This window comes from Phycodurus eques, chromosome 12 (assembly GCF_024500275.1).
Source record: "Phycodurus eques isolate BA_2022a chromosome 12, UOR_Pequ_1.1, whole genome shotgun sequence".
Classification (NCBI taxonomy): domain Eukaryota; kingdom Metazoa; phylum Chordata; class Actinopteri; order Syngnathiformes; family Syngnathidae; genus Phycodurus; species Phycodurus eques.
Genome location: NC_084536.1, coordinates 3,857,204 through 3,979,980, shown reverse-complemented (window position 1 = coordinate 3,979,980; position 122,777 = coordinate 3,857,204). Strand labels below are relative to the sequence as shown.

The window sequence follows — 122,777 nt, the reverse complement described above, 5'->3', positions numbered from 1 at the left end:
TCATGTTTGAATGTCATTGATGTCAAAAAATGGCAGGTTTTTGCCAATATGAAAAAGGGCTAATATCGGCCGATTAATCGGTCATGCCCGAGTAAATACATTTCCCGATTGAATTAGAATTGTTATTTAAACAGTCCTCTTCATGCCGTTCCCATTTTGACACAAGACGACACCCAACAATTTATCAAGGTTTTCATCGGGAGGTGGAAATGTATTGTCGATGTATTGAAATGTCGATTAATATTAGAGTTGCGTGAAAAATACTGAAACGATTGGACGTGTGCATTCACAAGCTTAGAGAAGATCAAATGAAGTTTACCTATTAGAGTTACAGTGCATTTTAGGTTGATTGTGAAATTGCACCCAAAAGCCCAATATCACACTTTTCGAGTCGTGCTATTTGTGAAGCTGTTGTCAATCTGTCGGGAAGTGACAATACAAGAATATATGCACTTAATTCACTCCAAATGCCTTTGGTGGGGTCCCACGCCAAACTCATCTAAGCATTCATAAATGCAGCGTGCTTTGTTGCACACAGGAAAAAAAAAAAAAAAAAAAAAAAGGCAAATTTAACCATGCAATTGGCCAAATGTAATTTAAAAAAAAACAAAGAAAAAACCCGTCTTAACAGTTTTGGCATGCAGACGTGTGTGTGCATGGAGCCCCTATTTTCTACTTGGTCCCCTTTTTGGTTTTATGGCCTGCTGCAATTTTGTAAGTTTATTTTTTTTTTCTTTTAAACTCAGCGATGAAAGCTTTATAATATGTGCTGCCTGCTGTGGTGACGTACAGTATTTTGAGATTTCCAGCCAAACACAAGACGAATGCACAAATGTGGTTTTTTTTGCACGTTTACACAAGCGCTCGGGTTTTTTTTTTTTTTTCGGAAAGTGTTGCTTAATTCAGTCAGCGTTACGTCTGTCCAGTGTGTGCGAACAAAATTGACAACCAAGAGCACACACACTCACAAATGAATGATGTATTGTATTTTTAACCTTTATGTCTGGCAATGTCAAGTGTTATTATATATTTTTTTCATATCTGGATGAAACTCATGTAATGGATGAAATACTACTCAAAGATGTAATAAATCTATATTTATACCTGAATATTAAAGTTTAATTCCTTAATCATTCCTTTTAGCTGAGCAAATAGTTACGTTGCTCCACTGACCTCTAGTGGACAAAAGTAGAAGTACTCCCATGGGCCGAGTAGTTGAACGCTTATTAACGAAAAATCATTTTCACTCAAAACCAAACATACGAAAACTTTTCTCTAGTGCTCGTCCTCATTGCAGGTTTCCTGCACGTTTGAGATCTCAAATCACGTATTTTTTTTACGACGACGACGACGACAACATACAATTTGTGATATTGGAGTCATATAACATTCGGATTCTTTATGTTACATTATGTGGCCAAATAGTTTCCAGAAGATTGTAGCTAGGTAATGTAGCTCATGGAACTAAAGAGCGAAACCCAGAGGTCAAGATGACTTTTGTCCATTGTGATGTACAGGTTCGAAGTCACTGAAACGATTCATGAAGGTCTCATTTTTTTGTATCACCAAGTCCTGAACTAAAAATGGCACCTGTTAAAAAACAAAAGTAGTCAATATTTTGTAGATGGCCATTTAATTCTGGAACAAAACGTTGCAATTCAGGATGTCTTCTTGAACACATTTGGACCAAACAAGTTATGCAAGTTAATAAATAAACAACTCATTTCTTTCCGCAGTTAAGGGCAGGCAAGCCGACGTCGGAACGTAACGACGGAGACGTCGCAAACGCATGAAAAAGAGCTGAAGTGTTCAATTCGCATTGCGTCAGCTCCTCCAGGCGTCGTCCTGGAAAACGAGATTCCCTTCCGGCGGCAGGATGTTCGACCGACGGGAGAAATACCGGAAGCTTCCGGGGCGGACGGACGGTCACGGGGTTTCGCTGCCGTTATATCGCGACGGCAAAGACGCTGACCACGCAGTACATGGTGCGGTTCTCCCATCGCACTGTGCAGCTTCCTGAAAAACATATTTCATATGGCGCTTAACTTCTTTGAAGCTTTCTGTAAGCCTTTAAAATGTTCAAGTGTTAAGTCAGAACATTCCATGTATAGCTAATACAGATTTGACCATGGTGGCAGTTTGACAGTTTGTAATTGATTACAGTGGAACCTCCAAACCGCTTCCCCTAAAATTCAACAATTTGGCGATCAACCAAAATGCTCCAATCAAATATGCAGTGGTGCAAAGATGAATCAATGTTTTTTATGATGATAATGACTACAAGTTTATAGACAGTGTTTAACTTAAAATTGTCCAAATTTTCAACAGTATATATTAATGATTATTCCATTCCATTTTCTGTACCGCTTCTCCTCATTAGTGTCGCGGCCGTGCTGGAGCCTATCCCAGCTATCCTCGGGCGAGAGGCGATTTATTATTATAATAATAATAAAGCGGTCAATATTAATAGATTGATCAACAGAAAAGCAGGCAAATTATATTTGTTTCATCAAAATAAGACATTTGCAAACATCTTTTTCTTTGCCAAAACAATGATCAACATTTTTGCCTATTTTCTTATGTTACAGACAAAACCAGACTGCAATAATGCCCTGTTTTTGAATAAAGGTCTGGAAATTATTATTATTATTTTTTTTTAAATCCAATTCATCGCCTAATTAAAAAAAAAAAAAAAAACAGATGAATCGATTATTAAAATAATCGTGAGCTGGAGCCCTAAAACAAAAATGTCTCAAATGTCAAACAAAAGCAAATCTCGTCAGACTTGAGCAATGTGAGCATCAAAAGCAAAGCTGGGCAAACTTTTACAAAGGAGAGCCATATTCTCACGTTTCCTTTTCCTCAAGACACACCAAAAAAAAAAAAATAATAATAATTGATTAAGTATGGTTCATAAGTTAAAAATAAAAGAAAACTGTAAATTGGGGCACACACATTCCTTTTGTGTTTCTGACATACTTGGCAAATAAAGCGGATTGTGATTCTGATTCATCATCCCGATGCCACTACTTTAGCAATCCAAGGTGACGCTTGCTCTCTCACCATCCGCGGTGTTGTCCCAGTAGCACGAATTTGCCGTGTGCAGACCGGCGCCGCTCTTCTGCATGACGGTGCAGTTAACTGCCAAAAACACAAGCGCGCACACACACACACACACACACACACACGTCACCCGCTGTATACACTTCCCGTACGTTAAACGTCGCTGCTGGCAAGCTGGCCAAGTCACCTATGTACTTGAAGGGGCGACCTTGTTTGACCAGCTGAGTCAGAGAGTGCTCCACGATGGCGGCGCTCCACTGGTTCACTTTGCTTTGACTGTAGTCCATGCCGCCGATGACGCCCTCGATGCACTGGGACGTTAACACGCGCACAACACAACACAACACACAACTGCTGTGTCAGCGTCATGAAGACGAACGTTGCCTGGAATCATTAAGAACTGGGCGGTTCCGTTTACCTCTTTAATGTTGTTCGTGGCTTCGTCGGCATTGAAGACCGCCTACGTGAAAAGTCAGTGGAATCGATTAGTTTGAAATTCAGTTTTATTGAACAGGATATAACATTATGACATAAATGTCACATTGGTTTAATCAGAGTTGGGGAGCTCATATCCAGTTAGCATTTTATTATCTTTCAAGGGGACACATGATACAAACTTTCCACGACCCTAGTGGGGATAAGCACTATTGAAAATCGACGGATGGACTTTTCGTGCATTCGCGGTTCCCTATGCATAAATTTACATACAGCAATTAGGGAACAAGCCCTGTTGCGAAAAAAAAATGCATGTAATTGACACCCCCCTTCAAAAAAATAGATAACATTTAAAATTGTCGCTTAGTCAATAGGTGTCACTTCAACACAGCTCCTTGGTGCCATCTTGTAACATCTTTGGGTGTTTCCGGGAGCACATAAACCTCAAATATATACATTTTTCAGGAAATAATGGAGGATATGTCCCCCCCCCAAAAATAGTAAATAAAATAAAAAACACAAATAGGTGAATTCACAAGTAGCGAATAGATGAGGGGACACTGCATTCTATTCGCAGCACTGAGCATATTTTTGTGTGCCAGAAGAAGCCCTGACTAAAATAATTGGTGTCAAGGAAGCACATTGACATGACACATCACAAGTGATAGACTCAAATCTTTGTATGTCAGGGAGGAGCTAAGTTTAGCCTGGGTCGTAGTGGAATGCATGCATGTTTTTGCCCTGCTTGGGTGGTTATTTAAAAAAAATTCTTCCAAATAGAATCATCTGCAAAGCCATTTTTTAAAGGTAATGTTGTAAGAAGAGTTTGAAATGATATTAAACTGAGATGACGAGACCTCTTAAGACCCTGGTCGTCATGGTAACAAAAGCCAGGCTCGCCATTGGCCGAGCAGTATATGTAATATATAATTGTCCATATTTAGAGGGAACGCAGCAGGGATATGGAAGCAGTGTGCACTACATTCGTTGGATTAGCAATAATAATGCTAGCGATGAGCTGTATTAATTGAATAATTGTAGCCCCCCCACCCCAAAAAAACACCAAAACAAAACACTGTAGTAGCATTGTTGTTGTTTGTAGCACGGGAAGGGGAGGGGCGCCTGCTGCTGCTAAGAGTACTTTGAAGCAATTTAACATATTCAGTGTATCCATCTTTTTCTACCTAGATGAAGCAAAAGTACAAGATTAAAAGTACTGCATTTCGTTTGTGTTGCGATTGTCGGGCGAGCCTCGCCCCACCCTGGCGACGCAACCGCCGTTTAGCTCCTCTAGCTGACCGATTAGCGAGCTAATTGTTATTATTATTATTTTTTTTTTTTTCATCACAACACGCAGCGTTTTCACGTGACGGTTCATATCAACATAAATACCTCGTCGCCATTGTTATACTCGTCCATTTGTGGCCGGACTCGTCACCGCCGTCTCGAAATCGGTGAGTCGAGAATCGTCGTGTTGGTGCTTTTTGCGCATGCGTCAACCAACGAGCGCAGGAAAGAAGAGTCGAGCTGAACATTTAGGCAGCCGGGCACTGCTACGGCGCCCCGTAGTGGCCATTTTCCGGCACTACGTCAATGACCTTAAAAACGGTGATTCTCAAAGTGTGGTACGCGGACTCCCTCTGGCTGTAGGTGGATGAATTACTGCACAAGTTCACCAGTTGTATCGAACTTTTAAGATCAATCATTTGCATTTATTCTTTAAGAACTACTTGTATTTAGATACAATTTCTTATTTACCTTTTATATGCCATACATTTTTAGTTGAAGCATTTCTTAGGTAATTCTTTTACCTAAAATTCTTGAGTTTTGGCTTGTAACAATTTGACTTTAGTCCTGTAAATTTGGACTTTACTGTCTTACATTACATTTGTTTCATGTAATATAATCACTTTATTGTTGTTTAATTTAGATGTTTTTTGTCATAAACTTTTAATATATAGTATTGTAGTATTCCCTTTGGTCTCAGATAAGTTTAGATTTTTTAAAAATATTTTGGCTTTATTCCTGCAAATCCTAGCGTGTTGTTTTTACCACAATATCACAACTTTGTTATATGTATTTTTGTCATATTATTCTGATTATGTATTGTTTTTCACGTAAAAGTTTTACTTTATTCTTGGGAAAGAACATCTTTTTTTTCTTGTCATATTATCAACCATAGGAATGCAACTTCTGTCTTATTTTTGACAAATATTTAGGCCTACTCGGTTTCCGTATTTTGGAATTTGGAGAGCCAATTATGTTTTTTGTTTAGTACTTGGTGTAAAACGTTTGAGATTCACTGCATTAGAACTGTTGACTACCTGAGGCACCAACAGTACTCACTCCGTACTTGTACTGTAGAAGTACAGATACTTTCTTTTAAATTTTTTCCCCTTTCTTTTGTTTAAAAAAAAACTCTGGTAAATGTAGAAGTAGTAATTCAACTCCTGTGCTTACAAAGCCGAATTCCAATCAAGTTGGGACATTGTGTAAAAAGTAAAAAAAAAAAAACAAGCAGAATATGATGATTTGTAAATCCTTTTCAACCTATATATATATTGAATACACTACAAAGATAAGATATTATAATGTTCTTAATTCTTGTTCATTCTTAAAGCTTTGTAGATGGAATTAGTTCCCATTCTTGCTAGGTGTACAAACTCAGTTGCTCAACAGTCTGATGTCTCCATTGTCGTATTTTGCCCTTCATCATGCCCCTGCACACATTTGCAATGGGAGACAGGTCCGGACTGCTGGCAGGCCAGTCTAGTACTTGCACTCTTGTACTGCCAAGCCACGCTGTTGGAACACGTGCGGAATGTGGCTCGGCATTGTCTCGCTGAAATAAGATGCTGCTTGGATGGCAGCATATGTTGCTTCAAAACACCTTTCAGCATTAATAGTGATACATCACAAGTGACTCACACACCCCCATACCATCAAACATGCTGGCTTTGGAACTTTAAAAGGTTTAAAAAAACAAACAAACAAACAAAAAACATACAGAAATATAAATGTACTTATCTATATACAAAAGTAAAAAGTCACTCATATTCACTGAAGAGTGGGTTGCATTGTGGTGGTCAAGACGACCACTGAAGATAAATATAACAAGTAAACCTAATACTAAGAGGCGTTTGTAATATCTGGGTGACCTTCTTTATCTTACACGAGATAAACAGACAAACAAAAAGAACATGATTGTTATTATCATCATTTTTATTCAAACTATGGCTTCCCAAGCACACGCACACGCACACGCGCACGCCACGCCCCCTCCTGTCGAAACACCCTTCCAGTGGATGCGTGTCCTCCCACAGTGCACACCGAGGCGCGCCGAGAAGAACAACCCCCCGCACGGTCACCGACACCCGGACGAGCACGATCGCGTCCCCCCGGCCCTCGGAGCTCTCCTGCCGGCGTCGCTCTCCGCCCCCTCGCCGTCCCTTCGGGTAAGACGTGTCGCTCCCGGCGGGTCGAAACGCGCGAGAGATCATCATCATAATAATAATAATAAAAACAACACGCTGGTGTTGTGTCAGTGACATATGGCAGCTGCTTTCGACTTGTTACACTCGCCCTCCCGCCCCCCCGCCCCCCCACTCCCGTGACGGGTGGATGCGAGGAGGGGCGCGATCACGTCCGCGCTCGGTCACCGGTGGGACCGGGGAAAGTTCGGCGGTTTTGCACAGGTGCAATGCAGCAAAAGAGCCCATTTTCTCGCCACGGCCGCTTCTGCTGCTGCTTCTGCTGCTGCCGCTGCTGATGATGATGATGGTGGTGGTGATGGTGATGATGGTGGTGCGTGTGGATCGTGAGGCGATACTAGTGTCAACTTTCCAGCGTCGAATGGATTCGGTTCGGGATTATTGTCGGAACGCTGCAGCACGTTCCATGATGGCATAACAGGTGCACGTTCACTGCTGAGTGCGAGTGATGCAGAGTTGCAGTGATGTTATGAGTTCCCCCCCCCCCCCCTCCCAAAAAAAAAAAAAAAAAAAAATGTTCAATTAATAGTGCAATTGTTTATTTCAAAATGTATATAATTGATTTTGTATTTATTTACAAATAATTACAAACTGCGCATTGTTATCCTTGTGAAGAAATAATTACTGCTCGGCGATAAATAAGGCTACTGTTAAATTCACCAGAAAATAATAATGACAATGATTTAAAAAAAAAAAAAAAAAAAAAAACAGTCAAAACAGATCCTCGTAAAGGATTCAAATTGCACGTTTTCTTTTCTTTTTTTTTTTTTTCGTGAAGCATTTGTGCACATCCCAAGAAAACACAGTTGTGTAGACGAGGTGACTGTGCGGCATCTCTGCTCCGTGCTGCTGCTCTCTAATAAGGGCTGAGGAGGAATAAAAAAAATAAAAAAATCAAATCAAACGTAAGCTCGCTGTGAAAAAAAAAAGAAGAAGAAGAGAAACAACAACGAGTGCATTTCACGTTTGCACAAAATTGTGCCACAGCGGCTGCTGGCTGGCTCGGAGGCTGTCGGATGCTGAGCTCGGGGGGGTGGGGGGGTGGGGGGACGACGACGACGACGACGAAGGATGGAGCGAGCCGGATGTGGAGCACGCGCGGGGGAATAAAAGGGCTGCATAACCGAGGAGAAAAGCCTGGGGACTCCCCTCGTTCCTTGACCGGATGTGTGTGGATGTGGGGGTGGACTAGAGGTCAGCGCATCTTCACTGCGGTTGGCATGTCCTGCAACGCCCCCCCCCCCCTCCTCCCCTCCCCAGCGACACACGGGATGCCGCCGCACCGAACACGTCTGGTTGTGTCGTACAGCGCGAGGTTTCCCTCCCTCCCACACACGCCGGTGCCTCCCCGCTCGCTTGGTATGCAGCCGCAAGCTTCCGCGGCCTCAGCCAGACACCCTATCCCCCTCCCCCCCCTTTTCGGATTCATGCATACTTTGATCGTTAGTTTTCTTCTTCTTAATGTCCAGCGTGTTGAACTTGATCAATGGTGTGTAGTCTTGAAACCCATGAATGGATTTCACTGTTAAGCAGCAGAGATAGAGTGAATTGTGAGGCCCGAGCAGTTTGATCGATTCACACTCGGGACTCTATATTCGTGAACGGCATAAATCCCGCGCGGCATGGCGGCGTGACTTTGCGCTAGACCGCTGTCGGCAATTTCGTAGAGTAGCGCAGGCCGGCGGGTCTCGGAGTGGGCGGGCCGCCGGGAGCGTTTACGGCCGACGTCAGTCCCCGCCAATCAAAGCGGCTCCTCTCGTTTCCCTTTCGATGCGGCGCAACTGACTTGTCTCGACGGAGACGCGGCGCCGTTGTCGTCGCGGAAGAGCACGATGCGTCATCGCAGCGTTGAGTGGAGCATTGTCACTGCTGACCGACCCTTATTGAACCCTTGGATACAGAATGAAGTTGTGAAACTCTTCTTCGATTGTGTCTGCCTGACTGTGTTATCCTGCCCCCGGTGGCCAAGTCGCACACACCAGAAGGTGCCGCAATGGCTAAATCGTGATGCACAAACTGTTTAATTCTTTCCATTCTATTTAAATATGTTCTTACTACATGTTTAAATAAAGTATGATATTATAGAGTGTTTTTTTTCTCCAATTGAAAACATTACACTTTTCTATCCGATGGGTTTTCTGGGGACGTGGAAATGGCTGAATGGCTTTTTTCTCGTAACCTCACTCCTTTATGATGATGATGATGATTTTCTGAATTTTCTCGATGAAGTAGGATTGTTTTGTGGGAACATTATGGCTTTAAATCTGACTCCCCCCCAACATTATGATGTTTCCTGATAATATTGCAACGTTAGTCTGAGAACTTTTCGCTAATTCGTAGTTGATTCTTGTAACATTATGATCACCATTTCACTTTGTCCTCGTAACGATGACTTTATTCTAGCGACTTGATGTACACCTGATTCACCAAAATCTTTTTTTTCTAGAATACGACAACTTCATACTCCATTTCCAACTTTTCTCGATGAAATTTTACTTGATTATCATATTATTATGGCTTTTTGTGTATTTGCATTTTCACATGGTTATGACTTTTCTTTCTAGAAAAGAAGTTATTTTTCTGAAAACATCACAACTTTTTCCTTGTAATACCGAACTTTTTCGAGAAAACAAATGTAACTTTTTGTATCATTGTGACTTTATTCTCATATGACTGAATCTTTTCTGGAAAAAAATAAAAATAAAAAAATAAAAAGTATCTCCTCCGACAGGAGCTTTCCTGTCTACGGAGACTGGCGCCCGACGATATTCTCATTATGAAAAGTGCATGAAATGACTGGCGCCATGTAATAAAACCGAATTAAAAAGAGCGACCGCCTTACCGTCGAAATCAGATGTATGACCAAGAGGGCCCGCCGAGGTCACCGTAATACCGCCTGAGTGAAAATTCGCTACGTAGTGGTTGCCATGGCGATATGAACTGTTTAGCGGCGCGAGATGAGGATGGAGTGGAGCACCTCTCGACCTCTTTTTAGATGACGAAGACGGCGGCATGAATGCGACGCTGTGACGTACGTCGTGGGAAATGCATTTGTAGTCGCGACGGCTTTGGCTGTTTTTCCTTTTTTGTGTTTTGTTTTTGCCTGTGTGAATATGAGCAGTCGCAATGTGTTTGGGCGACGCTGAAAGGGCTTCCTGCTCGTCATCACAAGCGCCGCAGCCGTTGCGGCTTCGTTTATGTGGCGTGATCCTCTTGGCTTCTCCTCAGTAAAGATCGAGCTGAAGTTTGCAGAGCGAAATCCTCGTGCTGCGGGTCCGCCTGGAATACAGTGAATTGTTTACCTTGGAAAATCCACCAAAGTATGAGTATTGCAGCAGCAAAAAACAAACAAATGATTTTCTGCTCGGGTAAACATTCAAAAAGTTTTCATGTAGCCGGTTTGACATGCATTCATGCTAAACTGCTTCAAGAAAAAACATCTAAAAAAATGACTTTTTCCTTTTTTCCCATATTTTCGAGTTGGGTTTTTTTCTCAGAAAAAAACCCAACATATTTTCAGACTTTTTTCAATATGAATGCTTCTGGAGAAATTAAGACAGTACGTTATTTATGTAGAAAAAAAAATAGAACTTTTGTTGCATTAAAGAAAAATCCTCAATTACATTTTCCTTGTAACATCTTTATTCTCATATTATTGAGATTATTTTCTAAAAACAAAATCTTTTCCGACCTTTTTTCAAATAGTAAAAATAAGGCGTTACGTTCATGACATTACAAATGATCGAGAAAAACTTTTATTTCTTAAAAACATGACTTTTTATTTGAACCTACCTTTTCGTAACATGGGGGAAAAAAACCATGTTATTGTATTCTTGTAATAGAAAAAATGCTATCTTGTGTTGCTTGAAAATCATCATTTTGTAAAGAAGGCCTTCAACTGCTTTTGTGACCGAAATCGCTTCGAAGGTCAGAGCACCGACTCGCGTTTTCAAGTCGATGTTGAGCACGGTGGTGTGCCCGTTACTTTTTCCCATCTGCTGATCGCAGCCACATCATCACAGCCCACAAAAGCAATCATGCATTCCCCTTCCTGCGGCCCCCGCCTCTCCGTCTGCTGCTCCTTTTTTTTGGGGGGGGGGGGGGGGGGGGGGGGGGGGGGGGGGGGAAGTGGCACTCATTTCCTGAGCCGGCGCCGCCCTCTCTTTGCTTTTAATTAGTAGCCGTAAGGACACAAACAAGCCCTTAAGGGGACGAGTTCCGGCGGGTTCACACGAGGACGACGTTGACGCAGCTACGACGACGAAACAAAAAAGTGCATTTCTTTGAGATTGGGGGGGGGGGGGGGGGTCATCAATCTTTGCCAAATGTGGGCATTTGAAGACCTTTGAGACTCTTCTGTGATTAAGGGCTATACAAATAAACTTGACTTGAATGAATGCCTGTTCACAAACGGGTGTAATAAGCATTTCAGAGGACTCATTGGCGATGTCGCTTTTGAAAAAGGAGCAGAACGTAAAAAGGGCGCTATCCAAAACTGCCCTTTTGAACAGCCTGCATTCCTATATCTGAGATGCATTCATAATTATAATTTGATGTATGCAAATAGCGCTGTACCATGAAAACAAAAATGTTACAAAACGTACACAGTACGTATACTGAAATCACGATGACCCCGTCTCGATTGACTACTTATTTTCGTAGTCGGTGTTAAATCTGGGCTTGTTTAGTTGAAAATAAAGTTATTATTATTTGCGACGGACAGGGACTGAGATATTGAATTGCCTAATGATTGCGCAAGATGGCAGGAAATAACCACTTTTGTCGAAGTGAAGCTTCTCAACTCATGTCAATATAGTTCCTTGGCATCTCGAGATCATAAAATGGCGGCAAAGCACTAGTTTTGTCAAAATGAAGCTCCTCAACTCACTTTAACGGACACTATTTCCTCGGCACCAAAGCAATACCGAGGTCAGGCGAGTGAATCACTTCATCGTCAGTGACGATATCCGATTGCATCTGCCAACATAGTTAGACGGGAGTGACGCATATCCGAGCTTGATCACATGAGAGCGAAACAAATTGGAATTGTTTCATTTTCACCCTCCAACACAACAGCGTTTGAATCTTGTGCCGATGTCAACAATGTCAAACAAACGGCCCCCCCTTGGAGGCAGGAGGTTTTGTATTTTCCCCCCTTCTTATTTTCTGCTCCATCGAGCTCCAGCGGGGACGTGCAGGAGCAGCCTGAGGGCCTTGAAAGATCCTTTAAAAAAAAGGACGACAGGTGCGATGTGACAAAGGAGAGCAACCCTTTTTTTTTTTTTTTTTTTTTTTGCACACTTAGTCATGGTTGGACACATCAGCCAGCTGATGGCTCATGATCAGAGACACGAAAAAAAAATCAAGTTTACCGAGGCCGGCCTTTTGTGCGCGTGACGAGAAGAAGAAGACAGATGGCAAACTAATAGGGAGCACGGGAAGCGGCTGAAGCGCACAGAGATGTACCGTTGCGATAACGGTTCCAGTCTTGCTTCACTCCCTTAAAACCAGCTCAGACGGCAACGTCATCATTTATAGCTTCTATTTCCGTATCGTATCGTTATCTCCCATACAGCAACATCATCTAGCTATACGAGGGCTCGTCCAAATGAGCAATTCTGTGATGTATCGCATCTTTGGCTCTCATTTTACAGCATAAATAGGAGGTCAATTGTCCCAGGTAAAAAAAAAAAAAAAAAAAAATCAATAAAAATACACTCTATACGTTCTCAATTGAAAAAAAGGTGAATATTAGAAGCGGTGACAGCTGATTTAAAAAAGTAAAGCTTCAAGTAGCTCAGGATAAAACATCACTTTTCTACTCACTAGTCTGTTATGTTTTGTAGTAAATCCTCCTAAACGGTCGACAAGAAACAGCAAAAGAGATTGATCAAAGTTTTGAGGTTACCGTACAACTGTAATTGCTGCGCAACTGTCATTGCAATTAGGAGTCTTGAGGGTACGCGTGCCCGCAGGCCCATCGTGCACCGCGGCCCCGGAGACGCAAAGGCGACTGCCGGGTGTCGCGCAGACTCGATTTAGCGGGTTAGGGTTCTACGAGCAGCTGGGAAGCGCGGGCCACTATTGACCCGATGGCGATGCATTTTGAATGTTTTCAACACTTCAGTGTCCCTGTGTGTGTGTATATACTGTACACAGTTATGTGTATGCGTTCGGGTCTCTGGCTGAGTTGCGATGACCCGCTGGTTATCGGTCACAAATTCCTGCGTTGATTATTCAGGAGGAAGTCGTCGGCGTCACCTTATTAATACTGAAAACTGTCGTCAATCAAATGAGATCACCGTACGTAAAAATAAAGCCTTCACAAAGATGACACTGTCAGATTAGCGGTGCCGCCCGACCGTTTGCACGTGAACATGGCTGACCCACACGCGTGTCCCCGCCCCTGCTCGGCCTTCAAGTCGGTGACAAAAGGGTCATTTTAGGCAGCGAGGCAAAGAAGACCCCGCTCGAGGGCTAGTTCTATCGAGTGGGTCCAGGAACCTTGGGGTGGGGCCCGCGGCACTGCACACGTGTTAGAACCTTGAAGTTCCGGGAACTACAAGTGCCAACTGCCGAGAATTCAAGTTCAGATAGAAATGAGGAAAGACATTCGTGTACGTGTAACTAAATGCGAGCGGCCTAGAAAAGGTTCAAAGCCGTAAGGTGCAATTGAAGACTACCGATTGTTTATTTCCTACTTTAAATTCCCTCCGTGGCGACTTCGAGGTGAAAGAAAATCTCCTCATTGATCAGAGTGCAGCTGCAGCTCAGCGCAAGAGGAGGCAGATAACGAAGCCACGCGGCTTCCTAATTGGCGAGGAAGGGGCGAGACGGGCGGAGGAACGAGGCTGTCGCCGAGCAGGACGGAAAGGATCGCAGGGGATGAAAGGAAAGATGGCAAAGCTGCTCGCAATCAAGTCAAGACGCGGAAGTCCATTAGTGGGGTGTTGTTCTTTGAGATGCACCGTGTGTGTACTTTCTGCCATTGTCCTCAATACGTTTTGTGCGTATAACGTCGAGGTTAAATGCTGTTTGGCTCAAGGGCTGCGGGTTCCCCAGCCCCACAATAGTGAGTGTAGTATTGTCGGAAATTCCAGATGCTCCGGCAGCCGTCATATTCCTATATCATCATCTCACACGTGAAAAGGCCGAGCACATCAAATCGGGATTTTCATTCTTGCAAATTACAGCTAAATGCGACTGATTTTTCCCGCGTGTCCGGGGGCTCTACAGGTTTCCTCTGCGGAAGATCGGACAGCGATGTGAAGCTTAAAGGAATGGAAACAAAGGCGTCTACCTTCATGCGGCGTCCCCGCGGGGCCGATTCCGCCGCCTGCGCGTAGACCCGAGGCGGCGATGGAGTCGGCCGATGACCTGAACCTCTCCTTCCTGCTGGAGCACGAGCGAGACAGCATCCTGAAGGTGCTGCAGAAGGACGAGAAGCTGAGGAAGCGAGAGGAGAAGAGGATACGGTGAGAATGTTCGTCTCGCTGTCAATCCAATGCAGGGGTGTCAAACATACGGCCCGCGCGCAAAAAAAAAAAAAAAACACCAGAAAAACGGGTTTGATCGGACCCGTAGGATGACAATGTAATAATTTTGTCAATATTTATGCTCCTGTAGAAAATGGAGTGAAAATAATTCCTACTGCAATACCGTATTTTTGTTTTGGTTCTACATCCCTATGTTGAATTCCCAAGTTTGATCCTTTTATATAGTACAATCACTGTGATCAGTTATGAATATACGCTATAAGAACTAAATGTTCCTGAAACTTTAGGTGGAAATTCAGATTATAAATTTGCACCAAAAGGAGTATTGTGTAAATTTTGTTCTGGAGTAACTCATCTGGGCCAAAAGAAGTTCCTGCTTGTATTTTCGAGAGGTTCGGGAACCTTTGGGATGAGGTCTCGTTCCAGAGACGGGCCCCGGTGGACCGCGTCCGGGCAAGGGACCGCAAGTACCAAGAACAAAAATTTACTGGAAATTGAGGTAAAAGTTTATCACGGCTCAAACATGACCTCGCTTTGGCAGTAGTACTTTGGAGCGATTCAGGAACCTTTGACCCGGAGTCTCCTGTGTCGCTCATATCTGCTCGAAACCTTTTAGTACCAGAAAATTCTTATGGCCTAACCAAAAGTTCATAGAACTTCAAACTTTAGGGATGCACGGTAACTGTCAGGACTGATAATTATCGGACCAAGATTGGGAAAAATGACGTCACACCGATAGATCCGATATTAAAAAAACGGTAACAAGAGCCTTCTGATTCAGCGGCGCGCTGTTCGCCAACGGCTAGCCAAGCGACTGCTGCTGCATCGGCTCGTGACAGTCAAACCGAAAATTCTTCGCCTACGACACCAAAAAAGAGTCAATAGCCGCATATGATCGCCAGCGCTTGCTGAAATTACGATCATTGACATTGAGTTCGGAACTACGACGCTCATGACTGTTTACGTCGTCCGGAGCGCGACCTACGAAGCAGTGGTCTCGCTTAGCGGCTCAAGCCGAAAGAGGCGGAAGCGGGGCGGTTTGGCCTGCGTGCAGAGGTTCGGCTGTCGTGGTGGGCTAACTGCTAACGTAGAAGCTAACCCCTACAGAACGCCGCTCCTATCCATCTTCCTTTCCATCCTTCGCTCACTGGACAATAAATTCATACATGCAAATCAGTCGCCTTTTGGCAAAATCCGCAGTTTTGACCTCAAAATAGGCCATTTACATAAATCGGTGACGGTTACGGCGCACACGACGACGCGAGCACGGGCTGAGAATGTTCGTTGGTGGTCTTCATCTCGCTTGGCGTCAAGCTGTCACGTTGCTGCGTTCTCTCCAACAGGAAGTTGAAGAACGAGCTGCTGGAGATCAAACGCAAAGGCTCCCGGCCGCCGCGGGAGTCGGCGGAGCGTCGGTGCGCTCGCTGCGTCAAGACGCTGGGGCTAATCTTCGACCGCGGCGAGCTATGCGACGAGTGCCAGCTGCGCGTGTGCAGCGAGTGCCGCGTCTCCACTCCCAAGCGCCGCCGGTGGAGGTGTAACGTGTGCGCGAAGGTCTCGTAAGTGTCGACGACTACTTTGTGTGGATTGAGCTGGCGAAATTCCTTTCCTTCACGATGTATTCTGTCATTGTTCCATATCTCCGGTGTACCTTCTCTGAGATCTCATTGTTTGTGTTATCCAAGGACATTCCCAAGCGGGCTACCACAGCTGTCTGCGTAGCTGCTGGGAAATAAAAAACCCATAAAGACAAGATTGTTTCCTTAATTACACTACAAAAGGGGAATTTCTCACACAGAATGTGTGCGCATGCGGACACGTTGAGCTTGTTGTTTCCATCGCACGTGCAGGGAGTTGAAGGTGGTGACGGGCGAGTGGTTCCTGGAGGAGCGATCGAAGCGTTTTGAGCACAAACTGTTGAGCAGTGACGTGGTTAAGCAAACAATCCTGAGGAGCCCGACGGGTGAGTTTGACTCACGCGCTCGGCGCCGTGTCGGGCCTTTTCGAAACCGCCGCATCCGTCCTCCGTGTGTTCGATCCCAAGCCGCGGAGGATGGAAAGTCCCCGGAGAGGTTGACGCTCCGTCCTGCGGCGGGGACGTCCGAGACGCCAAAATCCAGCAGGGCTTCCAAACGTGTTGTGGATGGACTGAGAAAGAGAGGGTAAGACTGAAGACATTTGTTTGGAATAAGCTCAAATATACAGTACAGTACATTACAGTTTTCTGCAAACAATGTATCAAAAAATGACCTTCTTACAAAAATAAATTTACATCTGCCCTGTGCAGAAGGATCAGGATGGATAAAGTGGGCAGCAGACACTTGAGGTCAGAAAACGGCGTCGGCGGCCTCAACGTCAAATCCGCTTCGGACGGAGACGCTCGCAGCGTGCGAAGCGTTCGCTCCGCTCCGGATTATCATACAAACAGGTGCGTGTCGAAAATGACGTCAACATTAGGTGCACACAAAGCAGATTTTGTTGCAAACCCATTTTCTTTAAAAATTGATGTTGAAAAAAAACCGAGGCAAAGACTCTTGGTAACTTCCACTAACAACCCAGGCTAAACTTAGCTCCTCCCTGACATACAACGATGTCAGTCTCTCAGCCGAGATGGGTCACGTCGACATACTTCCTTGACACTAATTGCTGCTTTCCTATTAGCCAGGGCTTGGGCACATCTTAGCTGAGGACAGGTGTCACGCAAAGAAAAAAAATACAGGGAAACCCTCTATCTGCGGGGTTAGGGACCGAGCAAACATTAGTGAGTAATCGACCCCGAGTTTTCCGGTGAATAACAGAGAATAGGCCACCCCCAAATAAATAAATACATCTGCCAATCGGTGAATTTGCAAATGCCGAACCACAAATAGGCCGAGGTTCAACGTCTGACTCTTCCATTCACGCCAAACACAAAGTTTTGATCATAGAAGTGGCATTTTACGACTTCCTCCGTTCTTGTGTCTTTCAGCAAAGTCACTTCGGCGTTGGACCCCTCCGGCACGCCGACCGCGCTCAACAACCGACGTTCCAAAACTCCCGACAGATATTCCGCCGCCAGCAGCAACCGGAGGGTCAGGGTTAGCTAACGCATCCGCATGCACACACACGACCGTGGAGCCGTCCCGGTTCATCGATTTGAACGGCCGCCTTGTTTGTGTAGCCGGACGGAGCCGAGAGCGTTTGCAGCTTCCACTCCAGCGGCAGCGCGCCTGAGAAGAAAGCCTCAGGGAATCACGGGAGAGGCGACGGTGCTCCGACCATTTCCGTGTCCCGGGCTTCGGTGTCATCAGGTTGGGACTGTAAACGCAGTCTAATGAGATCCCATACACGTTTTCATTATTATTATTATTATTATTATTATTAGAAACAGCTCTCAAATGATGCAGCGCAGGCTACAACCACCGTAATAAACACATAGTTAAACTGACACTTGTATCCCCTCCAGTAACAGCTGCTGCTATGAAGTGTGCATAGTTCCTAAGTAACCCCAGCTGTCCATAAAAGAGGTTGTAAAAGGTCGCATCTGCGCATTTCACTTATATTTATACGCCACCAATTCTGTCCAAGCAGCTGTCATAGCGCATCTTTTTAAAGTCCTCTTTTAGCAGGATGTGTCAAGCGCACAAATTGAACTCTTATCTCAAGGCACCATTGTACATAGATATTTTTGCAGTCTTTGATTTCAATATTGATAATAAAGGCTCAGTCTATTCTTGTCTTCTCAATCAGATCACAGTCGCTCCGAGATGGACCTATCGGCCGCGAGTTCAGAACACAGTGACGACACCTTCAGCATCAGAAGCCGCTCTGTGCCCGGCCTCAATGAGGCAGTAAGTTGGCATGGCTACATTGGCAGGCTGACCACCGTAATGTGGAAAACGAGGCTTCGCTTTGCCACCACTATTAACATGTAAACAATCACAGCACAGGGAGGAAAAAAGTAAGTGAACCCTTGGATTTAGTAACTGGTTGACCTACTTTGGTAGTGATAACCGCAACCAATCTATTTTGAGCTTCAACTGTCGGACAGATGGCCTCAAGTTCTTATTTTGACAAACTTGATCAAATTCATTTTTCCATTGATGATAGCAATCTGTCCAGGCCCTGAGCTAGAAAAGCACCCCCATATCATGAGGCTCCCTCCACCATGCTTCACATTTGGGATAAGGTGTTGATGTTGGTGTGCTGTGCCATTTTCCCTGCACACATGACGTGTGTTCCTCCCAAACAATTCAACTTTGGTTTCCTGTCCACAGAATGTTTTGATCACATTATGCAGAAATTCAAGAAATTGCAAAGGGTTCACAACATTTTTCCTCCCACTGTAATTATATGGGGATGGCATTACTTAAATGTGTTTGATAAACCATTGACACTTTTTGGATCACAGAAGAGAACATTTACAGTATTTATGAAAATTATATTTAATGACTCCAGACGGCGTGTTATGTTTGTTTTATTCAACTATTTCTGATGCTTGACACTTTTTGACCATTTTAAATATTACAATGTATATATGTTCCTATAATTTTAAGGCTAAAGGATTATTCCTGTTTTATACTATTTTATTTAATAACTTTTAACCTTTGACAATTATTGGAGTACATTAGACATTTCCATTGAAATGTGTTATTATCCATATGATTCCCCCCCACCCTCCCCATTCATCCATCGATCCATCCATTTTCAATGGGAACATGCAGACAAGCAACCATTCACACCCACACTGACACCTATTGTGAATTTAGTCGTCAATTCACCTAAAATGCATGTTTTGGAAATTGCACTTCTTTTATTTTCAAACCGAGACACCTATTGGACTGACTCCTTTCATGATTTATGTATGATCGCTGTAGTTCCATTCCCAACAAATGCAATTGCATTTGTGTTTTGTTTCGAGGGAATGGTGAGTGTGCTCAGTCTACAGCCTGAGGGCGTTGCGCACAGTCATTGCCAAACAGGCCAAGAAATAATCACACAGTGTCCTGACCTGTCTCATTGACTTCATGGAAGTTGACTACACACACCGTTGCAGTGGCCAACTGCCTAGGGGCCATCTCCCTCTGTCTTCTCATTCGATGTGACGGTCCGCAGGAGTTCTCCGACCAGGAGGCCGAGGAAGACATCGACGCCCTGATGTCGGCCCACGGCCAGACGGCCGGACGCCGCCTCGGCAACGCCGTGTCCACGGTAAGGACGCCACCTCTTTTGAACTGGCACTAACAGCACGTGTATGTATGCAACCTCGTGGTGCTGTGCAAACATGTGCATGGTCGCTGGGTGTGTGCAACACCTGTTGTGTGTGTTGACTGTCTAAATAGGCAGGGAGCTTTAAGGCATCACGCACGCACGCACGCACTCTTCCACCTAACTCCGCAGTGTTGTTTTATGATATGATAACATTTATTGTGGCGTGTCTGACAGTTATACACACCTTACAGATATGTTTATTGAGGGTGTGCGTGTGTGTAGTATGTGGTTCATCGTAACCAACACGCAGGACCTAATATTATGAAGTCAGTAGACAAATAGCAAAATAGTCACATACAATTCTAAAAAAAAAAAGCTGCAAAGTTACAATATCACAAGAAATAAGTTTTCTTTTTTGAAAATTGTCATTTCATTTATTATACTCATGATTGTCTCTCAAGGGGAAATCCAACTCACACTCTCCTGTATATTTGCGTTGCACACAACACAAAGAACCGGATCAGGCGCACGCACGAGATGTCAGAGTGGAAGGGAAACGCAAACAGTCCTGCACCGCCTAAGCTTCAATACTGTATTCCATTCCTAAAGTATATTTCATATTATTGTGAGCCACTGTAACAGTTGGCATTAACACTGCGCTTAAATATAGGACAATAAAAGCAGTACTTGAATAATGTTTCAATTTGTGACAATAACGTCAATGTAAATGCAGTGGTGTGAAAAAAGAGTTTGCCCCCTTTCGGATTTCATTTCTTTCTTAAGACTTTTTTCACAACAACGTATATGGACGAAATGTCTTACGATGGACAAAGCCGAGCTCATACGAAGGAAGAAGGAAGTGGCCTTCGATGTGATAATGTGCGCTCACGCCGATTCCACGGCCAATTCCGGATGAGCTGTAATCTCGGTGGCTTGCTTCTGATAATCGCCACGGTAACCGAGCGTCACGTTGTTTCTGGACGCGCTGCCGGCGATCTCTGCAGCCCCGACGGGCTGATGGCGGTGCCGGGGGTTGCTTGTGCTTAGTTTCTGTCTCTTCTACTAACACGTCCAAAAGGCTCAGTTCTATTCTTTCTCTCTTTTTTCTTCCTAACCCTGCGCTAGTCTTCCCCTCCTGCCTCAGAGAGGAGGTGGGCCTTCCTCAATGTCCCCGACTCAGACGCTGAGACAGTAAGGCTCCCGCTCCACTTCCCCCCCCCCCCCCCCCCCCCAACTCATAGTGCATGTGAAGCTACTAAAAATGGTTAAAAAAAAGAAAATATATATTTAAAAAAAAAAAAAAAACACTGCGGACCCTGACGCTGAACTTTGACATTGTTATAGTGTATCTAAATACACATTTGTGCTGACTAGTAAGTTTAACCTTGACATACGTTACATTTGACCCGAACAGTATGAAATGTTTCGAAAATGAATGTCTTCCTGTTCAAAAACGTACCGAGCAACTTGAAGGCGTCAATGAACTCACCTCACCGTCGCTCCTCTTTCCCGCCCTTCGGCGACCTCTCGGCCCAACACGGACCTGTGCCTCTCTTGTCTGCGCCCGCCAGAGTAGCATCAGCAGCATGATGAGCATGTACAGCGAGACGGGCGACTACGGCAACGCCCGCATCAGCGGCGAGATCCTGTTGAACATCAGCTACAGCTACAAGACGGGCGCCCTCAACGTGCTGGTCAAAGAGTGTCGCAATCTGGCCACGGGGGACGAGAGGAGGCAACGCACTGACGCGTGAGACACACGCACAAACAATTGTACTATTAATATTATGTTAGCATAAGAAGGCTCAATTTGTTTCCGTCAATGGCGTGTTGGCAACAAAATACTCGACCTTATTATTAAGCTGGCGTTGGGGTTCATGTTTAGGGTTAGTGCTGAGGTTTAAGGTTGGGGTGAGGGTTAAATAAACCAACTGGTTTCTCCAGATGAGATAGATTTCTTTCCAGTAACCCAGTCATTGTTCGTTTGCCTCCTCCACGATCGCTGCCAATTCCGCCACTTCGAACTTCATGTTGCGCTTGAGGTGCTCTCCCTAATGGCTCATGGTGAAAACCATGAGAGCCACCTAAAGCACAGCATCCTCTTTTTAAAAAAAAAAAAAAAAAAAAAAAAAAAAAACAGCAGTCGCCGCCACTTTGACGCCTGCTGCCAACTGCAGTCGCACAATCGCTTAGCGTGAGTAAACACGCAGTTGAAAAGATGGCAATCTTAGTGGATCACGTGCAAAATGTCCGCCAACAGCGCGCGCAGGCTGTAAGAGCAAACGCCCAATTTGCACTCTCGGACGTTTTAGTTCATCAAGCCCACAGTGGGTTGAGTGGTTATGGATAGCTTTAACGGTTAGTCGTTCAGGTTAGGGGTTACTGTTGGGCTTAGTGACTAGGTTTAATAGTTCTGGTCGGGGATCGGGTTGGTGGGTAGGGTTAGGTTCAGTGGTTAGTGTTAGAGTCGGGTTTAATGGTAAGGTATACTGTTTTTAGTGGTTATAGTTAAGTTTGATGGTTCATGGTTAGGGTGATGGGTTCTGGTTAGTGTTAGTGGTCAGGATCAGGTTAGATGTTACGATTCTGTTATGGGTTAGGTTTAGTGGCTAGGATTAGTGTTTAGGGTTAGCATTAGGTTTAGAGTTATTGGTTAGGGTTAGTAGTTGCAGTTTAAGTAGGGTTAGGATTGGGGTTAGTACATTACTAACTGAAGTTCTGCATGACGCCACGCAAAGTTTCACACTTTTGCGTGATCAAGTTCCGAATTGTCCAACCTCGACTTTTGAGGTTCGACTGACGCAGCAAAACTTTTGCCGTGATAAAAAACCTGACGATTCAACATAAAGCATTTTGGAAGTCGTCACTTTTAGAAAGCCACCATCAGATCGTACACACAAAAAGAAACAGCGAGCGTGTGTGTTTCCTGACAGGTACGTGAAGTCGTACCTGCTGCCGGACATGTCGCGCCAGAGCAAGAGGAAGACGAGCATCAAGGCCAAGAGCATCAATCCTGTTTTTAACGAGAACCTGAGGGTGTGTGCATTTCATCAACATATCGCTTTAGTTCGATTCAACGCTGACTTGCGTCTTCTTCGTTGGTGTAGTATGTGATCAGCCACTCGCAGCTGGAAACGCGCACCCTCCAAGTGTCGGTGTGGCACCACGACCGCTTCGGGCACAACAGCTTCCTCGGAGAAGTGGAGCTGACGTTTGACTCCTGGGAGTTCGATTCCCAATTAGATGAGTGGTTCGCTCTGCAGCCCAAGGTAGCAAACTCCACTTCTCAAGTCTTCTCCCTTCGCAAAGTGCAAAACATACGAGCGACGACGTGTTTGTGCAGCTGGAGAACAGCACGGAGGCCACCATGCAGTACAAAGGAGAACTGACCGTGGTATTGAAGTACATTCCTGCGGAGAAGAACCTCATGCTGCCTCTGGACCAAGTACAAGGTATATTCACAACTACAGTACTAGAAGTAAGAACATTTGGGGATGGGCCCAACCCGAGCCCGGACCTAAATCCTGGTGAAAATGTGTGCAGTGAGCTGAAGGGGAACTTCAAACAACGGATGCGTTGGCAATGTGACCCATTTTGGGCGCTTTCGCAAGGAAGCATGTGCCAAATATTGTTTGTTTTATCGTATTTGTTGGGTGCTAAAAAGAAAGTCTGTCGGCTTCCTGCAGTCAAGAAAGGCTTCCTGAAAGGCAAGAAGAAGAGCACCTTCACACCACCCAAAGGGGGCATGGTTGAGCTGCTCGTCAAGGGGGCCAAAAATTTAACTGCTGTCAAGTCCGGAGGAACGTCGGATCCTTTCGTCAAAGGGTGAGAGCACAACCGCGCCTATTACCGTTATGGTTGTCGCAATCAGTCAGCGTGATGCATGTTACCGTGTGTAGTTACCTCCTGCCGGACAGCAAGAAGTCCACTAAGCACAAGACGGCGGTGGAGCGTCGCACGGTGAACCCGCAGTGGAACCACACTTTCACCTACTGCGGTCTGCAGCCAGGAGACCTCGACAACGTGTGTCTGGAGCTCACCGTGTGGGACAAGGAGGCCCTGGCCAGCAATGTCTTCCTGGGCGGAGTCAGGCTGGGGGCTGGAACAGGTGGGCGCAAGACGGCGACAGTACACCGGCACAGTTCAACGCAGAGGGGGGCAAAGGTTGAGGGTTAGGGGGATACAGAAGGCAGGCTCCGTTCCGGCCCACCGAGTATTTACGTCATCCAGAGTCCTGTAATATTTCGTACATTCATTTAGCTTTTTTCCCCCTATAATTGCTTAATTATTTTAAAGAATAAAATTAGAAACTATTGGCACTGATGTACATAAACAGTACAGTGCCTGGATGTCAAATAAACAATGTCACTAGTACTTTTAGATTTGTTTCAACTTTGTTAAATAATTGTAAATAATAAGCTAAAATAAATTATAACCTCATCTACAAATGACCCGTGTGAGGGTTTTAAAAAACTTAAACTTGAGGAGACAAGTTTGCAAGTTTGTTTGAGAGCACAGACCTTCGAGGTCCAACAATGGCGGGGGGGGGAAGCAAAATAACACATTTGCGTTCAATTATCTATCCGCACAGTAGATGATAGGGAATGATTTAAGACACCGTGGATTGTACGGGAGGGTTGAAATAAAAAATATTCGATTCCTTATACAAAATTAGAAATATTGGGTCGCACTGTATTTGTATGTTAGTGAGCAGGCTGCTTCTTGGTTCATGGAAGATGAATAACAAAACAGTTCTAATTTTGTGGTAGGGGGGAAGAGTTTTATTGTGACGTAAACTTATTGAAAATGAACGGAAAAAACTGTCACTTTGCTACTGCATATAAATCTAAGCTATTATGTATTCATATTAATTCCATGCACAACTCTCGCAGGCAGCATTTTTTTCTCGCCAATGGGACTCCGGAATGGAAACAGGAGTTCAGAACATGCGTCCAGCTTCAATCTTTGTGTGAAGTTTCAAAGCAACATACTGTATCAAAGTCTAAAAATGTAATCATAGAGTTTGACTCGGTTCCTACAGTACATTTGATCAATGGCCTGCTGTGTTATAAGTCACTTTAATCAGTTCACATCACCCCCGTAACACAATAAAAATGTTGTGTGTGTTTCTCTCTCTCTCTCTCTCTCCTCCTCGCCTCCAGGCACAAGTTACGGGAACGAGGTGGACTGGATGGACTCGTACGGGGAGGAGCGGCGACTGTGGCAGCGCATGATCGAAAATCCAGAAGCGCCCCAGGAGTGTACGCTCATGCTGAGGTCCAGCATGCGCAAGTGCACCACATGCACCGCATGAGCCCGGATGGATTACAAACACGAGACGTGTTTCCAGACAGGCAGTACAGTACAGCTCGGGAGAGTAAAACGCCATCCGGCTTGTATTTGGACCCTGTTGTACCACTCGGTTTCGTCTGGGAACCAAACACGAGTCTTTCGCACTGAGATCTCGCAAACATTATTTTTTTTTTTTCCCAAGCAGAACCCGTGGAAGGCAGGTTATTGCCGCATCTGTGTGCCCTTCCCACACTGCAAAAACTGGGCTTCATTTAAGCAACGTTATCTGCCAATCGAAGAGGAAAACTTCACTACGTAGCTAGCCTCAAAAACCTCCCGTGATGTCTTAAAACTAGCGCATTTGTACTACAGTATCCTGATGGGACAAGCTGAAAGTCGCAGCAACAATTTAGAATGATATAAATGTGTTTCATATTGTCCCATCGGGGGTCTTTATTTTTTATATTTTGCCTTCATTTCAGAGATTCATTGTTGTTTCGAGTTTAGTTTTTGCTGTGTGGATGTGTGACAACATCAGAGCCCTAACAGAAGAACCTGGGATCGATCCGCCTTTGCCTTTTCTGCATTAACCACTAAAGGTGGAATATTGCCGCAACTATGCGCGACAGATTTAGATGTGTGACGAGATCAGCACAAAGTGGCGCATCGGCACCATAACAGAAGAAAGTATTTTTCTGTCTACGCCATTTACCCAAAACCCAGCAAGGCGGGATGCTAATTTTTTTATTTTTTTTCCCTTGGAGTCTCTTTCACGCACAGATCTCGCTAAATTGCTCTGCTGGCTGTTACAGCGCTGAGACTACCTCAGAACACAGAACTACACTGAACAGCAAGACGAGGGAAAAAAAAAATCATTTGTAACATGTAGCTAACTATGGCTGACAGACTTTTTTTTTTTTTTTTTTTTTTTTTTTAATAAATGCAAGACATGAGTCAAAGCACTGACAAATGGTAGCGAAGACACCCCCCGTGAGCACGCCACCTCTGCTTTGAAGCACATACTTGCAAGTACAATGAGTGAACGTGTCTGTTTTATCATCGCTTCGGAGTGATTTTTCACCGTTGGGCTAGAGAACGGCATTCTCTATCGCTAGCAAGCTAGCTTTCCATTTCCAAGAAGCTCTTTAACACAATAGCAAAGCACCTACGGCAAATGCAAATACAGTGGTACCTTGACTTACCAGTGCCCCAACTGTTTTTTTGTTTTTTTTTAGTAATGAGTAATTGCTTGGTGGATTATTATTATTATTCTTGGGTTCAAGCTTCAAATACGTTGCTGCTCAAGTGAAGTGAAAAATAATAATGGTCGTAATGCCCTCACATGTGGACAATGAGAGCAGCATTAGCCGAGGAACTTGCAGCTGTTGATTGGATGGGACAAACTGTCAAACACACAAAAACGAGGGGCAGTCAAAAAGTAATGAGGCCAATTGAATTTCACCTACTAACAATTGTTCCCCCCCCCCCCCCCCCTGAAATATCCACAGTTTGTAGTTTAAATACTTGTTTGGAAGTTTATTTAAAAAAAAAAAAGTTTCTTCCTGTCAGCCATTTTTGGAACTGATGTCATTGGTGGATGCCCGTCACAAGCAGAGAGCGGTGATTGGACATCTCGCTTTGGATGTGGAAGCCCTACTAAACCTTTTCAAAAGGTTACTAAATGTGAATGAGGGAAGCTGCAGGAGGCTACAGCACAGTCAAAAAGTGGGTGTCCAGGATCAAAGGCCTCCGTGACCATCTTCGGCAGTTAATCGTGGGACTCGCGTGATGGTCGAGAGTCACCGTTTGTCCATCCCTCATCCCCCCTGAATTAAACTCGTGTGTCAAGGTACAGCCGCTACACGTTTGGTAGTCGTAGATGCATCGGACGTTCGGTTGACGTGTCGTCGTCGTGAGCATCTCAGCATGCTAATGTTAGCATTTAGCTCAAAGCACCACCGTGCCTATAAAGCACAAGCTCACACTGCGGAGTCTCGCCGGCATGATTTTGTCTCTCCTCGACCTTTAGATTCAATAGATCATTGATCAATATTTCTTTGAGGACATTCCATGCCTGCTTTGGAAAAACAAACAATATCTGGTAAAAGTAAGTACCTGACTTAATCCAGCGTCGACGTAAATGTAGATAACACTGTATCAGTGTGACCAATTAGCTGCATGCTCGTAGAGGGAAACACGAACAAAAGAGCACACGGGAAGTTGAGCACTGATAAACCACATCGTCGGAGGACTGTGATGGCGACGCTTCCATCTGAGAGGGCTCGCTGGCCACTTACAAAAAAAAACATGGCGCCGAATGAACCCCGTACAAGCGTTTTACAATGATTATAACGGATGCCAGTATGTGCGCGGGCGCGTGATAGCATACCATTCCTGCACTACTATTAATAATAAATGTACGACATGATTTTAGATGACAAGCTCATGCAATACCAGACTGCCGACTTTTGATGTACAGCATGTGTTAGCTTGTGTGTCTGGTTTCTAATGTGTCTAAACCTATTTCATCCCATTGCAAAAATATTTTGAAAATAAACAATAAAAACCATTACAGCGATTGCTTGGCTCACTACGTTGGTATTAAGACTATAAGACGAAATGAAATCTTGGATATTTAAACGCCGCATGCCCGATTTTGTTTTCGTTATCAAAGTCAAGAAAAGAACAAAATGTGTGTTTTGTTCGGGACGTTTGAGTTATTTAGTTTCCACGACACAAGCATGTTCAGAAATGCTGAACTCCCAGCCTGCGGTGTCGTTTAGAGTGAAACTGTAACGTTCTTATCTTTTTGAGACACAAGCTCAATCAGTCCTGGTATGGAAAAAGGAGTTTAAAAAAAAAAAAAAAAAAGCACTTGACATTTGTTTGATTAATTGACTGAGAATATTCCCCATAGTTGATCAAGAAAAATGTGTTCCCACATTCAAGGCGTGTTGAGAAAAGCGTCACTATCTGTGATGTAACTTTTTTTTTTTTGCTAATATGAACAGTGGTTAACATCTATTCAACAGTATGACAGTTTAGGATGTTAAAATGTGACTTAAAACATAATTTCCTCAGTTTTAACAGATTATTCATAGTTCCATGACTTTCTGTGGGAAAAATGTATTGTAAATGTGAATAGTTCTTTTTTTTTTTTGGGAGAAAGAGTGTGAGAATACATTATTATTATTAAGGAAGTGGAACATAAATAGCATAGTTTTCCACTCCGTACAGTAAAAATATTTTTTTGTACAAAACATTTTTGTTTTGAAAAAAATAATTATTAAAAGAAAGAACACATACCGGTAGACAAGACACAGGAATCAATATGATTGTCGTGACGTTGTGACTTGAATGGCTTTAAAAAAAATAAAAATAAAAAATAAAAAATCTCCTCTCTTCAGATGAATGACGTGGCAGCGAAGACACGACATGCGCTGCGACTCGAGGGAAGCCGCTGGATCGAAAATGGCTGCAAGTTCCGGGGCGGGCGGACGCGAACGCGAACGCGGCCCATTACGATTGACAGGTCTGTCCGGCCGCCTGCTGCATCGCCATCTCGTCCTTGCGCAGGGGTAACGCGTCCACGGTGGCGAACAGCTCGGCCGCCGTGATCGGGAACGGGTACCGTTGCTTGTCCGTGCCCTGCTTGTCCACCAGAACCATCTGGAAGGACCTTTGCGGGATCTGGAGCAGTAACCTAGGCAACGCGGAGGAGACGCCGTGCGCCGTCAAGTGTGCGGACATCACACGGAAATGAAATGATGTGTGTGTACTCGTGTACCTGAGTTGCAAGGCGAGCATGGGGGGGAGAAGCCTGTGTCGAATGCGGCCAATTTGGGCCGGGTAATTCCCCACCAGCTCAATGACGGTCACATGACGAAGGTCCAGTCCACACTGGGCATGCTGTTGTCGCCACAGATATACAAGTTGAATACTCTGACACCTCGTACATACAAAGGATATCTGCACCGAGTTTTTATACACAGTAAACCCGTGTTCATTACGAGGGACACGTTCCAGACCCACCCGCAATTGATGCAAACGTACAATATAAAGAGAACGCAGGGAGGAAAACAAATCTCATATACTAGACATTAGAGTTGCAGCAATTCATCGTCCACTAATTTGGTAATCATTGATTTGTTTAGAGACGTCGAACCTAAAATGGTCCAAAGCCTCGGAATTTCAGCTCCTCAACAGTAAATAGTCTCTGATTTCTGTGGTCATCAATGAAAGCAGACTTTTTCGTCTTACAATACATTTACAAACATCTGCTTCTACTTTGGAAAATGACGATCAACATTTGCGCGTATTTTTCTGACATGTTACGGACCGAATCGGTAACCGAATCATAGAATTATGATGACGAGTGTAACGTTGCGTCCAAATCAGCTTCCATTAGTCGGGTTGAATTGCACCCTGGAGCGTTTGGCACTGGACAATAAAAGGTGGGATATGATTACTATCCATGTATATATAGATGTATAAAATGTCGTTTTTTTTTTTTTTTTTTTACTCGATGGATTGGTAGATTTAAGTAACTCAAAAAAAAAAGATTGCGTGTTGTCTCATTAGTCCGCTTCAATCGCACGCTGGAGCGTCTAGCCCCCTCGTTTGCGCACGTATATGTTTCCAGGATGCATGGATCAGGTCCTCCTGGATGCGACCGCTGGGATTTCAGCTGACGAGCCATCGGTCTCGGAAAGGTCACACAATTAAAGACAATGTGACTTCGTAGCTTGTGACAAGGCGGGCCCTCAGACTAGCCTAATTAGAGAAGATGGCCGCCTCACGGATCATTTCCTGCGCACGCACGCCTGATGATTTGTCATTGAACAGTGGTTGGGAATCTGTGCAGTATTGCAACAACAACAAAAAGCTGGGGGCGTTCATCCACTCCGTGCAGTGTTTATCGACACCATTTTACACTTCCTCACAGCTCACCTGCAGATTGGTCATCTGGAAGCGGTAATTATGATTGGCAGCCGTCGGGGCGGAGATAATGAGGAGCCTTCGCTTCTCGTAGAACTGGTCGAGGAGCACCGAGGCCCTGCGCACGCCCACGTTAATGTTCATGGCTGCGACGGGCGAAAGAATGCATGGATGAACGAAGGCAATGCGCAGCGACTGGAACGAGATTTGACGCGAACGCATTTCGTGGGCTCCATTGCCGTTCCTGTCGGCCTCACAGGAAGCGAAATTAGCACGCCGAAGGCAAAGGCACACGAAATGAGCGGCATGAATAATAGAAGAGCAATAGTTGAATACATCACGTCGGTTATGTTTTCGCCCTCATTTGTCATTTTGTGTGCGCGTGGGCCAAGAAGTCAGTACATTTTGGGCCCGATTCCACTTAATCACAACGCAAAAGCTCTCAACGCTCTTCCTGGAATAATTACACCAATTCCATTCTTATTTGTAATATTACATAATAACTGACCACAGTGAATACACAGTAAGAGTGAACACAATTTGTATCAATTGTTATATGCACTTAGTCTCTGTAGCGAGATGTACATATAACGAGATAATGGACGGACAGATAAAGTCATTGAGTTCAATTGATATACATTTATGTTTATTAATGTCTATAGAATTGTGTGACGTTTGACAAAAAGAGGTCTTTTAGAAGCCGGCCTATTGTCACCAATCAAGTTGTTGGTTAAAAATAAAAAGGTCATCAAATGCAAGGGGCCATTATGTAATAAAATCATGAGGCGATAATAGGCTTTCAACCGGGCGAGTCTCTGAGGGCAGCCATAAATACGATGTGGCCCGCGATGAAAACAAATTTGAAACCCTCGCTGTAGATTGTACTGGTTTCCCGAATGTTGTGGTATTTACTTCCAGTTCCTGTCGGACACAAACGCACATGGATAAGGGTATTGATTTCCCAATCAATGGATGGCGAAGAGGTCATTTCAGGCCGCCGCTGCATAAGATGCAGAGGTCACATGATTGACATTGGCGTGTTACGTACGTGCACAGTTGGTGTCGCTACCGGACCAGGTGAGTCCGTACTGGCACACTCTGGCGGCGCTGCCCTGTAGATCGGCACCGCCGGTGCAGGTAAATTCGCAGGTGGCGCCGTAGTTATCGGCGTCGCTGTCGCATTTCATGTAGCCGTTGTCGGGGGGGGACAGCGGACTGCAGCGCCGCACTGGAGGGGAAGACATTGGACGTAGAGCAACGTGTTAATGTCATTTACACCGGTGGTTCCCTCACTGTGGGGTCCCCGGACCAGAGGCGGCCCGCAGGCCACAGCTTAGGGGCACAAAAACAATTTGCACTCCATTACTATGTCGGATCATTTCAAAAAGTGCCTACCTACAGTTGGGGACCTGTGCCAATAAAACAAACTTAAGAAAGCAATTATTAGCAATTTCTTTTTTTCTACTGCCTCATTGTTTGACTCTCTCTCCGCTAATTTGCGTTCTCTCATTTGCACGTTATCAACTTGTTAGACCTGATGACTGATCACATTGTACGTGCATATCGAAGAGTTGTCCATCTTTTACAAAATCCCACCTCGCACTCTGGCGGTGAAGCGACAGGATCCTTTGTTCCCCGCACGATCCGACACGGTGTAGGACATCTTGTGAAGACCTTCGGGGAAATCCGATTTGGGAGGTTTCCCCTTCAGGATCACACTGCAAAAGGCCGAGGACGAGGTTTGATGAGAGATGCCCTCGTCTGTCCACCGTGTGAATACCAAACAACAGGGCGAGAGAAGAAGGCCAGACGGGCGGGGGGACGTAGACGTACTCGGTAAGGATGCCGTCGGCCGTGTCCACACCTTCGGGCGTGTCCCAGGTCACCCTGGCCGTCAGCTTGCCTGGTTCTGCCCACTTGTCCTTCACATGAGGACACTTGATCTTTGGCAGGTCCTCGTCTGCAGTAAATGCAAAACAACAAAGAGAAAATGGTCTGTATGAGCTTACTTGAAGCATGCATATCATTAGTTTCCAAAAACAAATCTCCACTTTTTGTTTTAATCAACCTAACGCTTGAACATTTGGTGGAAGGAGACGCGTTTACTTTCTCCAAAGTTGACATTTTGTTTGTTTGCCACTACTATGAAAATAAAGTCATAAATACATGAATAAAGTTGTATTTTTTTCAAGAATAAATTCAACATTTCAAAGGAGTAAAGTAAGAATACAGAGGGAAAACATATTTACATTTGATGACCAGAGGTGTTTATTTGTTATTTATGGGAATTCTGACATTTGCTTGTTTAAGTTAAAACAGTTTTCTTGGGGGGAACAAAAATCAGTTTTATTTAGTATCATTTCCTAAATCACGATTTTTTTCCCACAATCTTTTTTCTTTCAGTTTTTAATCATCACACTGCAACAAATAGCACTCAGATATGGCATATTTTAAAAAGAAAATTAAATACACATCAGCGCATGAACAAAATCTTTTTTTTTATATTATAATATTTTATTTATAAAGTCCGTGTAAAGAATACTGTCTTCTAAAGTTGGCACACCAGAGACAAGCGAGTTGCTAACGACACTGCCAAATTTGAACGATGAAACAAATCATAATATACAAAATGAGACTTCAAATCGTGAAAAATCAAGACGTTGTCTCCACTCTCAAACGCCGTTGGGCGTATGCCCGCTGAATGTGTGAAACCACGCCTCGCCTTTGTCTAGCAACCTTCTTATGCCTCCACACCCTAACATGTTTGAGCCTCAAAAATATGTTCGCTTATACCTTTATATCCATTTAAAGCCTCAGATGGCTGGAATATATCCCACCGGCCCGTCACGGGGCTTTCCACAGCGTGACGGGAGCCGCTAGCCGCCGGCTAGCTTGCGAGCTAACAGGCTTCTGGGGCTACTCTCGGCCGGCGGTCGTCGGTTGGTTTGGGAATTTAAATAATGACACCAAGCTGCTCTGTAAATTGTGGCAACTGGGGTAGCTGCATTTTCGAGAAACAACATAGCTAGCTAGCTAACTACACGTTGTAGTGGTCGCAATGGAACAACTAACAATAACGAGCACTGATGCATACGAAGGTGATCAAGTTCTCATACATATATCGGGGGAGGAGGAACACATGCTGGCTGACCAACTACGTCGCTGGGAAATTGTTTTAGCTATGCCCCCCCCAAAAAAAATCAGGAACAGAAATGCTGAAAACCACTTTAAACGCTATATTTAGACATTTCGGCTCTGCGTCGTTCCAAGTCTTTTCACATGTTTTCAGTAATCATCTTCAAACATGCATAATGTATTTAGAAACAAATCTCTGAATTTACTTAGCAGGGCCGTTAAGTGTAAGTGTTGCGTTAAGTAGATTGAATTGGTTTTAGTGTGTTTAATAAGCAAAAGCTGAAGAATGTCAAAAGTGACTCGAACTGCTTCAGGGTGCAGTCGTGACAAATCAAATCTGCTTCGTTTTAAGAATTGAAAGCTTTGAGAGACTTTGCTTCTTAGGCCAAGAGTAAAAAAAAAAAAAAAAAAAAAAAAAAAAAAAATTTAAAACGTCTTGAAACAAAGTGACATCTTCACAGGGCGACTCAATCGTCTGTCAGCAACAACACTGGAAGGTTAAAAGTGTGGGGGTGACTCCAGAAACATCAACCATGTCCCAAGTCTATTCAGGCATGTAAAGCAAGCACATTAGTGAAGGCCATGTCACTCAAATATGTACAATACATTCCTGCCTGTCTTGATACCAGAAGCATATATAACCTTGAATTACATCTCTGAGCTTTAAGTCAAAGGTGAGGAACCCATTGCCGCCACCATCATGATATGTAATAATAAATATTTGTTCAATCGTTGCATCACATTGTGGGTATTGTCAGGTATCGGCATGCGCTTACCGACACAGGTGGGGACTGCGGCGCTCCAGGCTTTGTTGTACTGGCAAGTGGCCGTCTTGGGGCCCTTCAGGGTGAACCCTGGCGAGCAGAAGAACTCGCAGCGAGAGTTGTAGTAGGAGCCGTCCGAACACTTGTAGCCGCCATTCGTGGGCATGCTCATCTTGGGACAGCGGATCTCTGACAAAGACAGCGAATGAGGATTGGTTCGGGAAAGTACGTCAAGCTAGCACAAATAGAACATTATTCGTGAGAAGAGCAGTGTGGGCAGTAGTAATCAATTGTTTTTATTTGAATTGATTTGCAATGAAGGATTTTAGAGGCGCTTCAAGTACTCATTCTTTTTGAAAAGAAAAAAAAAAATTACACAAAGATGGTCTTTCGATGATCGTTCATATTTTGGGCAAACGTGAACTGAACGGGTATTTCTGCCCGATGAATTTTATTGTGAACGCGCTCATTCTGCCGTTTGTGAATGACTTTGTGAATGATCAGTTGCTTTTCATCCCATAGAGGTGCCAGGTTTCATTAGATTTTCAGGAGAAAATCTGTCTAAACACACTGTAAACGAGCTTTCATATGTAGGGCGGGGATAAACGCCTTATTTGGCAACCACAGCCAGCAACAGTCGTACGGCGTGCGTCATCAAAATGCGATGTGTGCCTAGTGGGGGAAAAAATAAAGCAGCACCACTCCTCATGCTTCCACAAATCATACACACTGGTAAGACATTTCATGGGCGTTTTACAGTAACTTACTGGCAACAGTACACTTGAATTGCAATAACTGAGTGGCAACTCATTTACAGATTGTCCACAGACTGTGTTCATGTTTGCACATTAAGGACTACAGTCCTGTTTTTGCTTTAAGTCCTCAATTTAAAAAAAGAAAGAGGAAAAAAAAAAAGGGGGGGGGGCAGGGAAATCAAGCTTAAAAGTTGTTCCTCATGTTTTTGAAACTGAAGGGTGAAAGCTGCAGCTGGCTACTAGTGTGGACTGAATGGATGGCAACAATGGGGAAATGCCAGTATTTTGAGAATAACAGCTCGCAGCAACATATTGGAAGAAACACACAAACTATGAACTGGTTCATTTTTGGAATGCTGAACTGAGTTCAAGTTTCAAATTTGTAATTTGAACTACTTTGCGTAGAAATTTAACTTTCCCAACACTGGCTGGTGGCCACGTTGCTAATGCATGCACGCTTATTATTTCCATCCATCCTTCCATTTTCTGAGCCGCTTCTCCTCACTAGGGTCGCGGGCGTGCTGGAGCCTATCCCCGCTGTGACTAGTAGCGCGATAATCTGGGACAATGTCGATTGTGCAAATGTTGCAGATACTATTTAGTCAATTGTGCAAATGGTGCAGATGCTACTCTGGCACATGAGTGGCCAGTATTGGCCAACAACAGATATGCAAATAGTGCAGCGTGGCGAGACTACAACAGTGAGTGTACGAGTAATGTATAATTGGCCCGATAGAAATGTGACAACAAACTCAAGACAAAAAAATTGGCAGCATGTTGCAGTGGAATTGTGCGTCAACCATGTAAGAAGTTCATGGCAAGAGGGAAGAAGCTGCTGGAATGTGTGCTAGTTTAAGTTTGCATTGTTCGGTTGCGCCTATACCTGAGCGAAGGAGCTGGAAGAGCTGTGTGTCCTCAAATTTTCAAATAGCAAACCTGCGCAACACCTGAGCAACCAGCTTTGGTTTAACGAAGCCATATCCAAAAGGACGACCAGGTACTCGAAAATGTGTGAGTGGCGTGGCGCAGAGGAAAAGAGTACATGTCGTCGTCGTGCCCCTGAGCAAGACACTTCGCCCGCATTGCCTACGAATGAAAGTGGTTTGTATGTTTGGTATCGGTCGGAGGGGCCGCAGGCGCAGAGTGGCAGCCACGCTTCTGTCAGACTCCCCCAGGGCAGCTGTGGCTACACAAGTACTTTACCACCACCAGATGTGACTCATGCACTCACTCAAGAACAAAGCGTGAAATTGTAAAATGTCTTTGAGTGCTTCGAAAAGCACTATGTAAGTGTAGTGCATTATTATTACTTATCCTCGTCCTCACCTCGACATGCGTAACTGGAGGACCAGTGTTTGCTGGCCATGCACACCACCTCGGTGCTCTGAGACTCATATCCTTGCTTGCAGCGGATTTTACAGCGCGCGCCCATGGCGTTCTTGGAGTGTTGTCCCCTTGGCGTGCGGCAGCTCACGTCGCCGTGCTTCACCTTGATGGGCGCGCACCACGCTGCCCCTAAAAAGTACATGAAGTCTGTTGCTTTGATGTTCTATGCCTCTTTATTTCAGACTTACACCGTGAACCCCCCCCCCCCCGTTTCTCACAGGGGTAACGTTGCAGACCAATGTGGAATACGAGGAGGAAATCGATGATATAATGTAGGGAGCGTAAAAACACCCTTTTTCTACCCATACAGGTAAATGTATTTGAAGACAAAAAAATTGCAAGTATAAAATATGTCGGACATACTGCACATATTGTCAGTGTGTTAGCTAGAGTATGTGCCTTTAAGAGGCAGGCCTGGTGAGGTGGCATGTGACGTCGCGAGACTGCGTGTGAATGTCCGCCCGTGAGCTGTGGCCGACGGCAGCTCCTGCGTGACGGTGCTCATTGTGTTTATGTGGTTAACTTTTCTCTCGGCGTTCAATCAACAGGTGAAAAATGCATCGGAGACTGTGACTCTCCTTTTCCGCACGTGTGGGAATAGTAAGTATGCTGTAAAAACACCAAAAATATATATATGTATTGAAAATAATTTAGCAATACAGCGGGGGTGCGAACGATGAATCGCGATACACTGTAATGCAAGTGGAAGAGACGATTAAAAAAGTTCAGTGAGTGACACTTACCTGATGACTTTTGAAGACAGACGTAGTTGTCTTGCTATCACCTTATTATGGGATACTTCCCATTAAAGGAGGATCATGTCCAACCAAATTCAGCAGAACCTCAACCAGAGCCTCTAAATTCAACCTGCCTGATTGACACATCATCCTGCTGACGGCAGCGACAGAACGACGAGCACGTTTCCTTACACTGATATCCCTGTTATTTTGTTGCAATATTAACTCATTTAACTTTAAACGTTGACGCGGAGTAATACAGAAGTGTGACCCGTCGACTGGTCAGTTCGTTTGATTGCACTTATCCACATTGCTGCGGTGTTTGGCGGGCCAGATGGTCTACAGCAGTGATTCTCAACTTTTGGGTGGGTCGCAGACAGCGAGCAAAAAAATTACACGTATCTATTCTGATTTTGTTTTTTCCCCGCAACAGTTCAGAGGCAGATGTAGCTGGCTCAAGCTATAGCCACGAAAGTCCACCGTAAACAAATACAGTGCAGCTCAGCCTCTTGCTAACGGAAGTCATGGCGAACAATATAACAATAAACTCATTTGAAACGGCTTTTGAAAATGTGTTGTCAGAGGCCATCTTTAAACTAAATATGCTCTTTATTGTTCTCATTTTTTTCAAAGTGGGTCGCGACTTTGCAAGAAAACAAAACAGTATACTCCTATTGCCTTTCCATATTTAGGGCATATTTACTGCTATTATGTATGCTATTGGCCTATTACGTATGCTATTGGCCATATTTCATCATTCTGGACGTTTGTACTGCATTAGCAGATGTTTGATGTTGGTCAAACTAGTCGACTAGTCAGCGCACTTTAAAAATGATGCTCACTGCCGACATGTTTATTGAAATCGTTGATTAAAAAGTGATCTAACAATGTCATTTTGCGTCTGCTTATGATTTTGTTGACCATTTTTATTTCCTAATCATAACATGTCCCATAAATACAAAAGTACAATCTTATCAAAACAACACAATTTAATGCTTTAAATAAATACCGTGCATTTAATTAATACGGAGCACAATTGAGGTTAGCATGTTTGCGTGGACCTCGACAAGGCCGGCTGCCCCTTTTAAAAAATAATTGCCCATTCCTGTACTTTACTAGATTATTCATTCTGATTTACAAGTTGGTTCAAGGAGGACTTTGCATACTTGCGCCAACCAAAGCCATGATAAAAAAAAGACATACGACAGAGTCTGAGCACATCAAAAAGAAGTCTTCAAGGCTTTAGGGGGCTCATCCAAAAGATTGGACTTGCTTTTGCCTTCAAGCAGCCCAAGTTCCCATGTCAACCATCGTCGTGATACGGAGAAGGTGACCCACAGCTAGTCCACGATGGTAAGCAACCAACATTTCTCCTTGTCACCTCCCAAGTGGGATACAAGTCTACTACGCTTGTGTAAATAAACTTTTGCCTAGCGGTTTCTCATCCGACATTTAAAATCTTCAGTGTATTTTCCGCCGGCTCAGGATAAACACAAACACGAACGGCTAATTCCCAGAATGAAAAGGAGTATTCATTGCAAGGGAATAGGAGAGAGAAGGCATTCCTTTTGAGCTTCTCTCACCCTCTGACTGCCCACTTTGATGGAAGGGTTCACACAGTTTAGAGCAAAAAAAGGAAACCGTGGCGTCACCTTTGAATGCATGAGAATACCAGTCCTCATCATCTCCGTAGGCGTGCTGTCCTGACCCTGGGGAAGGCAAGCAAAAGATAAAAAAAAAAAAAAGAAAGCAACTAATAAGCAGGAGAAGACAGTGTCCAAGATGTTAGGCAATGTTTTTAATACATTCTCCCGGGCTTTTGTGTGCGTGCGTGCTACAAAACAGCTCCGGGATCAAGTTTAAAAGATTGCTTTTACATCTGAAACACTCACAAGAGAGAGGCGCGTGGGGGGGGGGGGGGGGTGTGTGTGGATCTTTTGGGTTGAAGTCATGCAGAAAGAGTGAACCTCAAATGATCCATTTTGTTCCATTCACTTTGCACAAGGGAACCACTTATATTCATTCAGGGAGAATTAGTGGTGATTTTTGCAACAGGGGCAATAGTTCAACAGTGATTGGCTGTGCATAAATAAATCCTGCAGTGCTGTTTTTTAATTAACCTCCACAGTGTGTGGTTATCTGAATATGTCACTACCGGATCCTCCCTCTCCTTTTTCTGGCGTGTGTGGCAGCAGAGCCCTTGGCCCTTAGTTGCCAAGGAAACAGCATAATGAGTGTGACATGAATTCTGTCTCATAAATTCTGCCTCGAAACAAATATGAGGGAGTTTTTATTATTTATAATTATATTTGGTAATATATTTTATATTGTAATTTCTTTTATATATACTTTAGTATATATAAAATATATGAGCACAACTTACATACACAACTTTTTTATATATATATATATATATATATATATATATATATATATATATATATATATATACTTTATATACCATACCACGTAAATGAATATTCATTTTAAAATGTTCACTTTAGATATTGTCTTTAGAGCTAATTAAAGATTTATGCTAGCATCATTGACCGATTAATACAATTTGTAATATTTCCTTTGAGAAAACTTTGCGTTACGTTTGGCCTGAGAGGTTTCACTGCGTTTGAGTTATTGCACATCAGTTATTTTCTTTCCTAAAACACAGCACTCCGAGTACATAAAGTGCATTTGGAAACCTTTTTGTTTTCCGAAACAGCTCCCCATCAAGCATACTTACCACAGGCATCGATTCCTCCTTAGCCAGTTTAAACAGCAAGTCAGTTGATGTCAAACAGAAGCGTCTAAGGCAGAGGGGTTTTCAAAGTGCGTCACGGTGGGGCCTCCCAATGCATTGTTCTCTTTATTTTTCCTCAAGCTGCTGCCTCACACTTTGAAAACAATATGAGGAGAAAGCCAGGCTGGATTTGCAGTACATTTGATATTGATTTGATATTTACGGGTTTTGATCACTGCAGTATTTACAAGCACATTTCAAGTGACACGTCAGCTATGAGAGAACTCATGAAACAACATACACATGCTTAAAATAAACAATTATAAAAGCTCAAGGTCAACAATAAATGTTCAATGCCACTTTTTTTCAGACAAATATTAGTACGAGTATTCACTCTTGAGTAATACCAAGTAGCGATAACACTAGTACTTTTGATACAGAAAATTCAGTTAACACGATGACATATAATTGTGAAACAAAGACCTTTTTTTTTTGTTTTTTTCTGACGCATATGATGATTCGTCAGTGTGTCAAACATACATAAAGTAGCGAGCGCCAACTACTGGCGATAAGGACTTACTTACTCGATGTCTTATTTTTTTGTGCCTTAGGTACTGGTGGCTGTTATTGGCAGCCTTCAAGAGAACCTGATGGCTTGAATTGAGGCCGGTATCGGTACTCGACGACACCTAATCGTCATATCACATTAACCTTTATAATAAAAAGAGATCTGGGCTGCCGTCGCCAAGTCATACCAATACAATACAATATATAGTGTACATTTTTTGTTAATGTTTTTTTTTTTTTTTTTTTTAAATAATGCTGAAACGGATTCCTAATTTCATATGTGTATGTGGCTAAAAAGCGAATGATGAAGTGTCTGTCACTAAAATGCACAAAAGCAGATAATGAATGGAGCTATCACTGCCAATTGCCTGTCAAACATCCACACTCCCGTCTTTGTTTCACACTCATTTCCTCTCTTGGTATTATTATATAATAACTACAGCGACTAGGGCAATCCGCATCTTTCTTGAAAATCATTCCATGTTGTTTGTGCTTCAGTAAAAATAATAACTCTACAGTTTATTTGGCGCTTCGTAATGTTGTTTCATGATAAGAACACCAGGGGTCGCAGTTCTTTTACAACGACTTTATATTTCGTGTTGAACGACCAAAGATGTTTCGGAGTTGACCATAATGCAATGAAAGTCGAGTTGAAGTCGATTATTTCGTGACGTCATTGATATATCGGGAGCCGAGTACAGCGTTTTGCACCGTGGACCAGTTTCACATAAAGACATCTTTCGAGTGATTTGCTATGGAAAGAAATAAAAACAAATGATTAAAAATACAAGGTGACCATTACGTATGAATGTACAGGTACATCTCAATAAATTTGAATACATATGCTCTAATTTATGGAAATAGCAACCCTAAATAAATTGTGCAACAGAAGCCTGCAGATGAAAATAGATGCGATTTGTTGTTTTCAAATTTGTGGTGGAACTGTGTGAGGCTTCAGGGTCTGCCCCGATTGCATTTTCCAGCAAATAAATCACATCTATAGTCATCTGCAGGCTTCCGTTGGACAATTTATTTTGGTATGTTTATTGGTCTATGCTTTTGTTGTCATTTTAATTTACTATGGGATTTTTATTGGGTGTTGGGTGTGCTGTACATTGTTGGACATATTTCATCATGTCAGGCTCTCACATTGACTGGAAAGTACCAATCTGGTCATTTATGATGCAGTCAAATTGGCAGATGCAGTGGATTTTAGTGGCTTGATTTTGTTTTGTTTTTTGGGACAATATCCAATTCCTTGCTTTTGTTTATGCTGCCGCGACACATATCCGAATTGTGCCACTTAAGTGCAAAGAAAAAGAAAAAAAACATCGGAATTGTGTCATTTGAACCATGCACTGTAAATCCAGCCTAAGAAGTAAGGTAAATTGTGACGAGGGAGCAAAGAGGAAGCACAGAGAAGGTCAGGAATCCAATTAAAAACTATTGAGAACAAGTGAGCGGTTCAACTTGTGTTGGGCGGTTTAAACTGGTGGTGAATGTGCGCTCTGTTCACTAGTATCCACAGAGGAGGTGTGTCCCGTCCTCTTCCAGGCTTCGCATGTCAGTCTTCTGGTTAGTGACGTTGGCAATTGAGCCAGAATTCTCTATGTGGCTTTTTTTCCCCCCTGACACTTCTCTAACCAATATAGGATGGCGCACACACACACATGCACGCACGCACTCTCTTGTCTCTCATTCTCTCTCTCTCTCACACACACACAAAGCTGCGACCAAAACAGCGTTCTGGATTTCACTGTCATGACACATCGTCACTGGGGAAGAGTAAAACACTCACGCTGAGTTTTGCTGGCTCAGAGGAAAACTTGTGATTGCGCTTGTTGAAGAGGAGAAAAGAGGAGGTCATATACGGAAAATGGATTGCAGAAAATGAGACACCCAAGAGTTCTTGAGATGCCTCGGGGAGCTAACGAGGAAATTGTGTTTGCAGGGTCGCAAATCGTGCCAAGATTGAATGCGGTGGAACCTCCGAAGTGGTACAACTTAGAATCAGGCCAGATTTTGGGGAAGAATGCCTCAAAAGTCACACAAAACCTGGAGTCCAAACCATCATCAGGCATGACTTCAAACAAGACTTATATTGTCTCAAACAAGACGATAATATTGTCTCTGTGGTGCCTCAGTAAATGCGTGAAATATTAATGAAAATCGTCCCCGCATTCCTGAGGAATTTCTTGAGCTTATCGTCCTTCGGCACTAGCGAAGATCTCCGGCTCCCGTTTCCGCTTCGAGCCAGCGCTGTCAACATATCAAACACGTGTGCTCTCGCAGGTGGGTCTTCTACACGGAGGCGACCAATCAGAGGAAAGGGGGCTGGTCTCAGCCAAATATGGACAAAGCGGATACAAAAGTGGGTCAAACCGAAGTCGCCGTCATAGGGGCCCTGTTCTGGACACGCAAATGACAAAACCAAGGTGTTTTTTGGAATGAAATTAACACTTTTATACTCAGTCCATGTTAGAGATGAGAGACTCTAGGGAGGTCAAAATAGGCAAATTACGGGACCTTCAAAACATCCATCGACCCATCCATGTTTTTTTTTTTTTAATCAATAATCCTGTTCAGGGTTGCAGGGATCTGGAGCCTATCACAGCTGACTTCTGGGATTTTATTTTTTGGACGAGGTTCGCTTTAGGTTTTATTTTTCGTTCCAGCTTCCATGTTTGTCATACCAGTTTCTTCTTTGACCTACTATTGGTGATGCACACAAATAAATGTTGCGAGAAATCCGCTGATGATATTACATATGATTTTATGTTTTACAGTGGTTAACTTCTTTTTACACAGGTAATAAGAGTCAACATTTTTGTCATATTTTCTTAAACCAGCACACAGACCCTGCAGTTAGCACGTCTGCCTTACCGTACTGAGGTTGTGGGTTCCAATGTCGGCTCGGGCCTGCCCGTGTAGAGTTTACATGTCCTTCCCGCACTTACACTGGTTTCCTGTGAGCGTGAATGCAGGTTTTGTCTATCCGTGCCCTCTGATTATCTTACAACCAGTCCAAGGTGTACACCACCCCTTACCCAAAGTCACCTGGGATAGGCTCCAGCTCACCTGCAACCCTATTAAGCAAATGCGGTATCGGAAAATGATAGATGGATGGATGGATTTTCCAAAACTTTAGCTTGGATTCTGAGTTATTTGGAGTGTTGAAGGTCCATTGTTCAAATATGCATTCTGACATAAAAAAAAAACAAAAAAACTTGATGTTGTTTCCTCACATTTCTGGCTTTATCTCAGTACTTTGTCAACTTGCTGACTGCCTCCGCAGTCTGGCCTTCCCGCACCATTCATCATTCTTCCCTTTGGTACTAATTACATCTTTCCTCACTGCATCTTTTATAAAGGCAGTCCACGTACGACACGCATATTAACCGACGCGTCTTAATTATTCTCCCCCTCACCGCCAACAGTGTCTACAAAGTTTGTTTGAGGCCACAGGTGTAATTCATTTACGCCTTAACAAAAACACTTTATGCGTACGTTTATCTGCCAGAACCAGAACACTCACTGCCTTCCAAGCCCTAATTGTCTATTTCACTCATTTTATCCTACAAAAGAACAGTTTTTATTTCACTTGCCAGATCAGAGGACATACGAGGAGACTCATCACAGCAAGCATCTATTTATCTTCATCCACAACGTACTGTAGGACATGCGCCAAGTTCAACAAAACTGGCTTAAACGCAGCCTCATCTCATCACTGCACCAAATTTTACTATCCAAATGTGCAGTGCGTCAGGGCCACACAAAGCGGATGCTAATAAAGTAAGACAACAGTTTTTTGACCTGACTTGTGAGTGTTATTTGTTGTGTTTTTTTCTCTAGAGCTGTGAGCAAAGCACTATGCACTCCAATCACTATAAACGTCACATAAAGCAGCAGTTTGGCAGAGAGTGAACAATTCTTCAAAACAGAGGCCAAGACTTTTTTTACAAGCTGTTAATTGCCACTCCCCGTTTAAGTTTACTGCAAAAGTAAACATTAAACAATATTTAACCAAACCACATAACTTTGTCTCACGAGAGTCGACAAGCTTAATGTTCACACACAATGCAAAACGCCATATATGGGCTACCGAAAGTAGCATCAATGCCCTTTAAGCGATGGATATTTTAGCACAACTGGTGCAGCAGCACATGGAGACAGACAATATTACACCAATTACAGGCCTTCATTCTTTATCGCCTGCAAAAAATGACTATTATCACTACAGCACTCCAATGTGAAGGTAACGGTGCAACCACAATTGATTGTCGATCTAATCAACAACAATAATCCCTTCATTGTTTAGAGACCTTGTTAAATTTAAAATTATCTAAATGTCCTGTATTCCAGCCTCTCAACAGTAAATATTGTCAGATTTTTGTAGTCCTCCGTGAAAGCAGACTTCTTATCGTTGCGTTTAATCAAAATAAGACATTGACAAAAATCCGATTTTATTTTGGGAAACACTAATCAATATTTTTGCCCTTTCTATGAAATGTTATGAACCAAACTAGTAACTGAATCATAATCATTTTACATTTGTGCATTTTCTGCAATGTCAATTTGAAACAATGCCGTTTTTGAATAAAGGATGGAAATTATAATCTTTTTAAATCCAAAATAATTGACAGATTACTTAATTATTAAAATAATCATTCATTGTACTCCGAGATGAACGCATATATCCCATCCCTTTCCTGTACCGCTTGATGTTGGATGAGCTGGAGAAATTATTTGAAAGAAGTTGAAATTATTAAATAGTGGTTCATTTTCCCTGTCGACGATCAAGGAAATGTCGACAAATGCCTATCCGTGATTCCTCACGGTGGCAGTCTGAACAAGAGATGATGATTAAGTGTGGATGTTCGCAAAGCGAGCGGTGATGGAGAGGATGTTGGTATAGCATTCGCTCGCTAATGACTCATCTTGCCTCGCACAGGAAAATATGTCCGTAGATACGTATGACACATCTCACAGCTAATGAGCGTGTCAGCGTGCTCAAGTCAGGTTTCCTCGTCTGTGCCATCCTTTGATAGTTTTGTTTCGATTCGACTTTAGGCTGCTTTCTTTTCCCAGAAAGAAAGAAACGGGGACAAAAAAGTCAAAGTATTATCAGCGGAGGCGGCATAAAAGCTCGTCTTCCCGCCAAACCTCTGGGAATGACAAAAGCTTTCAATTACTGAGGCTGATTCCCAATTAGCTTTTCTCCGTGGGCTCGCAACACAAACTGCCATTAAGCGCATGCTCGTCGTCTAAACGTGCACTTCCGGCTCCTGAGAGAGCAGAAAATGATGTCATTTCCTTTAGCTATAAATTCCTCATGAGGTTGCAGTCCCCTTTTCGAAATGTACTTTTACTCTACTTACGCGAAGACTGTCATTTAATCTACTATAACGACACTTTAGCTTCACAACAGCCTTTTTACAGAAAAAATGATGAGGAACGTACAAAGCCTGCACAAAGCAGTGCAGCTCACTTCATTTCGCCATGAAGTGGCTTATAATGTTGAATCTTGTAACAATTCCATATAGGCCCATCAACAAAGTGGTATGGTACCCTTTTGGTACCATACCATTGTGTTCAATACTCTAATGGTGATGCAAAAAAAAAAAAAAAAAAAAAAAAACTGCGTCAAAAAGTGGTATTGTAATCTCTTTCGGTACCCATTTCTAACTTTTGACAATAGAAATGCAACTCTTCCCCAAAAAAAAATAATTTTTTAATGGTACAGTACAGATCGGATATTTCGGTACCCATTCAATCAAAACTTCTGACAATGGAAGATGCAGGTTTTTCCAAATGCGGTACAGTACGGATCACCCCCTTTATAACTTTGATCAATGAAAACACAAGGATACCAAAAAAGTGCTACCGTACTGATCGGTACTTTTGATTCCCATTCAAAACTTTTGGCAATGGAAACACAAGGGTGCCGACAAGTGACTTTGGACTTTGGACAATGCAAACGCAATGGTGCCAAAAGTGGTACGGTATGGATCACCGTCCAACTGGACCGCTTGTTGGAGCTTTAGTGGAGATTTCAAGAATCATCCTGGCATTCAACATACACACCAGAGCAAACACAAACAAACACACCCCTGTAAAATAAACTGCCCACAAACGCACAGAGAGAGGAGAGCAGAGCAGAGCAGAGCAGAGCAGAGCAAAGCAAAGTCAGACATTTTCAGTGTGCATACGCAATGCAGCCGCTTGTGTTCATGTTTCAGCGTGCGTATCTTTGAAGTCAGCCCAGCGCCACACCGCCTGGCACCAAAAGCCAGTCTGGCCTCATTATATACTGCATGCGCGTGCTGCGTGGAGATGTGCATTAAGCGGCCATTAATGCTGGCCTCACAGGCGGACTTCTTCTAAAAGGGAAAAACAGCGAGCTGTGCAATATCCCGCCGCATGCACACTGCACTCCCCCCGTTCCGCACCCCCTCCACGTACACGCAACTAAAAAAGTGGCTTGACCCACAAATCCGGTGCCCAACATCTAACGGCCTCTGACTTGAGAGAATCCAGCCTACAGACAAAAGAGATCTCGTCTCTTGAGACGGGTCAGCGGCAGCAGGGTTGTCTTTGGAAGGCAAACAAAAAAGTAGGACAAGGATTTGGCAATAGTTAGTTCTTACCTTCATACGCAGAGCAGAAGCAGACGTGGACGCAGAGCAACAGCAGCGACCACATGTCCATGCTGAGAAGGGGGACGAGGACAGGAAAGACGCTCCTCAACGTGTGAAGATCTCCTGCAGGAATACTTCCAGTGCATTCCTCCTTTTGCCTAAGAAAAAAAAGGCCCGCCTCTTTGCTCCACAAACAAGGGAACACAGTGTGGCTCACCCCGAGAGAGCCTTAAACTAACATGTGGACTCGTCATCACCTTATAAAGCGGGGCAGGCCAACCACTTTTCCTATCGGGTGCCATTTCACTTTTTATCAAGTCCTCCGAGGGACATATAGATTTGTGTAAAAAATACATAAATAAATAAATACATTATGCGACAAAATATTCAATATTATATGTGATGAGCATTTTTTTGGTGGCTCTCTATAACAGTTCCACTGAGGTACAAGATCAATACAAACAGCGTGACGATAAAATGATCTATAAAGTTTCAATGTGCAATCTTATCCTACATAGATGTGTAATATACAGTGTACATAATGAGTGGATTTTATTCATGCCTAGACTATATCATTATACTGTATCTATCCACAGTTTTGCTTTTGCTCTCATTTTTTTTCAGATGTAAAACTTTTTATATTACCAAAAAAAGGCCCATTTGTCACAAACATGTTCACAAACCCGTCTAGATCTGTCTTAGTGAGCACTTCTCCTTTGCAGAGATAATCCATTCACCTCACAGGTGTGGCATATCAAGATGCTGCTTATACAGCATGATCATTGCACACAGGCCATTCGGCCGGCCACAATAAAAGGCCGCTCTAAAATGTGCACTTATACTCTATTGGAGGGATCAGGGAGTGGTCGGAAAGCTACTCAGTATCTGGTGTGACCACCATTTGCCTCACGAAGTGCAACACAATTTATTTAAGATCTAAAAAAACAATACACAGAATGGAGGTGAATGGATGAGATCCCAACCCTTCTTTCATAATAATAATTATGATTATTATTCATGTCTTTTCTGTGATATGCTGTGCAGAAGAAAATTCGATTGCAACAGGCACCTTCTGTTTAGCAATTAAGCAGACCTTCGTGTATGAAAGACCATTAAGGCGGTTTTATGCACGGCGTGCGAACATTTGTATGCAACTCATTAACTGGCTCATACTTTTCTATATATATATATATATATATATATATATATATATATATATATATTGTTTCAAGAAAAACGTTTTTAAAATAAAAAGTCGTAATCTTACAAGCATAAACGCCGTCAAATGTTTTATGTTTTAAGAAAAAGTAGAGAGAAAATGGAGAAATTGAATTGTATATTTTCAAAAAGTGCGCAAATTCTTCCTACTGTAATCTTAAAAGAATAAATTGAGTCATTTTTTGGGGGAGATTTTTTTTTTTTTATCTTTTCGGGAAAAATGTGAACAAATATTTATATTGTTCATATAGTAAGGATGAAGTGTGTAAAACGTTTTATATTTTCAAGGTGAGATGAAAAAAACCAATTTATATTGCTTTGAAAAAAAAATCTTATTCCTTGAATATACCTCTTTTTTCTTGAAAATATGAATAGTTAAAAATATGTCCTTTCTTTCCAGCCACAACTGTATTCTTATAATATTCTGAGTTTATTTTTAAGCCTAAGTCTTTTTTTTTTTCTCTCAGTGTGGCCCTAATACAAAGAGCGAACAGACTTCACTGCATGTACACGGCAAGTCAACACACGAAAGCGCTCGAGTGATTCTCGTGTTGTCAGCGAAATTTGAGCAGGATCAAATGCTGTGTAATTACAAGGCTTCAACACCACTTTCATACATTTTCTTTTCTTCTTTGCCGTTTATTGGCTCGGTGCCCAGTAATACAGCAAAATACAGATCCGGATAAAAGGTGCGTACTGTTACAATCTACTTGCATTTCGGAAGAGTGGGACAGCGGACCACCACATGTAGAAGATGGCGCTGCTGGTTAAAAGGTCATTGGCACACACTTAGTAACCCGCATGACTGCCACCTAGAGGGCTGGAGTGGAACAGCGTTGCAGAATACATCGCTACGTTAATGGGTGGCATTCCAGTTGACTACGAAATACAATATACCTTCACATAGTAGTAGTAGTTCGGCATTTGCGAATTCGACTACTGGTGGATTATTTTTTTTTTCTGAATAGCTATTCCCCGGTACTCGCTGAAAAATTCACCGACTCGCTGTTTTTGTGTTCAGGCCAATGCAATAAAAGTATTACTTTGACGCCATCTTGTGGCATCTTGGTGCCAAGAACTCTGTTGAAGTGAATTGAGGTGTATCGTTTGGATTAAAGCAGTGCTTTGCAGCCATTTTATGGCAGCTAAGGGCAATTACTGGCAGATTTTCCCAATTCGAGGCGTCGGTAGTCGAATGGATCTTGAGCAGGACTAACTCGTGCGCATGATTTTAAACTTGCTCAAATGTTACTTCAAACAGTACCGGTTCAGTTAATGAAGGTTTTATGATAGCCAGTTTGACCCTGAATCTGTTTATTTCAACTTACATTCTTCCAAAATGTTTCAAAATCCAAAACGATGAACCCGCAACAGAATCTGTTTGATCTCCGAGGTTCTACTGTTGATATTCTGCGTTCTCCTTTTCCTTTGTTTTCTGTGCTTCCACTTTGCCTTCTATAGCAGTGACCTCTTTTTTCACAGCTAATGTGAAGATGTGTGGTGTGTTTGTTTTTTTCTCTCTTTGGTCAACCACGAGCGGATCCTTTGTTGGCGTCGGTTCGAGTCAGCGGTCGCCATCCTCTCCCGCGGAGGACTTGACAGACGTATCTCTCACTTTAGCGCCCTTCATAACAGTGGCTGTGCATTGTGAAGGTTTTTATTTAGTTTCCTCCGTCCTGGCTCGCTCCCACATCATTGTGTGAGTCTTTTATTCAAGGAGAGGGCTCGGTTTGTGTGGCTCTCTCGGGATTTGGATTTGTCCTGGAAGTGTCTTTACAGTCAGTCTCGCTCTCATCATTTCATTTATTTTTGTATCTCGGTGCATATTTCGATGTTCACTGAGTTGAACTCTCTGGAGATTTGCCGACCTCGGGAGGCATGAGCTCCGCTTACTGTGATTGGTAATCGACGGTTGCCAATTGTGATATTGCCAAACTTCCTGTTTAGTTTTAGTAAGCGTCTCTAGTAACAAAACCGATTCATGCAATATCCCCAAAATCTAGTTTGTACGCAGACAAACGGGCTTGTTTAACAGGCTTGCAACCTCTAAAGTTGAACACAGTCCATTTGGTAACACTGAAATTGAAATTCAGCCGTGAAATCCCGCTCATAGTGAAAATCTGCGAGTAATTGACACTCACCCACAAATGTTTGTAATTGCTTGTAGAGGCCGTAGACGATGGTGCCAAGCACTTTTTTTTTTGTAAAACAACAGGCCATGGCCAGACTAACTGAAGCTCCTCCCCTCACTTCAACATCGTTCCTTGGCAACAAGTCAACGCCACATGGCTTTGGCCTGAGCGCAAAAACAGCGACTAGTTGAGATATATATATATATACATATATATATATATATATATATATATATATATATACATATATATATTCGAACATATCGGCAATGTCGTGAATGACGAACTGCAAATACGCGATATTTAGTGTAATCTGTTCCAGTGTCAAACTGTTGCTGTTAGTTTACCATCAATACCTGAAACAATTCCAAGAAAGATTCTTGATTGCCATAAAACTATCAAAAAGAAGTTAGCCACAATTAATCATAAAAAAGACCACCCATAACCTTTTCTCAATTGTACAATTTCAGGGGTGTTCGACCTTAGAGGTTCCGCTATAACAAAACGCTCTGTGGGCTCCATGAACAAAAATAACTTGCCCCACCTCGTCTGGCCAAATGGCAGCGCTCCCTTGATGAGACATAATAATAATGATGATGATGATGATGATAATGCATCTCCTCAAATGGCTGAACAGAACATCCCAGAAAAACAGCAGGCGCCACATTAAAGACAACATTGAGCACCTTGAGGGTCGACTGCGGTTTTCCTTTTTGGTCCAACACTGCCCCATGCTGGATGTAAAATGGAGCGCCCCATCGCTCCTAGGAAGAAGAAAACAAATGTAATAAAAAAAAAAAAAAAAAAAAACGTTTGGAAAATAGAACAAATATTATTAGCCTAATGGTATAAGTACCTTAGTCATCTTTGAACTACTTTCATAATAGCAATAAAAAATAGCAATGTGCTTGCAAAAAAAACAAAAACATCTCGGTTTTCTTTGTCTGTGTAGATTCTCAGTCATACAAAGTTTTAATGGAAGCATCTGGCCTCTTCTTACCTTATTTTTTTTTTTCCTGAAAATGTTCAAAAATGACTTGGGCAACTATGTTTTAAAGGGCTTACGATATTTTAAAACGTTGAAATAATAATAATAATAACAAAACAAAAAAAGCAACATATGAGACCGGAAAGATGAAATGCATAATTACAAATAATAGACTTGTTATTGTGTACATGAGTAATATTGCAAAATGTACGACACTTCTCATGACCGGACATTGTTGAAAGGTGGGAGCATTTTTTGAAATTTTATTTTGTTTGTTTTTTAGGCGGATGAAGATACTTTGGATATAGAGTTTGAAAAAAAAATATATAAGAACATAATAAAACTGAGATGTAGCATTCAAATACTTTTAAATGAATCAAATTGTGGTTCACGAAAAAAAAAAAAAAAAAAAAAAAAAATGAAGACGAAGCCACACCCCATTTTAGGCGGAGCTTCGTGTGCGCGTTCGCGTGTGCGTGCGTCTATCAATGAAGGATTCGCTCTCTCTGCACGTGAATCAATCTATCACGCCGTCCCTCCCACATAGACGAGTTTTGCGATGTATTTTCAACATTTTGCCAGTAAAAGTCTCATTTTCGGAAGTTTGAGGACTTTTGAAAAGACACTTGGTCGTGGACTGAGGTAAGGCGATATAGATTTCGAATTAGAATCATCATCATCGTCATCCTATGCCGACCTTTGCCAGGAGCGGTGTTGCTGTGCCAGGCGGCGCGAGTTTGAAGGGTCGCAGCTGCTTGACCCTGAGAGACTTCACTTCGGAAGAAATCAAGACGCTTTTGTGGGTTTCTGCCGATTTAAAAGATCGCATCAAGCGTGGAAAACAGGTCGGTCAGAATGTTTGCACTTGCGCTTGGTTACAACACGGTGGTGCATTTAGGGAACACCAATTCTCTGCTTGATACTTCTAGTATCTGCCTCTTCTGCAAGGGAAGTCCATTGCGATGATATTTGAGAAGAGGAGCACCAGAACAAGAATGTCCACAGAAACAGGTGTCATTCCACAGTTGCATGTACTTTAGATTTTTTGTTTGTTTCCATTTTCTTCAAACTGTGCAACCATTCACACACCGGTGCCACTTAAACACAACAGACCACTTAAACGGTCTGCTCAGCACTGCTGGACACAACAGCACTGCTGAGCGGGCAACACACATGCACGTTCTGAACAAAGCTTGACCACTGCACCCCCCTCGCCCACCGCCTCAAAATGCGGTTATACTTCATTTACGCTTGCGACAAAAGAGGAGCAAAAAATATGAGAAAGTGCTCTCCCTGTGATGCAAACTACAACTGCAATGAAAAAGACACATTGTTGAATATGTATCATTCTAATTGTAGGCTTCGCTTTGCTGGGGGGGCATCCTTGTTTCCTCACAGCCCAAGACATCCATCTGGGAGTGAACGAGAGTTGCACTGACACCGCAAGGTCAGTCCCGTTAAGAGGCCCTCATCGGGCTTCAAAGAAATCGCAAAAACTACTCGGGCTTATTTGGGGGCAAACCCAAACATCACAACGGTCGTTTTGAAATATTCCAACAATTTTGGAGAACATTTTGAACTGAGGCATCACAGCGGACAAGTGGCTAGCCTCAGGGGTCCAATCCCGGGCTCCGGCCTTCCTGTGCGGAGGTTTCAGCTTCTCCCCGTGCTCGTGCGGGTTTTCTCTGGGTACTACTTCAATTTGTGACATTCTCAAATGAATTTATTCCATGTTTTGGGATAAATTCATCACCTATATTTCGAGAAATTTAAATCACATCTTTATGTATGCCTCACACATTCTTCCATAGAGTCGGCACACATTTCGGGAGACATTTTTCAGCAAATTCATCATTCTTTTCATTCCACGTTTTGTAGAGTTCTTGCTCATTTTTCTTTAAATTCCTCAAATAATTTGATACATTTCGAATATATTTTGATATACACCTCACGTTTCAACAAATTTGCCAGACATTTTAGATACATTTACATTCTACTGTAACAATGTTACACACATTTTTCAATAGATTTTTCACTTATTTTTTTTTTGGGGGGTGGCGGGCGGGATAGACTTCTCATGCATATGAAGAAAAAAAAAATGTCAATAGAATAATCTCTATATTATATTATATTGTGCATTTTTTGTGAACACGTTTGCCATTATTTCCCACCGCAGGGTTCTATCAGGACTGTGTGACATCGTCCTGGCTCGAGTGCCCAGTCACGCCACACTGGAGGAACTGGATAAGGAGGGCTCCATTCCCATCATCAACGGACTGTCAGACCTCTACCACCCAATCCAGATTCTGGCAGACTTCCTGACCTTACAGGTGCCTTCAAATACCGCCTCCAGCTAAAAACAACGTTCATCTCGTCAATGATTTGTAAAGCATTGTCGCAATGCAGGAGCATTATGGGTCCCTCGCTGGACTAACGCTGAGTTGGATTGGAGATGGCAACAATGTCCTGCACTCTTTTATGATGACTGCACCCAAATTGGGAGTCCACTTAAAAGTTGCTACCCCTAAGGTACGTCTATTTTCCCATATGTTGCGGTTGCATATTTGCAGGATTAATGATTCCGATGATTGCTGGGATAAGGCTCCGGCACGCCCGCGACCCGAGTGAGGATCCAGAAAATGGATGCATGGATGTTTGTCCTTGTTATCATAAAACCTTCATCGACTTTATCGGCAATTTTTAAAGCAATCGTTTCACAATCATGATATGTCATATAACGGTAAAACAATAAGTGAACTGTCTCCTTCAAAATATGTACAACTAAAATAATGGAAAATGACTCATGCTTTTTGACATTCCTGACTGTCATACAAGTGTAACAAAAATCAGCTCCCACTGTCTATTAAAAACAAAGGCAAACTAAACTAAGGTTCATCTACTCACTTAAATATCCCCAAATAATTATCCATATGAAATTAGGAATTAGAGATCTTTTCAAAGTGTATGAATAGCCTGTCTGACATGAATAAACGGATGATTAATCCTTCATCAATGTTGCAGTGAAAGGGGAAAGTGTATTTTTACAGGCGCCTGTGTCAAAGCACCCTTTTATGTCTCTCTGTATGACTTCCGTTCCTTATCTTTAGCGTGTATGATCATTCTTATGCTGTTTTACGCATCCACTTTTTGACCCTTCAAAGACCAACAGGTGCACGTTCCTGTGCAAACTTGGTGGAAAAACAGACAGTTCTTGGGACTGTTTCAGGCTCCCACCAAATATGCACAGTTATAATATTTGTTGCATTAATTCAGCCATTCCCGCCTCGTAAAATGGATTAGTTAAAATGACAACGGAATGAAGAAGTTCATGAAATGAATCCATTCAGTAGATTGGTTCATTTGACTCAGCACTGCTCGAGCCCTGTCAACCACTCACTTTATATAAAAAAAAAATATAAATAAATAAAAAAGAAAGAAATAAAAAAAGACCAAGAAAATGTTTGGTTCGCTGTTGTGCAGTGAAATACTTGAATATGGTGCGCTTCTAATATTTGGAGCGTGCATGAGCGCCCCTGTCTACAAAGGAGTGTACCTGGCCCATGTCTGTTTACATCTTTTTTTGCATTAATTTGCTACGTTTATTCTCGGTTTTATTTTCCTTCTCAGGGTTATGAGCCAGAACGGAGCGTAACTGAAGAGGCTGTGAGACTCTCGAAAAAGGTGAAGCTCCTTTTAAGCTTTGGATTGTTTTTTATTTTACACGTCAATATGGAACATTTGATTCTACTCCAGCACGGTACCCGGCTCGTACTGACCTCGGAGCCCACGGAGGCGGCTCGCGACAGCAACGTTTTGGTGACTGACACCTGGGTGAGCATGGGGCAGGAGGGGGAGAGAAGAAAAAGGCTCCAAGACTTCCATGGTTACCAGATTACCATGCAGGTAAACAATGACTGCTACCATTATGAAGATTGGAACTTTCAAGGACCTATTGTCTTCCTTTAAACAAGGCATTCAACCTTACCTTTTGTTTTGTTTTGTCAACTGTGCACACTGTGTGTCATCTGCAGACAGGAAGTGTAGCCCAGCCAGATTGGACCTTCCTGCACTGTCTTCCCCGCAAAAAGGAGGAGGTGGACGATGAAGTTTTCTACTCGTCCCGCTCCCTCGTCTTCCCTGAGGCAGAGAATCGGAAGTGGACAATCATGGTGAGGAGGAGGACGGATGTACTCTTGAGCGGTTGGCCGATAAGACTATTTTTATTCGAGAAATGAGTGATAACAGCCTTGTGGCAGTAGAATTATCCCAGCGCTTAACATCTCTCTCTTCGTAGGGCTTGATGGTGTCCCTCTTGACCGACTACAAACCACAAACGCCAAAGCTCAAGTTTTAATTATGGAGTTTAGGCGCATTCAAGACATCTCTTCATCAAAAAAAAAAAAAAAAACAACAAAAAAATAGTTACTGCTATCTATTTTGCTTTTTGAATCATACGTCAATTCCATTATATTGACTTCCTCGTGTGGCTGTATTAATATGGGTGTGAAGAAATTTCTCTATGATGGAGAATGACAAATAAAAAGTATGGTGTCAAAATGTTAATGCATTATATGATGATAAAATAAATTGATCAAATATTTTATCAACACATTTTCAGTAAATTTCTCACACATTTTTCAATAAACTTCCCACATTTGCCCAATAGATTCCTCATACATCTTTAAATGAATTTCTCATGCATTTTTTTTCCCCAGACAAATTACTCAACTGTATTTATTATCACAAATTGTTCCATGATGTATCACACATTTTTGTAAATTACTCACACATTTAACATTTAATCACACGTTTTCCCATGAATTTCTCACACATTTGTAATATATTTGCCACATTGTTTAATACATGTATTATATTTTTGGGGTCTAAATTTCTCCCACATATTAGTCACTTCTTCGCACCGGTATTTCGATATATTTCGATGACCTTTTGATACATAGCATTTCCCACCTTTAGTATTTTAGATGCTATTATGCTAGCTGGCAATTGCCGAGGTGCCCTTGAGCAAAGCATCGTCCCCACTGCCCCCAGCTCAAGTGGTGCAGCACTCTTTTTGCACCACTTTCACTGTGAATCTCTCCTTGCATCCCTGCATGTGTGTAATTGATGTGTAGTTTGCAACACAAACTATACATTATAGTGGGACTTCAATATCCCGATGAGGGACAGCAGTGACTATAAGGAATTGAAACGTTTCAACAACTTTCAAACTTTTTTTTTTTAAATAAATCTCAAAATTAAATTTCAATTCATTTGGAACATAATTTAAAAGGAATTTATCCCATTTTTGTTTTATTTATTTTTAGAAATTTTACACTACATTTCTTGCACATTTAAAATATATTGCTCACAGAGTTTCAATACATTTCTCACATATAGGGAATTTGATTGAATGGATTGCCTTCATCTTCTTTTGCTTTGAAGCCTCCTCTCTCATCCCAACTGTCCTCATGTTTACATCTGTCAACCTTCTCTTTGGTCTTCCTCTCGCATGGACATATCCTGGACACATGTATTCCGAAAGTAGAGGGCGCCTCCCTGTGGACAAAATGGGTAGCGCAGAGATTTCTGATTGGTTGAAGGAAAAAATTACGTTTCAGTGCGGGAAGCTTTGTTCCACTTGGGTGGTCCGGACGTGTAAACGCAATTACGCCACTTATTACTTCATAAATAAACAGTCTAAATAACCACATATCAACTTAAACTGCGACAAAGTTGTTGTTTGTGTACACTAAAAGGGGCATTCAAAAGTCCCTAAATGTAAGTTTGCCTTAGCATATGCTAGTGCAGTTTATTACACTGCAAATCTTAAAATGGAGGAATGTTTTAAAGACACCTAAAAGCGATAAGCAAAGGCGACCACCCACACGCCGTGTGTATGTGTGAGTAAAAAAAAAAAAAAAAAAAAAAGGGAAGGCGTCCGCCGGGGGAAAAGGGAGGTGAAGTCGGGGTGGGAGGAGGACGCCATTGCCGCCGCAGCTGTTGGGGGATTCGGCGGCTTGAGCGCGGACGCTAGCCCGACTCGAAGACGCCTGTGTCGGCGAAAAAAGTGCTCGAGCGGAGCCTCGGCCACCGACGGGGATGAGGACGAGTAGAAAGTGCGGTTCCCTTGAGCCGGGGGGGGGGATGCGGAGGGACGCCGTCGAAGAAGAAAATCAGGTAAAGTAGGGGATGAAGAAGAGGAGGAGGATGAGGAGGAGACAAAAGGGAAGAAAGTTGCTCAACTAAGTTAGCGCACTAACTGGCTAGCCTAGCTGCTAGTAAGCTCTTCGAACAAAGTGCTTTTTCGCAGTCCAAACCACTCGCGGGGCTAAATGTATTCACATGTCATAGCAATTCTAACACAAACATCCTTTCCACTAACACTTTCGCCTTCTTGAACTAAAAGCGCCACCGCTTGCAACTAACATTTACTCACGGAGTCTAGGCTTAAAAAGTCGACACCACTCTTTCAACGGTTCACCGAGTGAAACTCATAAAAGTTCTTTTGCAGCAGCTTTCAATAGTCTTCGTTCGTAGAACGTTGCCGCTAACTTTATTCATCCCCCACTTATTCGCTTCTTAATGACGTCACTCGAGTTGGAACTCGCATGAAACCCTGAAGCGAGCGTGTCAAATGTTCCCATTCTTAAAAGGAGTTTACGTTAACGCTTACAGATTTATTTTTGACATTTTATTTGTTGAACCGTGGGAAATATGGAAATGTGCTCCATCTTATCAAAAAGTGAAAATGTGATGTCTAAAAGAATATTTGAGAAATGTATTGAAAAAAAATAAATGTCAGGAAAACATGAGATTTGTTGAAATGTATGAAAAGCTACGTGAGCATTTTATGGAAAAGGTGTCAGTGTTTGTACCTTTAACTTGCCCTTCTCTGTCTGCTATTCCAGAGGGCCGTCCACTCGGCATGAACACCAGTCGCAACTGCACCCTGCTGGGGAGCGGCGGCGGGCTGGCCGCGCTGGAGTCCGTCTCCATCGTGACCATCACCCTGCTGGCCTGCCTGGGCAACCTCCTGATCGTGGCCACGCTCTACCGCCGCCCCTACCTACTGACACCAAGCAACAAGTTTGTGTTCAGCCTGACTCTGTCCAACCTGCTGCTGTCGGCCCTGGTCCTGCCCTTCGTGGCCGTCAGCTCGGCCAAGAGGGAGTGGGTCTTCGGCGTGGTGTGGTGCAACTTCACCGCCCTGCTCTACCTTCTCATCAGCTCGGCCAGCGTGCTCACCCTGGGAGCCATCGCTATCGACAGGTTAGTGCAGAATAACCATCTATTCGTGTGCGCCATTTATCCATTTTCTATAACACTTAACTCCCTAAGGGTGGGTCCATGAGTGGCATCGAGTGAACAAACATTAATGGACAGAACTTTTGACAACCAAAGTGAGGGAATAACCGTTCTGGGGCCACAGATATTTGAGGGGTTACGCTCTCCGTCATGGATTTTCACCTGTGGGTGAAAATCACGTCATGGGTTTTCACCGTATCCTAGGCGAGAAAAAGGGCTTTGCGGTATCACCGGACGGCTGATTGCCTTTCCATCCCGACAGGTACTACGCAGTGCTCTACCCGATGATCTACCCAATGAAGATCACAGGGAACCGGGCCGTGGTGGTCATCGCCTACGTGTGGTTGCACTCCCTGGTGGGCTGCCTGCCCCCCCTGTTTGGTTGGTCCTCTTTTGAGTTTGATTGCTTCAAGTGGACCTGTGTGGCGTCGTGGCACCGCGAGCCGGCCTACACGGCCTTCTGGGTGGCTTGGTGCATCCTGCCGCCCTTCCTGGTCATGCTGGCGTGCTACGGCGTCATTTTCCGCGTGGCCCGCGTCAAAGCCCGTAAGGTGCACTGCGGAACAGTGGTTGTGTCCCAGGAGGAGGGCGGTGGCTCACAGAGGAACGGACGCAAGAACTCGAGCACATCCACGTCATCCAGCGGCAGCAGGCGGAGCTTGGTGTACTCGGGGAGCCAGTGCAAGGCCTTCGTCACCATCCTGGTCGTGATCGGGACTTTCCTCATGACCTGGGGGCCCTATGTGGGCGTGGTTTGTACAGAGGCCCTGTTCGGACAGGGCAGCGTCTCCCACGGGCTGGAGACTCTGGTGGCGTGGCTGTCCTTCTGCAGTGCCGTGTGCCACCCGCTCATCTACGGTCTTTGGAACAAGACGGTGAGGAAGGAGCTTCTGGGGATGTGCTTCGGTGATCGTTACTACAGAGAGTCCTTTGCCACACGGCACAGGACTTCGCGCCTCTTCAGCATCTCGAACAGGATAACAGGTTTGTCTTCAACTTTTGTGCAACTTTTATTCATTTGCTAATCTTCTTACTGGAATTTTTGTTCAAATATAGGAGCATTTGACATACACAATGTACTGAAAATATGTTTTATGAAAGACAAGGGAGAAAGTTTGTTTTTACTCAGTATGCATTTGTAAACAACAACTCAGGCCTGGAAAACAAGGATTTTCAAATCTTAAAAAAAAAAAATATATATATATATTTTTGTTTAATCTGCGACAGTTCCCACACATAAAGATAAGATTATTGTCCTAGCATGAGTGGTCCTCAATTTTTCCCTGCGTACCGCTCCGTGTGGCCAGTTTTGTGGCGCTTTGATGGGGCTGCTCGGCCGAACTGTTCTCAGGTGGACTCCCGGGCCTGTCCTCCCTTCTCAGCTGGGTGGGGTCCACCACCCCCGTTGTGTTGGCACAGCAATTCCAGAAAACCCTCTGATGTTTATTGTGCATGCGAGACTGGGTCTATTCAATTGCATGTTTCTGCAGACACGCTCTCCAGGGACTCAATTGCTATAAACAAGTCTTCTGATCTAACGAACTTCTTGGGATGTCCCCTCATTTGCACTCAGTTTCTATAAATGTTTAGAATTGACATAGCCACTCCCACCACATTCCAGTTGCAGTTCCAGTCGACACATTCCACTCCCCTTGTCCTGGTCTTTTCCCCTTTCATGTCCTCTATTGTCCTCTGTCATTCCATCTAAAATTCAAATCCATGAGATAATAGTAAATGATGAGTCTCATTAAATCAATGAAAAATAATTAATGGTAAAAGTTTGGCGCGGACAATTTTCAATTATATGAAAACAGAGTGGCTGTACGAAAACTGGGACAAACGTTCTGCGGAAAAAAAAATTGTCACTAACCGAGGTTCCGCTAAGTTAAATGAAAAGTCAAATCAAATAAAACAAGGCAGATGGGAAGGGGGGAAACTAGTCACTTTCTAGGTCACTATCAAAGTACTGCTTGAAGGGCTGCCAGGTTTTGCCAGGAACACTAACAGATCTCCACAAGCCAGCTGGCATGTGATTGGGGGAGAAGTTTCCACTTCAATAATGTCTTGCCAGTCAAGTTGTGAAGAAACGCATTCAAGTTCAAATTTTGAAAATTCGAATTTGGTTTTCACCAGACTTGGGGATGTCACCCCACCTCACGGCCATGTTGGCCGGCGGAGGGCAGCTGCTGGCCCCGGGGAGCAGCACTGGAGACACGGGCTTCAGTTTCACTCAGGACTCGTGTAAGTGTCGCACACACGCTATCAGTTTGGAACTGTAACGAAGTACAAATACTTAATTTCTGTACAAAACCTGAATGTTCACATATCTGTACATATATATTTCTGGCAACTTTTACATTTACTCCACTACATTTTCTAAATAAATTGGATACTTTTACCAGAGTACATTCCCGCTAACCCTCTTTATACTCCTAAATAAAATATGGGGGGAAAAAATTACGTATGCCTGAATCGCGTGCCACAAAGCTTGTGTATTGTTTTTTTCTTCGGCTTGTTTGTGTGATGCCACCACAGAAGGGTACAGAACTGTACTTACTGTGACATAGGAAAGGCTCTGCCTGTTGAGTACCATATGAGAAACACAATTGAATATCATTTAACATAAACCAATTAATCCTACCTAGCAGATGCTAATACAAACAGCTTGTAGCTGAAAGCATGACAGTTAGCATGAAAATGACTCACCCGTTTTTGTTTTTAAAGCAAGGGTAGTTTTAGTGGAGTTTAGCAAAAAAATTATTTACAGTGAATGACCACATATTCACGGTTTGAAGTCACATTTTCACAGAATTATTATTTTTTGGGAACCCATCCTTTGTTAATTTTGACCAGATCATTATTTCAGTATACAGTATACGCTTTTTGTGACATTGTTATATGGAGCTGCACTGTACCATTTTTCTAATGTAAAATAGGTGAGACTGGCTCATGAAAGGTTGGGAAACACTGCTTTATATGGTCTTCATAAATATTTGATGATGGATACAGTTTGATCATTGAACAGTTTGTTTCCCTTGCGACTGTTTTTTTATATTTGAGACCCTGTTTGCACGGTCGCCCCCACAGGTACAGATGTGATGCTGCTGGACAACCTTTCCACTGATGGCTCATCCCATCCACATTATCCCTTCCATCCATCTGGGAAGAGGAGGAGCTCTGTTACCTTTGAAGACCAGGTGGAGCATTCTAAAGGTATTCATCAGCTCCCCCAAACCCCTTTCTTTATTAAAAGGGCCAAGAGGTAACTTCGTGCTCACCGACCTGCTTCTTCCTCATCGGCAGCTGAGCACATGGCGTCAGTGCAGGTCCATGCCGAAGTCCACGAGTCCCTGGACACCTTCGCCTCCTGCCTGGCCAAAGCCATCGAGAGCGACGCCAAACTCGCCCTCTTCGGGGACATTATGGCCCTTCCGGCGGGGCTCTTCACGGCCCGGCCGGCACCCAGGTCCAGATACCCGGACGGTCAAAGACTGAGGCTAGAAAGCATCGACGAAGGCATCGTCAAGGACAACAATGACGAGCAGGACTCAGATGATGCCGGCCTGAGGTCGGCCAGTCCGCTGGCATTTCTTCCAGGTCGATTATTCAGACTCTGAACACCTGTTACGCTTTGTCGTGACAGACTGAGAAGACAAAAGGGTGCACATTCTTCATTCCTACATTCACATAGGAAAACCTCAACCACTGCAACCTTATTGCTGCTTTTCCAGCTCTCTCTCTCTCGCTCTATTGTTTAGGCCAGTCTGTAAGGAGGTATTTTATCCAAGAGGAGAATGAGGGCAGCAAGAAAACCGGCTGCTGCAGTAAAGTGAAGACTGTGGCGTACGCAAAGGTGACCACAAATAGACTCGACCAATGAGTGACGAGCAGGGGTTTGCATCACCCATATTTTATATCAAGATGAGCCCAAGTCACTGAGCACTGGCTATAGTGCCTAATTTTGTCAATGGAAAAGTTTCAAGAACGAGTAGAGCTGAGCCAAGTAGGTACCATGCAGTAAACGGGGGAATACATTTATTTTAGTACTGTAGTCCGTTTACTAATATTAAACATTGTTCGATTTCCACAATGGCAGAACAAATAGTTATCACCCAAATAGCTTGCTTGATAATACTAGTCTGTTTGTAATTGACATTTCTGTCAAATCTCTGCCAAAGAGTAAAAACACACTTGTGGAGTTAATACTTTAAATGCTAACTGAGCTGAAGTCTATTGTTTGATTTTTGAGGCATAGACTTCCAAATTGTTCCAAAAGTCTTGGGCCATTCCATTTTAGATGTGCCACTCTGCCAGGTTGTAGTGTGTGCAAACTGTCAAATGACAATGTGCAAGATGCACATTGTGTGTGTGTCATGCGTGCGTGCACGTTTTTAACCCGACGCCAGAGTTCCAAATGGAACTGTGAGAGGATGTTGTGTAAAGCATTTAAATAAGCACATTGATGGCGCTTCAGTCTTACCTCGTATGTGATCTTTTGAATGGTACTACTTTGTCTTTGTTTTTTTTGTACAAGGACAGTGAGCTGTAACCTTTAATTTTCACCACATTGTTACTAAAACTTGTATTGAGTTTCTATAAAACGTTTTGTACAAAAGTGTCCGCAGTGCAGTTTTGTTTTAGTCACATGGAGTGCATATGCAGTGAGTCAGCCGAGTGAGTGAGGAGCAGCAAGTTTGTCACGCAGACATCGTTCAGATACCTTGTAGCTTTATTTTTTTTTTTCTTCTAAATTTTGTAAAAGATTTTATCGAGACCATCCATAATATTTTTGTTCTCTCCAACAAAAGCAAATAAAGTACCCTTGTTTACATTGCTTCAAAACCAACATAACACTGAAAACCAATGATGCGAACACGCTCCCGACATATAATATTAATAATAATATTGCACTTAATCTTACAAACCACTCACCTCTCACTGTTGATGTATAAGGACGCCGTTGCATTCAAGCACACATAGGTCAACCCTTTTACATAAACATTGGTAAGAAAGTCTTTTAAAAAACAAGTGATGGGAAAGTGGGGCTTCAAAAGGTAGTATTCTACACTTGTACAAAGAAGTGCTCTCCAGCAGAAGGAAAAAATAAAAAAATAAAAGTCACCCATCTACTGCTCGTCCTCGTTTTCTTGGCCTGAACCTTCGGACCGTTCGCCTTCGAGACGATCTGAAAAACGGTCAGACGTTTGGGAATCTGAAGGTAAAAATGACGAGAGTATGTGCAAAAAGTATACCTGATCGGATGTGATTGAGGGACGCCAGCATTCGCAGCATGAAGGAAGCAGGCACTGTGATTGTGTTCCTCGTCTCCTCCAGCATCAGCTCGTTCCGGGTTATCACCTGCCGGTGTAAAAAAAAAAAAAAGTGAAAATTGACTGTTTAATGGCCTATATACAAAACGTTGGGTCTCTGGAGTGCCTGTCCACCAATCATGTTAAAAAAACAAAAGCAACCAAGTTAGTTTTATCTGCAATTTTCAGTTAATGTCTGTGGGCGAGCCGTTCTGCACTTCCACTCCACTGTTATGTAACACTGAGGCTAATTTGCATAACCACAACTAAACCACATTTTCCCACCCACGACGACATGATAAGCCAGGCTGTCCGAAGATCCAGTGTGACTTTTAAGTGACAGCTGAAATCCACAACCTGAAAAACTGCCATGCAGAATCTCCCACATCCCCCACACACACTCTGGGCTCTGATTCCCCAAGTAAAAGCCATTCTAGTAGCGATGCTCAAACTCCGTTGTGGTCGTCATGGAGAGATAGGAAATAGGCTACATTCACACTGCAGGGCATGATGCCCGATTCGGATGTTTTTTTGTTCAAGCCAATCTTTTTATGTAGTCATGCATATTATAAAAACAAATGCAACGTCAAATAGGGACGGAATGACTGTGACGTCACGTTGCGCAGGCGCACAAACACGAGGCACCATGCGTTTGGCCCCGCGTTGAGTTCTTATGACGTACTGTGGCAATTTCACGGATTTTGAGGGAGAAATGACTGCGCCCCGCAGTTTGTAAGAATCTTCTTTTTGCAACTGACCGTTTTTTTACTACTTTGACCGCCATTGCTTGTCGCGCGTGTCTGTTTTGTCGAACAATTGTGACTGTTTTTGCCTTTTGATGACATACACTTGAGCGTCCATACTCCACTCACATCGGCTATTCATCCTATTTATATCTAGATACGAAAGAGGCCTGGGTCAGATTTGAGGGGAAAAACCAACAACAACAACAACAAAAGTATACATGGAATTTTACTGTTCATATTGACATGAAAAAAAAAAACTGATTACATTGAGAGAAAAGGTGTGAGGAAATCAGACTTGACCAGCATAGTGAATATAGCCATAGAGTACGTAAAGCGTGCTGTAATTCTTGAGGTATTTTGATGAAAGCATGACACAGACAGACAAAACTCCTGGGAACCATTTAGAATTGTGAAAAAAAAAATATAGGTCTCCTTGCACGAAGTCACATGTGGTAATAGTAAATCTTTTCCCCACATAGGCATAGAGTATAAAAGTAGAATACAAAGTCGTTATTATCATTGCATTGGGCAAATTTCAAATTAGTGGGGTGCAACTCCAAATTTGCGTTTCAAGAACAAGAATAAAAATAAATAATATAAAAGCCATAAAAAGAAGAGAATGAAGAAGTCAGAATCTTCTGCTTTGGAAACATCCATTCATTTTCCCCCATGGACTGGTTGCTGACAATCACATGGCACATATAGACAAACAATCATTCACGGTCATAGACAATTTCCGAGTCTTCAATGAACCTAACATGCATGTTTTTGGGATGTGGCAGGAAGCTGGGGTCGCATCATGAAACCCACGCATTGTATAGCTCTTCAACTTAGGTCACCACTGAAGTCTTGGTTGTCCTACCTCATCAGCAAGAACCCTGTTGAAAGACGGCGACTCCTCCAGCGGCGACCAGATCTTGATGTCGTAGTCGATGCCCGATGAGGCCAGAACTGGGTGGGAACAAGGAAACAATGAGTGCGGTGGAGTGATGGGTACAATGTCAGGTGGTAGCGGATTCAGAGTGGGGACTCACTGGGGTCGTAGGGGTGCGGCTGCAGGCAGTTGACGACGTGGTTGTCGGCCTCCAGCAGCATGAGGTGCTCGGCGGTGTGCCGGTCCCAGATGAAGATGTGGCCGCAGTCGGAGCCGCTCATCACAAACTTGTTTCCCCAGAAGCAGGACTCCTTGATCTGGCACAAGACAAGTACAACCCCGCTTACGATACAAAGATGGCTGGCTTAGAGATTAGAACACAAAGCATTACGTGTTCTGTTGCCGTCCATCAATTTTCGATTGGCGCGCGACAAAAGGTTGCCAACTGTAATTTTATCGCAGTGGTCGACTTTAGGTGCATTCAGACGTGTCATTCAGTGTGCTCGTTTCTACTTACCGTTTTTGTTCACATTAAATGTTTACAGAAGCGTTTTAGTGTTGTTAACTTCTGCTTATGTGTAAGCTTACGTGCATGACAGTTAAGAATGTTACAATTTTCACCGATTTATTTAATCCGGTGAATCTCGGATCTTTGCATGTTCTCCCCGCGCTGGCGTAGGTTTTCTCCGGGTAATACGGTTTCCTTCCGCATTGCAAAAACATATATGTTAGATTTATTGAAGACTTTAAATTGTCCTTGGGTGTGAATGAGAGTCTGAATGCTTGTTTGTCTAGATGGGCCTTGCGATTAGATGTCGACAAGTCCAGGGTTTCTCACCCAAATTCAGCCGGGATAGGCTCCAGCTCACAACAACCCTGACGAGGACAAGCACGCTAGAAAATGAATCGATGCGGAAAGCAGTCAGGTGAGTACCATAGTGCGGGAGTTGCGGTGGCCTTTGTACACCATTTTGACCGATGGCCTCCTGATGTTCTGCGTCTCGCTCTCCTCCATCTCCCTTCTCTCTTTCCTCCTGCGAAACAGCTCCTGGATGCGAGCTGCTGCTGAGCGTCTGAAACACGAGGACACCGTGTGACTCTGAACACAAGCTGTTTTTTTTTATTTTATTATTAACCTCATGCTTCTGATTTAGAGTGGCTGAAGCTCGGAACAGCCAAAAAAATAACCACACCGTTTCTGGAACTCGAGCTTTGAGTATCATTCATTAAACACATGACCTCAGGGTAGGGGTGGAACAAACTATTGTAATGTGTTGTATTGTTTTCTGTTATGATACAGTATCCATACATATATGAATATATATGTCTGCCCAAGCAGCAACTCTCTATGACCAAATACAATGTAAACAACTTTTAAAAACGTTTTATTACATTCTGTATCAGTCTGCTGGGTACCTGATGGCTTAAGGAAGTAAAATTTAAGACTTAAGGACCTAATTAAGACACTATAATCAAATTAAAACCTTACAATTCTAAAATATGACCAGATTACAAATGGTAAGGTGCTTGCCACAAATGAGCTACCCTAAACCCCAACTTAATGATTACTAAGGGTTCTGCTGATATAGAGCTACATTATGCTGCTAAAACGCAACACAATTGTAAAGTAATCAAAATCTGGCATTTTTTAAAAGGCAGTTTAAGTAAATTCAATGTAATTTAAGGATAATTAAGGCTGTAATATCAGAAACTAAACCTCTGTATAAATGCTGATTATAAAGGGTTTTGTACTTGCATTACCAATACGTGTCCAAAAACAATGCTAAGTTCTTTCTTGCTTGTAAAAAAAAAAAAAAAATACAAAATTATATGCATTTTATTTTATTACATTTTTTGCTTGCTTCCTGAAAAAGCATCTTTTAGTATCCCAAATCGGTCTACGGTAAATAAAGACAATTTATGATGATGATTATTACATATTTCATATTATGTCAGAGTATGTGTGTACTATTATATTCGATAACATTTTGTATGCTTGATGTGCATCAATAATTACATCGATATCATCAAGTATGTTTTTCCAAGATACTGATTATAGCGCATTGACTGTTTCACAAGTAATAAATAGACATTGCATTGAATTACTCCACGATTCCCATCGCTACTTGGGTCACTATGGCCCGTTTAAACTCACTGGCCACTTCATTGGGTACACCGGCAACATCCAATTCAATCAATTACAAGAGCTGTATTAAATATTCCGTGTTGTGGGTGTACCTAAAGATGTATCCGGTGAGTGGATGTTGCTTATTTCTAAAAAGCAAAGTGCCCAAGTTATTCTTGTCCATGGCTCGTTTGAGCCCAGCGTGGTGCATCACACACTCAGTTGTGTCAGTACACACATGCACAACAGTTAGTTTCGTGTGTGTGTGTGTGCGAGTGTGTGTTTGTGCACGTGCGTGTATTAGTTTGCTCATAACACACACTGTTACCTGATCATTCTATCTCCTACTGCAGATCCTCTGGAATTTAATCTAAATGTGCAGCATGACAATCAATGATGAAACTCGACAATCCAATGAGAAAAGGCACCATTTTGAGACGTGAGAGTCGGCCTGTCCCACGTACCTCTGGCCCTGTCCTCTGAACCTGGTTGACGGGATGAGGATCGGGTCATCGTCGCTGTCGTCAGAGTCCTGGTTCCCCCTTGTGGGCTGACTCTGGTTTTCTACCGCCGCCACCTCTGGGCCCTCCTCCCCGGAGGGCTCCTGTCTCCGGCAGTCCCCCAAAGTGTCCTCCGGGGGGTCACCAGGGCTCCTCTCTGTGGCGTTTCCCGGTGGGACACTGGCAGCCGACCTGTCACGGGCGCTGGAGCAGGGGGCGTCGCATGGAGGATCTGTGCTGGCCGACGTCGCGCTCTGCTGCCCTGAGGAGTCACACGTAGCTGAGGGGAAAAGAGTCGTACATGTCAGATTAATAAATTAATCAATGATTCTCGCAGCGCATTCGGAAATGTACTCCGAGCACGCTCCGCTACACTCCAGACTATTCGGAAACGCAAACTCTCAGGATCGAGTTCGTGCGTCAGATTGAATTACTGAACGCACCGCACCCTCGGTCGGCTGTAGAAATCTACCGAATTACATTTACAAATTTGTAACATTAGACCATTGCATATCATATTGGAATGAACGTACATCTTTTTCACAACGCCTAGGTACCAATATACATATACATAATGTGACAATCATTTTTCTTGATACAGATGTATAAATAAATGTATAAAACGCATCGATTTATGTGAGGGAAAAATGAACATCAGAACATCTTCACTCACATTGTTCCACCACGGGGTTCTCCGTGGATACACTCTGTTGGCTCTGCACTGTGTCAGATGCTTTGGGACCGCCACTGCCCAGAGAGCTGGAGGTGCTGCTGCTCCTGAAGAAAAAAACAAAACATTTCAAGACATTTTCTGATCATTGGTTGATTGTTTCAAGCAAACTAAACAGTCAAATTTAAAGTTCAGGTGTTAGATACAAATATCTTCCATGGGTTTACCACTCGTCAGTGAAGTCCAGCTTAATGGTGCTGGTAGTGGTTCCCTCCGAGCTGTAGTGCAGGCTGAGCACCGGTTCCGCCGCATTGGATCGGCCGGTGCTGGAAGTGGAGGGAGGGCTGCAGATTGCTGGCAGAGGAGCGTCATCGGACCGCGAAACCGATGCACCTCCTGTGAGGCCAGAGCGCACACACAAGAAGGAATGGTTCATTAGTGCAGTTAAAGTAATCATAAGATGTTCTGTCACTGTCCATCCATCCATTTTCTGAATGACATATCCTCAGGAGCCATTTATTTTTAAGGACAATGTTGTAAGACCAGTAAACCCCTAATATTTTAGTGAGGCTCTCAGTAAATGTGCAGATAAAAGGTCGGGTCTCTACTTCGTGCCATCCCAGTGATAATGTTTATTATTGTGGCTGGTATTTGCAGCGGTGTCTCATATTTGAGCATGTTTCTGGTATTTTGGTTACCTTACGTGTAGTAAAACAGTCCGCCAAAACATAGCATCAATCAAGCATTAGTGTCTTCTTAAAAGAAACCATTTTTATATTGCTCTCTTTACATGTAAAGAATGGGAGCGCGTGGTTTCAAGACGCACCCTGCTGCTCATCCAGCGTCATGGATCCCAGCTGCTTGTTTACCACCGACGAAGGGGAATCTGCAACACAAATGAGAGATGATAAGCAACACCGAAACACCAAACACTGGAGCTGCACAGTCAAGATGCACAGGAATTCAATGCAAGCGATAACGGCGATCGACTCATCGCACTGAGATGAGGTCACCTGAATTAAACAAGGAAAAAAATTGGATCCATTAGAAATTAGTTGTTCCACAACACCACATACAAACAAACCTCCTATACAGATACCTGGCTTGTGAGAGAAAATTAATACAAAATCTCCAAGTCAAAAACCCTCCTCCTCCTTCCCCAACACATGATGCCATACATGCGCTGACCACAAAAGCTATCAGGCAAAGTTCACTTGAACTTCAACCGTTTTAAAAGATATCAAACTCCCAGTAAGGCCGACCGACTCTTTTCTGTGTACGCGCTGGGGCCGCTAACAGTGTGTGTGGACTCCAGGTGAAACCTTCTGCGTGTAAGGGTTTTCCACAATGCCAGGAGCGAGGTGATATTGATATCCAAGTAAAAGAGCCTCGTGGCACGTTAATAAGCACATTGTGGTATTTCTGTCAATGGAGGAGGGAACACTGTGGGATTAGTAGTCATTGTGAAGCCTAACTGGCTCTACACAAGCATGACAAGCGTAAGATGGCAAGGGGTGGGGGCAGGCAAAAAGCGACAAGAAGGGGGTTGGGGTGAGGGTAACCTGTATGGAGTTGCGTCTCAGGAGGAGCAGTGGCAGCCAGTCTTTGCAACTGTCTCTCTGGGGGTGCAGAGGAAGAGGAGGAGAAGGAGGAGGCAGAAGAAGGGGCCGCTCGCCGCCCCTGTCCTGGGGGGTCGGCCAGGCGAAGTAACCTCTGCAAACGCCTACACACTAAACTTATGGGCAGCCGATGAGGGCCGTACTCTGACGGAGAGGCGGAGGGAGAGAAGGTGGAGATTAGGGACGGGGACAACAGGAAATGGAAGACAGGATGCTGCTTGAGAGGAGTGGCTCCAACACACACACACACACACATACACAAACGTTAAAAGGAGACATTTTTTTTCCAAAACACATTAGGAGAGTTCCCAGGTGCTTTGATAACAATGGCCGAGGGATCAATAATTAAAGCACACTGATCAGCCCTGTTCAGGGAAGCCAGTTTTGGGGGCTGTACTGTCTCTCGGAAATGAGTCCCCGCTCAGCTCGCCCCCTGCACACCGTCCGCCCCTCCTGCAGTGTGTTTCAACACAGTATAGCCATGTATGTTTGAGCCCAGAGAAAGAGAAGAATAAGTCGAAGAGCCACATTTACAACAGGATGATACCGAATTCTTACACAGTTTTATGTCATTTTGCACTTCTGATGGCACGTAGGTGAAAATCTTAAGGCTTTTTCTGACTGGAGTGAGTATGCTTGCGACTGCTACCATGTCATGTTATACATTGTTTATGTCCCAGTTTTCAGACCCTAACGCCCTAGGCTGTTGGCTAACTCTAATCGGTGCATCAACAACACTGCAGCTCTGCTAAAACCAGGTACACATATATACACTGATAATTGGGCAAATTTTGAGCACGATTCCCCATTTTTGATCCATCAGCCAAGCCTTGATGACCAGATAACTCTAAAAGATTAGTCTGTACGATTGGGTGTGATTTCTACTTGATCTGCTCCAAAAACGGTCAGGGCAAACAGGTAAATGTTACATTCTTAAGTGCTGGTCAACAACACTGAGTTCAGCCGAATCACAGATTCAGTGATTTTGACGTAAAACGACACGCTGGCCAATAAGGAAATGACCTGAAGCTTGCACTGTTCTTTGGCACAAGCAGATGAGCAACTCGTTGTGTTGAGTGTTGGTATAACATTTCTCCTTAGGCCTGACACACACGAGGATTTTTCAAATCTTAGATGATTTTTTTTTTTTTTTTTAATTCTGTGACAGACCCCACACACAAGGATAAAATATCAGGCAATTAACAGTTTTGGTCATATTATGTGTGGTGTGCGCCGATAATCTAAACACAGAACACCACACACAAAAATTCTGTTTGGCCACTCACCACTCTAGAGACTCAAATATGAATCAAACAAAATGTATTTTTTACATAATATGTTCCCTTTTATAATACACATGACAGGTGGACACTTACCCGAGACTGCCGTTTCCGACACGACCGTTGCAGCGGTTCCGGTCGTGGGGGTCTGCCTCCGGGACCCGGATCCAGAGGAGGACGGGGCTGAACTTTCGACTGTTGACGTGCTGGAAGAGGGAGGTACGGCAGCACCTGACGATGACTCAGGCGAGGAAGACGACGTAGGCGAGGGTGCTGCCGCGGCAGGACTGGTTCGCACGGCGGGGGAATCTGCCGCCACTGGCCTCTCGAGGGCGCTGGTCCCCTGGCTGGAGGCACCTGCAGTGGCAGCGGGAATATTGGGGCGAACAGCTGTGCCTAAAAGCAAGATGATTAAAAAAATAATAATTGCCACCTGATATACAAATCTTATTTAAAAGAATACAGCTTCATTAAAACAAAAAAGTTCCACCTCGAGGTCTCGACTGAGGGCGAGTCCCTCTACTGCTCTGAGCCTCACTGGCTTCCTCAAACCAGCGTGACAACATGTCCGACATCCTCTGCATCAGAGACACATTGGGGCTCTGCTCCCCTGGAAAAGAAAATAGAGTAACAACTCTCCATTTTCTGCATCATTAATTGACACAAGATGACAAGCACGACTAAGAATAAAGGACGTGACTAGTTGATGAAAGGGGTTATGGTTATATAAAACATGCCAACATGTGCGTTTATATTAGGAGTGGATGAGATACCTACCGGTGTACGGCACTGTCACTAGACACAACATGAGACAGACTTGTGCAATGAGCTCAAACATCCAAATGGTTGGTTGTAGATGACCACAATGTACCCAGTACAGCAGAGGTACACGACTGACAAGCCAACCAAGAGCAGATGAAGGTTCACTTCAGATGTTGGGACAACATAAATGAGCATTTAGTGATTTGGGGACTTAAAGGAATGTGTCAATGCAGCTACCGTGACGTTACTTGAAGGTAAATAAAAATCACTTTTTTTTTTTTTTTTTTTTACTTGAAATTTGGATCCACCTGTTCTGATACACTTGAAAGTTAGGCTTAATTTGTCAATTCAGCTTTACTTGAAATTTTCTTGCTGCTTTTGCTTCAAATTGTTTGCAAGCACCAAAATACAATTTGTACTGAAGTGTAGTCCTGACATGTTTCTGCCAGTTTCATAGATATTTAAATTATTTGTATTTGAATATGCACTGTTTGAAGAGTTTTGATGTGAATTTGTTTTTGGGAATACATTTATTCATGTATTGCCCTTTAGTAGCATCAAAATAGTTTAATTTATGGTGCAGATAGGAATCAGTTTTTTCATGGGTACTCTGGTTTCCTCCCATCGTAGGATGTGACTCACATCAATTAAGTGTGGTTGTTTGTGTGCGTGTGCGTGCGTGTGCGTGTGTGCCCTGCAATTGCCTGACAACCAGTTCAGAGTATAGCCCGCCTCTTTCCCAAAGTCATCCTCCGGCTTGGAGGCCCATATGCACCCATATATACTCAAGAATGAATGAATCATGCATTCCTCCAAGCGATGTGGATCGCAGATTATTTGTGCATTGATTGAATGAAATCCATTCCTGTTCACAAAGCTGAATCGGTTGTGTGAAGGTGCTTGTTGGTGATGCCTGAATGGGAACTGGATGTAAATTGGGGCCAGGGAAATAACTGCGTCCACTGCCGGCACCGACATGATTCGGCCTACAGGTGGTGGAGAAATGCTGCATGTCTCCAATCTCCCACTAAAACGTCCCAGTGGCCTAAACTCCCAGTGATGACAGCAGCTCGATTTGCACTCAAATGGCTTTGGTGACCCTCTTAGCGTATTCTATGTGTAGTTTCACTGTTCTAGCACAAGGTCTTGCGTGTACGCACGATCAGAGCTGTATGTAAATTTACCCACTAATCCTAAAGCACAAGTTTACTTTGATAAATCCCTCACTTTGGGTGGGAAAGTTCGAATGTGTGCTTTAGCTTTGCTGTGTCTGTTGCAGTCTTTATTATATGCACATCTAGTCAAATTAACGCCTCTCTAGCGATGCCCATCAATACAACATTATTACCTCCGCCGAGTACTGTACTTTTACTGTGTACTGAGAAGCACTTCTAATACTTGAAGTAATTTCTGTATATTGTGTAAGTATAGTCACTGAGTCCATTTTGTTTGTATGATCTCATTGTGACTTGTTGGAAAGTCAGCCAAGAAGAGATACATCTGCACTTGCAGGCGTCATAGTGTTGGCGGTCAACAGTAATATACTTACCGTCTCTCTCCCTCTCGCTCTCGGGACGAGCTCGGGGTCCGGTGTCTGACCAGTCACCTCGCAGACGGAGGCGCTTCACTGGCGGCTGCCTCAGCTGTGGAAACACACAAATGCACAGACGCACACGCATGCACACTGAGAGATTAGCGGTTTGTCAGTCAAAGCGTGGTCAAAAATAGCTGTGCTGCCAAAGCCAAACACTGCATCCCAGTCAGTGTGCCCCTCTCTGACGGCACACCGCTGATGTTGCCTTCACTTTCCATTACCCCTGAGCCCCTCCACACTTTCCCAGGCTGCCTCCATCTTTGCAAGGACCAGAAATAGAAGACAGAGGTCTTAAAGCGTATCAACCACTTAAATGAGGAAATCAGGGTCAGAGGTGGTGAAAATGGAGTGACATGCGCACTCAGTAAGAGGAAGTACAGATACAGGTGGGGGGGGGGGGGGGGGGGGGGGTTGTCCCCTCCAAACCTGTTCTAACAGAACATCCACTTGAACTATTTCAGGCAAGCGGGAACACAGTGTGCATCGGTTGCTCTATTTGGAAAGGAATGTTGGGCCGCATCTCGCCACAGCTGAACTCACGAGGCTTTGGAACACTGGCACCATGATGGAGCACATTTAGGACGCAATTCCTCGGACGGATCCCCTTTCCAAACTGAGCGCTCCCATGTCATGACCCACATGATTGCGTATAGGAAAAAACACAGCAACCATGCTTCAAATAAGAGCATAGGAGGCCTGTTTCTTCTCCTGGCTGATATGCTCCATTCACAAGGCTGCACCAGTCCCATTTTTCACAACAGGGTCATCGCAAGCCACTTTGAAATTGTCTGGAAAAGCCACCACTTTTCCATGTTCCTGTTCTGGGTGCTTTTCCAACTTCCGCCACAGTATCTAACGGTCCCTATCCCCCCGAAATACGAAAATAGCTGGGGTCGACTGTGCTACCGCATAGTATCTGGGGACTGGGATGCTATGCTGTGTATAGACGTTGAGATTTTTTGCAACAATGTTTCTAAAAGAATCATTATGGAGACAATAGAATATTAACTCTGCGATATTCCAAAACAGAGAGCAAATTAAGACTTTTGTTGTGTTTATGGTGGTTAACTTTTTTTTTTGTTCTATGAGGGACGTCTGCAATGTGACTCACCTTTGTATTAAACTTCTAAGTTATGACTGAATTTGTTATTCTCTTACTATTGAGAGTGGCTTGCTTCTTTTTACACTGGTATAAAAGTTTTGAATGTTAAAACATTGCCCGTAGTAAATAAAGGCTTTATGATGGCAAAAGTTTGACCCTGGAATGTATTATTTCTATTTTCATTGTTTCGTATTGGAGAAATGCGTTTCAAAATACAAACAGCATCCAACAATGGATTATATACTGTACCTTAAAATGAACGAAGTCATGAGAGACTCTAAACTGGCAGTAGCTGTGAATGCGAAGACAGTGGACCTCTGCTAATCGCAGGGGACCAACTAAAGCGACACTAAGTTAGCATACATGGTGTCCTCACCTCCTCCCTCCTCTCCTCCGAGGGCCCCTTCAGCTCTCGGGCCTGGTCGTCTTTGGGGTCGAACAGGTAAATGTAGTCGGAGGAGTAGCTGACCAGCACCTCCTGGCCGTCCTCGCTATAGCATAGCGACGTCACACGACACGACTTGTTGGACAGGTGAGCAGGCACGAACCTCACGCACATACCCGTCGTCCCCCGGCCCATGTAGTTACCTACAGAAGGAAATTATATACAATGTATTGTTGGTTTCTATTACATGGCAGATTCAAATGTACTTAGTTTGTATTTTATTTAACTCTTTAGTTTCCATTACAATTTGTTCTTTTCAATAATACAGAGCTTTTTAGAAAAGATTCACATTAACGCTTATTTTAATACATTTACATTGTCTAGATCAGTGGTTCTTACACTTTTTACACAGAGTACCACCTAGAGAAAAATACTTACAGTTTTAGTGCTAAAAGGTATGTCTAAGATTATTGTAAGCAACTCCAACATTATGCAGTTTAAACAATGCTCCGCTTAAATGTAGGAAAGTAAACAAAAAAAACTATACTTACTAAATGATGTGATTAAAATGTATCCCACATAAAAGTTGAATAAAGATGGTACCTAAAAATGCTTAAAAAAAAAACGCTCTTAAAGATTACATGCAAATATATTGAACTTAAAAGTTAAATACAACTGAACTGTAGGCAGTGATGAGTCTTTCACATACCACTAGAGGGAGCCCTTTAAAACTCCCCGGTTTTGTGAATGGTTGTAGCCTTGAATTTTGACATCGGTCCAATCTAAAGTCAGCGATAATCATACATATTTTACTTATTTTGTAGTGTGGAATGCTAGAAACAGCTTGACGAAATGATATCACTTAAATAGAGAACAATAAACAGCAACAGTAGGTATGAGAAAAAGCAGCAACCTAGCAATTGACGGGCATTCAGTGCGGGGTGTTATACGACCTCTAACCCATTGCCACCTGGGATAGACGCCAAACTCCCCTGCAACTGATAGAAATATGTTTTCCCATCCTTGATTTATGTTGAAGTATCAGGATGTCATTGTTGCCACAGTCTGCCATCGGGACTCGAGCAATAAACGACGGGTACCATGTAATTTTTTTTTCTGCAACCACACTGCGTACTTACCCGTGGCCCTGGTGCCCAGCATGCGTCTATCGTAGATGCGCACAGAGCTGTCCGAGCAGCCCACCGCCAGATAGTAGGGCATCAGCGGCGAGATGGAGATGGACGTCGCCGCTCTCCGGCAATTGATCAGGATGTCCTGTCAAACGCCAAAGTCACACACTGCTATAATGCACAGTAGCCAGTTGTCATTCTAATGCATCAAACGGGTTGCCCATTAAAACCAAATGATCTGAATTATGCTTCTCATTTGAAAGCATGTAGGTCAGACGTCCTCACTCGAGTTCGTACTATAACAGTAGCCTGAAGAACCAATAACGCTCAGCTTTGACACTGGAAGAGAGGAATTTATAAACAGTATTGGTAAAGGTGGGTACACCCTGGACTGGTTGCCAGCCAATCGCAGGCCACATATAACACCCCCATTCCGCAATCACATTTCATACTCAAGTACAAAGTAGTGTCTTCAATGAACCTCAGGCCCAAAAAAAAAAATAATTCAAATAAAGAAAATACAGTTGTCAACTGTTCAACACACAGCAAGCGATTGAGCACTGCATTATCAGTTCTTCTATTGGATACCATTTGATGGTGCATCTGTGCCAAATGGCCAATGAATGTAGCACAATCATAAAAACACTGAGTCAGGTGCAAGAAACCATGTTGTGAATCAAACTGAATTGTTGCAACAGGATCTCGCTTTAGAGGACGTTACTCCAACTCAAGTACTGGACCAATAAAACAAAAAGTGAAGGGAAATGGGTTTCCTTCTTATGAGGCTATTTCTGATGAACAAAAAAAAGCACAAACAGTACAAATAAGAGACGTGTAAAGACCTTTCCACACTGCACTTGCTCAGCGTGAAGAGCCCCCGCGTAAAAGCGCAACGACGACGGCAATGGGGGTGCGGGCCATTCCATAACCTCCGTTGACGTGACGCTCAGCGTCGCGTCAAATCGCGCTAACGCCCCCTCAGCACACACACAATGAACGGAAAAGTCGAGGGCGTCGGACGCTTTGCCAAGTGCAGTGTGAAAAGGCCTTAACAGATGTCACCGTACATCTTTGCAGTCCTCTTTCGTGCAGCTAGTTTTCATCCGAAGGTCAAACCATCGCACTGTGCCGTCCTCCCCGCACGACAGAAAGGTGTAGGGGTCATTTGGTACTGTCATAATCTGACAACACAACCAACGACCAGGTTAGAAAAAGAACCTTGTCACAGAGGGTTTTGAGAAGCGTTTTTGTCTACCTCATAGGCGGTGCCGTAATGGCAGGTAAACTGACACTGTCTGTTGAACTCGGCGCTCTTTTCCGTGCGGGTGTAGTACAGGATTCCGTCCCCGGAGCAGGAGATTATCTCCTGGTCGTTGGTGTGAGGCATGAACTTCGCACTAAAAATATTGGCCCGGTGGCCGGACCGTATTGACTTTTTGACCTGAGGAAGACAAGAACAAGATGGCGCTAAAAAGTGGGAAGAGTTACAGATTCATCAAAGTCTAATGGCCCTTCAGTCGTACAATTCGGAATTTGAGCAAATGTTGCATCGCAACGACGCCTCTGAAGTTGCACAAAACTTTGGTGTTCCTACTTTCTACTTGTGTGACAACACACCAGACTTTAATGTACCGTAATAGAGCTTAGTTCAAAGGATTAACAGTGATTTTCGCTTTTTCTTTGGCTTCTGGCCATTTTTGCTCAACTTATTACAAAATCAAGAGCGGTGCTAAGGAAGACGAATGCACTTTTTCTACTCTAGGGTCGAAATGTGAATGTTGGAAAACGAGATGCATGGAGCACACGTGTGAAACTAATGCGCGCCACAAATCCACGGCATTACGTCACAAACGTCAAGAGTTTTTGGGAGTGCAGCTAAGAACGTTAGTGGTCCCTGCACATTTAATAACGTTCTTAGGACAGCGACAGTTTGACCATGCTAACGATTATTTTGACTTCCTCTATTTTCTATGGGATTTTTTTTTTCTATACAAACCTTTTTGTTATAGGGGTTGGTAATGGCCAGGAAGGTATCATCTGAACCTGACAAGATGTACTCTCCCGTGTCATTCCATGATATCGTGTTCACCTGAAGGGAGCAAAAGTGTAAGCACACAGTGAGGAGGTTTATTGTCACTGCCATGTATATTACATAATATTTATACAAATATTAACACCTCTCACAATGTGAATCAGCAGCAAAGGCAAATTCTTGAATAAAACTTCTTGATTGGATATTATTAAATTGTGCATTCTGGTATTTTTTCTGTTTTCAACTTGTGCGCACGTTCGCCTCCAAACAAACAGACACAAGCTCGATCGCTCTTTCCCCGCCATCCTCGGTTACACTAACCCCATCCCCTGCCTCGTTCATCCAATCACATTCAGATACCTTCATGGCCTCGCGCGCAGTCAGAACTTGTAAAACACTTAACACCAATTCACATAACACAACTGTGCTTTTGTTATCGTTCCCACTCTCATTCTGAATATAACATTTCCACACGCTTGAGGCTCCGCTGATATTGCGCTGCTTCTGACCAAGCACCTGTTCATTTCAGCGAGGCGTCCGTGTTGTTAATGCCAAACCACGTGATGGCCAATTAATCGACCTCAAGCTATTATTGTCATTGCACGCTGATAAAGTCGACATCAACTAGTCGGCTCACCCCGTAGTACATATTGTGTTTATATTTCTCTGATGGCTAGAAGACGCATGCATTTTCTGTACCGCTTATCCTCACTCGGGTCGCGGTGGCTAGAAGACAATAATCAGAAAACTGTATAACAAATCTCTCGTGATTTAACAATGTATCACTAAAATATGTATGCTTAAGGACAACTTCAATGAATGCAGGTTCACTTTATCTGGATTTTTGTGTACGAAAGCATGATGAAAGCATTTTTTGTGTACGAAAGCATGAGAGCAGTTTTCCGTGGATCGCAGTTTTCACCATTCTGCAAACGTTTCAATGGTTTCTTACATGGAACAAATGCAAATTCAACTTTTTTTCACAAATCCATTAAGTTATTTGTTTTAGCTATGCCTCGGGGTTAGTGCTCGGCCGAGGTGATGATAAAAACATTTTTTAAAGTACAAGGTGCAGCGCTAACTGCATATGCAGCTGAACTTCAGCTGCAGTCATTTGAGTGTTTGTGACACAGTTTGACATGTGGTGTGGCTCTTCTGTCAGTTCAGGTTTCTCTGGGCCTGAAGTCAATTGTCAACAGGAGAGGTACTCACACAGCCATCGTGTACGTTCAACGTTTCTTCTAGTTTCAGTTTCTGAACAAACTCTCTTCTACCTGTGGATAACAAAAGGACATCATAACAGTTAAAGGGAAAATAAACCCCACATTCTTTTTTAAAGCAAGAGCATGTGCGTGCCAGGACTAGTCAAAACACGTTACTCCGATTAATATTGCTTTGTGGAATAAGAATTAAACAGAACAATTCATTAACATAAAGAAGAGCCATGTTGGACAGAAGATCATCATCAGCTGCAGACCGAAAGCGATGTCGAAGCGCCAGTCGAGAGTTACCTGCTACCAGGGCGCTCCATTGAATTGTGTCTGCTGAGCGAATACAGAGAGCCATGGATTTTGCACGTGCTGTTATATCCCCACGGCGTCTGTTATTTTCATGCATTATTAGCATTTTTAAAGTGTTGAAAAGAGCATGAGAACAAATCTTCAAAACAAATCTTGAACACTCCACTGACTGAGAAGTGTTGTGAAACTCGGCCTCTTTCCTAACTGTCCAGAAGTGAGCGATATAATTACTGCCTCAAGATTGAGAATAATAAGTGAATATAGCGAGGTTAAATAGCAGATACATTTTAGTACGTAATTTTTTGTTAAAAGTGGATTTCTGTAACGCTTTGGTAAAGATACAAAGAACCTTCAGCCACAAAGGTAAGTGTGTGCAGATTCTTTTTTCTTCTATTAAACTGCTTAGACAGCTCATCGTTGTATTTATTGCGTCACTCATGGCTCCGTTACCTTTGCAAAAGAATTTGGAAAGAAACCGCAAACCACAGTGAGTCGTTCGGTTTTGGAAAGTATTGAAGGCTTATTGTCTGGTCTGGTCGGGCCGCTGGCAGGAGTGCAGACTGATGTGGCCAACTGGCGCCATATTCTCCCAATTGAACAAATTTTTGTTTGGTTACTAAATTAGCACTTGAAAATTTTTTTTTTTTTTTGGGGGGTGTGGTATTATGTTGATGTTGGTCCGCAAATTTTATAATATGGCAATATAAGGTATACCAACTGGAGCGATGCTGTGTTTGGTAACTCAACGAAGATCCCCCCCCCCCCCCTTAAGAGTAGTGATTTTGGGGATGCAAGAATTCCGGCCGACAGCGACGACGTGTAGCTTGTTGTTCCTGAATATTCACCAACTCTGTATGGTTTTGATAAACACGGCTACACGTGCCGAACACGTCACATTGTCGTGAATTTGCACTGTCGCAAGAGGGAAAAGACCTCAAAATCGCAGCCCCCATAAACAAGTACACAAAGGCTGATGCAATAGATTAAACACAAATACTTTGTCGATTTAAGTAAACAACAGCTGATAAAAACAAAATGTGCATTTAAACTATAATAAAGTTTTGACATCTTGGATTTAGTTCTCCTTTGAGGTTAATGTTCCCTAAAACATTACCTGTACGGTGAACGAATGTTTTATGATTGCAACAGTTTAAACGTGGAACAAATTAATTCAATTTATATTGTGTCCGTTTTCAAGGTGGCTTAAGGTAAAAATAAAATAAAAATAAATTTAAAAAAAAGCTAATTGTCGCAGTACGTTTTGATCATATTGGTCATCAAGCAGGTACAAAATTTTTGTTTCATGTTACTCCTCCTTTGTGTTCGGAACAAAAATGCATGATATATTTGAGAAGGATTAAGTCCTGGGGAGGAATCACCTTTCAAATGGGAGTCTTGAGCTGGAAAAAAAGAAACACTGTTGCAAGGCAATAGTTTGGAACACAACCCCCAAGTTGTCCCCCTTCTCCTTTTTCCAGGCTAAATATAAAATGAGAGTGCTGCTGCAGTGTAACGGAACACAATAAGAGCTTCAAGTGTATCTCTGTCAAGCTAAATACAGACAGTAGTGAATTCAAATTCACATGCACCTGCCACACCTTAATTTAAACCCAATCAGGTGTACACAGCTTATAAAGTAACACTGACATTGACCAATAAGTCAAGCCACTAGTGCACTGCAATTTTTCAAAAACGTACCTCAGAACAAGCAACAATACAAGTGCGAATCTGTCAAATGAGATATTTAGTGTTAGGCGCTGCTGGGCATACAGTGCTCTTCTCTGTGGTAAACATTACGTAGAGGACCAAACAGAAACAAGGGAGACATTCTACTACGTTCCAAACACGCTAGCTTTGCCCACGTTGTTTTGGTCTTACCTAAATAGTTCGTCCTGATGATGTTGGGCTCGCTGTAGCCAATGAGGCGCTTATTTACATCCCAAACCAGGTTGCCGGAACAGGACATGGTGACCGAGCGTGGCTTTTAATAAACAACAACATTGACATTTAAGCTAACCGCCGCAGAGATTTCTTTGGCCATCGGTCCCTGTCGGTCGGGACGATGCTAACGTTAGCTAGCCGCGACAATGCAGAGTTTCATGGCTGGAAGAGAGAAGAGAAGCTCCCTGATTCCCGTTTCCGTAGTCCTCTCTTGTTTGTGGCCCGACAGGTCCCCTGCTCCCCAGGCGAGGAACTGTGCGTCCGGCTAGCCTGGCCTGTTTTATTTTGTCTAGCAGGCAGGGGAACGATCAGCTGTGTCCAAACAACGCGATAAACTACAAGGTTTGAGAGGGAGCGAGAGTGAGCTCGATTTGTGACCTCGAAAAACGTGCGGGGGGGGGGGAATATATTCAATGAATGAATGAATGAATGAATGGATGAATGAATATATATATATATATATATATATATATATATATATATATATATATATATATATATATATATTCACGTAATTATATGTGTTCTACTTACTTTTTGTGCATTATTTTATTTGTATGCTTATTTTATTTTATATAGAAGTGTTCAGTTTAGTGACACCCCTGTTTGCTCATTGATAGCTGGGTAATGGCTGATGCTCTTTGAATGAGAGATCATTTTCCATAAAGAAAAACTCATCATTGCCACTGACTTTTGATACTTTACCTCTCATGCGTTGTAAAGCTGCTTTTACGGCAAGGAAAAAAATTTAACAAGTTACTGTACTCTTTGTTTCAAGCGTTCCACTAAAGGAGCTAATGTAAAAAGGGTGTCAGCAAAAACATTTTTTCCCCCTTTGATCACTTTGACCCGTCATCATAATAGAACTATTTGCATACTTGGCACAATCACTGCCATTGACTTCTCTAGAAGTCAAATATCCATGTTAACTGGGAGGGCTGGCAGTGAATGAGATTTATTTGGGGACAATATGCAGTTTTCATTGCTAGCAATATTTGAATGCAGTCTCGTATCAGTCCCCCACCGCCTCCTGTCTCTGCCCAAAGAAACAAAGAAACGCCGCCAGCTCATTAAACTTGTTCAACAACGAAAAAGAACCAGGTGGAGAGCAGTTTGTCATACTTCCCCGGCCGCCTCAGAGTGCATCTCAGGATCGGTTACACGAAAAGTTACCGGTTTGATGGTGCATTTCTGGGAATGTAGAATCAATTGAAATTATAAGAGAGGTGGTCAACTTAACTGATAACTCGGTGAGAACAGGTGATGTGACGTAGCCGGTTGTTTTCCAAGCTCAGCCATGCAGCCGTCCACGTAGGCCTACAGGACACACATAGCCGTTAAATATCTTCACCCTTGATTTGAAGTAGAGAGTTGTCCACGTCCAGAATTTGCTACTTGGGCCCTAATAATATATTTACAAAAGAAGATGAATCCAAATGAACAGTAATTGAAGCAATGTCGCCACTCAGTTAGGATACGTCGTACTATAAAACAAATGTCTCCCACTGTAAACCAATCAAATACGGCTTCTGAACGGACCGACCAATTGGCCACTCTCTATTGGCCCGCCCTGTTGGCCCGCCCTGTTGGCCAAGGTTGCTGTACCAGTGGAAAGTCACCTCAAGCTAATGACAGCTAGCCCAGCGTCGCACACAGCATCCTCTTTCCATCCTAAACCACACTCATTTGTGTGTGTTTCTCAACGCCGCGAAGATTTTTTTTTTTATAAAAGTGTAAATTTTAACACGAGCAACTTCTTTTATCGCTACCGTCTCGTTAAACCTAGTTTACGAATAGCTCCGAGCGGCTGTCATCTTCATTCCTCCCCCCAAATTTCAAGCTAGCATCATGGCTGCATTGAGAGCGTCCTATCACAGGATTCTGGATTCTATCGAGCATATGCTGCCCGCCAAACTGAGACCTCTGTACAACCACCCGGCAGGTAAAGCAAGTTTATTTAAAAAAAAAACAACAACAACAACGCGATAACTTTAAAGACAGTAGCCTGTACTGATCTCTGCAATAAAGTAGCACCGAGATTGGCGTGTCGTTTCCGTGTATTTTGGAGTTCATAATCAGCTTGGAAATGCAGCGAGAAAGTCCAAAACTACAATTATAGCCAGAAGACTTTTTTTTTTTTTTTTTTTTTTTGTACACACAGGCGAGATTTCACTACAGAAAATAAAATGCTCAGTTGTCCTAGATAACACTGAGATGAGTGGTATGGCTGGTCGAAACCATGCATAAAGGTGACTGAAGCCAAGTGCGACGTGTACTGTTTCCATTCCACTGTTTATTTTAAGTTAACACTCATTTAGGAATATGAGAGGAGCTATTATTGTGTTCAGTATGAACAGCACCACGATTTGTTAATCAAACGCCAGCATAACTAAGTGAGTGTCCAGTATTGTTAACTCACATTCATGCTTGAGCGGGTTGATAGTCTGGTCTTTGTTTTGTTTTGGGTTTTTCCCTGTCCAAGGGTATTGGAGGTGTGCAAGGACAGCTTTGTGACCAGGTATGAAGGGGCGGCGACCAAGAACCACCTCCCTCCCGGATCATTTGCAGAAACTCTGTCCTTTATTGGTGTTAAGCCCTCAGCACTGGTGGGTGATAGTGTACCAAAAGCAGGTCGGCAGACTTTTATGGGCCTTCCCCAACTTTTTAGTCTCTGTAGCACAGAGACTGATATTTCCAAAGTGGAGTACATGCATACACATGACAAAGACAAAGTGGGCAAGTGTGTGCTTACTGGTCTTTTAGTGTGCGGTGTGCTCGGGACGACCAACGTGGCACACACGCGTGACGAAATCTCCATCGACAATCGTGAGTCTCCTTCCCCAAACCAGATGCCAAGACTGACCTGTGAGAGAGGCAGCTTGCTCGACTGTTGGAAAATACAAAGAATAATTGACTAGCACCGCAGTAGAAAAATAAATAGAAGCGAGTCTAGTGCCAAGACCCACCCACTTTTTTACCCTAAGTTCCGCTTTTTACCCTAAGTGCCCCTACGTGTGCTGTAAAAAGTGCCCTCGGAGCGGGAAAACCAAACCAGCAAGTTTTAGGATCCCTCATGGTTCTCTCCTCTGTGCTTCTGGGCAATTGCCTCGGTGTTACCTTTTGCATCGACTGCAATTTTTGTGGATTTACGTGTAGGTTTCACTTGAATGCAGAAATTAGTTCCCTCCTGAGAGAAATCCCGCATATACTACAAAGTAATGTCTAGAGAAAGCTTTCATGGTTTCCCCCTTTTTCTTGTTTTCATTCAAGGTCCAAAAACGGTGTTCTTCTGGGCGCCCATGTTTAAATGGGTAAGTCTAGATTATTATTATTATTTTTTTAATCTTTTTTTATGGGTTTATAATGTACAGTACTTACAGTAATGTTTTCGCCAGTCGCCAATGTACTTTTCAGCTGTTTATTGAACATTGGGAAAACAGTAAAACACAGGGCATACTCACACAGATGAGGATATTTTGACGAGAAGTTAGTTAACATCGGTTCTGTGGCGGTATCTCAAAAGCGACGTGGAGCAAATTGCAAGGTATGTCAGCGGTCAAAAACAGGCAACGCACAAACCTGATCATTTTTTTGGGCCATATCAGCCAGTCCTAGTTCAAATATTTAAAAAAAAAATGTCTTAAGCATATTTGAATAAGATGAAACCGATCGCATCATGAAAGATGAAATAACAGAGGTTTGAGACTTGACCATTGCATGACACTTGTCGTTTTGGCAACAATTGAGTCACTAAACCAAATCGAACCCAAATATATTGTTCGGGGGAACTTTTCATTTAACTTGAAGTGGTCACAAAATAATACCGTGGATATAAATGTGGTGGCTTAATATTTTCAGGGCCTGGTTGCTGCTGGCTTAGCTGACATGACACGGCCAGCAGAAAAGCTGAGCACCTCCCAGTCTGCAGTACTGACGGCAACAGGTAAACTGAGTGAGAGTTAAGGATATGTAGTTAGTTATGCGTTTCTGTTGGCTTTGTTTGATTAGAAAGTACACTGAGATTCTACCGATGTATGTCAAAGGTGTCCAAGGTTTTGCCCCCATGTTGCTTTACCACATATTTCAAACAAATCTTATCTGATGATGTTTTGCACAAACCAGACTATGTTCTCACTCATGTGTGCATAACCTTGGCTCTTGTCGACCAGGCCTGATCTGGTCCAGATATTCGCTGGTCATCATACCAAAGAACTGGAACCTGTTCGCTGTCAACTTCTTCTTGGGCAGCGCCGGAGGCTCCCAGCTCTACAGGATTTGGAGGTGAACCTTTTACCTCTGTCTCTTAAATGTATACAGGGTGTTTCAAAAGGGTTTTCTATTATTTATTAAAAATAATTGAAGCAAAGTGGATGAAATTCACAGGGTAAAACCCACATCAACTGAGAATATTTGTGGTACCACCAGCTTTGATTTGTAATGTTCAACCGTAATTCATTGGTACACCTCGACATGTGCACCACCTTTTTCGTAGCAATCAAACCATACCAACCATGACCACGTAACTCATATTTTCTTCATTGTGTGCCTGTTGTGTCCTTGAACAGATACAAGCAGGATCAGAAGGCTCAGGGGGCAACAGAGTCCTGACCGTGAAGTAAAAGGTCAACTTCTTGCCAGGGCACCCACAGGCCTGCCCCGCACGCCCCCCCTCTTCATTTGTACATCGCATCATCTTCGTTTCCACGTGACATCCATGACAGCAACATGATCCGACCATATTTAACATACATTTCCCTGCTGGAAATGTGCACTTTCCCTAAAATTCCAAGTTTCCTCAGGGCATATAATTGACATAAAAACTAAAGTGAAAATAACACTTGATGATGGTCACTAACGCAAAAGTTATAACTTGTTTATTAACAAGTTGTTTGATTGTACATTTAGTTTGTATATCATTTTTCAGGTGTAGCAGTCATTACCTCATGCAACCATTTCCCAAAAACATTCACTTTGAAGATTATCCAAAGCCATTGAAGGGCATCACATTTTTAGTCATTTATTTATAATATGGTGATTAAACTATGATTTTAATGGCTTTAAACTTTGAGAACAAATCACTTCATTGTTTCACTTTTCCTTCTCTTATCACGGTAACTGTATAACACGATTTGTGTGTTACTTGTGCAGCTTGTAATGCTACACAAAAGTCGCAAGCTAACACTGAACCGCTAGTGATGTCTCATGCCTCTTTGCTCTTAGGGAAGTCTTTTTTTTATAAATATATTTGTGTTTGTTGTTTTTTCACCACATTTGTTAATTGTAACCCCCTCACTGTAATGGTAATAATTTATCTCACTTTAATGTCACCTGATCTGCTGAGTGATGGAGCAAATGGCACTTTGAGGCACTGTGGAAGTGTAATTGCTGTTATGAAAGGCTAATAAATCCTGTTCAACTAATACAATCTGATTTGTTCAGTCGCATTCAAACCTGCTTATCGATGACGTTTAAACATGCAAAATTGAACAGGACATTTCTTTTCAGATATTTCCGCTTTATGTCACCCTGCGGCCCGCGTACAGCCTGGAAGAAATGGAATACAAAGCTCATATATATTAGAACACATTTCAAATAAAACAAAAATGCACAGAGATGATGGTTACCCAAAAACTTTTATTCACAACCGAAAACGAGGTGCCGCGGCTTAGCGTTTTCCACCAACGCGGGGTGCGTTCACCTTCATGGGCTTGGCGATCTTGGGCTTCTGTGCAGCCTTGGTGGCAGCCTAAAGGACAGAAGCATACAAACACTTTTTAGACTTGAGGATTCAATACAATCTAACAGCAAATACACGACTCACCTTAGTGGGAGCAACAGGCTTCTTGGCAGCCTGCTTTGCCTTCTTGGCCTCCTTGGCAGCTCTGATTGAGGAAAAACAAAAGCACATTTAAATCCACCAAATCTCACGCTAATAGGAAAGTAGTAATTTAATGAGGTATTGTTGAAGTGATTTATCTTAACCGAGAGCCTTAAGATCTTTGTTGTTAGCGGAAGTTACAAAGAGTCTGTGCCAAATGTGCACATGTGTGCTCACGCTGGCAAATTTCCCCCCCGAAATCAAATCATGTATGTGTAAGCCATTTATTTTCAAGAGTATTGTAAGGCGCTTGAAATAAAAAAAAAATTAAGTTTAAATGATTAATATAGGAAATTATAAATGTTTTTGGGTTATTTGTGGCAGGACTCGATCCCTATGCCCTACAAATAGCGGGAGCTTTGTTGTATAAAACGGAAAATGTCTTGAAATCAATAATTAGTTGAATTAATGAGAAACGGTTTTTAGATAATTGAGCAACTAAGTCCACTTATCCATCACATTAGAACAGTGGCATCCAGTCAGGGCCTTTAAAAGCTCTCTGGGGCTCAAACGCTATCAAAAAAACTAACCTACATTTACAACATGAAATTGTATTAATTTATTTCCAACAGCCTTTTGTCTTCATAGAAGTATCGTGCGTTTTGGCTGCGCAACTTCCATTCATTTGTGGGGTTTATTTTTCTTTTGTCCAATCACATTTCAACTTCTGCGTGTTGTTATATCAATTTACTCTGCCAAGGGCCGTCAATGAGCTGCTCCAACTACCAGAGACAAATTCCTTGTGTTTTTTGGGCGTACTTGGCAAAATAAAGATGATTCTGATATGGAAAATGCCTCCTGCACCCTGTAATGTCGTCCATAGTTGTATTGTTTTTTTAATATTATTTTTCAATGTGATAGTGGTGGTATTATAAGGTGGACAGTCGCCACTGAAGGCCCACGTCTGAAATGCGCCGCCCGCCGCTGCATTTAAACGATCTACATTATAAACAATTCTAACGATGCATCTGATAAATGCCCGCGATAAAACCAGAACATTCATCTTAAAAACAATTTAAAAAGTGCAATGTTTAATGCAACTGCTTCTGTGTGCTCTTACCTGATGGCCTGCTCTCTCTGGGCCTTGCGGACCTCGGGCTTCTGGTTCCTTTTGGCCATGATCTCAGCCAGGGAGGCACCAGTGATGGCCCTTTGGAACTTGACGGCACGGCGGGTACGCTTCTTGCTCACCTCTTCCTGTTGGGACACGAAAAGAAATGGTTCACTCTGTACTGTAATTACCTATACAAGCCACAAGGTGACAGCAAGGGACTAATTTTGTGTAAAATGTAGCTCCCAGGTCACTTCAACAGTTCTTTGGCAACAAGATGCAACCCAAAGCAAGCACAAAACCTGTGACTGCCTGAGTTTTCAGTTAATTACGGAAGATGGCTTCCATTTTAAAAAATCTGACTTATAGAATGCCTAACTCGGGCTATACAGGCGTTCACAGTACTAGCACAACTGCAGCATCTAAAATAGACAAAATGTTAAAATTAGCCTTCTGGCTAATTCTGGCTTTTTTAACCATGTGTATTTCATGTGTTTTATGAAATTGCATTGTCCCCTTTCAAATAAACTGATTAATAATAATAATTCCTATCAATAAGGCATGTTGGAGAGTTTGGAGGCCGGCCGTTGGTAATGAGTCACTAATGACAACAAAGGCCAGTACTATGATCTCCGCGTGTTCTATGGCTGCAGGGTGTGGAGTGAGCGCTGCTGCACAGCCTGCAAAACACAGCCCGGCAACAGCACATGACATGGAGGGAGGCCACGCACACCGTCCCCCCGCAGCCAAACAATTGACACCCAAAAGACAGAGTACAAGTACAGTGAACCTTTGCTGATTTGCACATTTTTCTGGAAAAAAGAAACTATTTGCTGAAAAATGCACCTAGTCGCGCCTATCGCCGTTTTTGTTTTCCTCCATCATTAACTGATACTGACACAGTAAACGGAGTTGTAGCCAGGGTTAGCCACCAGCCGGCGTGGCGGCAAATAAATAGCAGCATACATGAAAATTCCAGAACAGGTCTGAAAGGCTGGTGACGGTCCATGTAAGGTTAATTAACACTGTAGAAATTAGGGCGGTAAACTTTTCACGATGATGCTTAGACAAGTCCGAGTAGGAGTTGAGCGCAGATCAGATGGTCATGGCTGGCTGCTCAACAGGTCACTAAATGCCTAACTAAAGATAAGAGTCTTTTGCGATATACAATACCACTCAAAAGTTTGGGGCTCACTTAGAACGTCTTAGTGTCCAAGACGATTAACAGATTTGTTCTCAAGAATGCTCTCTCTCAAAAATGCGTAGAAATAACAGACAATGTGTTACAGACCATTAGGATTGATTTGTGTGGGGGGGGGGGGGGGGGGGAAATGGACCATATTTGGACAAACAGTTTCCACCCAATAGGGATGCTATGCTGCATATATCAATACATTTAGTTTGACTACTGTGGTGTTGTATGCACATTTAAAGAGACAAACGTAAAACGGTCATTATTCGTGGCTTGTTACTTACAGATTGGCCCTTCTTGTGCTTGCGTCTGTACAGCACAGTCCAGTTGATCTGTCGGGGATTCCTCTTGGCCAAAAATGCAGACTCGCATTTGGCGTTCAAGAACTGGAACACCTATTAGAATTCATTAGAAGAGCAATCTGGAGGACTTGTCGCATATTTACGACGCATGCTCGCCCCAATATGGCATCGCATGGATCGCATTTAAACGTGAGCCGGTTAGGCCTATTCCAGTTGGCCGTCTTTATTAAAGCCACTGTAATGTTGCTAACATATTAAACATGCCAAGTGCCAAAACAAGTAAGGGCGACAACGAGGACGGCGTTAACGTTTACCTTCCCGTCTATCCTGGCGTACCGGCGGCCATGGCCGGGGTAAATTTTGTACCCGCTGAAACTGCACAACTCGACCCTGAAAACGACAAATGTCGGGCGTCACTTAAATAGATGAGCTTTTGTATTCGGTGAAATGACATGATCCTATCATATAGTTTATTTAAATGTCGAGATGGTGTTTGATTCTAATCGGTAAACTCACTTCATGACGGATACGAGAATGCGCCAAACCGGAAAGAAAGATGGCGGAAGCGGAAGCTGAATAGGGGGATTTATGGTTATAAACTATTCATTTGACTGACTGTTTTTTTATCACTTGACGAGTTATAACACGTTTGACTAAAATATATTTAATTACTGGCAAAACAATGTAAAATAATTTTCTAATATCACAAGTTGCCACATGGTAAACGTCAGTTTGATGTCCTCGCGAATGTCACGAAGCGTTTGGTCGTATGGGTGTATAAGAACAAAACTTGCAACTACTATAATTCTTAGATATTTTGACATGTTTGCTCAACTAAAACATTAATCGCCATTGCTGCAGTTCGCGGGTAGCAACGTTTAGCGCGCCTGTCGCAAACGACGATCCGTCAGTGTAGTCTTTCCCAACACACTTGGACCAGCCGTCAAACAGAGGAGCGTCATAGTTGTGAACTACAGTTCCCTGAATGCTTCTCTGTTACACAGTTTGAAGTTCTTGCTAGCGACGGTCGCTTCTTGAATCGGCTTGCGGCGATTAGACTTCCAAATTTGCCGACTGCTTGTCAATGTGTGCGTGGCAACAGAATGGGGGTGTCAGATTTACAATTGGATACAAATGGTAAGTATGCAAGTTGTGTTTTAATATAAGTTTGTTTTGTTGCATGACTAGCTTATGTGAATATTGAGTTTGGCCGTTTGCTAGCGTATGTTGTTTTCTGTGTTTGAGTAGAGACAGTTTGTGCCAGTATGATCATCTGCTGTTATAATACCAAATAACGATGTTTATTTTGTTTTCAGCCTCTTTTTAAAGCACATTGTATTTAAGCGCACTTGGAGATTAAATCATATTTTTTGGCATGTTAAGTCATGTCTCCATTGGCAGATCTTGTGACCAGTTTAACTTCAACAACATAATTCTTTAGAATGAATTCACTGCATTTAGTTCTCAGCAAGTAAATAACGTTAACCACCATTACATTGAAGTTATGAAACTCCCAGTTAAGCATGATCATTTCATATTTATGGTCACTGGCTTCATGACATTCACATGGTGTGTAAGCGTTCATTGTTTTAGTCCATCTTGTTTTTTTCCCTATAGGGCCTGTGGTAGATCTTTCGGTTCGGGGTATGCGGAAGCTTGACCCCAGTTTCATCTGCTCAGAGAACACACACACGCTCATCCTGGACCAAAATCAAATCATGAAACTGGACCATCTGGAAAGGAACCCGGGTCTTCAGCAGGTGCGTCACTTGTCCCAACCCTGAGCAAAATACTGTATTCTGCATATTACATGTGTTTTCTTGGTCTTTTCATATTTAGCTGTCAGTAGCCAGCAACCGCCTGGTCAGGATGATGGGTGTGTCGCAGCTCAAAGAGTTGCAAGTCCTCAATCTTCCCAACAACAGTATTGGCTACATTGAGGGACTGCGCGACCTGCCCAAACTCAAATGGCTCAACCTGTCGGGAAATGCAATTAAGGTTCAGCTTTTATGAAAAAAATTGTAAATAGATTAAAGCATTAGTTGTTCTCGCATATGTGATTTATGTGTGATTGTTTTTGTACAGGTTATCGAGCAGCTGAACAGCTGCGTTTCCCTCCAACACTTGGATCTTTCAGATAATAGTATATCAATCATTGGCGATCTGAGTAAACTTGTGTCCCTCAAGGTGCGTAATTTCGTCGTTAAAATAAACATATCGTGGGTTTTTTTTTTTTTTTCCAAAATTGAAAACCTTTCCCAGGATTTTTAATAACATGTCTGTGACATGCTTTTGTCCTAATATGCCAAGGCTCAACAATTGTGGCACGCTTTTTCTTGTAGCGCTGAAATTAGCCCATTTTTAGGGGCCAGCCCTGTCTCATGCAAGTGAGCGACTCTTTACCCTGCCTCAACTCGGTTTGGGGTATTGTTATTATGTAAATTAGCCACACTGTTACATAACAGCAGGGCAGAAGTGCAGGACGGTATATATACCGATTAACCTTTGAATTTCACACTTGAGCGGTGGGCAGGCACTGAGACCCAACTATTTGCATACAAACCAGTAACACTCTTCCCTTATATGTTTCCTTTAATGCTAACGTGAGACTTAGCCTCTCACTATATTACCCCTGGCCCCCCAGTTTAAAAAAAAAAAAAACTTATTTTTTTCCCCCCAAAAACATTTTTTACAACTAAAATGCATTTTATTCTCATTTATGAGGGATGAACTTCTACCCTTAAACTGCATATGTTGGTACTGAGTATGGTATAAATTCAGTGTACTAATTCGCTCATGCTAAACGTTGAGCAATCTCGATTATCATAAGCTCGCTAGCGATTACCATTTTAGCCCAAAAAGGGCTGCCTACCATTCAGCTCACATGTTATATGTACATTACACATCTAACAGTGGCTTTAAAATCACAGACACTCCTGTTGTTTTTGTTACTATTTATCACTGGCCCAACATTGGGTGCATCTGCAATAAATGTCCATGCAAAACATGGAGAATGGCACAAACATGGTTCCGGCGGAGCGTCAAGGCAGCAATGTTTTGCGTCGACCTATTTTTTAAGTTGAGTTATTCCATTTTTTTCCCCCAGCCCGAGCGCAGCTAAACAAATACGGTTTGATTGTTAGAGGGTGTGTGATCATTTTTTTGGGGGGGGCGGGGGGGGATGGGTCAATTTTGCAGACACTTCTCCTGCATGGAAACAGCGTGACAACACTCCGCACTGTGCCCGCCAACCTCCCCGCTCATGTGTCCATCCTGTCGTTGGCATCCAACGAGATAACAGATCTCAATGAAGTAAGTATTCCTCCTTCACTGCGTCAGAAGCTTACAAGGATTTCCTGTGCGTTTACGTATGCTCACTTTGGGCCATAGGTGGCACACCTGGCCCCCCTCCACGAACTGGAGCAGTTGTCCATTATGAATAACCCTTGTGTGATGCCAACCCCGTCGCTGCCGCGCTTCGATTACCGGCCGTATGTGATGAATTGGTGTCTGAGCCTGAAAGTCTTGGATGGCTTTGTGGTGTCCCAAAAAGAAGGGTAAGAACATTTATGCCGTGTTGCAGTTCACTATCAAAGGTGACTGTATGGAGAATACACACACAGCCTACTTTCTCAAATATACATATGTACAGTATACAGTTGAACGCCCACCTTTCATGATCCAATCGGTTTACGAACAAATATTGCTTCGGTTCGCGACCTATGCCTCGACGCGGAAGGCACAGTTGTGCGTTCTCTCACACTGTGAACACCGTTCGCTGCGTGAGCCCTACAAGATGTTTGGGAGCGTACTGCGAAAGCCACCAAATCATTTTTTGCGGGCAAATAAGTGGACTATTATGGAGTGGCCGAGTCGATCACCAACCCTGAACACAGTTGCAGTAGAGGCCTTGGCAGAGCATCACCAACCAGAGATCAAGTCCAGCGTCTGGGGTTGTCTTTGCGTTCCACACTTCAGGCTGTAATTGGCTGCAAAGGATTTACAACCAAGTATTAAAAAGTGAAAGTTTGACTTTTGGTCCATTAAAAAGTGGGAGGCACGTACAGGTACATCTCAATAAATTCGAAGATTGTCAAAAGCTTAATTTAGTTAGGTTGTTCAATTCCTAAAGTGAAGCTCATATATAGAGATGCACTACGCACACTCAAAGTGAAATATTTCAGGTTTTTTTTTTCAATATATGTATGATTTTAGCTTATTGCAAACAGAAATGAAAAATTCACCATCTTTAGAAACTAGAATATTGTGTAATAAAAAAAAACTGACAATTATTTTTGTATGTAAAAATTAGGCAGGCATTTTGCCCTCAGAAAAGTTTATTTCCCCCCCCCCCAAGTGTTGAATTAATCTACTGTATAACATGTATGAGGACGGACATAAATGAACTTTTCTCCCAATTCTCCCATTCAAGTTTATTGAGATGTACCTGTTTACAAACAATTGTAATTTCGACACCGTTCACCTGATTCTGATTTAATTACCCTCAAATTAAAGCTGAAAAGTCTCCAGTGAAAGCACATCTTGTTTGTTTCCTTTCAAATCCATTGTGGTGGTGTTTAGAGCCAAAAAGAGGATCATTGTGTCGATGTCCCAATATGGAATCTCATCTCTCTCACATATAGGCGGCCGGCAAGCTTTATGCGGCCGGGGGCCGCCTATTGAGATGCCTTGCTTGAGATGGATTAAGCGCCCAGTGGCTATTAGAAGATAGATGGTTATGTAAGAGGTTTTGTACAGACAAATGTCTCCCCTTATGTCTCTTACTGATAACGGGCGCCTGGTACTCTGCAGCAGAGTAAATTAACACGCCCGGCCACTATAGAAGGAAATGTGGTACTTTAACATACCCTCATTTTGTGTGTTTTTTCACGACTTCCAGACTGAAAGCGGAGTGGCTGTACAGTCAGGGAAAAGGTCGCTCCTTTCGACCAGGCCAGCACGTTGAACTGGTTCAGTACCTTTCCACCGTTTGCCTCCGGACCACTTCGTCGCCCTTGGTGATGGCGGAAGATGCCAAACTGGAGAAGATCCTGAATAAGCAGAGGTATGAACCTGAACGAGACTTGGTATGCACTTGTACTGTGCTTGGTTTCTCGTGGGCGATTGTGTACACAGCAAGAAAAAAACACGAATTTGACATGAAGGATGTTTTTCCTTTCGCAAGGTTTCACCAAATGCAGTTGTTGGAAGAGACCCGGGGAGAATGTCCAAGCCCGCCTCGGCCCACTCAGCTGGCTGTGGAAACAACGGACGCTTTGCATACATCGCTACAAGGGAACGCCGTAGAAGTGAAGAAAATGACCACACCGCCACCTGGTGTCCTGTCGGACCCGGAAAGACGTAAGAAGAGGCTGGATGGGTGAAATTTAAGCTCATATTCTAGTTTGTCATTGAATTTTCCCTTGAGGGCTTATAATAAGTATAATCAATTTAAACACCTCATATAATACAATATGATATTTTTGTACTTTTGGTTTTTCCACATAGGGCGAGCAGTGCAGTTTAATACATGGATGAGCTATGACTCGTCCAGCCCTTCGCTTTCATGTGTAAGCAACCCAAAGCTGGGAGAGGAGAACCTCCGTTTGGAAGACGTGCACACCGACGAGGATAAGCTGAACAGCAGTATGCTGTCCTCCGAGTCCTCCTTCATGCCGCGGCTACCTCACTCGGACAGCGAGGACGAGACGGAGACATTTGAAGCCGACTCGCTGGCCCCCGGGCGTTCGGCGTCCCCGTGGCGCGCGCCCCCGTCGGAGCAGCGCAACACCGAAGAAGAGACTCTCACGCCACCTTTGGAAGCCCCAGAAGAAGCGACGTTTTTACGTTTGCTCAACAAGACCGAGGAAGCGAGAAGAGCAGCTGTTAAGATCCAGTCGTGGTGGAGGGGACGGTACACTCGGTGTTGTCACCCCAAGGCCAGAGAGGTGCGCAGTGAGATCCGCCTGCGCAGGATGCAAGATCACATCGTCTCTTTGTCGCTAAAACTGGACAGGTGCACTTCATAGACATTTATATGCTTTATTATTTTGTTGGCCTTACGTAACTACGTGACAAGGGCAAAATATTAGAGCCACTTCACAGTTCCTGTATGTACAATGCAGAGAACATATTTTGTGTGCATGCATGCATGTTCATGACGATAAGAGGTGATTCTTCGTCTTCTTCTAGGACTTTTCATACAGCTCTTGTATTGGCTGTCATTAGATTGATGTTAATTAATATTGATGTCTGTGGGTTTATTTTTTTTATGACATTTAGACACAAAGACTTGCACTGAAATGTTTATTTGCAGGGTGCAGAAGCAGTGCGAGGAGGAGAAGTTAAAAAGGATGGTTCAAGAGGAAGCGGTCCGGTTTCTATGGAAACAGGTAAGCTGAGTTTTGAACACGTCTTTGGGTTGCGAGTTATTTCTATGAGTCAAGAGTGGCGAAACACTCCACCTGGAAGTCACGTGGCAAGCGTATGGCAGCTAGCCAATCGTTGGCTGGAGAAACAGTCCATTCTGGCTTGAAAATCTATCTTTTCTACATTTTTGGAGTTCCATGTACAAAATGGAAATTATTTTTCACGCTAGCATGATTCACATATTTCTTTGTGCTTCTGCCAGGTCCAGTCCATGCAGCAGTGGAAGCAGTCTGTCGAGGAGCAGCTGGCCTGCCTCGCTCACGTCTCCGCTCCTCCCGGACCGTGTCCGGTTGCCCCGCCTGCGGCGTGCACCGCCGCAAACCGAGTGGCCACAGATGTCTCCTTGCCAGACTCGGGCTTCCAGATCACGACCAGCGAGGAGCGGGCCTCCCCTGAAGACAGCTTCCTGAGCAGCGGGACGGCGGAGTCCATGACAACTGTGCGAGTGTCCCATGAATGCGTGGACAGCACAGACTGCAGCCTCCTTGAGCACTACGCCTCCTCCTTGCAGCAGAGGGAGGACGAGGAGGAGGAGGAGGAGGAGGAGGGGGAAGAGGAGGAGTTGGTAAGGTCACAACCATCCTCTTCCCTGCAAACCGAAGGTGACCAGGCAGATGTCCACTGAATAAAAACTGTATCGTAAGAATGTTATATTTGCCCACTGAGGCATGGCTGAAAACTGCACTTATATTTATCTATCACCCACAAAATGTGCTTTTATTTGTTGAACACAGAATAAAGATATTTGGATTTTGGGTGAAATTTTAGGATGAACCTAAAATGCACTGTGACCTTTACACCTCACCTTCTCTAAACTGATGAATGCACGTCCAACTCCTCGATGATTGAGTACTTTTGCACGCTTTGCTGTTCTCCAACAAGGGACTGAACGGCAAAATTCACAACAGGTGTTTGTGCCATGAACTGACCAATACATTTCGTGGTTCAATTAGAATTACTATTTAAACAGTCGTGTCCATTATGCCGTTCACATTTCGGCATAATCAGACCAAGACGACGCCTAACAATGGATCAGCAGTACAGTGCCGTTGTGAGATTTCTAACAAGCCATTTTTAGAGGTCACTGAGTGTCACGGGGTGCCATCAGCAGGTTGCAACAGATACGGAGAGACTGGAAGAGTCACAGAAAGGTGTAGAAGTGCGTGTCCTTGGGAATGTATTGGTCAATTCATAGATCAAACACCTGTTGTGAATTGTGCCGTTCGGCTCCTTGTTTGAGAACAGCAAACTTAAAAAAAAAAAAAAAAAAGTGAACAGATGGACTCATGCATTCAAAAGTTGAGAAAAAGTCTCATCAAGTTCGCCGGTAAAAGTTGTCCTGCATTTTAGGTTCATCCTGAAATTTTACCCAATGTCCCTGACTTTTTGAGAGCAGTGTAGTGCATCTACTGTTACACTGTTTCTTCTACGTCTTTTGGTAATGGAATTGCCTTGCTGGTATGCATACAACATGATTACACTGAAATAAAAAGCAGATCAGTGCATAACGTGTTCACTGGACGTGTGTCATCGCGGAAAAATAAACCTACATCCACATCCAAACGACGAATACAGTGGAGCTACCAAACTTGAACATTGCTGGGCGGACTTCCAATTTGATCTGATTTCACAACTCCCAAGAGTAGGAAATATAGAGTTAACGACGCAGATTTTTTGTTTTTCTCGTTCAGATTGAGCAACATGAAACACTAAAAAATGAAAAATCGATTATAAAGACTAAGAAGAAGGAAAACAAGTACACATAGAATTTTATTATGCTATTGACATCGTCATTTTGGCACGGTTTCATATTCACAATGTAACGTTAGCAAGTAACGACCAAATCTTGATGTGTTTAAAATATTGAGCGACTGTTGTTATGTCGAGATGACAAATTCTCCTTTGGAACGAGAAGACTCTGTAAAGACGGCAATTTATATTAAGGAAATAACCTCGAGGCCCTTTGCTGAATCTTTTGTTTTGTTTTTATTTGATCAAATGCGTGCGGAAAATGGATGGATGCAAACTGTTCACGACGATATGTTCGCGTTCAATAAAGTTTATTCCATTGCGGAAGTAGGGAATGGAAACAGCCAATCACAGTGGACGACAAGCAAACGAGCACGTTAGATGTTATTTTGCTTATTTGCTTTTCAGCCGGGCCAGGGAGGAAGCGACAAACTGCCTACAGGCCAAATTGTAGGTCATCAGCTCGTGCTTTGCGATTAATACGTTACATTTTTAAAATTTGTCAATTACCAGGAGCCTCGTTTTTTTGTTCCCCCCCCCCCCCCATCCTATCCTGCCTCAGCTCATCGGCGTGTGTGTAGCAGAAAGACCTCATCTTGTGGAAGATACCATTTTTTTCCCTCCAGCAGTGCTTTTTCTTTTTTTTCTCCTTTTTCTTCTTTTTTAAAACAAGCGGTAAATATTTTCTTTTTCTCGTCGTCAGTATGATTAATGGGGGTTGGGGGGGTGGAACTATGCTGAGCTAAAACGATAAGGTTTATTATAATTATCTTATTACATCTTTTTTTTTTTTTTAGATGGTTAAACAGAGGTTTTATCATACAATTGAACTCATGTTGCAGTCAATCATGATTGTACTGTTATGCATCCACCCATCCGCTTTCCTCACGAGTATCCCAGCTGACTTCGGGCGAGAGGCGGACTCAGGCCAGCAAATTACAACAGAAAAAAAAGAAAAAAAAATTATTGTAGTGAATTAATTAATTAAAACAAACGGAAAAATGTTGTGTTCAATTAACCGTCGCATCAGCGTTGGCAAGACGACTTTGGAAATGTGCTGGGTCGCAATTGCAGGTTGCCATGTTGAAAATGTAAAAGAGTAGTAGGGTAATTATTTCAAACACTTCAAAGTAATTTTAAGTCATTACATTTAATAACATTTGGATTCCTTTTCTTCATTTTCAATGATGGCATCAACAGGACCGTTGGTTAAAGTGTTTAGCGAGTCAATGTTATTTTATGCGTTCAAAAGTGCGACAATGAGTCTTAACCTTTTCAAAACCTGCGACCAAATAATAGATTACGCCGCAAAGATGGCGTTTCGAGGTCACGCTTGGAAAAGTATGTCACGTTTGAGAGTTGAGCGTAATGGCACGTGATTAGAGAGAGCCAATCACAAGGCTTCACAAGGAGGTCGCGATATGAAAATATATCTGAGTTCTTGTGGCTTTTTTAATTTTGTAATGTTTATTTTATTTTTTTCAAATGAAACAAATTGCAATCATTGAAATTTCCAAAAGTGGCTATCATTTGATTACATATTTTCTCCCAGTAATGTAATGGATGTCAATTACATACATTTTGTAACGACATTACATCGCTTCCGGGAAGAAAAAAAAAAACGGCTGTCTGTTTTCTGGTAACATATTATTCCCTTTCGTTTTGAATTGAACCGGATGAGGATATATGAAGCTTTTTTGGATGTATGAATCATTTATTAGTGTGTTCCGTGATGAATTCTCGCATTTGCTCGTTTTCGAAGAATGGGGGTGGGGGGGGGGGGCGCGCTTTTTTGTATGTGTTTACCCAGATGTGCGAAGAAGTAAGCACTTTATTACGCAGCAACATACGAACACTCTTTATGTTGCAAAACATGCATGCATAGGTACTTTCAAAGCCCATCAAATAATTATCGTGGAAAGCAAATAAGTATATTTACTTCACATAATATAATCGTTTTGTGCTTGCTAAAATGTGCTTTTTCTTTATCTGTAGTTTCTCAGTCTGAGTGAGTGCCGTATCGATCCACCCATATTTTGCTATATATGGTCATTAGTCATCGGGTTACTTCCGGGTGCCTGGAGGATTATATGGATGGACATGTGGAGCCAATGTGATTTTGAGAGACACAATTAGATTTTGGGTTTGTTGACTCAAGACGCTCTCTCTCCCATGTGTGCAAGGTGGCGTGATGACATCATCGTTACTGCAATGACGGCGGATAATCGACAGGATTGAAGCGAACATGAAGTCTGGGAGTATTTTGAAACATGGCCTCATCATCCTGTCCCTGTTTGGCCTCATCTTCCTGCTGCACAACATCACCAATAGGGAGGTGAGAGAAGTTTGTTTACCTTTTATATCCCCTGCATACAGTATTACACCAATTGCGGCACGGCAGCCGGTTTGGAATTGCCGGGTTGCAGTTATGCACACTGTAGTGAAAATGTGACCACATTTGCAGTTCATCTATGTCATCTCTTCAGAACTGGAAGTACCACACGGTGTCAGCGATGTACAAGTTCCAGGACCGGATCTTCTGTTCACATCTGGGCCAGCCGCCGTCACCGGAAGAAGAGCTGGAGGAGCGGGACATTTTGGACTCCATCGCCTGGCCTCAGCCGCCCTGGAGCGCCGCGCCGCCCGCCCTCTGTCGGACGAGCGACCCGGCCCGCAGCCTCTTTACGATCGTGCCCTCCCAAAACGGACGGCGTCGCTACGTGGGCGACCAGCTGGAAGTTCTGGTCCACCTGCACGACTTCGAGGGCCGACCCAAGCGCTACGGCGGCGACTTCCTGTTGGCTCGGTTGCACTCCCCAGAATACAAGGCGGGCGTGGCCGGGCAAGTGCTGGACCACAAGAACGGACTTTATTCCGCTCGCTTCCCGCTGCTGTGGGAGGGCTCGGCTCAGGTCGAGGTCACCATGGTGCACTCGAGCGAGGCCGTCGCCGTGCTGCGGCGGCTGAGGGAGAAGCGGCCCGATCGGGTGTACTTCGTCAGCCTCTTCCGCCTCGGCCTTCATTCGGAGACGACAGTGTGCAACGTGTGCCTGCCGCGAGACCAGGGGCCGCTGTGCAACTACACGGACCCTTACTCCGGTGAGCCGTGGTACTGCTACAAGCCCAAAATGCTCGGCTGCGACGCCAGGATCAACCACGCCAAGGGAGGCTACCTCAAAAACGTCATCACCAATAAGGAAGCTTTGCTCTTTCAGAGGTTTGTACACGCACGGATTTACTGACACGAGCTATTCCAGAACAAGCCGTAGAGCCCCAAATCACGTTTGGGGTATTGGAGCGTTCACCTTTACAACTGTCTTTAAATAGAACTTGGTTTTATCACTGTACGACCTTCCGTTGAAACGCTATTTGAAACAGAACAATATGCGGACATGTAAAATACCATACAAACATTCACTCGCTAGTAATTTTGATATCAGTACAGCCTTCTGAAAAGGTTATTTCACACGGAACGATCATTGGACCCCCAAACTCCCGAAAATCCAAATTCGTGCTTTCGATCAGGTGTGTCAAACTCATTTTTGTCACGGGTCGCATCGCAGCTATGGTTCCGCTCGGAGGGCCGTTATGGCTGCAAACCCATATGATTGCCTCGTATTATTACGTATACACAAATGAATGGATAATTGTTTTGGAAATCAGAAGCCAGTAAAAAGTGTTTGTACAGTACTACAGTATGAATCCATTTTATTTTAAAAGGGGGGTTGGTAACAAGGAATGCTTGCAATGATCTCAATATTTTAAAAAGTGAAACCGATTAGCAATTGTTGGTATTTTAGCCAGAAACACAATGTCGTTGCACCCTCTCCTCGGGCCACAGAAAATGACGTGGCGGGCCGGATCTGGCCCCCGGGCCACCAGTTTGACACCCGTGCTTAAGACAATTGACCTTCCGTTCAAAAATGTGTTCAATCGAAACCACACGTGGACCCGCAAGTCCCGGCTGGGGTACTTCCTGGTGTCATAGAAAGACGGGAGTGAGTTTTTCGGGATGCGGCTGTTACCGTCGAAACAATAAAGTCGTCCGGGCAGAACTCTTTTGATCCCTGGACAAGTATCGCTGTAGTATCTCATCATTGCTTGTTCCTGTTGCAACTTTTGTAATTGTTTTTTTTTTTTCTTTTAATAAATCAGTGACGTGAACGTCAAAGTTCCCATCCACGCTTCCACAACGGACACCATCAACGTGTTGCCTTTCAGGAAAGGTACCGCGGACATTCCGAGTGCTGACATCCACTTTTTAGGGAACGGCGGATTCATTCACGTCGTCGTGTCTTGTCATCAACGTAGAAAGCGGCAGTCCAAAAACGGATCCCGTGAAGATGGCGACGTCCGGGTACTACTACCAGGACTCGTGGAGGCCATTGGGTGGCGTTCCCATGCGGCAGTTTGACGGAGCGTCCGCCATCGCTCAGTGTTTAACCAACAAGGTGGTCTACATGTACGGCGACTCCACCGTGCGCCAGTGGTTCGAGTATCTCCTCAATGCGCTTCCAGGTGAGCGCTTTTGTCTCGTAGCGTTGTGGCGGCTCTGGACAGAAATGGACAGCTTCTTCCCGCTCGCCGTGAACTTCTTCATCAGTTACCTTACAATTCCATTGCAACACGCAGCCAATTTTTTGTTTTGTCTTGAGTCACTTTCCTGTCGGGCCAATGAGACGTTTCTCGCGCACTCGCTGTAGTAGTCTCGCCAGGCCGCACTATTTGTTGCACTTTTTTCTTGCGAACGATACTGAATCCCCAGTTGCTCGTGACAACTTGTTTCCTCTTACGTAGCTTGATTGTATTGTACCCTGCAGACATGAAGGAATTCAACCTGCAGACTCCAAAAAAGGTGGGGCCCTTAATGGCGGTGGACAGCACCCACAACATTCTGCTGAAGTACCGCTGCCACGGGCCACCCATCCGCTTCTCCACCGTCACGGCCAGCGAGTTGCGCTACATCGCCAACGAGCTGGACGGCCTGGCCGGCGGTCCCAACACGGTGGTGGCGCTCAGCATCTGGTCTCACTTCAGCACCTTCCCCGCGGAGGTGTACGTACGCCGCCTGCGGCACATCCGCAAGGCGGTGGCGCGACTCCTGGACCGGGCGCCGGGGACGGCGGTGGCGGTCCGCACGGCCAACCCTCAGGCCCTGGAAGGGGACGTCAGCCTGTACAACAGCGACTGGTTTTCGCTGCAGCTGGACGCGGTGCTGCGCGCCGTGTTCAAGGGTCTCGACGTTATGCTGGTGGACGCCTGGCAGATGTGCGTGGCGCACCGCCAGCCTCACCACCTGCACCCTCCTACGGCCATTGTCAAGAACATGGTAGACATGATGTTGTCCTACGTTTGTCGTGATGGGGCTGGGAACAATGTGTGAATTGAATGGGTCGTATTATTTCTTATTTATTTATTTATTCATTCTTTAAAAATACTACAAATCTTCGTGATTTTGAACTGCATAAAGAAGAGAAGAATGCATTGGACATTTTTGCCTTTTTAAAAGTATGACTTGATCCTCTCAATAAGTATGACTTTGTGCTGCACATTCAAATGAGAACAATTGTTCCAGTATTGTGAAAATAGACTGTATTGGGAAAAGTTAGCCTATTTAAAAATACAACTTTAGTCCCTCAGTTGCAGTGTTGTCATTTTAGCGTGGGATTGTTACATGTGCCCATGGACAGCAAAATAATAGTGACAATCAAAAAAAGCGACTGCTTGCTCACATGTGGGCAAACAGAATTACAGGGTGCCATGTTTTCTTTGGCCTTTTTTTTTGCAGTTGTTGTTGTGACGAACGCGTCTGCCTCATCCCAGTACCGCAAATTGTGCAATTGATTTGGTTTGTTGTGCTGCAAAATTTGAATTTAACGAGCCGGTCGAGTTTGTGTTTTTGGTGTCACGACAGTGTGGAGCCCGTTCCTGATCACATGCTGCCTTGTTCTCTACAAAGTGCACAAAGCCATGTCTTTTCCCCGCTTTTGTTAACGCTTCAGCGTTTGACATTTGTTTGTGTGTATTGAAGTCACAGGACATTTTTTTTTGTTGCAAATGCACTGAACCCCTGATTATTGCGGGGAATATGTTCCAGACAAACCCGCAATGCCCTGATTTCAGTGCTGGCTGTGTCCTACACGGGACAACAAATACATTTGAACACCATTGAAACGTATTTAATGATATATTTTTGAAAAAAAAAAAAAAAAAAAACAATCTCCCATACTGGTCTAACCTAAGGTGAGAATATGAAAAAATATACTATATTATGAAATATCATATTTTCCTCAATATTTTGTTCACGAAGGGAGCTTTAGAAACTGTGCCAGCTATGTCCCACATGGAACGACAATTGCCGATTTGGGCTGGATTGGAAAATATTTTTAAAAAATACATTCTATTAAAAACACAGGAATTTCTGGCAAGCACCTGCTGTGTCCTACATGGGACAGCAATCCCTCGTGGGAGATTTTTTCCAAAGAGAAACAAGAGTCCATCAACGGCGGAGAAAATATGTTCTTCCAATTTGAAAAGAAGAATAAAGTCCCCATCAGCCCGGAATTCACAATCCCAAAATCAACGCCGACTGACGCCATCAAATGCTGTGACGATAAAGAACTCTTTAATGAAGGCAACGGCGCCAGCAATAAGAATGATGACGACAGCGAGTAGGATGAGAAGCCTCGTCCCGAGGCCGAGCCGAGCTTCTTGCGAACGGGATTCGATGAGGAATCGAGGGGGATTTTTTTTGCGCCTGTGGTTCTGAGCCGCTGGTCCCCCGGGAGATCGCCGGCTTTTGGGCTAATTAAATTGATTGAACAAGCCTTAGTGTCATAGCAGCTGCTTACAAAGCCAGAACTTGTGCAACGCAGCCGGGCGGAACGGCGCCGGCGTCCTGCTCCCGCTGGCGGCGCCCGCCGTCTCCCTGGCGCTCTTTGTCTGAGCGAGCCGGTCGCCGCCCGGTCGCTCGGACGACGACTCGATCCTCGCCGTTTCCTCCTCTGCTTCCGTTCTGACCTTTTCATTCTCGTGCTCATGCTGACCTTTGACCTGTCTGCTGCAGCATTTTTGTGGATGAAAAGTGTCTCAATAAAGTCCAAAGAATAAAAGTCTTGATTCCGTCTATCTATGGCAGCGACATAGAGTGACAGGCGGAACAAGCGAATGCTTCTCCACTCGGGGGCAGAAGGTCCCAATTGGAACTATGAACCCGAGTAAACACCTGACGCAAAGCATCGTACACACGTGTCCACTGGCGACGAAAAAAATAACATATATATATATATATATATATATATATATATATATATGTACTGTGATACACGGTGTAGCCACCAGAGGGAGACAGAAATACGTTTGCCTTGACTGACTTGAGCAGAGTTCAACCAGTTTGACTCCGAAGAACAGATGAAATATTAAATACATTTTTTTAAAGGAACTAAATAATTGAAGTCAATGTAAATAAAAACAGTGTATCAAAAAAGAGAAACCCAACAGGAGTCATTTTTTAAATTCATACTTTTTTTTTTAAAAAAAAGGTTATATTTTTTTAGGGGAAAATGTTGCATTATTGGAAGAGGAAAGTTGCATTCATAGAAAAAAAGAAAGTCGAACTAATATTCTTCAGAGAGCAGTCTGTTTTAAAGGTTACGTATATTTTTAGATTTCTAATTATAAATACATAAATTAACAGTACATTATCATATTTTAGATCATTCTTAATCTTATACTGAATGTTATGTATTATTAATTCATTACATTATTTATTCATTGCTATCTTAACAAGAGGTAATTTTTTTTAATGAAAAAAATCTTTTGAAAAAATGTGTATTAGATTTGTTTGGAATATGGATGTTTTTAGAATATTAATTAGCTTGCTCAGACAGTACAATTCACCTCACAAGTTTCATTACTCCAAAGGTTAATGTCACGTACTTTTTGAAGGCAAGGCAAAACGTGGACGACCCAAGTGCAGGGAAGCAGGGACGCAAGGCAGAGAGCTAAAAAATGATCTTTAATTTAAAATCAAAGGCCAACAAGGATCACGGAAAAAGCAAACTCAACAAAGTCCCGAAACTGTTTTCACACAATTATGTAGCACACCTTCAGATAAATTACTGAGACGAACAAGTGTTCTGTGTGCACTGATAAAAACATACAGAATGGCGCCCCTGTAATAATTTGACTTCGACTGAATTTGGCAAAATAATGAATGGCCACAAATTGTGGCCACAGTTGACTCGCAGATTCCTCTTAAAAACTTGTTTTTTTTAATCAAAAACACACAAGATGGTCGTAAAAAAAACCCAAAAAAAAACAGCGGTGACTTTGGAAAAGTTCATTAGAAAGTTTAATGCTCCCTTTTGAAAAAGCACAAACCGACATGACGTCGTCGCACGTTAACACGTCACATCGACACACTCAGTCTGCATAGTCGACACGTTTGGCAGGGGGCGTCGCTAGCCTAGCGTGTGACCACTGCTCGGCGCTAAAAAGATTACACTGGGTCGGTCGGTGGGGGGCAGAGGGTTCGCCTGGAAGAGGCAAAGACGCGTTGTATTGAAGTAGTCGCGCGGAGGAGTGTGACGTTAAAGCTTATGATATGTTGCCATGGAGACAGTCAGGAGTTGGAGTGCTGCGCAAACCCTCATACAGGAGCCAAACAAACCCTGACCTAAACTAAACAGAGGGAATAATCAACAAATCAATGGTGTGCAGTATGTAAGTGGGCGCTGGAAGGTCACACGTCCTGCACGTTCATGGCCTCCTGCGGCCAAGCGTACGTATCCAGTGTGAACGAGTCGTAGTCCGGGCTGTAGATGTGAGAGAGGACAAACGCCTCTTTGTCCTTCGGCTCCGGGTACAGCGACGCCATGTTGTGCTTGTACGCGTAGTTGACGATCTGGACACAATACCGACACGTTATTAGGCCGTTCCTCAAATGAACGGGACGTTTCGTATATAAAGTATTTGTATGAAGAAATATGATGCACGATCATAGACATTCCCCAAAATGACAATATTAAAATCTATGACGGTAGAATACGTATTGAAATAAACATATTTCATATCGAACCTTGACAGCGATCTTGAAGGACACCTCTCTGATGGAGCGGAGAGGAGGGTAGAGTCGCCCCTCGGCCAAATGCTCCTCGGTCACCATGTCAGCGATGGCCTGACAAAAAACAAAAACAAAAAAAAAACACGGTTGATGACGGTCAGCGTAGAAAGCACAACAAGTCGCAGAGAAACGAGGTAATAATAATAAAAAAAGGACCTCTGCAGTGGTGAGGAAGATGTCGTCGGATATGTGGCGAACTCCGCAGGCGATGACGCCCAGCGCCACCCCGGGGAACACGTAGGCGTTGTTTCCCTGGCCGGGGTAGAACGAACGTCCGTCGGCCAGCGTCACCTTGTTGAAAGGACTCCCGCTGGCGAAGATCCCGCGGCCCTGATTGAAAAGACAAACAGCAAAGCTGGAAAAGGTTTCAGTCGGACTTTCCCTCCACAGTCTACAGTCCGGTCGTTCGTCAGCGTTTCTTGTTTTGACCGGTACGTCCGAGGTGGCGAGGTTTCGTTCAGTTTCCTGCTGTGCTACTTGGAGGTGGAAAACTGGATGGGAACCGCGGCGATGGTCAAGTCTGTGCGAGTCGTACCTCGGTGAGAGTGTAACATTGCTCTGCCGTGCACTCGGCCTTGCTGGTGGGGTTGCTCAGGGCGAAGATGATGGGCCGCTCGTTGTAGGACGCCACGTCCTGGATTATCTTCTCGGTGAACGCGCCTCCGATGGCGGCGACTCCTTCACAGCCACGAAAAACAACGACGCAGATCAACATTCGCTGCCGTAATTATTGACGTTAGGATTTGAAGACGCGTACAGCCTGCCATTTGGAGTTGATTCCTTCTTCGACCGTTCCATGAAGGAACGCAGCAGATTAGACATGCAAATTATGACGTGCGTCCTCGAAAATGTTAATGAGCCTTTTCACCAAATTAAACAAGCAACGCGGATACAGAGGATCACATTCTTTCTTCAAATGGGGACCTCTGCTCAACTCCACGCCGCTCCGCAATTAATTTCACCGCACCCCAAATTGACCCCCCCCCAAAGAAAAATAACAAAACTAGCTGGTTGTAATTACCTTTACTTTGACTGACACCACCATGTGTCGTGGTAGTGCGGAGCGCATGCGTGGCACCTGTAAAGCTGACCTTTACGGTGGAGTTCAAAGAGAAAGCAAAATATTACCGGTTTGACCCCTCAGTGAAAGATTGAAGGCTGTACTAAAACTGCAATAATATTTATTCTGTATGTTTACCAGATTTGTTATCATCAAATGATCGTTGCTGTCCAATGATTTCCAATGAATTTGACATATTTTTGTATTTTTATCCCAAAAAAAAACAAAACAAAACACCTTCTGCCAGGTTTTCCCATCAAATGGATGAAATAAACAAGGTAGGTTGCGTCACAGGCGGTTCGGTCACATATCATCTCCCGCTTCCCACTCACCGATGATGGCGCTGGGCTTGATGGCGTGTACAGCCTCCTCCAAGGTCTTCAGGTGCGGGTGCTCGTGGGCAAACTCCTCCTTCTCGTGGTTCAGATGACTTCGCCCCTGAACGAGAAGCGTTTGTTTTGCGCTTTGGCGCCAAGCCTGTCAAGACGCGCGCGCGCATGCGTTACCTTCACGATGAGACCTTTGGAGTCCACCATCCAGATCCTTTTGGCGGCTTCCTCTCGAGACAAGCCCTCCTTGGCCATGGCCATCATTAGCAGGTGAGCGATGCCCAGAGCGGCCTGACGAGAACAGAAGACAATGTTTTTATTTACTTGACAAAAAAAAAAAAAAAAAAAAAAAAAAAAAGAAGAATGCTCACCTCGCCGGCGCCCTGGAAAACAAAGGTGTGGTCCGTCAGTTTGTCCTTGGTGATCTTTAAAGCCGCCAACAGCCCGGCCACCGCAACTGAGGCCGTGCCTATGAGAGAAGATAGATGCTGTTGCAGGACGCATTTTGTACTAAATCCGCCTTTACTGTCGCGATTATGGACACCGTCAAACAGCACGCAACTGTGCCACACACTGGAGGCTGACATTTTTTCGGGATTCCTACGCGGGAAATATGACAACGGAGTCACCGGGAGTGAAAACCATGACTGGGTTTTCGCTCACGTCCGCTCCCAATGACTTCAAAGATTTTCATAAAAACGGAGCAGGATTGACTGGGAGTAATCAAGCGATCTCCCATTCCATGACGTTCTTTGACTTTCCAAGTCACGGTGTTAACAACAAACAAAAAAAAAAAAAAAAAAAAAAAAAAAGAAGACACACAGGACACGGGTGTCACACTCAAGGCCTGCTGGCCCTCAACATCATTATATACTTCTGTTTTTCTGTTCAAAAGTTGACCTCCATTTCGCTTCTTTGTTTGGATGACTGGAATGTACTGGCTCTTTATGTATAGCGCCTTGTTACAGCTGCAGTTGTTTTTCCAAAGTGCTCTGGAAATAGAGCAGAGTTGAGAGTCTCAAAATTTGCGCCATGCACGCCCAAGTACACATGGACCTGGGCTGTATTTAGAATTGATTTATTTTGATTTGATTTGAGATCCCGTGTTTTGAGTTGCAAGCGTGGTCACGAAACAAATTAAAGGCAACAGGGATTTTTTTTCCATGTTATTTTAATTCATTATAATCCCCGGAGGCTGCATTCCGATAAATCTGCGAGTAAATTGAGATGAGATTATTACTTCCTTATTACTTCAGTATACTGTATATACTTTTCGCAACATTTTTGTTTGCCGTGTGTCTTGGCTCAATAAAAGTCGGGAAACCCTACGCAGGTAGGCTACCTTGGATGTCGTCGTTGAAGGTACAGTAGCGATTCCTGTATTTGTTGAGGATGCGGAAGGCATTGCTGTTGGCGAAGTCCTCAAACTGAATCAGGCAGTTCATCCCGTACCTGCAGGGCGACAGGGAGACGCGTCACCGAGGTGAGCGACGATGGCGTGGCCGCCGTCTTCCTACTCACTCACTTGTCCGTCACGGCCTGCATAAACTCGTCGATGAGCGCGTCGTACTCCTTCCCTCGGATTCGGTTGTGCTTCAGGCCGATGTACAGGGGATCGTTGAGCAGGTTCTGGTTGTCGGTTCCCACGTCCAGCAACACGGGGAGGCACCGCTGCGGGCGAACTCCGCCGCAGGCCGTGTACAACGCCAGTTTCCCCACGGGAATGCCCATGCCGTAGCCGCCCAGATCCCCGAGCCCGAGGATACGCTCGCCGTCTGTCACCACGATGGCCTGGATGCAAATAAGGCCAACAAAAACTTGACTGGCACGGATGGAGGGAAGAGGAAAGGATGGCGGACGAAGGAAGGACCTTTATGTCCTCTTCCGGCCAGGAGTTGAGCAGGGTTGCAATGTGGCCTCTATCATGGATGGTGATGAAGAGTCCTCTGTAAATGACAATAAAAACACACGAACACCATTGCAGAGATCATTAAGTAGCTTCCAGTGACGATCGATACCGCCGATTTCCTTTCGATAACGGGTACAATTCAAACCGGTATCGGCAATACTCATCCGATGCCGATACTTTGTTCAAATATACCTAATGTGTTTGTAAATCTAAAAAAAAAAATATTTAGTGTAGTCACTCATTTATCATGCTACAATTATTTTACTATTTCTGTATATTTTAAAGCATTATGCACAATACCAATACAAAATATGGATATGAGTTGCAGGTATTATTTTGGTCCACTTGAGGTCGCCATCCTCACATTTGACAGTAATTTAGTGTCTGTGAACTTGAACGTGTGTGGCTTCAAAAGAAAAATTAAACCCTTTTTGGGGGGTGCGGCGGGGTAGGGGCAAAAAAAAACATTGTATGTGCCACCATTGGTCCAAATTAATATTGCATTTGTGAAATAAGAATTAAACAGAAAAAGTCATCAATCTCGGGGGGGCACAAGGTTCCAATCTGCTGCAGACCTGTAGTGACGATGGAGCACCAGTAGAGGGTTCCCCCCTTCTGCCCCAGTGTTCAAAGGAACTGTGTCAGCAGTGTCTCACGATTTAATCTCTGGATTTTTCAACCTGGTTTGTTAAAAATGGATCGGTAGGAACTGCAACAGTGTCAGGCTGTCAGCAGCACACTTAAGTGTGCAGATTCATTTTCGCCTATTAATTAAACTGCCTTTGAAAAGTCGGAGAAAAGTTTGGAGAAAAATGTCACTTGCTTTTCCATTCCCATGCAACTTTTTCCCCCCCAAAAATGGATGATGTCACAATCCTTGATAATGTCATGCAATCCTTAAAAACAAAAAAAAAAGGTGTGTGAATTCATTTTACCGCGGCCTCCTGAAGGCCAGGCCGTACTGCTGGCAGGCCAAGCCCACGGTGGGCGTGTAGACGATGGGCATGAACTCCTCGATGTCCGACGTGAGCACTCGGTAGAAGAGCTTCTCGTTCCTGTCCTGTAGCGTCATCAGCAGGATGTACCTGACACAGACAGGGACCCGCTCAGAAAGGAGAAGCTCTACCAATCTGTTGTCAGTCTTGTCATTAAAATTAAAATTAAATTTAAAAAGAGTACAAACACTTCATTACTGTGCTTAATTTAAAATTCAAAAACTCTCCGTCCAACCTGAAGATGATGATTATGGTAGGATAAATTCATTTACACGAATCCGGTGACGTCAAAACATCCGACGTCATTTGAGTTATAATGAGCTTCTTTAGGCATGTACTGCAGCTAACGTGAAGGCCAGGCTGACGTGTGCTAGCTAGCTAACTTTGCTCATTAGCCAACACGGATATTTAACTACCCCACCAAAGTAAAATAAATCATCCATCCATCCATCCATCCATCCATTTTCTGAGCCGCTTCTCCTCGCTAGGGTCGCCGAGGGCGTGCTGGAGCCTATCCCAGCTGTCATCGGGCAGGAGGCGGGGTACGCCCTCAACTGGTTGCCAGCCAATCGCAGGGCCCGTAGAAACAAATAACCATTCGCACTCACATTCACACCTACGGGCAATTTCAGAGTCTCCAATTCATGCATGTTTTTGGGATGTGGGAGGAAACCGGAGTGCCCGGAGAAAACCCACGCAGGCACGGGGAGAACATGCAAACTCCACACAGGCGGGGCCGGGGATTGAACCCGGGTCCTCAGAACTGTGAGGCTGACGCTCTAACCAGTCGGTCACCGTGCCGCCTAAAATAAATCAATACAAATTAAATCAAAATACATAAACATCACAATTCTCACTGCTAACCTTTCCCTAAATAACTACGTTAGCTTTAATTTAATATCAGAATATTACTTTGATACTTAAATACTGCAAATGTCAGATACTTGTACATAGGTACTTTTACTCAAGTATCTATTTCCGATACTTCATAGATAGCTGATTATTTCTACCCAGAAGTGGTTCACAGCCAGAGCACACAACACGAGCAGAGGAATCGGAAAAGGAAAAGTTACGTTCTCACTTGTCCAGAGGATTGACGCGCGTTTCATAGCTCTTCATGACACGAAGCACTTGGACATCCTGGGACAAGAAACAGGGGGGCAGCAGGCCGTGGATGCCCAGCTGCAAGCGCTCCTCCAGGGTGAACGCCATACCCTACGGGGTAAGTGAGGTGCAGGGGTTATACGAGTCCACTTGAGGTCGCTATCCACACCCTCTACACGAGTACACGCGTTGAAAACTTGGATGTCCTCTGCCTGAGTGACATGAACGTCAACCCATGTTGACAGGCGATTTCATGCCTTAACCATTAGGCACTGTGCTTCACACTGACGCTTCCAGCTGTGTCGGCAGCGCAAAGCATTATGGGATTTAGGCTGCCAGAACGCCTTTATGCTTCCCAGAACCTTTGCCGTGTTCTTTTTTTTTTTTTTTTTTTTTTTAAAAGAGGGGGGAAGTTCTCGTTTAATTGTAGAAAATCAAGCTGAACGTTGCTCTTTTCTTGGATTTGTTCCCGTCCAGGTTATGACTGTGTGCATTAGTTACTTATTTCTACACTGAGTGTCGCGTGAGTCGGTTCTAACGTTAGTCCGTGTGGAAAAATGATCATTGTGAAGCTTCGAGGCAGATATTTTGCATTATTAGACTAACATTTGTATGTTCAAACGGTAGATGTTAGACTTGACATTGGATTAAAATTGTACATTAGACATTCCAGTGTTGCTCGACAACAGTCTTGAGTTTTGATGATTTTGCCTGTCAACTATCAACGCATGAAGATTTTCAGTTGTGTCCAAAATATTTTCAAGTATTAAAAATTGTTGTATTTACAGTTTTGTCACTTTGTCCAAGAGTACTTTCGAGCTCTTGGAAATGAAGGTACTCCGCTTCAAATGTCTACCATTACCATAGTTTTGTGAAACCAACATTTAGGCTACAAATCCATACAACAAGATCATAAAAACTCTCACTGGCCAAATACTTGTGGACCCATCTCCTGACTCACGCCTTTCACAGAGAGAAATTGTATAAATGCTGACGTGAGGAGGAACTGTGAGCTTCCTCGTGTCAAGGAAAAGCAATAAAAGTAGGCGAAGTTAGTCAGTGACTTGCTGAGCACATCCAAATACGAAGTGAGAGAAATTTCCTGTTTTATTTAAAGTTGGAAAAAAACAGCGCCCGAAAACCTGCTGATGACTCATTGTGGATGTTTGGTTTGGATCAGTTTGGTCAAAGTCAGTCCATCTCTGCAGAGAGAGAGAGAGAGTTTGAGTGTTCTCTGGTTAAATAGGCACTGAATTTATAAACTAAAACATTTATTTATCATAATTGTTAAGACGCGGGGGGTTTCAGATCAAAAGATGAATGAGACAAAAGTTTTGGGCTGTATGTACTTGGTGACATATTTGTTTATAAATGACCCACCGCCATACATGCCACCTGGTCCGCAGGGCTTTGTGTGCTGTGTGAATGTCATGTGACTGCAGTTACTCCTTCCTGTGACCTTAGTCTTCAAGTTCATAAAACAATCCCCAATAAAGCTTTGTTAAATGTTTACCAGTCGTACTGGACTGGCTAATTTCACCTGTAATGCAGTGTGTCTCAAACTTTGTACACAAAGGACCACCTCAAAAAATATTTAGTTCTCAAAAGTACCACAGTCATGACCAACATTAAAATTAAGTATCAAGACAGCGATTTTATTTAAAAAAAATAATAATTATTATTGTAAGTCACTGTCACATTAATACAGTTGGAACATGACCATTGCGCTTCAATATATGAAAATATAAAAGTACTTATATCATGAAAGTCAGACGGCTTGGAAAATTACCGCCCTCCCAACCAAAAAACAAAACAAACAAAAAAACCATGTAATTTGTCTCCTAGGAAAAAACAACAATTTCCTCAAATAGTAGTCTGTCCTTGAGTAGGCGCGCATCTCAAATAAACACCTATTTTACCCTCTCAGTGAAACAAAAGATAATGTCACTTTTTCTTTATTTTACCTTTACTGTGACTTATACCAGCTACGTGTCGCGGTAGACGTCTTTACTGCAAAAGAAAACACCACCTGCTCGGCAAACGTGGCATCTGTAAAGCTGACATCGGTAATAGAGTTGAAACAGCTGCTGTGTAAAAACGTCGCTCAACATTCCAACGCGAACTGCTCCGTTGCCGCTTCGCACGGAGGTCAGAGATGCTATATTTATCCGCCTGTATCTTTTTACACGGAACCCGGCGAAGCAAGGTAACGCCTCAACAATGCGCAGTCAGATGACGGCAGCGCCTGGCGTGACGTACGAACTACTGCTCGGACACCCGACAATTGCTTTCACCACAACAACGCGGGAGAAGTCTCAGGTGTCAAACTTCGCACCCCCTGTCTCCAGGCATGGCGGAACATTGCCAAGTCAACTTTGTTACCACATTTCACAGAGAGTGTTATGATATACATATATATATTTTATATATCCATCCGTCCAGTTTCTGAGCCGCTTAACCTCACAAGGGTCGCGGGCGCGTTGGAGCCTATCCCAGCTATCATCGGGCAGGAGGCGGGGTACACCCCTAAACTGGTTGCCAGCCAATCGCAGGGCACATACAAACAAACATTCACACTCACACCTACGGGCAATTTAGAGTTGTCAATCAACCAGCCATGCATGTTTTTGGGATGTGGGAGAAAACCCACACAAGCACAGGGAGAACATGCAAACTCCCCACAGGCGGGGCAGGGGATTGAACCCGGGTCCTCAGAACTGGGAGGCAGACGCTCTTACCAGTCGGACTTTTAATATATATATATATATATATATATATATATATATATATATTCCAAAAGAAAATCTGTGAATAGTTGAATTTGCATATGTCTAACTTTGGATCTTTTTCTTCCCCCAGAAATGAGTAGAGTTACAATATGTTGGTTTTATAACCTTTATCATAACCTTTATAATTAATGGCTTACTCAACAAACTTTGCCCCCCCCCCCCCCCCCAAAAAAAAAAAGTATTCTGCTTCTCTTCCATAAATGTGGGGATGAAATTGCATTAAAATGTCTAAAAGTGTGAAATTTAACTTGCCTAACCGGGAGCTCAGATTTTGATAAGACGCCTGTTACTCTCTGCATTTGAGTACATCACAGTTGTACTCGGTGGCGGCTAACAAAGTTTCTCCCTGAACGCCGCACTTCGTCTTTTGCATTGCATTGTCCTCCGCGTGTGGCCACAACGTGTTTTCCATCCAAATATTGACGGTCGTCTCACCTTATTGAGGTGGGGGTTCCTGGTGATGTCGTAGCCGCGCTTCTTGGTGCTCACGCTGCCTTTGCGGCAGACCCTGGCCGCCTGGGAGGGGAGCCCGCCGGCCGCGCGTCTCCACAGACGCAACGCCGCTCTCCCCGTGAGGGAATTCATGCTTGCCTGCGCTCGAACGCAACACAGAAACGCCGAAAGTCACTCTGGAGCTGCCCACGGCGGTTTGGGGCCAGAAGCCGACTGCTAGCAATCCGGCTAGGCTAGCCGCCCTCCTCCCAGTCACCTAACGATGTGACGCCGCAGTGTCTGTGACTCGTTTCTTCACGAGCGGCTCTCGTCGATCCCAATGTAGGGAGTCTTCCCGGCTTGAGTGGATTTTCGAGGTGGATCTCGTGGAGGCAGCTGATCCCGTATCATTTGACATTGACTCCAGAGATGTTCTCCGTAGAGGAGATAGCGCGTCGTAGTGGACAGAGCGATGAACTGAATTTGGACAACCTCCCACCTCTTCACTGATAATTACACCCGCAACCTCTTAAAAGTAAATGTTTGTCTAAAGACGGACAAAACGGCCTTAGTTACAACCTTTCGAGATGTAAGAGACACGACAAATTGAATGTGTAGCGGCAACTTGAACCCGTTTACGGCAGCTAGCTACAGCCGACCGACAAATCGTTGCACTTGACTTGTTTACATGATTAATCATCGTTAGTTAGCTGAGGTGACGCCCTGTGATCAAAACACTCAACACAAATTGCTCTCGAATTTTAGCTAATCGTTAATAAATTGGCGAACTGTTCCAATTTACAGGGATTATGACTCAAGGCACGGGCAATGCTAAACATCTTTGGTTATACTTCCTGATCAGCGCGGGGAACTCCGAGAGAACCAATCAGATCGCAGTACGCCGGTCCCATAGATCTCATAAGTCCCGCCTAGAACAATGGCAAATGATTTTTTTTTTTTTTTTTTAACAATTACAGTTTCTATATACATTTGAACGTACAGTGATCACAAATCCAGCTCACAGTGTGAGCAATTCTGTAGCTGAGAGGTTTTATTCAAAACAACAACATTTCACAACGTAACAAAAACATTACAGCAAAACTATACAGTACAGTGGTTTCCCCCGAGGTCCAGTTTTTCTGTCCCATTTACTTTAGCACACTTGTGACGGTTGTCAGTCTATTTATGTTGCTAAAAAAAACAACATACAATGTAATATTTAGATGAAGAAAAAAACATAAAAGAACACACGAATGATTAACTTTGTCTTAAAAAAATATTGACTTACACTATGACAATCACAACAACTAAAAACAAGTCCATCCGTGATTGACAAGCAGGAAAAGATAGCCTTCTTTTGCAGTTTGCGTTTTAGATGACTATGCTGTTGTTGCTACGGGAGCTTCTATCCTACGGAGAGAAGTGAAATAGGTGTGGTTAAATAAAAAGAAAAGAAAAGGGTCAAATGGAAACATGCAAAGAAAGTTAATAAAAAGCAACCAGTGGCACCATTATTCCTCACCATAAGTTAGGTTAAAGAGAGGCCCACACCCAACGCATGACGGAAAGAGTAAACAGAAGAGAAAATGTGTGTTAGTGTTTTCTTACGGAAAGACGGATGCGGTTATTGGCGTGTCCGCGTTGGCTCTCCAAAGAGGAGTAGCTCGGGGGCTTCTCGGGCCAATCCCTCCCTCTCGCCGCCACCGACCTGCCGCCGTCCTCTTCGTCCGAGCTCCAGGAGGCTTTGCGGCGTGGAGGCGAGTAGCTCCTCTCCCTCCGCGTGGTCCTGCTCCGCAGCTCCACCATCAGGTCGTCGCGGCTGCGGGTCCGAGGCCCGGAACCGCCGCCGCCACTGTGCTCCCTTCGGCTGCGGGGGTTCCCTCTTCCTCGCCTCCCCTCCCGGTCGGCGTCGTCGCTGTACTCGTGCGGGATCCTCCGTCTCGGAGGAGAATGATCTCTGTATCTGCTTTGTTGTACATTCCTTCCAGAGGGGTTGGTACTACCGCTGGACTGGCTGGAGAACCGCAGCAGCCCCCTGTCCAGCGGTCTACCTCGGGGTCCCCTGTGGGAGGAGAAGCTGGGCATGTACTGGACGATGGGCGGCAGCGTGATCACCCTTCTCTCCGTGCCCCTTACGCCCATCTCATCGAGGGCAGACAGCATGCTGGGGGGCCCGGGTGTGTAGGCCACAACGGCAGGGGGCGGCTGGGGTTGAGCCACTCGCGGGGGCACGTTCTGAGCGGGGTGCGTGGGCACGTCCAGCCCCCTCACCTGGTTCTCTAGGTAATCCAACACTTGTGTGTTGTTTTGGAGGCCGTGCGGGGGGGCGGCCTGCTGCGGAAGCATCACGGGGGACAGCTGCACGGGCGCCATGGGAAAGTTTCGTTTGCCAGGGTCTGAGAACGAGCCTGAAAGAAATGTAAGCTGAATTTAAGTCGTCAATCAATAGCAAATTCCAAACTTTAACCGGACACAATCAATTTCAAGCAGATTCTGTTTTTAGTTTTTTTAGCAAGCAGGCACTACAAACTATTAGACGTAGAATAGTGTTTTTGATTCGCTGTCAGTTTTGATTTAATCTTTGCTTTTAAGTATCCTTGTTGGATTTTGAAGTGTTTGTAATTAATTCTATTACTGCTATTATCATTGTTATGAGTCAAGAGTTGCTTTACGTTTGCGAGACCACATAGTGCTTGGTAGAATACCTTTAGTGCCCCCTCAGCACAATACAAATGAATATAATCATCATCATTGTTGCAATAGTCTCCATGCCATTGGCCGGTAGACACATTTCGGTTATTTGTTTTGTCTTACTGACATTAAAAAGACAACAGTCGTGATGAATAAAAGATGTTTGCGGACTCACCTGAATACAACATGGGGACGCCGTGGACGGAGTTGTTGGAGCTGATGGGAGCGTAAATGGGCTGGCCGTGCATCCAAGGCGCCATGGCCCTCTTGGCCTCGCGCAGCATCCTGTGTTGCATCACAGCTACGAACGGAAGCGAGACTCGGTGTCATCATTTGAACGGCAAGGCACTCGCGCCTAAGATTAAGTCGTCCATTTTGTATAATGATCAACCCTGTCCGAGGTCCGAGGCCGACACAGGTGTACGAAAGTGGCGTTTCATTCCCTCCGCCAAGGAAAATAGATTTGGATTCAACTTTGTTTTCTTGTTATCAGTTAGCACATTAAGCAGCAAGTGAGTGAGCTCGGCAAGAACATTTAGAGGTGAGGATCCTGAATTGTCAACTGTTTCTCAGTAAATAACGTGAATCTCAATGACAAAAGTTTGGCATTTGTAGTGCCTTCAATATGTTGTGGTAATAAAAAAAAAAAATAATAATAATTTCGAAATCATAAAAAAATCTAAAATAAAGTGCAAATGAAGTGAGTATTCCTGTGTACCTTTCTCCGGGCAGCAACATGTCTGAGGACAGCACGGGCAGCGCACGTAGCAGCAGCACTTGTGGGGGCAGCACTGGCAGCAACAGACGCACAAGAGCATGATGAGCAGCAGGGCGCCCAGGATGATTAGCAGCACTGTCAGCCAGTCTGGAACACGTCACAAAATACTCACTTTTAAAAGAAACGTAACCATGGTCTAGAACAAGGATGAGCCACAGTGGCTCTTCATCCTTTCGCTGCGGCGCTCTGTGCCTGTGGGTAATAAATCGCGAGTAGTTCATTTCCATTCGTTGTCATTGGAGCGCGTTCGATTTTCAAATGTAATTCTAAATTAGATTGTGTTGCTCCTCTGACGTTCAAATAAACCATTTTTATTGTCTGTCGCTCGCAAAATAGGCGTCACAACCCGCAGATGTGCGACACCTGGCGCCGCGATTTATTGAACTATTCGACCCCCGGTAGGGAAACAACATGTGCCGAGGTTGCATGCTGAGGTTAGGAGAAAGGTAAAATAATTACTTTCAAAATAATTACTTTCATTGGCTATTTTTTTTTTTTTTTTTTTTTCCCCCCAGACTTTGTTAAGTGAAATAGTCCTCTTTATTCCAGTTGACAGCTGACCGTATGCTCCACATGCGATAAAATGACGACGGACCCCAGAAGCAGACGGCGTTGTTGCTCTGCCGCAGGCGTTTGGCTTTAATTTCATAAATATGAGGACTCAGACAGACATTGAAAATTGCATTTGAAAGTAAGCTTCAACCAAGCGTATTTTTCTGTTCAAATGTTTTTGTTAGGTGCAGAAATGAAATGTGTTCTCTAGGTGAGTTCATTATATAGTTGTTAAAGGTTAAAAACAATGTTTTCCTCACTTTAGATGTCAAAAGGGTTGTGTGTGTTTTGTTTTCCTGGTGTTTTTTTTTTTTTCTCTTCCCTGTAGGAGATGGTCCAAATGGCTCTTTCAGTATTTAAGGTCGCTGACCCCTGATCTCGAACGTTTTGTCACAAAGTGTATCACAATATAGTAAGAATAACCGGTTATTAGCAAATAGTCAGGACGGATTGGCACTGGCAAGAAATAAACTCAAACTCAAAGTGAGGAGGCTTACGATACACGATGAGTTTAACTTCTCGATCCGAGTCACCCGATGTGTCGCCGGCGGCGTCGATGGTGCAGAAATACACGCCATTATCCCACCACATCACCTCAGTGATGGCCAAGTCAGCCTCTGCGATGCACGACATTATATTATTTCAAGGCCGCACGCAACCATTATTTAGTTTCATGTACAAACTTACTGTTTTGAATGGTAATTTTGCGGTTCCGGTAATCGACGCCCAGCATGGGCTCATTGAGGCCTCGCTTTTGGACCACGGTGCGGACTGTGCGCTGGCGGTCCGGGCAGTCGTTGGACGGGTCCTGACCCAGCTGCAGGGCGGCCTGGTAGCCTTCGCAGACAAACGGTGGTTATACGTGTGCGTATGGAAGCAGATGAAGACAATCGCACTGGAGATCTTGCGACGTAATACATTTCAGGTCAGCAATTTAACAGGATAAACAAACCCGTTTCTTTCGAGTGTCATACGCATACAGTTGACTCACCTTGGGCAAACCTAGAGGTTTTTTTTTTTTTTTTTACACTTGTATGGCAGCAAAAATGTTAAAAAGTCAAATTAAAAAAAAAAAAAAAAAAAAGATTTGATGTTAATTATGTGAAAAACTCTTTTCCTAGTACAAACATATTGGGAAAGTTGACCAGGGGATTGCATTCAATCGGAGTTGTTTCATCGGATTCAGGCTTCGTGCCCGTGGACAATGACACAATAGCAGGACTCACTTGTGGAGTAGTACTCCAGGATGGGGTCTTTACAGAAGGATTTGAATCTCCAGGTCACCAGCACATCCTGTGGATTCGCAGAAGTGGAGAAGTCGCAGCGAAGGATCACAGACGCAAACAACATGGTGCTTCTTTCCGACTCCGGAACGATCACCTGGACGCACAGCATCTCTAAATGGACACAGAAGATTTTAAAAAAATCATAATAAAAGAAAAACACTCAAGTCCTTGGGTCTGCATGTTCACTTTGAGACTGTACTCCTCGATGCTGAATCGCTACAAATGTCAATGAACAAGGTTATTACACCTTTTCATTAGCAGCAATAACAGTTGTCAAGTCATCGAGGCATCAAGGGCAGAGGAGATGTTAAACAGCGTGGAGAAAAAGTATAACTCATGATTTTTGACAGACTGATTACATTTATTTTTATTTTTTTTACAGTAATCCTGTGATTTCTGATCAAATGCACCACATCCAGTGTTTTAAAGCAGATTGCATACTGTAAAAATAAATAAATAAATACATAAAAGTTCAGTCCCTTCATGTAAACAAGCATTAAGAACCAGTTCCTATTTGCAAAATATACACATATATAGATGTATGCAATATACGGGCAATTTAACAAGAGAAACTAAATAACATTAGCCACATTAAAGTGTTTTAATCGATATGGAGGTGACGTGACGCAATCGAACTCGCCCTAGTTGCAGCTGTTTATAATTAACTTTTCAGCCTAGACTGTTTGCTTTCGCCCTGCATTCACGGCAGTCAAAAGAAAAGAAAAAACCATAATGGCAAAACAAGTGAAGAAGAAGAAAACAAAAATCGCTCAAAGACATTAAAGCCTCACCTGTTGGAAGGTAAACCAGCAGCAGCGTCATCGCGGGTATTAAATTTCCCATCACCTCTTTATTCTTTCTTTCGTCGACGTCTATTCCGTTGACGTTCCCAAATCCACCAAAGATCCCGCTACGTGGGCTATAAGGGACGTGTAAGCGCTTTCCCACATAGCAGAGCGAGTTATTATTATTTTTTTTTTTTAAACTCAGTAAAACATCTTCGAGTATCGTGCACGGTGTGACAGAAGCGGCGACAACAAACACGTCAAATTCCCACAGGTGCACAAACTGCACATGAGGCGGGCGGATGGTCACCCCCTCCCCCACCCTAGGTGACGTCACTGGCCCCGCCCCACTCGAGAAAAGTGCAACACGGAACTAAAATTACTTGGAATAGAATTTATAAATCAGTATTTAGTAATATCCTGGGTGGGCCAAAAGCAGGTATACATTTTCAAAATGATTATAATTTTTTTTTAGTAAATAATAATTTG

At 43.6% G+C, this 122,777-nt stretch overlaps 12 protein-coding genes and 1 non-coding gene across 24 annotated transcripts; 6 read left to right on the top strand and 7 right to left on the bottom strand.

The window, feature by feature from the left end:
* Nucleotides 1-1,628: 1,628 nt before the first annotated feature.
* Nucleotides 1,629-4,984, bottom strand: LOC133410657 (dynein light chain Tctex-type 3-like). 2 transcript variants are annotated; one of them, XM_061692072.1, is made up of 5 exons: nucleotides 4,891-4,984; nucleotides 3,482-3,523; nucleotides 3,251-3,374; nucleotides 3,064-3,141; nucleotides 1,629-2,016 (listed from the first exon to the last, which is right to left on the bottom strand). In XM_061692072.1, exons 1-5 carry the CDS (start codon nucleotides 4,915-4,917, stop codon nucleotides 1,946-1,948), a joined length of 342 nt encoding a protein of 113 aa, XP_061548056.1. In that variant the 5' UTR covers nucleotides 4,918-4,984; the 3' UTR covers nucleotides 1,629-1,945. The 2 variants fall into 2 exon arrangements, 1 of the variants encoding a protein (XP_061548056.1); XR_009769565.1 differs by having other exon boundaries at nucleotides 1,930-2,016; nucleotides 2,980-3,141.
* Nucleotides 4,985-6,833: 1,849 nt separating this feature from the next.
* Nucleotides 6,834-27,913, top strand: sytl5 (synaptotagmin-like 5). 5 transcript variants are annotated; one of them, XM_061693004.1, is made up of 18 exons: nucleotides 6,834-6,953; nucleotides 14,226-14,464; nucleotides 15,829-16,044; nucleotides 16,336-16,448; nucleotides 16,530-16,647; nucleotides 16,773-16,913; nucleotides 17,454-17,562; nucleotides 17,646-17,775; nucleotides 18,215-18,315; nucleotides 19,580-19,675; nucleotides 20,801-20,866; nucleotides 21,247-21,425; nucleotides 22,609-22,711; nucleotides 22,783-22,944; nucleotides 23,019-23,127; nucleotides 23,362-23,500; nucleotides 23,575-23,783; nucleotides 24,838-27,913. In XM_061693004.1, exons 2-18 carry the CDS (start codon nucleotides 14,349-14,351, stop codon nucleotides 24,987-24,989), a joined length of 2,259 nt encoding a protein of 752 aa, XP_061548988.1. In that variant the 5' UTR covers nucleotides 6,834-6,953; nucleotides 14,226-14,348; the 3' UTR covers nucleotides 24,990-27,913. The 5 variants fall into 5 exon arrangements, with proteins under 5 accessions (XP_061548988.1, XP_061548986.1, XP_061548984.1 ...); XM_061693002.1 differs by having other exon boundaries at nucleotides 16,336-16,647; nucleotides 17,454-17,556; XM_061693000.1 differs by having other exon boundaries at nucleotides 16,336-16,647.
* Nucleotides 27,914-27,919: 6 nt separating this feature from the next.
* srpx (sushi-repeat containing protein X-linked) lies at nucleotides 27,920-47,392 on the bottom strand. Of its 2 annotated transcripts, XM_061693007.1 has the most exons (10): nucleotides 46,631-47,392; nucleotides 38,335-38,391; nucleotides 35,886-36,074; nucleotides 33,817-33,993; nucleotides 31,739-31,865; nucleotides 31,502-31,623; nucleotides 30,954-31,133; nucleotides 29,918-30,051; nucleotides 28,755-28,876; nucleotides 27,920-28,670 (listed from the first exon to the last, which is right to left on the bottom strand). In XM_061693007.1, the coding sequence occupies exons 1-10, from the start codon at nucleotides 46,689-46,691 to the stop codon at nucleotides 28,487-28,489; spliced, it is 1,353 nt and encodes a 450-aa protein (XP_061548991.1). In that variant the 5' UTR covers nucleotides 46,692-47,392; the 3' UTR covers nucleotides 27,920-28,486. The 2 variants fall into 2 exon arrangements, with proteins under 2 accessions (XP_061548991.1, XP_061548992.1); XM_061693008.1 differs by lacking the exon at nucleotides 38,335-38,391.
* A 4,092-nt stretch (nucleotides 47,393-51,484) lies between these two features.
* On the top strand, nucleotides 51,485-55,455 carry otc (ornithine transcarbamylase). Its single transcript, XM_061693009.1, has 10 exons — nucleotides 51,485-51,601; nucleotides 51,666-51,804; nucleotides 51,889-51,970; nucleotides 52,319-52,406; nucleotides 53,136-53,289; nucleotides 53,366-53,488; nucleotides 54,587-54,640; nucleotides 54,713-54,862; nucleotides 54,991-55,128; nucleotides 55,254-55,455. The coding sequence occupies exons 1-10, from the start codon at nucleotides 51,519-51,521 to the stop codon at nucleotides 55,311-55,313; spliced, it is 1,071 nt and encodes a 356-aa protein (XP_061548993.1). The 5' UTR covers nucleotides 51,485-51,518; the 3' UTR covers nucleotides 55,314-55,455.
* Nucleotides 55,456-56,959: 1,504 nt separating this feature from the next.
* gpr161a (G protein-coupled receptor 161a) lies at nucleotides 56,960-62,976 on the top strand. Its single transcript, XM_061693006.1, has 6 exons — nucleotides 56,960-57,136; nucleotides 57,868-58,228; nucleotides 58,527-59,248; nucleotides 60,398-60,505; nucleotides 61,352-61,477; nucleotides 61,568-62,976. The coding sequence occupies exons 2-6, from the start codon at nucleotides 57,885-57,887 to the stop codon at nucleotides 61,879-61,881; spliced, it is 1,614 nt and encodes a 537-aa protein (XP_061548990.1). The 5' UTR covers nucleotides 56,960-57,136; nucleotides 57,868-57,884; the 3' UTR covers nucleotides 61,882-62,976.
* On the bottom strand, nucleotides 59,427-82,183 carry dcaf6 (ddb1 and cul4 associated factor 6). Of its 4 annotated transcripts, XM_061692997.1 has the most exons (22): nucleotides 81,791-82,183; nucleotides 79,605-79,666; nucleotides 78,357-78,449; nucleotides 77,616-77,801; nucleotides 77,428-77,541; nucleotides 76,370-76,505; nucleotides 75,222-75,433; nucleotides 73,699-73,792; nucleotides 71,878-71,997; nucleotides 71,484-71,783; nucleotides 70,051-70,251; nucleotides 69,315-69,374; nucleotides 68,716-68,884; nucleotides 68,492-68,595; nucleotides 67,783-68,098; nucleotides 67,647-67,688; nucleotides 66,128-66,266; nucleotides 65,354-65,510; nucleotides 65,182-65,270; nucleotides 63,517-63,622; nucleotides 63,387-63,449; nucleotides 59,427-61,908 (listed from the first exon to the last, which is right to left on the bottom strand). In XM_061692997.1, exons 1-21 carry the CDS (start codon nucleotides 81,876-81,878, stop codon nucleotides 63,391-63,393), a joined length of 2,847 nt encoding a protein of 948 aa, XP_061548981.1. In that variant the 5' UTR covers nucleotides 81,879-82,183; the 3' UTR covers nucleotides 59,427-61,908; nucleotides 63,387-63,390. The 4 variants fall into 4 exon arrangements, with proteins under 4 accessions (XP_061548981.1, XP_061548980.1, XP_061548982.1 ...); XM_061692996.1 differs by lacking the exon at nucleotides 59,427-61,908 and having other exon boundaries at nucleotides 62,976-63,449; XM_061692998.1 differs by lacking the exons at nucleotides 59,427-61,908; nucleotides 67,647-67,688 and having other exon boundaries at nucleotides 62,976-63,449.
* A 1,261-nt stretch (nucleotides 82,184-83,444) lies between these two features.
* Nucleotides 83,445-87,597, top strand: mpc2b (mitochondrial pyruvate carrier 2b). Its single transcript, XM_061691372.1, has 5 exons — nucleotides 83,445-83,795; nucleotides 85,124-85,164; nucleotides 85,712-85,796; nucleotides 86,023-86,134; nucleotides 86,419-87,597. The coding sequence occupies exons 1-5, from the start codon at nucleotides 83,702-83,704 to the stop codon at nucleotides 86,459-86,461; spliced, it is 375 nt and encodes a 124-aa protein (XP_061547356.1). The 5' UTR covers nucleotides 83,445-83,701; the 3' UTR covers nucleotides 86,462-87,597.
* Nucleotides 87,468-90,895, bottom strand: rpl24 (ribosomal protein L24). The gene is made up of 6 exons (XM_061691371.1): nucleotides 90,793-90,895; nucleotides 90,591-90,666; nucleotides 90,259-90,369; nucleotides 88,792-88,928; nucleotides 87,675-87,735; nucleotides 87,468-87,599 (listed from the first exon to the last, which is right to left on the bottom strand). Exons 1-6 carry the CDS (start codon nucleotides 90,795-90,797, stop codon nucleotides 87,519-87,521), a joined length of 471 nt encoding a protein of 156 aa, XP_061547355.1. The 5' UTR covers nucleotides 90,798-90,895; the 3' UTR covers nucleotides 87,468-87,518.
* Nucleotides 89,342-89,523, bottom strand: LOC133411116 (small nucleolar RNA SNORA23). The gene has a single exon (XR_009769620.1). It is a non-coding gene; the product is annotated as a small nucleolar RNA SNORA23 (small nucleolar RNA).
* A 365-nt stretch (nucleotides 90,896-91,260) lies between the features above and the next one.
* cep97 (centrosomal protein 97) lies at nucleotides 91,261-98,202 on the top strand. 2 transcript variants are annotated; one of them, XM_061691366.1, is made up of 11 exons: nucleotides 91,261-91,413; nucleotides 91,894-92,036; nucleotides 92,116-92,274; nucleotides 92,362-92,463; nucleotides 93,475-93,588; nucleotides 93,667-93,833; nucleotides 95,177-95,341; nucleotides 95,462-95,637; nucleotides 95,785-96,292; nucleotides 96,593-96,668; nucleotides 96,908-98,202. In XM_061691366.1, the coding sequence occupies exons 1-11, from the start codon at nucleotides 91,380-91,382 to the stop codon at nucleotides 97,328-97,330; spliced, it is 2,067 nt and encodes a 688-aa protein (XP_061547350.1). In that variant the 5' UTR covers nucleotides 91,261-91,379; the 3' UTR covers nucleotides 97,331-98,202. The 2 variants fall into 2 exon arrangements, with proteins under 2 accessions (XP_061547350.1, XP_061547351.1); XM_061691367.1 differs by having other exon boundaries at nucleotides 95,785-96,224; nucleotides 96,908-97,203.
* Nucleotides 98,203-98,818: 616 nt separating this feature from the next.
* Nucleotides 98,819-104,673, top strand: nxpe3 (neurexophilin and PC-esterase domain family, member 3). 2 transcript variants are annotated; one of them, XM_061691370.1, is made up of 7 exons: nucleotides 98,868-98,904; nucleotides 99,017-99,129; nucleotides 100,638-100,789; nucleotides 100,941-101,671; nucleotides 102,610-102,680; nucleotides 102,766-102,972; nucleotides 103,275-104,673. In XM_061691370.1, the coding sequence occupies exons 3-7, from the start codon at nucleotides 100,700-100,702 to the stop codon at nucleotides 103,835-103,837; spliced, it is 1,662 nt and encodes a 553-aa protein (XP_061547354.1). In that variant the 5' UTR covers nucleotides 98,868-98,904; nucleotides 99,017-99,129; nucleotides 100,638-100,699; the 3' UTR covers nucleotides 103,838-104,673. The 2 variants fall into 2 exon arrangements, with proteins under 2 accessions (XP_061547353.1, XP_061547354.1); XM_061691369.1 differs by having other exon boundaries at nucleotides 98,819-99,129.
* Nucleotides 104,674-106,452: 1,779 nt separating this feature from the next.
* On the bottom strand, nucleotides 106,453-117,064 carry me3 (malic enzyme 3, NADP(+)-dependent, mitochondrial). Its single transcript, XM_061692528.1, has 13 exons — nucleotides 116,200-117,064; nucleotides 112,953-113,086; nucleotides 111,812-111,961; nucleotides 110,838-110,913; nucleotides 110,493-110,758; nucleotides 110,310-110,419; nucleotides 109,339-109,436; nucleotides 109,145-109,258; nucleotides 108,971-109,076; nucleotides 108,114-108,256; nucleotides 107,735-107,908; nucleotides 107,534-107,632; nucleotides 106,453-107,359 (listed from the first exon to the last, which is right to left on the bottom strand). Exons 1-13 carry the CDS (start codon nucleotides 116,347-116,349, stop codon nucleotides 107,198-107,200), a joined length of 1,782 nt encoding a protein of 593 aa, XP_061548512.1. The 5' UTR covers nucleotides 116,350-117,064; the 3' UTR covers nucleotides 106,453-107,197.
* A 164-nt stretch (nucleotides 117,065-117,228) lies between these two features.
* Nucleotides 117,229-122,569, bottom strand: LOC133410795 (immunoglobulin-like domain-containing receptor 1). The gene is made up of 8 exons (XM_061692327.1): nucleotides 122,295-122,569; nucleotides 121,444-121,614; nucleotides 120,905-121,054; nucleotides 120,715-120,834; nucleotides 119,606-119,752; nucleotides 119,063-119,188; nucleotides 117,805-118,604; nucleotides 117,229-117,606 (listed from the first exon to the last, which is right to left on the bottom strand). Exons 1-8 carry the CDS (start codon nucleotides 122,344-122,346, stop codon nucleotides 117,568-117,570), a joined length of 1,605 nt encoding a protein of 534 aa, XP_061548311.1. The 5' UTR covers nucleotides 122,347-122,569; the 3' UTR covers nucleotides 117,229-117,567.
* Nucleotides 122,570-122,777: the final 208 nt, after the last annotated feature.

Excerpts from the sequence above, each read along its gene's own strand:
- LOC133410657 (XM_061692072.1), bottom strand. The coding sequence starts at position 4,917 with ATGGACGAGTATAACAATGGCGACGAG. Across the intron at positions 3,375-3,481 it reads CCACGAACAACATTAAAGAG|TGCATCGAGGGCGTCATCGG; the intron begins GTAAACGGAACC and ends TTAACGTCCCAG. Across the intron at positions 2,017-3,063 it reads CTGGGACAACACCGCGGATG|GAAGCTGCACAGTGCGATGG; the intron begins GTGAGAGAGCAA and ends TATGTTTTTCAG.
- otc (XM_061693009.1), top strand. The coding sequence starts at position 51,519 with ATGTATTTTCAACATTTTGCCAGTAAAAGTCTCATTTTCGGAAGTTTG. Across the intron at positions 54,641-54,712 it reads CTGTGAGACTCTCGAAAAAG|CACGGTACCCGGCTCGTACT; the intron begins GTGAAGCTCCTT and ends ATTCTACTCCAG. Across the intron at positions 55,129-55,253 it reads ATCGGAAGTGGACAATCATG|GGCTTGATGGTGTCCCTCTT; the intron begins GTGAGGAGGAGG and ends CTCTCTTCGTAG.
- cep97 (XM_061691366.1), top strand. The coding sequence starts at position 91,380 with ATGGGGGTGTCAGATTTACAATTGGATACAAATG. Across the intron at positions 93,834-95,176 it reads GTGGTGTCCCAAAAAGAAGG|ACTGAAAGCGGAGTGGCTGT; the intron begins GTAAGAACATTT and ends CACGACTTCCAG. Across the intron at positions 95,638-95,784 it reads CCTGTCGGACCCGGAAAGAC|GGCGAGCAGTGCAGTTTAAT; the intron begins GTAAGAAGAGGC and ends TTTTCCACATAG.
- mpc2b (XM_061691372.1), top strand. The coding sequence starts at position 83,702 with ATGGCTGCATTGAGAGCGTCCTATCACAGGATTCTGGATTCTATCGAG. Across the intron at positions 83,796-85,123 it reads TCTGTACAACCACCCGGCAG|GTCCAAAAACGGTGTTCTTC; the intron begins GTAAAGCAAGTT and ends TTTTCATTCAAG. Across the intron at positions 85,165-85,711 it reads GGGCGCCCATGTTTAAATGG|GGCCTGGTTGCTGCTGGCTT; the intron begins GTAAGTCTAGAT and ends TAATATTTTCAG.
- LOC133410795 (XM_061692327.1), bottom strand. The coding sequence starts at position 122,346 with ATGGGAAATTTAATACCCGCGATGACGCTGCTGCTGGTTTACCTTCCA. Across the intron at positions 118,605-119,062 it reads CGTCCCCATGTTGTATTCAG|GCTCGTTCTCAGACCCTGGC; the intron begins GTGAGTCCGCAA and ends CATTTCTTTCAG. Across the intron at positions 117,607-117,804 it reads ATAACCGCATCCGTCTTTCC|GATAGAAGCTCCCGTAGCAA; the intron begins GTAAGAAAACAC and ends TTCTCTCCGTAG.
- nxpe3 (XM_061691369.1), top strand. The coding sequence starts at position 100,700 with ATGAAGTCTGGGAGTATTTTGAAACATGGCCTCATCATCCTGTCCCTG. Across the intron at positions 100,790-100,940 it reads ACAACATCACCAATAGGGAG|AACTGGAAGTACCACACGGT; the intron begins GTGAGAGAAGTT and ends TCATCTCTTCAG. Across the intron at positions 102,681-102,765 it reads CGTGTTGCCTTTCAGGAAAG|AAAGCGGCAGTCCAAAAACG; the intron begins GTACCGCGGACA and ends TCATCAACGTAG.
- gpr161a (XM_061693006.1), top strand. The coding sequence starts at position 57,885 with ATGAACACCAGTCGCAACTGCACCCTGCTGGGGAGCGGCGGCGGGCTG. Across the intron at positions 58,229-58,526 it reads GGAGCCATCGCTATCGACAG|GTACTACGCAGTGCTCTACC; the intron begins GTTAGTGCAGAA and ends CCATCCCGACAG. Across the intron at positions 61,478-61,567 it reads CCAGGTGGAGCATTCTAAAG|CTGAGCACATGGCGTCAGTG; the intron begins GTATTCATCAGC and ends CCTCATCGGCAG.
- rpl24 (XM_061691371.1), bottom strand. Across the intron at positions 88,929-90,258 it reads AGCACAAGAAGGGCCAATCT|GAAGAGGTGAGCAAGAAGCG; the intron begins GTAAGTAACAAG and ends GTGTCCCAACAG. Across the intron at positions 87,736-88,791 it reads CAGAGAGAGCAGGCCATCAG|AGCTGCCAAGGAGGCCAAGA; the intron begins GTAAGAGCACAC and ends TTCCTCAATCAG.
- me3 (XM_061692528.1), bottom strand. The coding sequence starts at position 116,349 with ATGAATTCCCTCACGGGGAGAGCGGCGTTGCGTCTGTGGAGACGCGCG. Across the intron at positions 109,259-109,338 it reads TTTTCCAGGGCGCCGGCGAG|GCCGCTCTGGGCATCGCTCA; the intron begins GTGAGCATTCTT and ends TGTTCTCGTCAG. Across the intron at positions 107,909-108,113 it reads AATGTTACACTCTCACCGAG|GGCCGCGGGATCTTCGCCAG; the intron begins GTACGACTCGCA and ends CTTTTCAATCAG.
- sytl5 (XM_061693000.1), top strand. The coding sequence starts at position 14,349 with ATGGAGTCGGCCGATGACCTGAACCTCTCCTTCCTGCTGGAGCACGAG. Across the intron at positions 22,945-23,018 it reads GGTTCGCTCTGCAGCCCAAG|CTGGAGAACAGCACGGAGGC; the intron begins GTAGCAAACTCC and ends GTGTTTGTGCAG. Across the intron at positions 23,128-23,361 it reads GCCTCTGGACCAAGTACAAG|TCAAGAAAGGCTTCCTGAAA; the intron begins GTATATTCACAA and ends GGCTTCCTGCAG.
- dcaf6 (XM_061692997.1), bottom strand. The coding sequence starts at position 81,878 with ATGTCCTGTTCCGGCAACCTGGTTTGGGATGTAAATAAGCGCCTCATT. Across the intron at positions 78,450-79,604 it reads TGAACGTACACGATGGCTGT|GTGAACACGATATCATGGAA; the intron begins GTGAGTACCTCT and ends TGCTCCCTTCAG. Across the intron at positions 67,689-67,782 it reads TTCAGAGGACAGGGCCAGAG|ATTAAATTCCAGAGGATCTG; the intron begins GTACGTGGGACA and ends CTGCACATTTAG.
- srpx (XM_061693007.1), bottom strand. The coding sequence starts at position 46,691 with ATGGACATGTGGTCGCTGCTGTTGCTCTGCGTCCACGTCTGCTTCTGC. Across the intron at positions 38,392-46,630 it reads CTTCTGCTCTGCGTATGAAG|GGTCAGGACAGCACGCCTAC; the intron begins GTAAGAACTAAC and ends TGCCTTCCCCAG. Across the intron at positions 28,671-28,754 it reads ATGCTCGCCTTGCAACTCAG|GTTACTGCTCCAGATCCCGC; the intron begins GTACACGAGTAC and ends CGCGTTGCCTAG.